General features: G+C 36.0%; 7 protein-coding genes and 2 pseudogenes across 14 annotated transcripts; 8 read left to right on the plus strand and 1 right to left on the minus strand.

The window, feature by feature from the left end:
• The first annotated feature begins 334 nt into the window (after positions 1–334).
• LOC122050212 lies at positions 335–4,831 on the plus strand (annotated as a pseudogene).
• A 289-nt stretch (positions 4,832–5,120) lies between these two features.
• On the plus strand, positions 5,121–8,001 carry LOC122051180 (probable protein phosphatase 2C 59). Of its 3 annotated transcripts, XM_042612162.1 has the most exons (7): positions 5,122–5,219; positions 5,315–5,531; positions 6,004–6,131; positions 6,356–6,454; positions 6,536–6,703; positions 7,801–7,847; positions 7,972–8,001. In XM_042612162.1, the coding sequence occupies exons 2-7, from the start codon at positions 5,464–5,466 to the stop codon at positions 7,984–7,986; spliced, it is 525 nt and encodes a 174-aa protein (XP_042468096.1). In that variant the 5' UTR covers positions 5,122–5,219; positions 5,315–5,463; the 3' UTR covers positions 7,987–8,001. The 3 variants fall into 3 exon arrangements, with proteins under 3 accessions (XP_042468095.1, XP_042468096.1, XP_042468094.1); XM_042612161.1 differs by lacking the exon at positions 7,972–8,001 and having other exon boundaries at positions 5,121–5,219; positions 5,296–5,531; positions 7,801–7,934; XM_042612160.1 differs by lacking the exon at positions 7,972–8,001 and having other exon boundaries at positions 7,801–7,934.
• A 15,723-nt stretch (positions 8,002–23,724) lies between these two features.
• Positions 23,725–44,705, plus strand: LOC122050213 (annotated as a pseudogene).
• Positions 44,706–54,202: 9,497 nt separating this feature from the next.
• Positions 54,203–55,441, plus strand: LOC122051181 (probable GDP-L-fucose synthase 1). The gene has a single exon (XM_042612163.1). The coding sequence runs from the start codon at positions 54,262–54,264 to the stop codon at positions 55,261–55,263; it is 1,002 nt and encodes a 333-aa protein (XP_042468097.1). The 5' UTR covers positions 54,203–54,261; the 3' UTR covers positions 55,264–55,441.
• Positions 55,442–57,002: 1,561 nt separating this feature from the next.
• LOC122051182 (calmodulin-binding protein 60 D-like) lies at positions 57,003–59,835 on the minus strand. 2 transcript variants are annotated; one of them, XM_042612164.1, is made up of 7 exons: positions 59,602–59,835; positions 58,963–59,038; positions 58,790–58,851; positions 58,221–58,699; positions 57,983–58,143; positions 57,694–57,900; positions 57,003–57,599 (listed from the first exon to the last, which is right to left on the minus strand). In XM_042612164.1, exons 1-7 carry the CDS (start codon positions 59,703–59,705, stop codon positions 57,108–57,110), a joined length of 1,581 nt encoding a protein of 526 aa, XP_042468098.1. In that variant the 5' UTR covers positions 59,706–59,835; the 3' UTR covers positions 57,003–57,107. The 2 variants fall into 2 exon arrangements, with proteins under 2 accessions (XP_042468098.1, XP_042468100.1); XM_042612166.1 differs by lacking the exon at positions 59,602–59,835 and having other exon boundaries at positions 58,956–59,035.
• Positions 59,836–60,150: 315 nt separating this feature from the next.
• LOC122051184 lies at positions 60,151–68,344 on the plus strand. The gene is made up of 11 exons (XM_042612167.1): positions 60,151–60,346; positions 60,810–60,932; positions 61,018–61,306; positions 61,658–61,776; positions 62,161–62,293; positions 64,498–64,574; positions 64,656–64,853; positions 64,940–65,129; positions 67,246–67,451; positions 67,589–67,683; positions 67,752–68,344. The coding sequence occupies exons 1-11, from the start codon at positions 60,248–60,250 to the stop codon at positions 67,861–67,863; spliced, it is 1,641 nt and encodes a 546-aa protein (XP_042468101.1). The 5' UTR covers positions 60,151–60,247; the 3' UTR covers positions 67,864–68,344.
• A 5,291-nt stretch (positions 68,345–73,635) lies between these two features.
• On the plus strand, positions 73,636–77,316 carry LOC122051186. 3 transcript variants are annotated; one of them, XM_042612173.1, is made up of 9 exons: positions 73,636–73,861; positions 74,534–74,599; positions 74,743–75,022; positions 75,363–75,481; positions 75,584–75,654; positions 75,903–76,006; positions 76,834–76,923; positions 77,061–77,140; positions 77,234–77,316. In XM_042612173.1, the coding sequence occupies exons 1-5, from the start codon at positions 73,763–73,765 to the stop codon at positions 75,602–75,604; spliced, it is 585 nt and encodes a 194-aa protein (XP_042468107.1). In that variant the 5' UTR covers positions 73,636–73,762; the 3' UTR covers positions 75,605–75,654; positions 75,903–76,006; positions 76,834–76,923; positions 77,061–77,140; positions 77,234–77,316. The 3 variants fall into 3 exon arrangements, with proteins under 3 accessions (XP_042468107.1, XP_042468106.1, XP_042468108.1); XM_042612172.1 differs by having other exon boundaries at positions 75,909–76,006; XM_042612174.1 differs by lacking the exon at positions 74,534–74,599 and having other exon boundaries at positions 75,909–76,006.
• A 483-nt stretch (positions 77,317–77,799) lies between these two features.
• Positions 77,800–100,158, plus strand: LOC122051185. Of its 3 annotated transcripts, XM_042612168.1 has the most exons (7): positions 77,800–77,864; positions 77,948–78,009; positions 87,657–88,010; positions 89,842–89,885; positions 89,961–89,997; positions 93,888–96,348; positions 98,535–100,158. In XM_042612168.1, exon 6 carries the CDS (start codon positions 94,537–94,539, stop codon positions 95,776–95,778), a length of 1,242 nt encoding a protein of 413 aa, XP_042468102.1. In that variant the 5' UTR covers positions 77,800–77,864; positions 77,948–78,009; positions 87,657–88,010; positions 89,842–89,885; positions 89,961–89,997; positions 93,888–94,536; the 3' UTR covers positions 95,779–96,348; positions 98,535–100,158. The 3 variants fall into 3 exon arrangements, with proteins under 3 accessions (XP_042468102.1, XP_042468103.1, XP_042468105.1); XM_042612169.1 differs by lacking the exons at positions 77,800–77,864; positions 77,948–78,009 and having other exon boundaries at positions 82,398–87,734; positions 87,891–88,010; XM_042612171.1 differs by lacking the exons at positions 77,800–77,864; positions 77,948–78,009; positions 87,657–88,010; ... (1 more) ...; positions 89,961–89,997; positions 93,888–96,348 and adding an exon at positions 96,355–97,941.
• Positions 100,159–122,616: 22,458 nt separating this feature from the next.
• LOC122050214 (ribonuclease 3-like protein 2) lies at positions 122,617–123,182 on the plus strand. Its single transcript, XM_042611141.1, has 2 exons — positions 122,617–122,862; positions 122,937–123,182. Exons 1-2 carry the CDS (start codon positions 122,617–122,619, stop codon positions 123,180–123,182), a joined length of 492 nt encoding a protein of 163 aa, XP_042467075.1.
• The last annotated feature ends 20,997 nt before the right edge of the window (positions 123,183–144,179 follow it).

Here is a 144,179-nt window from a genome sequence, read left to right on the forward strand (position 1 = left end):
AAAATTATAAATTTTAATAAGAATATTATAATTTTCTCTAAATATATAATTTAATTTTTAATAAATTTTTAAATTTATAATTTATATTTATTAAGCTCATTTAGGCTTGATAAAAGCTCGAATAAGCTCATGAGCCATGAATATATTCGTTAAATAAAGCTCGAGCTCGGCTCGATTATAAACGAACCAAACTCAAACATTTAAGAGTTGCTCGGCTCGGCTCGATTACACCCCTATTAACAAATAGAAAGCTAAACCTAGATGTAATAACCAAGACAGTCAAACCTCTAACATGTTTATGTAACGTGGTTTGGAGATTATTTACTTCGACTCCATGACTGTTCATAAGGTGGACGATCTCGATCCGTCGATGGATGATCCTCAGAGAACTTCTGGCTAGCTTGTGTAGCTCCTTGAGGATGGAGGAACCTCACCACAACTCGTACAAGACCACACTAGATCACTTGAGCACTTGGAGACTCTAATTAGGGTTAACCACTATTAGTTTTGTCACCTTGCTCAAGCATCCCGAGCTCCATTAAATATAGCTCGGATGGAAACATCCAAGTAATGTTTCCGCCACCAGTCGACTGCCATACTTACCAGTCGACTAACCTTCGTGGATTTTGATCGTTATAGGCCAACGAGTCAATACTAGTTGACTAATAAAAACACTAGTTGATTGCTACAATAACATTACAATAATGTTATAGTAGCACTACAGTAACGTTATAGTAACTACTATAGTACCTAGAATTTGACCCTAGGTACAGTCTCTCATGTACTCATCTTTGCCCACATAACATAGACCTAGCCTTCTAGCCTCCTCTATCAGTCTCGCGTCCCTCGGATGACATCCCTCGAATGCCTCCCTATCCTTCATGTCTTGCCTTTTGGAGCATTCATTGGCCTTGTTATTGTTGTTGGATTTTCCTTTGGCAAGAGGTCGCGCCTCCAGGACTTCATCCATTGCCAAGTCACACTTGGACTTACGTTGCCAAGACTACATAGTTGGACTTACACCGTCAAGACTCACCCTTGAACTTTCCTCCTTTACCAAGATCACACTTGGACTCTCCTTGTTGTACTTATATCCTGCACACTCACGATGCATGTCAAATACAACAATAAACCTAACTTAAACCTTTATCCAAATATCAAAACCTAGGGTACCCAGATTGCTCCAACAGTAATAAACTAAATGAAAATTATTATTCATAATTATAACAGAAAAATAAAATACTAATTCATGATCACTGAACAATGTGATTAACATTATTCTTAAGCTCGACAAAGAAATCTGCCACATCAAATTAGGAGATATCATCAAAACTATAATCAACTTTGTCATCATTAGAGACAATTTGTGTCTATCATCCTCTTTCGTTTGTTTTTCATTGATTCTTGATGGAGATCAGCAAGATATTTTGGCGTACAACAAGAACGCGACCAATGACCTTTCATGCCACAACGATAGCATATATTTTTCTATATTTTTACTGCATTGGTCTTTTTTCCTCATGTGCCTCTGTAGTACTTTCCCCCTTTTTCATATAACGAGGACACTCATTGTGAAAATATTGTCGACCACGTCCATATTCATGTCCACGACCACGAACAAGGCCGCGACCACGACCTCAAGCTTGACTTCCAAAGTTATATGTTGTTAATTTACTTCAGGGAATGGAGTAAATCCAGTAGGACGAGCCTCATGATTTTTCATCAAAAGCTTATTATTTTGTTCTATCAATAGGAGACATGAGATCAATTTATAATACTTCTCAAAATCCTTTGCACAATACTGTTACTACAGGAGCACATTTGATACATCAAAAGTGGAGAATATTTTCTCCACATAATTTTAGTTGAGAAGTAATTTGAAATAAGACTGAATTATATTCACTCACATATTTAAAATCTTGCAAACGCAAGTGCATCCAATCAAATTGAGCTTTTGGGAGGATGATTGTTTTTAGATGATTATACATTTTTTTTCAAATGTTTCCCAAAGAACAAACGGTCCTTCACGGTGAGATATTTAATTTTTAAAGCCTCATGAAGATGACGATGAAGGAAGATCATCACTTTGATCTTTTTTTGGTTGGACGTCATGTGTTTTGTCTTTAATGGTGTTTCCAAGACCATTGCCAACAAGGTGAATGTTAGTATCTAATATCCACGAGAGATAGTTTTTTCCAGTAATATCAAGAGCCATGAACTCCAATTTCATGAGGTTCAACATGATAACTCAAAGAAATATAAGTAATAGCTTTAGAAACAAAATGAATGAAAGTTTTCGAAATTATCGTTGACTACCTCAAACAACTTAACTTTCTCGAACGGGAAGAGCTTCCTGCTGATAATATATTAAACTAAGAGCATAAATATCAATGAGAGATCCATAGATGAACATTGTGGCAAAAGGCGAATGCGCTTGCCTCCAGCGTCCCCGTCAGCTCGTCCCAAGATCAATACGAAGGAGGTAAATCACGGGCGGCTACTAGCATTTGGAATAGTGACTAGCACATAAAGGTGGTATTTACCTCGATTTTATTGAGATTCGAACCCCATACTTCATTGTGATAATATTTTATGTGCTAACCATTAGATCTATCTGAGGAGATATCCATGATGAACATGAGAAAAGAAGGGGAGGTATTTATTTGATTTCTAATAAGTACATTTTAATGACATTGTACATGCCCTATTTATATGACTAAGAATATAAAAAATATATTAATGAATAGAGAGATGAAGTGATAGATCTTTTAACGTTAAAGGAGAGATGAAAAACTAAAAGTCTCGATCAGGTAAGGTGAAAGGATACACCTTCAATTATAATAACATCCACTTATATTTTTAACATATTTAATTTTTTAAATGCCGTTAATGAATAAATTTTATTAAAAAATTAAGAAAATAAATTTTAATTATAAAAAATAAAGATAAATGTGTAGACAGTAAAATTTACAAATAATTACAGTTAATGTAAAATGAATACAAAGTACGTTAATAAAATATATTAATATAACAAGTACGTGCAACGTGACTACGTGAGCACTATTTATTTTTGTTTTTAGAGGCCGTATATATTAACATATGCCCTAATAAATCAAATAATTATTTTTTTAATAATAATACATTAACCACGTGTTCTAAAATTTAACCCGTCTGTTTTTTTCTTAATTATTCACTTTGATCTCGTCTTCTTCTCTTGTTGCGAGTGTTTCTTTTTGTTGGCTTTGATTTCGCTAATGTTCTTCGAAACAACCGCGTGTTGTTAGGGATATCCTCTGATTCTCATATCGAAGCTTTGTAGATAGTGTTAAAAATCCGATCTTTTCCTTCTATGCAACTTGGGGATCGGCTCGCCTTAGTTTAAAAGGGGAAGCTTTCCTGCGCATCCTTTATGGCTTCCAACAACCATCTCTTCTCTACGAGCTTCCACGGCACGAACCTCCCCCCTTCGCTACGAGCTTGAGTTGCTGCTTCAGATGCCCCCGTGGGCTGAATCAACCGGTTAAGGCGTGACATCCTTGTACAATGAGTCCTAGGTTCGAAGGTCCACGGACGCGCACTGGATGAATAATCTGGGCCGGCTGTGTTAAATTCCGGAGACACCACGCTTTACCCGGGCCAGCATTCATCGTTGATTTACCTCCTCCTAGGATCTCTGTGGGGCCAGGCCTAGGGGGCCGCTGGGCGGCGGGACCCGCCTTTTTGTACAATTTAGTTGCTGCTTCAGAAGAGCTCGCCATTATCCGACTCAAGCTTCCGATAAGCTTCCGTCAGCCGCTGTGAGATTGAAGCTGGCAAACGAAGGCGAATCCAGCAGACAAGTCGCTTCTTTTGGAGCTCCAGGTTTCCCGCAGAAGGAGAAATTGACTGCAGCTCCATAGTCGCCTAATGCATTTTGTTCATTTCATGTTTTGTTATTTCCTCTCCTCGATTTCCAGTTCTTGGAAGCTTCCTCTCTGCGCTGAACCAATTCATCGCCGACCACGCTACTCCTCCAATCATTCCGTCTCTGAATATCATGTTTACGACTTCTGCAAGGTACTATCTTATAAACCGGAGAAGATGCTCCATCTTTTTTATGCGAGTCAACTCTCACTGACAAACGACTCAATCGACAGATATGGAAGTGCTCTCAAGCGGAAGGTACGCTTCATCCTGTAATATAATCTTTCTAACGCACTCATTATGATTAATGCCTCGGCTGTGTTTTAGCCAACATCCGAGTTCATGAGTTCTTCAAAACTTCTTACTTCAAACTGGGCATTCATCCCATCCCTGGTGCTCGATCTGCTCTCACTAACCTGTCCAGTTTCTGCAACTTGTTGGTCGTCACGTAAGCATTCCGAACTCTGCATCCGCAGCATCCATTATTCACTGCCTTCTACTGTTGACTCGTTTCCTTCAACAGATCTCGACAGAATGTCATCAGGGATCAGACGGTTGAGTGGATAGAAAAATACTTCCCTGGCCTGTTCCGAGAGATCCACTTCGGCAACCATTTCTCTCTGCACGGAGCTTCTAGATCAAAATCCGACATTTGCAGGTGAACAGAACTTCTTCTTCTTCTTCTTTAACAGTGTATCAGATTGCACCTGTATGATCTTACAGGTGTTTGGGAGCTCAGGTTCTGATTGACGACAACCCCAGGTATGCTCTCGAGTGTGCAGAGATCGGCATGAAGGTTCTGCTCTTCGATTACCAGAGCTCTTACCCTTGGTCACGGACAGGATCGGCGACTGCGCATCCGATGGTGACAGAGGTCCATGACTGGCGAGAGGTAGAAGACAAGTTGCAGGCATGGATGCTCGCTTAGAGCTGGATGTTTCTTAATTTACAGCTGTGCTTCAGATTGCGAGATGGAAGAGAAGAGATACATCATACATTCAGACTTGCAAAGTAAAAAAATGGAATTAACTCTCACTGGAAATAGATACCATTTTGCTTTTAGAAATTTACAATTAAAAAAAAATAGAAGTTGTTGACGTGAATAAACGAATTGAATGGGTTGTAAATGCAAATATCACGTTCACTTACTTAACGCCACTGGAGACAAACTGGAGGGTATTCTCTTAATTATGGAAAGTACGAGATTTTGCAAGAAAATATAAAAGACAGCTTCCGTGAGGATTGCCAAAAGGGCCGTTTCTCTCTTTCCTCCCTTTCTCTCTCCTGTTCTCGATCTCTCGATCGCGATCGATTAGGTTTGCTTCTCCTGATCATTTCCTTCGATTGGTTTTTGTGGTTTGTTTATTGATATATTATGAATTGCTTATTCAGGTGGTCGATTTGATCGTAGATTTTCTTTTTGGGATCGAACGCCGCCTTGAGTATGAGGGTATCGATTGAGGATCTGGATCTCTCTCCGGGATAATTTCGATCCGATATAATTGGTTGATTTTTCTTGAATTCCTCTCTAAGATCTTGATTGGGAGATTTGGAAGAAAGATGAATAATTTGAATTTGATTATTGGTGCTCAAGCTAACGGGGCGCCAGTTAGCGGGGGAGGACTCAGGTATCATTTTTCTTCAATTCGATTATCTTCCTCCTCGATGAAGTTGCGTCAGACCTCCTAATTTTGATTGTCAACTCTTATTGCGGTGATTCTATTATTTGTATTTTGTATTTGTTAGCTTTCCGTTTGTCTAGTGGATCTGCTGCCCTATTTTTTCTGGAGAGCTTTCCTGTGTTTGATGTTCGAGTAGATCTTTTCTTTCTTCTAGCATTAACATTATGAATTTTTAGCTTGCAGTTCAAGTCTAATTTTCATGATAGAGTTATATTCCATGGAATCATTAATTTAAGTTTTTCTGTTCAAGTGGATCGATGAACATGCCTGGTTATTTCCATGATGTAACATTGAATTGTTAGCTATGAACTAGACTATTGGTTGAAAATTTCACGCATTGTTGATATGGATCACATTATGTGGATGTAATAATGTTTCATATTACCATGAGAACTCATGTTTGTTTCTTTCACAACAGTCAAAACTTGAAGTTCAGTTATGGATATGCAAGCTCTCCAGGTAAAAGGTCTTCGATGGAGGACTTCTATGAAACAAGAATTGATTGTGTAGATGACCAAATTGTAGGCTTGTTTGGTGTATTTGATGGTAAGATTTTCTCCAGTTTCTCTCTAGTATTTCCTATTTAGTATGTTTCAGTGTTTTATTTTCTTAAATTTTTAAGTGGCAAAAGTTGGAAAATGTTCTCATGAATATCCTTAACATGCCTCTTTGAATAAATCTTAAATAGGATTTTGTTGTTGTTGTTGTTGGAGTTCTTATGCACTCATTATCTTGATGTCAGTTTTTTACCATAATTGTATGATGTGCAGGTCATGGTGGTGCACAAGTGGCAGAGTATGTTAAACAGAACCTTTTCAGCAACTTACTTTTGCATCCCAAGTTCATTAGTGATACCAAATCAGCTCTAGGTGATGCTAGTTTCCTTTTGTTATGTCTGGATATTTATGTTAGAGAATCTAACTTTGTAAAATTTATTTGAATTTCTTCAGCTGATGCATACAAACATACGGATTCGGAGTTTTTAAAATGTGAGAACAGCCTAAATCGAGAGGCTGGTTCAACTGCTTCAACTGCTTCAACTGCAGTTCTTGTTGGTGACCGGTTAGTTGTAGCTAATGTTGGAGACTCCAGAGTTGTTATATGTAGGGGAGGAGATGGTAAGACCCAGTATTTACATTCAATTAACTTGAATTAGCTAATTTAAATTTGTATGATTCACTAAAACTTCTAAGAACTAGACCCAGAAAGCAATATGAATAAGATCAAAGAAATGTGGGTCCTGATCGAATTAGAAAATTATTATATTCTAGATTACAGACTCTTAAGCCATGACTGGAGGAACAGCTGAAGTGAATAATTGTGTGCTAGATTACAGACTCTTTGGCCACCCTTTGAAGCTCTATAGATTGTTTTATATTGTTACAGCAATCTTCATTGTTTAATCTTACAGATAACTTACCTAGGTTTTAAGGTGGCAGTTCATATATGCATTGCAAATATAGCTTGCTTAGTTGGATTTGTCTGTTTGACTAAAGCCAGCTCCAACAACACATTGGACTTCCTAAAGCTATTAGAAGCTCCATGCATGGCTGTTCATTTTTAGTTTATTATGTTTTATGTTGTTTCTTTTACAGTTGGGAATCTGAAACTATAACGAACTGGTGCATACCTAAGAATGAATAGTTGAATACTGAAATTAACCCAGCTTCTGCTTTGATATACCAAGCCATTTTCATTTCAAATTTGCTGATAACTTTTTTATTTTTTTCTTACTTTTTTGTGTTATCTTTTCATCTCGATCTCTTGATAATTATCATCTGGGTTAGTTGTTTATTTATATTAATTTCCGAGAGCATTTGGTGATCTGATTATCTTGTTCACATAATTTTGTCTATTCTTGCGTAGTTAAACTGAAATAATACTGTGCTAGTACTTTATAATCATGCTAGGTTTCTTATCCGCAACAACTACAATTTAACTAGTTGGAAGATCCTTTATGAAAGGAACCCTCTAGGAATATAAGGAAATTTGTCTTGGATGAAAATAGATCTAACCATTGTGAATCCCTTCAATGACATACTTTTCTAGAGGTAATGTGGCTTTTGTGGCCGCTTTTAGTCTCTCTTGGTTCAATGCTAAGGCTATTATCCACTAGAATGGTGGTTTATTCTTAAATTGAAGGTGAGATTGAATGTCTAAGTTAATTTTTTTATTCTTATAAATTATTGGAACACTAGTGATTCTTGATTTGCAGAACACATGCTTTTTTTGGGAAGCAAAGAATTTCCAGATGAAAATGAGGTCTGTACATCTTACATTACTAATGAACCTTACAATTTCCTTCTGGTACATATGATTTTAATTGAGGGATAAAGACTTGACTCATATTTATCTAACAAATTCTCGTTGCTGAATTTTATACCAGAAGATAGGTTGTTGACCTGATACTAAATTGGGAAAGTTGTAAGGTCTAGAGAAGAGACAAATAGATGATGACACCTGCTGTTGTTTTATGTTCTCCTATGAAGGTTGGTAGACCAACAATATCTATGGACCTTTGCACCACTTAAGTATAATCTACATATCTTTATATTTACTTGATCAATTAAATTAGGGGACTGAGCAAGCAGTATGTGTTGGGACTTCTAAATCAATTAAATATACATCACTAGTTAATTACATGGCCTTACAATTACAATACAACAAAGTAAATTCTGTCATAACTACAAGTATGATAACTCCTCTCACCTAAAATCAAGAGAAAAGACTAATTGAAAGCACATTAGAATTGGTTTATTAATCGCCTTGAGATTTAAAATTCCTTTTCTTTTATAATATTCTTAGAAATTACTTATATAGTGACTCAATTAAATAAGAAAAAATGCACACCATATCAAATCTAATAATTGGCTCAAAATGGCTAAATAAAGTTAACTAAGTCCAATCATCTATGCTTAAAACTCCCTGGCCATATGAAACTAAATAGATTGTTAAAGTTCTCTTAAGGTTGAATCTCCCATTATAGTGGCGACATTTTCCAAATATCTCACCACACTTGGGATTAGATACACCCTTTCCAAATATCTCATTACATGTATGATTAGATCTAGTTAGATACCAATTTTAACAATCAACTTAACCTTGATGAGGAAATTGAACCATCAGTGATTGAGTCCAGAATTACTCAAAATGCTTAAGGGCAGCCCGGTGCACGAAGCTCCTACCATTGAAGACCGTCTATTGAAGATCACGCAGATCTGAGCCATCCATTGAAGATCTGGCTCATCCAACCTAATGAGGAGTAGATTTGGACCATAGATGAAGATCAATACCTTTTGATCCAGATCTGAGATGTTTTCACCGTTGATCAAGCGCCGAGACTCCTCAGCTGTCCGATCAGAACTGAAGTTGTTTAAATGCCGCGTGAGAAGCCACAGTGATGTTTGGACTCGGCTCGCGATTTTTCTACTGTAGCTGTTTCTTCTTCTTCGCGTCGCCGAGATCCCCTTCCACAATTCAGATCTGAGAGCAGACTTTCTTCAACGATGGCGATACTGAGCTGTTGGCGTCCATCTTCCGGTGATCAGAGAGTGTTAGAGGGAGGTTTCTCGGCGCGCCTTGGTTCTATTCCACCGCCGCGATCTTGTGCAAGGGAGGTTTCTTGTTCAATGATTTTCACAGTCAACAGAGTTTGAAGGGAGGTTTCTGAGAGCTCTGATCATCTTTCCGATCGTCATTCCATAGCAAGCTAGCTCGATCTGATCAATCGGATTGGTTTGCGAATTAACAGATTCATGCTCTGTTTTCTTGGCCGATGGGATTATCAGGTAGATGTGAGCTTAAGGGGATGTTTCCAAGAGCCGTGAGCACCTTCTGATGATAGTTGTAAGCTTGGTGATCGTTATTGGATGCTTGAGGGGAGGTTTCCGATAGCATCACTGTTTAACAGCAGATTTGAGGTGTTTTTGATCCAGGTTCTGGTTTATGGAATGTTAGGGTTTCATCTTCTTTGTTTTTGTTTTTAATTAGTTTCAAACCTTGCTCAGATCTTCAGATCTGATGTCTTCATTTGCAATTTCAATTTCTGTTTGAGATTTTGTGTTTCCGAGTTTAATTTCTTGCTTAAAACCCCATCTTAGATCTAATTCTGATTAGTTTTGCGATTCTGATACTAACAGGTTGTAGAGTTTTGAGATTTAGTTAGTAATTTAATCTTTGTGACTATGATCTTGTTTAGGTGTTGGATGCTTATTTTGATGTTAGATTGCTACTTCTATTCTATGTTATTGAGAATGAATTCTTGAAATGACTGTTGAAGTGATTGAAATTAAGGATTGTATGTAGTTTGGTCAATTAAATGGTGTCTAAACTTTGAGTTTACTTGAAGCTGTGATTGCTAGTTGAAGAAATTGATTTTATGATTCTTGATTGATGAGAATGCCTAATAAACTTTGTCGATGAGAGAAATCAGTTTTGAATCAAATCTAGAGTTCGTACATACGTTTACTAGTTAACCCTTGAAAAAATACGACTTGGGACTCCTTACTACGACACTTGTCTTAATTTTAATGAGTTTCAATTTTAATTAATTTGGAGCGTCACGTGACATGCAAAATGGCTAACACCAAATTTTAGCGCCGTTGTTGGAGAAGCAACTAACTAGTAGTGTGTGTTTAATTTTAGATTGTGCATTGATTGATTTTATTTGTTAGCATGTTGATTGAATTGATTGCTTAATTCTTTTTGTATTTTCATGTTGGTTTGTTCTTTAATTGTAAAGTGCTTTTACTGTTCATATTTTCATGTGTTTGAAACTTTATGCTCTTGAATCTTCTAATCTTGATTTTTAGTGTTGTAGTGAAGAACAGGAGATTTCGTTAGCATGGATCCATGTTTTCAGAATTTTGGAGGTGGAATGGAGAATCAGTATTTTCAACCTGAGTATCAATATTACCCAAATATGGATCAACAAAATAGGTATGAATCATTTCATAATGGTTTTAATACTAATTGGGTGGATAATTCATGTTTCAGGTATGAAAGTGAACAAGGACCATTTGTTGAGACATATCCAGCTTACCAGAGTTCATATGGGTTTCAAAAAGATTCAACAAATTTTATGCCACAACTTTTTCAACAAAATGATCCTCAGATGGATGAGTCAACATGGAAACTCAGGGAGATTATACAACAAATGAATGAGCATCAAGAGCAGCAATTCTCAAGGATACAGAATATACAGAATCAGTTAGATCAGATTGCATCATCCATTCATCAGTTGCAAACACAGAGCGCTAATGAAGAGATGGGTTGTGGAGATCTTGTCCGGCCTGACACTGCATCTACTTCTTCATTAGATTCCTTAAGTACTTTTTATTGTTGTGATGATGTATTTAAACCTACTTTTGATTCTACTAATGATGTTGCTTTAGATGTTGGAAATGATGCAGGAATTGATTTAGAAGATGATTTAAGCGTAGGGGATTATTGATTGGAAGCATTATCTCAAGAATCACCAAGAACTGAAGATGTAAGTGTAGGGACTTGTGCTATGGAGCCAAGCATCCAGGAATCACTACATGAAGTTGTACATTCACCAGAACCACAATTTGAGCCATATCATGATGAAGAAGAGGTAACAATCACCACTCCAGGTACCTCTCAAGATGACAAGGTGAGTATTTCTTGTGATTTATCAGAAAATTCAATAGAGGTACCATTTGTTGATTTTATTAGTTGTGATTCATTTCTTGACATATCTTCTATCAAAACTAATATTCTCCTATCTTCTTTTTACCCCACATGTGTGTGGGAGTTGTTTTCCCTTATTGATGTTGTAGGAGAATATAAGCTTCCAGAGTGGATATTTGAATTGAACCGCCTCCGTCCTCCAGAAAAAGTTTTCAATGGAAAAATGATCAATAAAAAGAAGTTGACTACAATCGAGGTTACCCCACAACCTGCATGGATTCTTTTATTAAACCTTCTTCAACCACCGGGTAAAAGGGGAGTTTGTTCCAACTTAATTTTCTTTTGGCATTTTAATTCATGCTTCATGTTTAGTTTTTTTTTCTATAATAAATTCTTTGTGTGCAAAGGTTGATTTTCTTATTGCATTTAGTTATGTTTACAATTGGTAATTTTCTTATTGCATTTGATTTTGAGTGTGAATAAGAAAATGACATCCCTAGCAATTTTTCTATAACATGTTAGAAGAAGGGAATGTGAGCTAGATTTGAGAATCTATTTTTGGAGCTTAATGTGTATAATGGACTTTTAATTTTCTCAAAGTTTCTATTTAATAATGGATACTTGATTGATAAATTGGATTGATAATTTTTCATGCCTAGTAAGGATGAGCCTTAATTGAGTGATGCACTTGTGTTATTGCACTCTAGAACTTACTTTGATTTTTTCAAAACTATAATTCAATGGATTAAATCATGTTTATCAAGGTAAATCTATTTGTTCTTTCTTCCACACAATTTCTTGCTATTCTTCTTGATAATCATCGTATCAATTTTTGTCTTTTCATTTGCAAATCTTGGATGTGGATACATGGTTTGTTATATGATGGATATTTTGGCAAGGTGGACTAAGTTGAAGTCTGGGGGAAGAGTTTTTGGATGATATGTGTGGATTATATTTTTGATGCATTTTCTTATGGGTCGGAACTTTAGATGATCAAAGTTCAGTTTGATTGCAATGGAGGGTAATGTTAGAAGTATTTGGAGTGATGGGATGTATGAAAAGGATTGTAGTGGTTCAAGATTGGGAAGAGCAATTGTTAAAGGGTTGTTTTTGTGAAGAATAGCAAGGTTTCAAATCCAAGCTCTTAATTTTGTCAACAACAAATTTTTATTGCTGGGAGTTTCAATCAGTAACTAGTATATTGGATTGAAGCTTGGTGTTGAGTAATCCATGAACCTTAATCTTGCAAAATAATTCGATCTATTGTATCCAAATTGATGTGCTGATTTCAGAAGTCGCTGGGATTCATAGGAAACTGCATTTTCTTGAGAAAGGGAGTTTTTATTTCTGCAAGTTATTGGCTGGAATTCAATGCTATTATCAGAAGTTGAAAGTTGGGTAGCAGTAAGTGTAGAAGAAATACATTTCTTTGACCAGTAGAGCTCCTTAGTTTTTGATGATATATGTTGCTCGAAAGTGTGGCACAGAAATCTTATTATGCTGATCGTTGTGATCAATATGCTTAATTTTGGATGATGATTATGATTAGTAATGATTTGAAGTCAAGCCTTCTATTCTCCTAGTGCCAGATGAGAATCTGAGGTACTGTTTTCCAGGTGGCTATGGACAATGAAGATGGTTTCACTTACTGTCCATTGTTAGTGCTTAACAATTATGCATGATATGGTTTCGGCACATTGAATAGATCTACCATTCTTTAAAACTTGGGAATTTCATAATAAAGAAGGAAATTTGGAAGCAGTAGAGTTATACTTGTAGGTTAGCATGATAAGAAGTTGTAGGCAGTGATTGAGAAAAATAATCTCAAGGAAGAATCCAGAAAAGCAGGAATCTGTAGTGGGGATTTGCAATGATTCATCAATTTTGTACCAATATTTCATTGCAAGCTTTTGGATATTAAAAGATTAAGAAAACCATGTCTTGACAATGGATGAGGAGTAAAGTGGTGTTCATTCTGTTAAGGAGAGGTAAGATGCAACAATTACATTTGATATAGCTTGTGGAAGAATAATTTGCAAAAGGAAGTGGAAGTTCTGTCAGAATTAGATATAAATAAAAAAAATCTTGTAGCTAGGAAAGGTTACAAAGAATTAAAAACTTTTTTGAACCTATTGCTGCTGAAAATTCAGAAACAGAAGTAAACAGTGAGGTGTAAGATTATCAGGATGCAGTTTTGAGTTTGAATCAAGTTTTTACCAGAATATTGAGAGCAGCACTCAAATCAATGAGGAAATACACTGAATCTATTGAATTATCAGTAACATATGGGGTTTAATTGTTTTCCATGACTTCACAAGTTGAATTGGATAAAATCTCGGAAGTATTAAATTGCTGAAATGGAATCAATCCTTGAAGCATACTGAAACAGTTTAGAAAACTATTGAGCTAAATCTGTGTTTGCTTAGAAAAGACTGAAATGAGTTTGCAGTGAATGGTGTGGATCAGCATTCGAGTTGAGTCACAAACTGTAACTGCAATTAAACTGATCATTGAACAGAATATGCAGTATGCAGAATAGAAAGTGCAGAATTCAGGAAGTGAAGGAGGGTGTATGAAGATGTATCAACTATCAGAAAATCTGCAGAACATAAGAAGTGCTGAAATTTAGTATCATGTTGTATCAAAAATCAGGAAAGATATTTTAACAAGTAAGGGGTTTGGGTGATACATGTACTGTATAGAAACTAATGGATTCTTGCTCCTAGCTCTGAAATTTTGGGAATTGTTACAATGGGGATACACTCAAGCTATTTGAATACACATGTTGAAGAAAGTGTTGAACTGTTGGAATCTGAACATTTTGTTGGAACTGCTGCCCATGAGCCGTGTCATGTCTAATACAGAATAGCAGAAGTGCTGTTGAAGCTGGAGATTCAGAAATAAAGGATTTCAGTATCAATGGTGTGTTAAGATTCAATTCCGGAATTGATTACAATGCTAATAACAGAGGGCAAAATGTCGAAATAGAATTTTGAAGAAATGAGGATAATTGCAACTACTTGATACATATTCATAATAGTGTAGAGAATTTGAGAAGATTGAAGCTGAACACTATGAGTTTGATTTCAAATTTCTGTTGTAATGCATCATTTTAGTAATAGAGTATTTCAAGGTGGTGTTTAAATTTTGAGCATTTGAAGTATTATAATTCAGCAAATCTTTTAAACAAATTCAGATAGGAAGAGCTGAATCTGGGCAGTGCAGAAGAACTGAATTGTTGAACCTTGATGAATTTTAAAGGCAGTTGATCGAAATGTGATTCTAGGAATTATTTGAAATGTGAAGTGTTTATGATAGCGTCAAAATTCTGAAACTGTTAATGCAGAAATCTGCAGATTTCTGTGCAGATTCTTTTAAAATTTTGGAAAATGTTTTATGGCAAGCTTGAGTTGTTTAAATCCGGAAATCTTTGGAGGATGGTTTGATAAGGATCTTAAGAGGCCAGATGTAAAGAGATTGGAATTTTTGAAGGCTTAATGATGGGGAGTTGATACAAATTCAGGAACTGTGCAAGAAATCAGAGAACCTGATGTTGCTGTGATAACTGGAGTTAAAGGCTATCTATTTCCTGGAAATCTGTAAGCTAGTTATTTGTAGGGTGTTGATTAAAGAATACCTTGCATCTCCATCGTGTAGCTGAGTTTTAGAATGGAAGTTTGATAAAGAACAATGACAACAGCTGGAAACTGGAAGTTGGAAATTGAGTTCTGATTCTGTTCATTTTGCAGTTGAGTTAAAATTCTGAAGTTGTAGTCATTGATGGTATAACTCGAGATGAATTTAGTTAGGTTTTGCTAAGGATTATATGTTAAAGGAAAGCTATGGGAAGAGAGGATGCAAAAGTGATGGAAATGAAGCTGAAATTCATTAATACATGAAGTTATTTCTGATTTCAGGAAAACAGTTTTGGGTTGAGTTTCTTTGATATTTCTGATTAGTGATTAATGGAACTCGAAGTCTTTTGACTTAATACTAAATGTACCATCATCTTAAGCATAACTTTATGGAAAATTTTGCAGAAATCACCATGTATCAGAATCTGGATACTAAGTAATGGTCAGAATTGTATTGCATTGACAGTTTCAAGATTCAGTATATAGCAAGTTTGTGCCAAGTTTTCCTTGCGATTTTAAATCAATGGAAGGTTCAAGTAAAGCTAGGTGTATGCAATATGAATGCATTAATAAATTGTTTGATACGCGGATATAAGCAATTTGCAGAAAGCTACAGAGAAAAAAAATCTGCAGAAGTGAATACCTGAAATGATACTTTGGGGAATTTGAAACATTAGTGCAAGAGTGTTGATTTGAATTTAATTATGAATCTGAATTCATGAGTTTAATCTCTTGTTTCTTTGATGCCTGAAATTGCCTAGCTGGATTAGTATAGAATCGTTCTCTGAAACTGTTTTGAACTGTTTTCTGGAATATGATGGTTGATTGGAAGATTAATTCTGAAAAAGGTTGAATTGAATCTGTTACTTCACTTTATCAATGAATGAGAAGCTAATATATATGAATTCTTACAAGATTATAACAATGAAACTCTAGCTTACTCTATTCTTGTTTGGGAACACCTCTTGATCAACTTGGAATTGCAGTAACACTTCACTCTAAGTCTCTAAGAACTGGTGTGTATCGTGTGTTGAGAAGTGGAGAGGAGGAGAGAAGAGATGTAGCACAACAGTCAAAAAAACTCTTTTCTAGGCCTTCTTCGGGCACCTTAATTGCTTAAGATTTGGCTCAAGCGATTACCACGTCAGCAACCTACATAGAACAGTTAGTTTTTGAACCTTAACCGATTACTCTAATCGCTTAAGGCCTGCTAAATCACTTAACCTAAGCGATTCGACACCTCATTGTTTGATTGTGACAAACGACTCTTAAGTGATTAGCCTAATCGCTTACCATGCCCTAAGTGATTGCCTTAATCATTTAAGCTTGGCTAATCTATTGTCCTAATCGATTTGGAAACCCTATCTCTTACAACTGAGTCATAGGGTTCCTTTCCCAATATTTGGTCAATCATGATCAGTTGGGACTTCTCATTGCATAGCATTTGGTCAATCGTGACTTGTTAGGACTTATCTACCAAGTGTTTGATCAATCTTTTGACCCACTTTGATTTTTCAACTTATGCTAAGTGTCTGGTTAACCTTGATTCACTTGGACTTATCCTGTCGTGCCAAGTGTCTGGTCCTCCATGACTCACTTGGACTTCTATTCACTAGATGTTCGGTCAATCTTTGACCCACCTGGATTTCTATTGTCTGACTTTGTTAGAGTGTATACTAAAAGCCTAGCTTTTATAAATATTTATTTTAAAATAAAGAATCGCATCGATAAAAAATGTCTACATTTATATGCTAAGTGTAGTTGTTCAATTAATTTATATTGTAGATAACATGGTGCGTGGAGTTACACACAGAAGATCATGTTATCAGTTCCTTATAAATTATAAACAGTAGGTCACGACCGAGATGGAAAGGAACAAATCATCAGAACAGTCGTAGTGTAATTAGGTGTTACTTTATCTTGACTATATAATTACACTAGTACATTTAGAGTGTATTGAGTAGGACCATTGAGGCAGTTTCTTTTTATACTGATTAAATAAAAGAACAATACCTCAGTTATTATGGAAATGTGTGCTCTTAATCATAATATAATGACAAATACATATATTTAATATTCATTTCTTTAATTTATCAATGGGTGAGATTTAATTCGATAAATCAAAAGGCCCGATAAGTTGGGAAATGATATTACTTATAGTGTGTGTTGTTTATTATAGAAGGAAGCTGTGTCCTAGTAATCTAGGTTGATAATGCCCCCAAGAGGAGCTCATAAGGATTGTCATATTAAACCCTGCAGGTAAATTTAGTCCAACATGACAATAAAGTTGAGTCGTACTACTCTCGGAGCTAAGACATTAATTAAAATGAGTTATCAGTAACTCAATTAATTAGTGGACATCCGATATCTTAAACACAGGGAGATTAACACACTCATGATAAAAAGGAGCCCATAATGTAATTTGGGATTGATGCGGTAGTGCAATAATAACTCTCTAGTGGAATAAGTTATTATTGATGAACTTGAGTTATGTGTTCGGGGCGAACACGGGATACTCGAGTTCGTCGGAAGGCTAAACCAATTTCTCCTCTAGGTCTCTGTCGTAGCTTCATTAATGCCTCATATCTACTTATGAAAAGCTCATCTTGGTGTCCAAGAGGGGGCTGACCCATGACTTGGTGTCCAAGAGGGGGTTGGCCCATGGCTTGGTGACCAAGCCATGGGGTCGGCCACTTCCTCCTCAAAGGGGCCGACCTCTTACTTGGTGCCCAAGCAAGAAGGGGGCCGACCATATAATTCAAAGTATGAGGGGTGTTTTGAATTTTTAAAACCTTCTCTTTGTAGATATCTACAAGTTTTAAAAGAGAGATTTTAAAATTATAAAACTTTCCTTATTTGAATTAGACCACATGGTTTAAAAGAAAGTTTTAAAACTTTCATTTTTTAACCATCCACATGGTTTTTAAAAAAGAGAGTTTTAAATTTAAAACTTTCTTTTTTTGTAACCATGTTAAAAAAGGAAATTTAAAATGAGAAGTTTTAAATCTTAAAACTTGTTTTAAAATTTTCCTTTTTAAAAACATCCACATTAGGAAATTAAAAGAGAGTTTGTAAAATTTTATAAGAGTTTTCCTTCTTTACTTATAAAATTTTTACAAGATATATTTTTCTTCTTTTAAGGGCCGACCACCCTTCCTTGGTGCCCAAGCAAGGGGCCGACCATTCAATCAATTAAGAGGAGAAAAAGGAATTAAAAAGGAGGAAAGGAAAACAAGAGGAAGATTTTAATTTTTTGTAAAAATCTTTCTTTATTTGCCTCGGGCAAGTATTATAAAAGAAGGGGAGGAGAGGCCTCATGAGGTATCAATTCTTATTTTCTTGTTTGTGCTCTCTCTTGTGGCCGACCCTCTCCCCTTTCCTTTCCCCTTGTTCTCTTTTGTTCTTTAGTGGTGGTTGTGGCCGAAACTTAAAGAAGGAGGAGGAGCTTTTGGGTGGTGTTCATCTTGGAGGTTCGTCGCCCACACGACATTCAAGAGGAGGCGAGGAATACTGCCGAAAATCAAGAGGTCTTTGCATATACAAAAAGGTATAACTAGTAATTTTTTTCCGCATCATGCTAGTTTTTCTTTGTATGAATTCCAAACACAAGAGACATATGATTCTAGAGTTTTGAATTTGTGATTCGAGTTTGTGTTTTTTTTTTGTTTTTGAATTTGTGATTCGATTGTTCTTTTTATTTAAACCTAGAGTTATATAAGGAAATTAAATATTAGATTTCTTTAAAAGACTTTGTCTAGGCGGTGGTGGATGATCCCATACCTAAGAAGAACAAGTGCCTCACCATGCAGTCCTGGAAGCCAATTTTAGAAATTAATATTTAATTGAATTTATAATATAGGCGGATTGTGGATCAATAATGTTAAGCATTGTTTGCGATGCAAATCTAAACCATTAAGAACAGATAAGTTAAATTTGGAATCAATAATGTTAAGTTCCGTTTGCGATTCTTAATTTAATTTCTAAAGAACACAATAGGTTGTTTAGGAAATGTTCGACACTTGTACAAAATTTTTGTACAGTGGAACCGGTACGATCTTCCTAGGACCAACCAACAGACTTCATGACTTTTCATCACCTAGCTTTACTCACTAGGATTTTCGCACCTACTTCATGTTGGAACCCCAGGTTGTTTTGGCGTGATCAACAAGTTAAGTTAAGTGTGCAAGAGCTTAGGAGAACAGGGAGTCGAGCGGAAGATGCAGCTAGCGAGAAGGACGACACGGGAGAGTGTGTTTGAGGGATGAGGAACTGCGGAATAGTACACCGACAAAAGAGAAGGAAGCGTGCGGTGTTTCCGAGGGACAAGAAGCCGGAGCGGAAGATTGCTTGAGGAGCAAGAGACGCAACTAACGAGAAGATCGACACAGGATGCGACCGAGGGACGAAGAACTGCGGATGAGTACGCTGACAGACGAGAAGGAAGCATGCGACGATTCTAAGGGACGAGAAGCCGGAGCAGAAGCTTGCTCGAGAAGGCCGGAAGTTGGGTTCGGGTGAACCCTATTCCGGATGGTCGAGATCACCCAAGTAAGTGGAGCCGGAGCGGAAGACCCGGACCGAGACGAGCTCAATCTGAGCAAAGGACCTCGGACCAGAAAAAGTCAACTCTATTGACTTTCCTAGTCCGGGCGTCTGGACCTGGATGATTATCCAGATCGTGGCCAATGCAATCTACGTAAGTAGGGATAAAATTTTATCCCCTCCCAGGCGTCTAAACCCTTCCAGGCGTCCCAACTAAGGCTATAAATATAGCCTTGGTCCAAGAAGCTGAATAAGACAAGCAATTAACATTTCCAACACTTGTGTGCTTCATTTGTAGTTTAGCTTCTTTATTTTTTGTGCTTAAATGCTGTAAGAGGCTTCCTAAAGGAGATAGTTAGTGCGCTTCAACTTCCTTGGATTAACAACCTCCCCGGTTGTAACCAAGTAAAACTTCTTTGCCTCTTCTTTCTTGTTTTGTTTTGTTTACTTTATTTATGCAAGTGTTTATTTGAAAGATCGAGAAGGGTTACTTTTTGTTTTTACAGGGTTATTCAACCCCTTTTCTAGCCGGCCGTCGCGGTCCAACACTTTACTCAGCAGGATTTTCTCACTGAGACTTTTCACCTACCTGGATTCACTCACCAAGACTACCATCTGCCTATCTTCACTTACTATGACTTCCTAACTATTTGACTTTACTTATAGAACTTTCATCTACTTGACTTTATTCACCAGGACTTCTATCTGCTTAGCTTCCATTGGTCTTGCCTCTGGCTAATATACAATTAGGACTTTCTAGTCAAGTATCCGGTCAACATTGACCTACTTACTTTTCTGGTCAACCTTTGATCGTTAATTTCCCAGATGAGTAATTGCACCAGCAATCTCCATATATTATCAAACATCAAAATTCAAACTTGAGCCAACTCAAGCTTGGTCAACCTGGTCAACTTTGACCTAAGGAAAATTGCACCAATAAGATATACCTTCTATCTCCTGATGAGTTATATTCTAGCTTAATATTAATGTCCAGATCAACGTGCAAACTCAAATTTAAAAATAATAAAGTGAAAAAGAAAAATATTGATTTAAAAACAAAATTAACTAATGCATGTCCATTAGAATTTTTTAACAAAATTTAAATGAAAAATTCTAAATTAAATGATCAAATAGACTTATTGAAAAAAAATTATGAAATTTTCAAGTTGTAGAGAACTGAATTGGTATATCAAGAATCATAGGGGTTAAATTACAAAAATAGCTAGAAATTATATTTCTAAAATATATTTGACAAATCCAGTAAGTAAGAATTTATTTTGGTAAATCATACTTTATTTAAATTAATTTTTATGCATACTAAAATTAGTTTAACTTTAATAATGATTCAAAATTTAATTGTTTTGTATATTTACTATTCATATTTTGAGTTGAAATTTTTTTTCTACGTCATATAATGATTTGATCAAATAATAGAAAAATTTTAGAAATTTATTGGCTGTTATATTATTTTTAATAAAAATTTCAACAAAATTTATACTTTAAAATAAAAAATATTTTGCAAACTTTTAAATTAAATTTTTGACTGTGTTATATGATGATTTATATCGAATTGTTTATCGAAAATAATATTTCTATAATTAAAAATCATTGAGAATTATTTTTTTAAAATTTAATTTTTCTGTTGATAAATGTTAACTTTTATATATTTAAAAAATCATGATTTTTAGAAATTAGATTAGATTTTTAAGTATTTAATTTTGAAAATAAATTTTTTTACTAACAAATATTTTTTGGTAAAAATTAAATAATTTTTTCTCATGAAAATTTTTACACAAATATGTCTGATTCTCTTTAACTATGACAAATATTTTTAATAATTTTCGAGACTTAAAAGTATTTTTTAAATTATCCTTGTTAAAACAGAAAATTAACTGTAAAAAATTATTTCGGTTGAAAAATAATTTTTGTAAAAAATAAATTATTTTTTCATTTTTTTTTGATGTGATGGGGAGTAATATATGTATTAAATTTATAGGTAGGTTTTATTGTAATTTTTTGATTTTACAAAATTCATGCTTTGATTGTTATTTTATTTCACAATATAAAATATCATGTCTTTATTTATCCTAACTTTAACTTAGGTTTATATAAAAAAGAGAGAGATTGCAAGTACTCAAGTTGATTTTGATGTGATCAATCGAATTAAGTTAGGTTATGTTGTGTTTGATACTTATGTTTAAGTGTGCAAGAACTTATTAGTACAAGAAGTCGGAAGACGCAGTGGATGAGAAGGATTGTATGGGAAGGGAGTCGATGGACTCAGTACATCTGAGTGACGAGAAGCTGCTGAAAAGTACATCGGTGGACAAGAATAACATGCACAGCATATCCGAGAGACGAGAAGGCGGGGAGAGCCTGCTTTAGGAGACCATCAGAATTGAGTTCGAGTGAGCTCAATTTCGAATAACCGGAGCATCACCCACATGGAGAGTAAAGGAAAGGGTGGAGGCGGCTCTAAGGAAGGTGACTCAAGTACGCTGGAGGCGCCCTTGCGCCTCCAGATTCGACAAACGACCGTTATAATGACCTGGACCTTCTTGGAGGTGCCTCCCACCAATGGTAACTGATCCCAGAAGGCTATAAAAAACTCTCTGGAGGTAGTAATTAATCAACAACTTCTGTATTAACTTTCCTTATATTTTCTAAGCTTTCAAAAAGTATTAAGAGACTTCTTCACTTTCAACGAAGGAGATTTTTGTTACATTTTCATTTATCTTGGATTAACAAACACCTATATTGTAACCAAACAATTCTTATATCCTCTTACTTTATTTCTTTAAGTTATTTTTCTCTATGTTAACTATTTCGGCTTAACTAATATTGCATCTTTGCTAAAGTAAAAATAAGATATATTATTCTAATTGTAACTACAGTTTATTCACTCCTTTATAGCCGACCTACCTAGGACCTACGTCTTGAGCAGTTGAATAGTGTATAGGAGAGGACAGATACCCTGCTACTAGTCAAGATTTGACCCACAAACCTACTACTATATACTAACCAACTACTCGTCCCGAGAGGACTTAGATTGTTACATTCATAATGCTTATGGATATATCATCTTAGTAATTTCTTAATCAAAACCTATTATTTTATTTAATCAAAGTGCGTTTAATATATTGAAAATATAATTCTAATCCTAAATATACAATAATTTTATACGAATATACTCTTTATAAATGCATAAAATATTCTAATTCAAATATCTAAATCCGTTATTTATTAAAAAAAATTACATTAATCTATTCTAAGACACTACATTTAACAATTAGATACCTAAATCCTTCTTATATTTTCTAAAGATATTATGAGTGAGCTTGATTTACGCATGTTCTATTTTCATTTTCTGAAAGACGTGCATTTTTTATAAATTAGAAAATAATTTTTAGTCATTCTCTATTTTTTTAGAAAATAGACATGAAAAATACAAACCAAACACCATTTTTCAGAAACGTGCATTTTTTAAAAAATGAAAATGAAAATGTACAAACCAAACGTACTCTATACTTTTTAGATTTTTCTAGCAATTTGGTACACTATATATTTTTTATTTTTTTTACCAACTAATGTCCTTTAATCTTGCTTGCAAAAGATTTTACGACTGTGGCCGGTCGTTACAATTGATCTTTACGGCCAGAAAAGGCCAGGCCAACCCAGCCAAGAGGCTGGAATGCGTGATTGCAGCCAGATGGATCCTGGTTCATAATTTTAAGACTAAAAGATGATCCATTAATTATTATTGATGGACTATAATAGACTCTATCTATCCAGAGATATTATTATTATTATTTAAAATTTATTCATTTTATATTTTTTTAGTATTTAGAATGGGATATTTTTTTGAAAATTAATTACTCCCCTCTTTACAGTATAACCTTCAAAACCATCAAACAATAACCCTCTATAAGATATAAACAACGAGCAGGGATCTTACGGACTAGAGGATTGGTTTATTTTAATGGATCCCATCCCTTAAACAATGGTAACCTATCAATTACTATCAACGGACCATATTTATCAGAGGATCCCATCTGTGGTAAAAGGGGAATACCAAGGAGGTAATTTAAGATGATTGGGAAGGCAAGCTGCAGGTGGGTGAGGTTTACACGGGTTGCGGCGATTGAGATACTGAGAAGTGAAGTGAGGCGGCGATAGAGAGAGAAAGTGAGGCGCGGCGATAGAGAGAGGATGGCGGAATCGTTGGTCACCCGCAGACCGAAGTTCAAACGGCCTTTACGCCGTCCGGATCCACGATCTCGACATGGACGACGACAGAGAGGACGGTCCCGATGGGGAGGACGACGACAGAGGAAGGTCTCGATTGGAAGGACGACGACAGAGAGGACGGTCCTGACGAGGACTCCTATGCGGAGGAGGAGGACGACGACAGAGAGGTCGGTCCTGATGCACACTCCTCTGCGGAGGAGGAGGAGGATGACAGAGACTCGGAGGGGAACACTCTTCACCGCTCCAAGAAGGTGAGCCGTTGATAACACTTGCTGTAGTCGCTCGCTTACGATATATTTAATTTCATGGATGTACTGTTCTCTTGGTAACTTTGCGAATCATCAATTGTGCTACTTCCAGGATGCAGCGTGTAGGAATGTTAGCTTTTCTGACCCATACAATGCTCTGGGGCTCGCCCATTTATTAGGTTTTATCGTCCTTACTCACTTTATGGAAATTGAAATGTTGATTAAATGCCCATTACCTAATTTCTTATTTTATGTTTTAAAAATGTTATTCGGTGCTTATTTTTATGTTTAAATTCTTAATGATTTAATGTTAAAACATGCCTTATCAATCTACTTGTGAGTTACGCATAGTTTTTTTTTCTTTGTCACAACTCGTATCCATAACCATGTCAAGGTGATAACACTGTCAAAATGAGTAGGATATGAAAAACTAATAGTTTGCTATTCTAATATCTTTAGATTAGGAGGACAACCGATGATGTTTTCAAATTGGAAAGTAATGCTTTTCAAAATTTTAATTTACCTTGGTTTTACGATATATAATTACATCCATTAAATAACTTACCTAGGTTTTAAGGTGGCAGTTCATATATGCATTGCAAATATAGCTTGCTTAGTTGGATTTGTCTGTATGACTAAAGCCAGCTCCAACAACACATTGGACTTCCTAAAGCTATTAGAAGCTCCATGCATGGCTGTTCATTTTTAGTTTGTTATGTTTTATGTTGTTTCTTTTACAGTTGGGAATCTGAAACTATAACGAACTGGTGCATACCTAAGAATGAATAGTTGAATACTGAAATTAACCCAGCTTCTGCTTTGATATACCAAGCCATTTTCATTTCAAATTTGCTGATAACTTTTTTATTTTTTTCTTACTTTTTTGTGTTATCTTTTCATCTCGATCTCTTGATAATTATCATCTGGGTTAGTTGTTTATTTATATTAATTTCCGAGAGCATTTGGTGATCTGATTATCTTGTTCACATAATTTTGTCTATTCTTGCGTAGTTAAACTGAAATAATACTGTGCTAGTACTTTATAATCATGCTAGGTTTCTTATCCGCAACAACTACAATTTAACTAGTTGGAAGATCCTTTATGAAAGGAACCCTCTAGGAATATAAGGAAATTTGTCTTGGATGAAAATAGATCTAACCATTGTGAATCCCTTCAATGACATACTTTTCTAGAGGTAATGTGGCTTTTGTGGCCGCTTTTAGTCTCTCTTGGTTCAATGCTAAGGCTATTATCCACTAGAATGGTGGTTTATTCTTAAATTGAAGGTGAGATTGAATGTCTAAGTTAATTTTTTTATTCTTATAAATTATTGGAACACTAGTGATTCTTGATTTGCAGAACACATGCTTTTTTTGGGAAGCAAAGAATTTCCAGATGAAAATGAGGTCTGTACATCTTACATTACTAATGAACCTTACAATTTCCTTCTGGTACATATGATTTTAATTGAGGGATAAAGACTTGACTCATATTTATCTAACAAATTCTCGTTGCTGAATTTTATACCAGAAGATAGGTTGTTGACCTGATACTAAATTGGGAAAGTTGTAAGGTCTAGAGAAGAGACAAATAGATGATGACACCTGCTGTTGTTTTATGTTCTCCTATGAAGGTTGGTAGACCAACAATATCTATGGACCTTTGCACCACTTAAGTATAATCTACATATCTTTATATTTACTTGATCAATTAAATTAGGGGACTGAGCAAGCAGTATGTGTTGGGACTTCTAAATCAATTAAATATACATCACTAGTTAATTACATGGCCTTACAATTACAATACAACAAAGTAAATTCTGTCATAACTACAAGTATGATAACTCCTCTCACCTAAAATCAAGAGAAAAGACTAATTGAAAGCACATTAGAATTGAATTATTAATCGCCTTGAGATTTAAAATTCCTTTTCTTTTATAATATTCTTAGAAATTACTTATATAGTGACTCAATTAAATAAGAAAAAATGCACACAATATCAAATCTAATAATTGGCTCAAAATGGCTAAATAAAGTTAACTAAGTCCAATCATCTATGCTTAAAACTCCCTGGCCATATGAAACTAAATAGATTGTTAAAATTCTCTTAAGGTTGAATCTCCCATTATAGTGGCGACATTTTCCAAATATCTCACCACACTTGGGATTAGATACACCCTTTCCAAATATCTCATCATATGTATGATTAGATCTAGTTAGATACCAATTTTAACAATCAACTTAACCTTGATGAGAAAATTGAACCATCAGTGATTGAGTCCAGAATTACTCAAAATGCTTAAGGGTAGCCCAATGCAAGAAGCTCCTGCCATGCGGGGTCCTAGGGAAGGATCCATTGTATGCAGCCTTACCCTGCTTTTTGCAAGAGGCTGTTTCCAGAATTCGAACCCGTGACCTTTTGGTCACATGGCAATAACTTTACCGTTACTCAAAATGATTACGCCATGTTAATATTAAACCACTAGCCTAAACTCAAATTCTTGTTATTAATCTATACAATCTATGTAGGACTTAATTAGGCTATCACATTTGCTTATGCTTTAAATTCCATAAAGGAGTAGGCGAGTAACCTTAGGAGTCTAATTAGGTTGTATGGTGTGACATAAGGGTCTAGCGTTTAGACTTTATGGATTCAAATTGTTCCTTGTATTGTTTGGAAGTAAGAGTACCTTCAATATCATTTCATGCTTCATGATTGAGTTAGATTTTTGAAAATATAATTATTAGTGGCTCCCAGCATGAGTTATATTTGTGCTCCTGTAAGAATTATAAGAATTTACTTTTGCTTGTTCAAATGGTTTACGCTTTCCTTCTCTAGGAAAAGGAGATATTTGGAAAATTATAAGGGGAAAAGAAGGCATATATTGTTGGCCCAGGTAGGCCGGAAGGAGGGGAGGTGAGCTGGCTGTTAAGAAAAAACTTTCCTCGACTTTTAACTCAGATTAGTAGTGAAAAAAAACAGAATAAATGAACAACAAAAAAAAAACGAGGCCAAAAGAGTTATTTGGTTACAACTGGGGAGGTTGTTAATCCAAGGTATGTAAACGCACTAAAGATCTCCTTCTTTGAAGGCGGAGAAGTCTCTTACACTCGTTGGAAGCTCAGAAAGTAGCTAGAAAATGAATACAGAAGTTGTTACATATTTCCTAGGTCCAGGGTCCTTTTATAACCCCTATAGAATCTTATCCGCAGCTTGAAGACGCCTTCAATAGAGGTTCAAGGCGCCTTCAAGGGATAGAACTTCATCTGTCGAGGATAAAACATTATCCTCGGCAATGTTCAAATCTGCCAGATTGAAGGCGCCTTCAATCAAGGTTGAAGGCGCCTTCCATGTGGGTTGAAGGCACCTTCCTACTGAAAGGCGTGGAGGCGCCTTTAACTTCAATGAAGGCGCCTCCAACAGCTCCTTTTTGGCTCTTCCGCTTCTCCGTTTGCTTAGGTGATTTCGGCCAATCGGAATAAGGCTCACCCGAACCCATTTTCCGGCCTTCTCCTCGAGCAGACTTCCTCCCTGGCTTCTCGTCCCTCGGATCGCTGTGCGCGTCCTTCTCGTCTGCCGATGTACTCTTCCACAACACTTCGTCCCTTGGATGCACCGAGTCCGTCGGCTCTCTCCCGTGTCGTCCTTCTCGTTAGTTGCGTCTTCCGCTCGACTTCTTGTGTTCCTAAGTTTGCACACTTAGATATAAGGGTTAAACACTATCATAACTAACCTGACTTGGTTGATCGCATCAAAAGTACCACGGGATATCAACAATCTCCTTCTTTTTGATGTGATCAAACCCAAGTTAAGATAGGGTAAACCACAAAAGTTATAAAAAAAAATTTACAAGTAAAAAATTAAAATTTGTTGTACTACTTTTCCCTAGACTTAATCTCTTACTACTCCCCCTTTAGATCATATTAAAAATGGGGTACTTAAAAAACGGCTTCTCTACCATAAAATTATTTTTGATACTAAGGATGACTAATCTCACCTAAAAATAAGAAAAAACAATTTATTTAGTCTGATTAGCACTTATTTTTTGAGAAAATTACTTCCATACAATTTCACTTGGAAAAAGTAGATGAGCAAACGAATATGCAAAATTAAATACACCTAATAATTTTGGATAACACTCTTTTGTGGTTTGAGAATAAATCACTAACAGTCAAGATTCTCACTCTAAAATACAGTTGCTATTTTTTTTTGGAAAGAGTAATTTATTATATCATAAATAAATAAATTATTTGTATCTGCTGGATGATATCCTAATCCTAAAATACTGGGACTAAATGCAAAAGACATATATATCTAATAACGCCAATTATCTTTAACACTCTCCTCCTTAAGATGATCATAAATAAAATATTAAATTTATTACATTAACTTGTAAGTTAAACATAGATAAAAAGGTTAATCTATTGCATTAGAAATGGTAATTGCATGTATATAGACGACTCAATTAAAAATCTAAATCCTAAAATACTAATGTGGGATTAAATCCACAACACCTGTTACCTAACACATCCAATTAATATTTTCTAATGTTACAAGCAGACTGGATAAATCTCTTGTTATGAATTCAGAAGTAGATAAGAGAGAGACTATAGATAAAAGGGAGATTGAAAGGGAAGTAAAAAATCTTGAATCCTACTTATTGATTTTGGCGGTAATACATTTGCCAATTAGGATTTTCCACATCAACAGAATTCCTGAGAAATGTCTATTTAGTTTTTTTATTAAAATGTGACCAAATAATAATTCCAAACTATTGCTTTGACTTATGACATATTTTGTTTGGTAGGTTTGCATCAAATAGTTCGTAATGTATAGGTTCCATGTTAGCCAAATAATAGAGTTGATGGGATATATTGTGGTTGCTTCCCAAGCTTGTGTTTGTTGCATTCTGTTAGTATTAGAAGAATGATAGTTTTGTCTATGCAGTTGATGTATTGGTTGTTTTGTTTGATTTTGAGAATTATTCTTCTCCTCGTACAGATCAACTGTAGTTCTTATCAATAAATGGTGTGTAATTTTTTTTAGTTTAGATAATTTACTTTTCAATTATATTTAATTATAAATTTTGATACATTCTAATGGCTTATAAGTCATTTACCTGACATGTATTGTGGTGTTTCTTAATATGCCAACTATGTGACCAAGCATGGGGGCTCAGCAAATGCTCATACTACAAGTGAATATGTAGTTTATCACTTTGAAATTAGTCATAAATATTTGAAAGACGTCTTGAAAAGGTAATAATGCAATATTTTATGCATCTTAGAGGCAATGTCTTTTTCTTTCTCAAACTTATATGAATATAGAGCATTTTTTAATGCCTCTTGTAGATTTAGTTAGTTCATTCTATCACCGTTGATGAAGATAGAGGCAATGGAACGTGAAAACTTGGCTGTTGATTCAGGTTGTTTAATGTTAGCTTTAATTTCACCACCAATATTTCCATATTGTATGCTTAATAACCTGAAGTCATTAATTTTTAAATTCTTTTTTTTGTGCTGTGCTATGAGAAAACTAATGTTTTGTAGAGTTTATGCAAGTACTACGACATGACGGTTGTCGTTTAGAACAGTTTTGTTGTCATATATCTACCCCTGATCATCCTTTCAACAGATTCTCTTTGGGCATATTTTGTGTAAAATTCAACTTAATTTTTTGTACCATTTTGATAACTATCAATTATTTCTAAGCAACTCTTATCACGCGGGCATCATGAAATTAGTTGTAATAGGAGGAGATGAGGTTGCTAGACTATGTGTGCATGGTATTCAATATTATTTCTCATTGGTTTTTAATAATAGTTGTTGTCTTTTCGTTTACCATCATCGTGCAGAGACTTTAGACATGTTAGAGAATTGGGTACTCGATCTCTTTAGTAATATCAAAGCAGGCCCTTCATTAAGAGACCATTTATAAGACGGATGTTTCACCTATTTGGAAAAAGTGGAAGTTCTATAGATTAGAGACAGTGGATGATTTTCATCTTATAGAGAAAATCATCTCTTTAGTTATTATCAGATAGTACTAACCATGGCTCAATAGATGTGCTACATAATATTCTGGCTTCTTCAAATATTCATGGTGAAGACAAGAAGGGTCCAAGCGAACTCTATAAGATGAAAATCATCCACTGCCTCTTATATATACAACTTCCTCTTTTTCCAAATAGGTGAAACATCCGTCTTATAAATGTTCCTTAATGAAGGGTCTGCTTTGATATTACTAAAGAGATCGAGTACCCAATTCTCTAACATGTCTAAAGTCTCTGCACGATGATGGTAAACGAAAAGACAACAACTATTATTAAAAACCAATGAGAAATAATATTGAATACCATGCACACATAATCTAGCAACCTCATCTCCTCCTATTACAACTAATTTCATGATGCCCGCGTGATAAGAGTTGCTTAGAAATAATTGATAGTTATCAAAATGGTATAAAAAATTAAGTTGGATTTTACACAAAATATACCCAAAGAGAATCTGTTGATAGGATGATCAGGGGTAGATATATGACAATAAAACTATTCTAAACGACAACCGTCATCTCGTAGTACTCGCATAAACTTTACATAGTTTTCTCACAACACAACACAAAGAGAAGAATTTAAAAATTAATGACCTCAGGTTATTAAGCATACAATATTGAAATATTGGTGGTGAAATTAAAGCTAACATTAAACAACCTGAATCAACAGCCAAGTTTTCACGTTCCATTACCTCTATCTTCATCAACGGTGATAGAATGAACTAACTAAATCTACAAGAGGCATTAAAAAAATGCTCTAAATTCATATAAGTTTGAGAAAGAAAAAGACATTGCCTCTAGGATGCATAAAACATTGCATTATTACCTTTTCAAGGCGTCTTTCAAATATTTTTGACTAATTTCAAAGTGATAAACTGCATATTCACTTGTAGTATGAGCATTTGCTGAGCCCCCATGCTTGGTCACATAGTTGGCATATTAAGAAACACCACAATACATATCAGGTAAATGACTTATAAGCCATCAGAATGTATCAAAATTTGTAATTAAATATAATTGAAAAGTAAATTATCTAAACTAGAAAAAATTACACACCATTTATTGATAAGAACTACAGTTGATCTGTACGAGGAGGAGAAGAATAATTCTCAAAACCAAACAAAACAACCAATACATCAACTGCATAGACAAAACTATCATTCTTCTAATACTAACAGAATGCAACAAACACAAGCTTGGGAAACAACCACAATATATCCCATCAACTCTATTATTTGGCTAACATGGAACCTATACATTACGAACTATTTGATGCAAACTTACCAAACAAAATATGTCATAAGCCAAAGCAATAGTTTGGAATTATTATTTGGTCATATTTTAATAAAAAAACTAAATAGACATTTCTCAGGAATTCTGTTGATGTGGAAAATCCTAATTGGCAAATGTATTACCGCCAAAATCAATAAGTAGGATTTAAGATTTTTTACTTCCCTTTCGATCTCCCTTTTATCTATAGTCTCTCTCTTATCTACTTCTGAATTCATAACAAGGGATTTATCTAGTCTGCTTGTAACATTAGAAAATATTAATTGGATGTGTTAGGTAATAGGTGTTGTGGATTTAATCCCACATTAGTATTTTAGGATTAAGTTTTTTAATTGAGTCGTCTATATACATGCGATTACCATTTCTAATGCAATAGATTAACCTTTTTATCTATGTTTAACTTACAAGTTAATGTAATAAATTTAATATTTTATTTATGATCATCTTAAGGAGGGGAGTGTTAAAGATAATTGGCGTTATTAGATATATATGTCTTTTGCATTTAGTCACAGTATTTTAGGATTAGGATATCATCCAGCAGATACAAATAATTTATTTATTTATGATATAATAGATTACTCTTTCCCAAAAAAAATAGCAACTGTATTTTAGAGTGAGAATCTTGACTGTTAGTGATTTATTCTCAAACCACAAAAGAGTATTTATCCAAAATTATTAGGTGTATTTAATTTTGCATATTCGTTTGCTCATCTACTTTTTCCAAGTGAAATTGTATGGAAGTAATTTTCTCAAAAAATAAGTGCTAATCAAACTAAATAAATTGTTTTTCTTATTTTTAGGTGAGATTAGTCATCCTTAGTATCAAAAATAATTTTATGATAGAGAAGTCAAAAAGGTGATGTCACATGCCTTCTTTTCCCCTTGTAATTTTCCAAATTTCTCCTTTTCCTAGAGAAGGAAAGCGAAAATCATTTGAACTAGCAAAAGAAAATTCTTATAATTCTTACAGTATCACAAATAATTATATTTTCAAAAATCGAACTCAATCATGAAGCATGAAATGATATTGAAGGTACTCTTACTTCCAAACAAGGAATAATTTGAATTTATAAAGTCCAAACGCTAGACCCTTATGTCACACCATACAACCTAATTAGACTACTAAGGCTACTTGCCTACTCCTTTATGGAATTTAAAGCATAAGCAAATGTGATAGCCTAATTAAGTCCTACGTAGAGTGTATAGATTAATAACAAGAATTTGTGTTTAGGCTAGTGGTTTAATATTAACATGGCTTGAGCATTTTGAGTAATTCTGGACTCAATCACTGATGGTTCAATTTCCTCATCAAGGTTAAGTTGATTGTTAAAATTGGTATCTAACTAGATCTAATCCTACATGTGATGAGATATTTGGAAAGGGTGTATCTAATCCCAAGTGTGGTGAGATATTTGGAAAATTTCGCCACTATAATGGGAGACCCAACCTTAAGAGAACTATAACAATCTATTTAGTTTCATATGGCCAGGGAGTTTTAAGCATAGATGATTGGACTTAGTTAACTTTATTTAGCCATTTTGAGCCAATTATTAACAATATATTTAGTTTCATACGGTTTAGGGTTTAGGGGAAGTTTAAACCCTAAACCCTATAAGGCCCTCTTCAATTTTTATCTGTGATTGGTCAACTCATTAGTTAATTGATCTAGAGTTTCTAGAATTTCCATGGCTTTTTCCCTCTTGTTATTCTCTATGGATCCATTTTGAAATGTTTATCAACTCATAATTCCCTAGCTAGCAGTTTGTTAAATTCCCAAAATATTGCTGCTATAATTTTTAATTGAATGATATCTTTTATGCTCAATACCTGGAGCATGCTTCTTACAAATGAGAAAAATTATCAGAGGGTAGGGGAAGCTTGCTTTATTTCTGAAGTCTAAAGGATTGTCAAGTTCATTATCAGCTGGCATTTCTAAAGGATTGAGCAGGTCCTCCATTGCTTATGTTTTTGTCATGTCCATCTACCTCACTAATTCAGGTCTGGAGAAGGTAAGCCTAATGAAGTGATTGCTGATTAGGGAGGCATAAGTCTTATATGCACTGCGATTTCTTGTACCTTTATTTACATCAGTACTGAATACTGATGCAACTTTAGAATTTATTTTTTAATAGTTGTAAATTCTAGAGGTTGTATTCTGGGTTTGATTTCATCTTTTGTCATGTCTTAGCATTGTACTTCTTGACACGAGCATTTGATTTTTTTCCCCCATAAAAATTTGGAATATAACCATATATACAATTTTCTTAGAACAAGTTTTGATTGTCTTATAACCATACCAACAATTTGTCTAGATATACTATACTTCACTGGGCTGATGTATTTATTATCAAGCGTATTTCTTTTAGTTAGCTTATCATTTATTATTTTAGCAAAATATTTTACTTTTTTGTATTTGCATCAGTTTCACAAAATAAACTTTATTTTGTATATGGTGTGCTCAAGTCTTAACCTGACTTCATTCTTTTCCATCTGATTAATCAAATTGTGACGTGCACTGCTTATTTTATTTTTTTTTCATTTTCATTTTTTTTACTTTTTTTTAATATTTATTTCATTAGATTGTATTTGTTCTGCAATTTTTAAGATTTTTCTTAGTGTGACAAACTATCATTGTTTCTTGTTTAGTTGGTTCTTATTTAGGGTCAACTATCTTTGTACTTCTTCTATCAAAATAAAAATTAATCTCTAGTTCTAGGAGACAGTTTCTATTTGTTCATGTTACAACTTTTTGTCTATCTTTTATCTAATATCATTTTGCAAATTTTTGCTGTGAATGCATTCTATATTCCATTGCTAATAAAAGCTTCAGACATTCCATTTCTAGGAATGATCTTTGCTTTGTAGTTCTTAAGATGGATTGCTTAACTTTGCCTCGTATGCTTCCTCAGTTTGTGGAGGTAATCAGGTTTGTATATCAGTATATTAAGTTGTTGCGTCAACTTCCATCAGAATGGACTTTTAAAGGACTTCAGGATATAGGAAATATCAACTTTAGATTTGTTGAGGAGCAACCGCACGTAGATTATGCAATAAATCTTGCAAGTAAATGAACATTCAACTTTTCATATATTTTCGGTTCTATATTTATTCATTACAAGAACCAACTTATTTGTCAAGATGACCTGAGCTGATAATCTTATTCTGTCAGCGAGGGCTAGTTTCTGCCAAGTGCTGAGTGCAGACTGCACAGTGTCCGAGCGGAAGATCGTCCGAGTAGGCAGAGCAGTTGAGCGGGTAGAGCGGGCCATGAGGCAGAGCTGGCAGATCGGCCGAGTGGGGTGATCGGCTGAGCGGGCCCAACATCTGGGCGATCGAGTAGTGGAGACCGCTGAACGCCGAGTCTTAGTGGACGAGTGGAGTAGTCACCGACCGGGTACAACTTCCGAGCGGGCACTACAACACCGATCAGGTCGAGTGGCGTAGAGCAGCATATTGTTCCATGGAGCTAAGGTCCAAAATATGGAATAAAAAGTATTTCCACGACTCTACCACCCGGCCAATCCTGTTCCACTTAATCCCTTTTTCATGGCCACATATCTTTACGGCTAAGGAATGAGAAATCTTTCTCTTGTTACATGAATCAAATGTTTCATTTCATCCGGGAAAAGCCATCCCCTTCTCAACACTGTCTTTGTCATTTGATACAATAGCGTTCCCTTAGATAGGAAGAGATTTGATAAATACTGATAACTCTTGGATAGAATATTAGAACGGAAAGATCCATTAGATAATGAACTCTTGCTTCTAAGCCATTTCTGGCGATGAATAAGCTGAGTGAGTAGGGCGGTCGAGTCGCAGATCAGACTAAGTGATCGATCGGGCAAATCGACCAATCGGGTAGTACGGTCGAGCAGGTAGAGCAGGCCGAGTGGCTGACTGGGCAGAGTAGCCTAACAGTAGAAGATAGGGCAACCTAAGCGACAGAGTGACCTAATTGGGTAGAGTGGCCAAGCGGGCGAAGTGGCTAAGCGGGATTGAGGCCTGCGATGGACGCAGTTTTCTTGAAATAGATTCGCCCCACCTCCGGTGGTGCTTCGAGGTTTTCTCGAGTCGTCTGTTTCCAGGATACGACGGTTAACCGTGATGCACACCAAGCACGGGTGGTCACGGCGAATCGAGAGGTAATTAACTGCTATCACGGGTGCTCCGCCGAGCAAGAGATGCACGACAGAGGAGGAGGAGGAACTTAGGTGGAGAGCTTTAGATTTTTTTTTGTGTGTGTGTATTTTGCTTGCGATTGCAGTCTCCTTATATAGGAGCTCAGATCAATGGACAACGTTAATGATCAATTAATAATCATTACTCACCGAGCTGTAAAACTCCAACGTTTTACTCGACCGTTTATATTCTGTATTAATCTTTAATTTAATGTATCTGTTGTACATTTAAATAAGCAGCAAAAAGATTTACGTGGTAAAACATTGGTTCATTCCACTTGGGCAAATTTTGTCCCGACTGGTCTGACATTCGATGTGCGCAGGTTGTGCTTGCACACAAGTCAACTTGGTTCAGTGCAATCCGGACCCTGGATTTGCACCCTTGCACACCCACGTGTGAGAGAGAGCCTCTCCCTATGCATTTGTTCACATCATCAATATATGTGAATCAATATAAACCAACTAATATGCCTTAAATTCCCAATGTGGGACTAAAGTCCCATTTACATTGTAGCTTCTTTCCTCTTCAACATATATCCAACAATCTTCCATATCAATAGAAATAGGATATGTGATAACATTCAGCAGTTGAGTCCAGTATAGGATAGGTCGGTTTTTCCCTTTGAATCTTTCCTTGTGAAGATCTGTTTGCTTACTGGTTGACAATAGACGCGATGTCCTTGAACTGTTTTGCTGTCTGTGTAAACATTGACATATCTCACCCAAGACTCTCCAATTCTCATGAGTGTGTTCATTCTTGGCCATGAACACGCCTGGTTCTGTGAGAAGTTCTAAGGAATTGTGCCTCCAATTCTCTTCGAAGCGGTCCTATTTCTTTCTCACATAGATGATCTCTTAAGAGTATTTCCCATGACTCTTCTTGAATCATTAAAAGTCGTGTGCTCAACCTCTATCCTTCACTAATCCATTGGGTCGTTCCCCCACAGTGAACAATTTTATCGATGTAATTAGGTTGTCCCTTTAAACCTAGTTCTTGGGATCTCTAGTCTGGTTGAGTTTTCTTTGCACCAACATTTCCCTTCGGCATCAAGCCCATCCCTCGCGATGAGCTTGCAATTAACTCTTTGTTTAATCCTTTGGTTAACGGATCTGCTATATTATCCTTTGACTTCACATAGTTAAATAACTCCCATTGAGAGTAGTTATCTAATGATATTATATCTACGACGTATATGTCTAGACTTACCATTATATAGATGACTTTGTGTCTTGACAATTGCTGATAGATTATTGCAATATATGCAAATTATCGGCACCAGTTTCAGCCATCTTGGAATATCTTCTAAGAATTGCCATAGCCATTTAGCCTCTTCACCACATTTGTCAAGAGCTACAAACTCGGATTCCGTCGTGGATCTGGTTATTACCGTTTGCTTAGAACATTTTCAGGAAATAACTGCACCTCCTGGAGTGAATACATATCCACATATAGATTTAGAGTCTTTTATGTTAGATATCTAACTCGCATTGCTGTATCTTTCAATCACGACAGGATATCTTGTATAGTGCAGTTCATATTCACGAGTATACCTACCTCAGTACTCTTATTATCCCTTTCCGCTCAACACCGGAAGTACTCGTGTATCTACTCAGTTTACTTATCGCATAGGCCAAGTTTGGTCGTGTATAACTCATCAGGTATATCAGACTTCCAATCACTCGAGGAGTGAGATCTTAATTTGGCACTAGACATTTTGAGCTGTTTGTCTTCATAAAATATGAGAGTTGTCATACGGTCAAAATCATTTGATAATCCATCGTAAGGTACTTATGCTTGCCTCTTGGTTTTTTACCTGCATTACCCTTTTAGATGTTGACTAATGATGTGACACAAATCTTTAATCTTCTCTCTATTTAATATATATTATTAATGAAAATGTTTATACTACGTCCTTTTATTAGTTCAGTCATCCAATATGAGCCATGGTTTGGGTCCCAATACATCGAAGAAGATATTTCACCGTCTCTTCTCAAACTTTGGAAAATCCATCTGAAATTACCCCGTCTTTGCATTTATTTTCGAAGAATGACTTCATCCCTCTTGACTTTTTGCTTCGAAATTCTAATATGCCAAAAAGCCTATCAAATATTAGTTGCCCTCGGTGTATTATCGACAGTCCATTACTGAAACTCTGGTATAAGATTGACACAACATTCAATGTGTCCCGTGCAAATGCGTATTTTTCGATCATTTTGAAGGAAGGATACAGCAGTGTCAAAAATTGCATGTTGACAGAGCTATTCATAAATCTTCTCAATAACGAGCTAAATGAGATCATATATCAGATATACTTCAAAGTCAAAGAAGGATAAGTTGATCCATTATTTGTTTTATTCCCTAATTTTAATTGTGCAGGCTGGATTAGCTAAACTGGAAACTTCTTTGTCACATTTGGTGGTGATAAGCTTGTATTGGGGCTGCATGGTTTCAGTGACAAGCTACCAATCTTGCTATCAAAGATATTGAACTTTTGACCAGAACATTTACGCCAAGTATGGATCAATTTAAGGTACGCCATTTGTTCTGAAATTCTTGAGCAATTATAAATAGAGATAGGAGAGTGGTCAGGGTTGACTACTACATTCTTTCGTTGTACACCTCAGATATTGTTGTTTGTGTTGCTAAAAATATAAAAAAATAAATAGAGCAATAGGATTAGTTGTTGAACCCTTGCAGAACCTGTATATGGAGCTGTTTGGTTCAATGTATCTTCTAAAGCACCAATAAAGTTAATATATGGTTGGGATTCAAACACAAGTCAAAGTCCAATAAATGTCTACGATCACTCAACAGACAATTCTTTTTTTGTATTTTTTTGTTTTATAATGGATGTTACTACTCACTGCATGATCCAGTATTACCAGCACATGCAGTGGGATACTGCGTGCATTTATTTTCAGATTTCAGAAATTTGCCTTGTCCATTCCTTCTTTTGAGGATGTTTAAATTTCATTGCCTTTTAAATACTTTTTTTTTTAAAAATTTCATTGCCTTTTAAATACTTTTTTTTTTTTAATTTCATTTTCATTCTGTTTAAGAGTATTTTCTTAAATTCTTTTATCTCTAAGGGCTGGTACATAAACAAAATTCTACTACAAGCAGTGAGTCTCAGTCACTCCAAGAACTTTAGCAATGAGTCTCAGTCACTACCATTTTTTGTGTTTTTCTTTTAGCTGATAAAGGGAATATTCTGATGCTCCTATGCTTACTTCATCAAAGTTTCAATTAAATTTTCGACGGGTTTTAGAGTTGATTATTTTTTAGTTCTACTTGTCTGTTATTTTCCTTGTAAGAGTTTTTTTTCCCCTTCTCGTTACTGTCTTTTTTTTTTGTCCTCTTCTAGTCCTCTTAATCTGCAGTCTGATTAATTGAAGAATTCTCAATTTACTATCTAATAGTACAGGATGAACTCTGATATGCCATTTTTAAAGCCTGTTTGTTCTTACAACTAAAACTATTATATTGTTTCAATTATATATTGAGGGCCTCTGCCATGGAAATTTATCTGAAAAGGAGGCGATTGAGATATCAAATATGTTTATTGATGCCTTTTCTGTTGAACCTGTACCTGCAGAGTTGAGGCACAAAGATTGCGTCATTTGCCTTCCTTCTAATAGTTGCATGATCAGAAGTTCTCTTGTGAAGAATGCCCAAGAAGTGAACTCTGTGGCTGAGGTATTTTGTACTTCATTTTATTTGGCATAAACTTGCATGATCAATTTGTTTAATGTGCTTTGCATTCATTCCATCTGTTCTTTATCAGCACTAGGATATTTAATAACTTCTATGACAATGTCAAATAATTACTTTTGCCTTTTCCATTTGTTGGATTCATGAAACTGTAAATAAGGCTTGCAGCTATGCATAGTTGTCGTTCCCTTTCTAAATTTTATTGCATTTCCTTGAATTGCTTTATGTGTTTATTCTGTTCGCATCTATTTGAATTGAGTTGGCAGCTTTATTTTCAAGTCGAACAAGATGTGGGGATTGAATCCACTAGATTGGAAGTCATCATTAATCTTTTCAGCAAAATTATAGAGAACCATTCTTCCATCAGCTTAGGTAATGCCCCATGCAAGGAAACCTCAGTATGTGAAAACGTGGATATATTTACTTCACTACCTGTGCTGGTCATAGGACAAAGGTGCAGCTTGGTTACGTCGTTGACTGTGGCCCAAGGACGACCTACCGTGTTTTGGGATATTGCTTTCGTGTTCAATCCTCGGAATATAGTCTGATACACTTGCATGCCAGGATAGACAACTGCATCTATGGCCTTCGAGATTTACTGGTATTTCAATACCTGATTTGATTTTCCAATCTCCTGCGAGTTTCTTAAATAAGACTACGGATTCTAAGCTTAATATAAATGCTAACAATGTTCAAATGAAAAATATCAGAGTGCTGACATTGTTTGTCATGCATTCTTTTATCGCACAGAGCTTATACATGTTTGACCATATATTGATTTCTTTGCAACAGGAATCTCTTGACGACAAATCTTTTGAGAGCTATAGAAGTGGACTTAAAGCAGAAAAGTTGGAGAAGGCTCCATCACTTTTATACGAGACAGCAAATTATTGGGATGAAATTGTGAATAAAAGGTTTCTCATAAATTCCTTCATTTGCTGCATAATTTTGCTGTCAGCTCTACCTTTCACATTATTGCAACTTTATTTCTCTGTAATTTGTGCTCTTCGTCAGCTAGCAACAGTTTAGTGACTTTATATCCCATAACACCATATTACGCCATATTACGAATAATATAATCTTTCATTGAGTTCGCCCGATAGAAAAGATTCGTGTTACTAATTTGGTCAAAGACAACTTGATGATAATGAGTTAAGTTCTATGCAATTTCAGCATAGATTTTGTGCAATTTGCAGTCTTAGTGGCAACGGTTGTGACTTCGTATCGTTCTGAAATTCTTCTGTTTGATCTTTCTGCAAGATTGTTTCGTTACTGTCAAATTTCTATTTAGGTTCAGCTACTAATGCAAGCAAATTGTCTTTGTTAGGTATTTGTTTGACGTATGGAAATTGGAAGCTGAAGAATTGAAGAGTATCAAAAAGAGTGAAGTTATAGATTGGTACAATAAATATTTGAGACTAGAGTCTTCAAAATGTCGACGGCTTTCTGTTCACGTCTGGGGCTCCAAAACAAACTACAAAGAAGAAGCGGTTTTACTTAGTAAATTGGGTGAGGTCATCCAAGATGTTGCTCTATTCAAATCGACATCGAACTTCTATTTGAGCCTCTGTTGAATAACCCTCACACCGCTAGATTTGCTTTGATAGTGTTTGTCAAAATTGCCAGTTTTGCTTGGTTTGACAAAATTGCCTTTTTTTTTTTTCATACTGCAAATTGGCCGCCCTCCCTCCACTTGCGTAGGAATATGGTTATATGTTAAGGGGTAGACTACAACGAGTTAAATGATTTGGTTTATTTTCTATTTGATGCATATATGAAGTATATGACAAGAGTTGCTTCCTTGAACATATTATATAAAAGATTAGTGATACCTGAATTCTATTATATTCGATGCAAGGAAATCAGCAACTAATAAGATAAGTAGTAGACCTGAATTCTAGTTGCTGATGCCTTAGGAGATGGTGTTCTCTCTTAAATAAGGAATTCCATGTTGAATGATGAAATTTATCAATATATCTCTTGTTAAAAATATTGATGAATTATTAACATGTTACATAGAAAGTAGACATGTATTACTGGATCATCAAAATTTGTTTGTTGTTGCATTTTTTCTATATATGAAGTATTTGATCGATGATATAAACTACCTTTCATAGATTGATAATATCAATTTAATTCATAACATTTGAACAAGCCAATGATATAATTCGATCTGAGTTTGAATTAGGATGGCATGAGCAAACACTTGGATCTAATTCAGTTTATTGTCCAATAATTGGTAGGTTCAGTTCAAAGTCGCTGTTAAGGGACTGCTTTATTTTAGTGAATTCTTAATTACTAGAAAATAGTATACAAATATAGTAATTTTAAAATATTTTTAATAATGATTGCATGTGAATCCCCCATGGGTCGATGATGTGAGTTCTATTACAACATATGTCCTATTCAATACATCTAACTGCATTCACCTGCGTGTAACTTTGTTTCATGCTCTCTGGGTCGATGATGTGAGTTCTATCACCCACCACTTCACATTGATGAGTAGAAGTGGCTTGTTGTTCGAAGAGCAATTAAATGATTTTCATTTTCCTATGGTTTTAGCACAATTTTCTTTGATTTTTTTCCCCTTATCTTCTGTCTCACAAGATCAATATTCCTCATTTTCTTTCTGCTGATGTATCCATGTACTTCCTATGTAAAGTAGGCTCCAATTTTAGACTATTAAGTCTCATATCCAACTATTTGAAATTTGCTACATTTATCTTTTCCTACTGCTCTATGTAAAGCTATATCAGCAGTAGAATCCAAGCTGTTCAGATCTCCTTTAATGATGTAGAGTTTTGTTGGTCTCTTAATTTTCTAATACTACTAACTCTTATTAAATTAACTCGTGTAGCTTTATGATCTGCATCCCTTAGCGTTTCTACCTCTGCTACACATTATAGTGCATGCACTATTTCTCAATTCTCAACATTTTGATGGTGCAATTAACTCACACAGCACAGATTGATATTGGATTACTTGAGTTTGCAATTGACCTAGCTTGTGAGATGTGTTTATCTTCTATTGTTCAAGCTTGAGGTTGTAGCTTTCTAAGCCTAGATGATTTGTTGTTTAAGATAGGTGTTGAACATTCTTGTGATGGATTTAATACCACAGAAGTCATTCAGAAGTGGGATTGTTAGTACTCAATTAAATATCTCTTGAATTTATTTACTTATTTTGATTTTGCTGGTGTTGAAAACCTAATCAAGCAGTCTGGCAATAGGATTTACCAGTGCCATACGAAACCTCCCTATGTCGTCAAATAAAATAAAAAAAAGATAAAATGAATGGTGTGCCTTGTGGAAGCCATATATTTCAATACTAATGTTTATAGCCAATTAGTAATACCAGTTAGCACATTGATTTAGGTAATTATCAAAGTTCATGATAACATTCATGTCTTTGAAAGAGTGTTGTTCTTTCTGGTGATTCGTTTATCAAGTCATTCTTTCTTAAATCTAGGTCTAAGTGAACCTTTCAGACTGTATCACTCCATGAGGTGAAACAATGAGATTGTTTTCAGTTGGATTTGTTATTGTTTGGTTTTTTTGAAAATTTACTGTTTTTAATAATTTGTTTTCCTGAATAAATAATTATAAAATTATAAATAGAAATAAAAACAAATTTTGTCATCAACTTTTTTGGCACCATCGAAAAATGAATTTTATTTTTTACACAAAAGATCCTTCACTGTTCTTATAAAGTTTGCTATAAATGGAAAATGAAAAATTTGAAAAATGGAAATAAAAAAAACAGAACACTGTTCTCAATGAATCAGGGATTTTTACATTTCTACTTTTGGAAATAGTCAAATTTTCATGACATAATTTGATTTGGCATTTGAGCCCTCGTGACATTGCTAATTAACCACCTCTCCATGGTTGCCTCTTTATATGTATTTTAATTTTCATGGACTATGATGAGGTAAGATTGTAGTCATTTTGTTTATTATTTCTGTTAATATTGCAAAAAAAAAAAAAAAATGTTAGCATACCGTCACCAAACATAAGTGAGGGTGGCTTTTTTTAGATATCTTTTCCTCATTTAATTCAGTGTAAGCCTTATTGTCATTGGTCAATATGCGTTTATTTAAATTTATGGATATTCTCCATGTCTAATTGTTTGTACTTTGTAGAATACAACTAACAGTAGTTTCGTGGTTAACATTTTACTAATTACTATGATTTGTCTCCATTAGTCCTTTTTAAATTTGTACAACCTTATCTAATATTGTGTTTTAGTCTGAAGAAAAGACAATCTGAAACACCCATAGTAACATCATAAATTTCTAAACCTAGATCCATGTTCTGCCCTACAAAGATTGTACAACAAACATATCTTCACAGAACACAAAGGATAAAAAATTGACTCATATTGAACATGTAGCCAGGGGGTCAGTGAGTGCTCTTCACACTGGATCAGACCTTTCTTTCACGAAGGGGTATGGAAAAAGATATGTTATTTTTGGGTAAAGCATATAAGTCGTACACTAATCTATATAATTAGTTATAGGAGTATATATTTAGTTCCACAGAGTACTTATTCGCTGGATATAATAGCGAAGTCCTATATATATATGGGTGTATTGTTCTCTTTTACAAATACAAGATTATATTATCTCTCTTAATTAGTACATGGATAAACATAACGCATTAATGGACCTTTTGGATTCTTTTTCCCCATTGTTAAGGGGCTTGGAGCACCTGACTGCCCGGTATAGATGGTTCATGAAAGGGTTGTCCAACTACCCAACTTTGCTTGATTTGATAAATGCCACCTTTTTGATTGGGAGTGGAATGCAACCATCATTTAAAAGGTCAGGGTCTTCTTAAACTAGGGCATGTTGGATTATAAGGAACAATACTATAATACTCACATGTTGGTGTGCAACAATCCTCCAGTCCATATGCTTAAATACCTTGTTAAAGGGGTCTACACCTTTTATTCAGCTCAAATTGTGTATCCTTTTGGGAGAGGGGAGAAGCTGTTACTTCATGGGCATTAGGACTGAATCAGACCATATGTTTATATAAGCAGGACCATCTTGCAATTTTCTGTGAGCAAATTTGCTACCTAACCCCATTATGGGTTTCGAAAAGCTATCTAACTATTCCAGACTGAATTGATTTAAACCTTAGTTTTTTCAGCATGATTCAATTGACTTATTTATGACCCTGAAAAGATGGTGTTTCTTCTCATTACAGGCAATATCTTTGTTGGGAGAGATTGTGCGGCTTGCACCTAATCCTTCTGAAGCTTATTATATGCTTGGCGTAATATATGATGCCAAAGGTGACAGACGGGGAAAGCTTTAAACTTTCACATGATAGCTGCACATTTTTCTCCCGAGGATTTAGCTATATGGAAAAAACTTGTTGCTTGGTCATTGTGAGCTACTAGACTTTTGCTACTTTATTCCATTCATTAATTCTCTTTTGTTGTAATTTTTTTGCTGAAGTGTAGTTGACAACTAAATGCTGGTAGGTCAGCATTTGGGTAATTGATGCAGAAAATCATTAATACTTTCAATTACACAAACAATCACTCTTGTTGTTTATCCTTAGGGGAAACACTTGTGCTATCATTTTTTTTTCCTATAGTGCAATCATAATATGTGACAATTCTCATTCATATCTAGTAAATCTGTGCAGTTAACATTTCCAAATCTACCATTAAAGCTACATTAAGCAATCTTTGTTTAAAACAACTTTCTCTTTATTGGAGAAAATTCAACGATATATATATGAAATAATTTTAAACGACTCCTGACAGTTATAGGCTTTGATGAAAAGGTTGAGTGTTACGTTAGGCCTAAATAGCCAACATTAAAATGTTCAAACTCCCATAAGCAGTGACCTTCACAAAGCAGTTTGGGTAGGTAAAGAGTGAATTAGGAGGTTACATAGGTTACAGATGCAATACAAATTAAGCCCGGCTTCTTTCATTGTTGTGGATCCATAAATGTAAAGAAGCTAGTCCATTATTAAAGGATTAGTTTAGCAACAAGGAATTAGGAATAGTTTCAAGGAAAGGAATTAGGAAAATATAAATATAATATTTTTTATACGAAACAAACTAAGTTGGAAAGGATAGAGAAGTAGGAACACAGGCTTTAAAATTTAGTATATGGAATAGTTGAAAATAATAACGGAGTAGGTATTATGTTACATGAGGATAATAAAGAAAAGGTTGTCTTAGAGATGAAATATTGTGTTAAAGCTGATTTTAAGAAATTAGATACTAAATGTTGTAAGTTATTTTTCCCCTCAAATATAGTTTGATGATCACATTGAAAGAAAGTTTGGGGATGATCTAGGTAAAGTATTTTGCAGTATACCTATGACCGAAGCTTATACTTGGAGCAGATTTAGATAGACATATAGAGATAGTCTATGCTCTACGGGGAGTGTAAGTTGTACACGAAATTTTTGGGTTTTGAGAAATAAATGAAGTTATTATAATTTTGGATTTTGCCACATCTTATGATTGTGAATGCATTTTTTGTCCGGACTAGGAATTGTGTGTAGAGATTATAATGCAATACTTGGGGAATTCTGAAGCAATCAACATTGACTAATGATAGATATGTTCTAAGAAAATGTAAGAGGAAAAACACAACATTGAATCAACAACACTTATGTCAGTGTTGTGGGTAAAACGACAATGGTGAAACTACAGTGACATTTTGACAACACTTCTAAAGAGTGTGTTGAGTTGACAAAGGTTAAACAACAATTGTCTCTAGTATAGAACTTTTCATTGATAGAATGAAGAAAGTAATTGAGAACGAGGACTTGTGTGATTTTCTGTTATGTGGATTCCAATGGTAAATAAAATCAAGATGTGCCAAGATCACGTATTAGAGAGTCTAAAGTAGAATTGTAGGAATGAGAGTTATTGATTGGAATGAGGGAAGTACTGAGGCTCGTAGTTTAAATAAAATAATATTTAGAAGTTGAGATGGATAATCATGAAATTCTTGTAATGAGTTTAGTTATCTTCAATCTATTAACATATCAATCAAGACATCGTTAATAGGACAACAAAGGGAATAATCAAAATGAAGAGGAGCTTTTGGAGTCTCGCATAATCCTCATGTGCTCCTTGGATACAAGGAATATATGTAAGATTATGATACGACAAACAACATTTTATAATAAGTGTGCTGGGATGATAGAAAACGTGTACAAAATTAAGATAGCAGAGTGCGACATTATTAGAAAGATAAAAAACAATACTAAGAGCATCCACATCAATTACCCTAAATTTAACTTTTACCTTAAATTTTACATTTTGCATTAAAAAAACATCCGCATCAGCTACCCTACCCATTCCCTAAATATACATTTCATGAATAGTAATTCTTTAAATTTAGGGAATGGATTCCATTCCCTAAACATTAAAATATTATTTCTCTCTCCTCCCTTTAATAATAAAAAATTTCTCTCTCCTTCATCTCTCCTCCATCTAATAATAAAGAATAGGGAGGAAAGAGAAAAAATAATAAAAAAATAAATATATGGTAAATTATAGGGAAGCTGATGTATTATGTAGTAAAAAATGGATATCTAAATTTAATAAAGTAGTTCTTTTACCTTAAATTTTAGATTTTGTATGAGGATACTGATGTAGATGCTCTAATATCTTAGAGAAATTAAGTGTAGCTCCAATGCAACATTACTAGAAGGGATGAAAAGATTCTAATATTTTAGAGAAATTAGGTGTAACTCTAAAAGATGGCAACTGATAAAAAAGGTTAAAATTGTATGAACATGTTTTAGGCTAATCAATTAGTTTTATAGTCAGAAGATTAAATAGATAAGATTGCAAGGTGGAGGAGGTAGAGGGTAAGTAAAGGACATTTTAGTTAATGTTACAAAAAAACTATTTTATTGATTTAAAATATTTTTAGTGATACATATTTGCATAAAATTCAATTAAGTGATAAAAAACTATATAGGCTGACCCTAAGGACTTGAGACTATCCGAGCTTGACAATGACGATGAGGAAAAGAAATCATGCTTGATGTAAACTTGTGATCCTCAAGGTGGTAAAAAGTGAATACGCTCGCCTTCAACGTCTCCGTCAATCCGTTCCAGGGTTAACACGAAGGAGGTAAATCACGGGCGGCTACTAGTATTTGGAATAGTGATTAGCACATAAGGGAGATATTTATCTCGGTTTTGTCGAAATTCGAATTCCAGACCTTATGATGACAACACTTCATGTGCTAGCTACTAGACTGTCCTGAGAAGACAAATTTATTATCCTCAAAATATCATGATTGATGAGGTTGGGAATCCATTGTTGCATATGACAAACTATGATCTAGTTGGACATAGAAGAGTCACAAATTCACAATCCTTTATGGGTGAATAATAGGTTATTCAGGTTAATATACTGCATAGTAATGATTGGTAGATAGTCTGTTATTATAGCCAGGCATGTGATAACAATTTCAAACTCCTAGTTATTTAATTTCCTCGTCACCTCTTGAAATAGTTTTTGTACCTTGCAATTTAGATGTATTGAAGCCTGTAGAAGCCTACGCAATTGAATGCTAGTTGAACTGTCTATGCAAGCATTTGCTCAGTATTTGATATTAGTTAAGATCTTTTGACTGGGATCTTAGGACTGAGGATAGTGCTGATTCTTGGTAATTTAAAAAAATAATTGGGAATATAATATTCAAGAAAAGTCAAGCCATTAAATGATAGTGATTGATTAATAGTATCAAACAATAGAAGAAACAAGTTTAATTAATTAAATATAATCATTAATCTATAATTACTTCACATTAATAAAATTAGTTAGATGCTCTTGATTTGATTCTAAATAAGTTGAGAAATTGTTATACTACAATTAAGAAATTAAGATGATTAGTAAATAAAAGGGGGAATCAATTAAGAGTCATAGTTAAATTCTCTTAATTACTAGAATTGTTCTAGTACTTAGATTTATTTCATATCTCCTATTTGTAGGATTTGAATTTGAGATAGATCCACCGATTTGAAGATAGCTAGGACGTTCTACAATTTGAGATGGATAATTCTTCTTGATCTCTATAATTTTTTTGATCATAGTATAAGATTATTTATTATTATACAAAACAGTTAGATAGTAGGTACTTGCTTATCCTATAGCCATTATATATTATTCTTGTAATTGATCTTTATTAGAAGGTGAGCCTTGGCACAATGGTAAAATTATTATCATGTGATCAAAAGGTCACGAGTTCGAATATTGGAAACAGTCTCTTGTAAAAAATAGGGTAATGTTGCGTACAATGGATTCTTCTTCAGGATTTCGTATGACGTGAGTTTTGTGCATCGGACTGTTTTTTTTTAATTGACCTTTATTGCTATGAATATTTTAATATATGTTTTTATTATTTATTTATATGTGGTTAATCTTTTATTATTTATTTAATTATATTATTATTATGTATATTTTAATATATGTTTTTTTTCCTTTTCCATGAACTTTGGTTTTAACTATTGTCAATGAATTTTTTATGGCGTATCAGTTGGCACAAAACAGTATAACTAATGGATTTCAATGAACAACATACCCCGTAGAATTTAAATTTGCAAGCATAACAACACTCAATTTTATTAGTCATAATTTATAATTGGAACTCAATTTACAAACCTATTTGAAATTTCTAACCATACTTGATAGACTTAAAACACACTATTGGACCTAGCTTATATGAATTTATGAAAAATCACAACCGCTAGGAAGAGTTTCGTTTACAGAATATAGATATGATGTCAAATCTTGGTTGTGATTAAGGAACAAAGTGGGCTTGATTATCAATGTTATATCTAAGAGATGTCTTAAGACAATCGTATTATTATGATATGCACTATTTATTGGATAAATAAATATTCACTATTTGAGTTTAAATATTTTATGTATATGATTGAATCTTAAACTCACTTACTGAATATCTGCAATACAATTCATAGCATGAGAAAACTTATAATTGTATCACAACTAGTGAGCATCTCTACAGCTGTAATTATGAATGTATTAAAATCTTCCTTAGTTAACAAATTGATATGTTCAGACATCATCGATTCTGTGAAACTAACATGAATTATACTCCTTGGTCTAACCAAGTAATTGTTCCTTACTAGCTGGAGACATCGAGATGTCAAGAGTTAAACGTGGATGCTAGTTCTGGTAATTAGTTAATTGGAGTGTTGCTATAAGATTTCATATGATTCTTTACATACATAGATATGTCAATGAAGCTCTTACTGTAGTTCAAGTGCAAGCTTCTTTCGAATTGAGGTATTCAAGTCATCTTGTTCACGAAGACTTATACTTTAACATCTTAAACAAACATCTCTTAGGAGGTGTGGACCTAGAATGATTGGGTATTAGTCAAAGTACCCGAAGATATTTGGATAGCCCATAAATGATTCACTACTCCTTGGAAGTAGACTATACCTTGTGACCACTTGTCAGGATTATTACTCGAAGTTTTTGGCCAAAGCATCACATGTTAAGAGTATAATAATCTTGATCACATGTCTAAGTAATTTGAATCTATTGGACGAGGAAGTATTACTTGGATTAGGGGTGATGTAGTCAACCTAGTGGGGATTGACACATAGACCATGTTCTGAACTAAGTGAGTATAAGATGAGTGAAAAGAATGAGACACGACTCACTGTTGCTGAAAGATTTCAGAAGTGGTTTTGGAATCAACTATTGATTTTATAGTTAATTGAGGATCATGATATACTACTAGGTGTCATTCATAATCGATCTATAATTAATGGTTAATTATGGATGACAAAGGAATCTATTAGACTACTCGCACTACGAGTTTATCTGAAAGACTTAAAATGAGTTTGAGAATTGAATTCTCAGATTGAGAGAGATTAAGTTTAGTTAGACCAGATGAAGAAAAAATATGGAAGATATTTTGTCAGAACAGAAGTACAGATGAACCACTTCTTTTGAAGATAAGATGAACCTTCTTTGGTTTAATTATAAATAAAATTAGTTTGATTTTAATTAAAAAAGGTTTGGTTTTGAACCAACATGATTTAGTCTTAAATCAAACATAAGGCTATTGGTTTGGACTTTGAGTTAGTGGGAATATGTTTCGATTAGCTAATTAAATCCGTTAGGAGATCTATATATTGATATAGATGGGAGAGAAATAAAAATAATTATTATTGTTTGTTGGAACAATGTATGTGATCCTAAGTTTTGATGTTTGGGCAAAAATAAAAATTAGGTTATTGTTGCATTTGATATGCGTTGTGAGTATCCAGGATGCAGGTACAATAAAGGAAAAGTCCAAGTGTGATCTTGGCAAAGGTGAAAGTCCAAGTGGGAGTCTTGATGGTGTAAGTTCAAGTATGTAATCTTAGCAACGTAAGTCCAAGTGTGAATTGACAAGGATGAAGTCTCGAAGTAAGCAGCTCTTAGCAAAGTTGAAGATCCAACAACAACGACAAGGTCGATGGAAGCTCTTAAAGGCAAAGTGTGAAGGATAAGGAAACATCTGAAGGACGCAAGACTGATGGAGGAGGCTAGAAGACAAGGCCAAGTTGTATGGATGAGGATGAGTGCATGAGAAAATTATACTTGGGGTAAAAATCCTAGTGTTAGGGTTTATCAGTCGACTACTATAATCACTAGTCGATTGATCCAAGGCACAGAAAGGTTCTGTGCCTTTGGCTATGAAGGTCAGTCAACTGATTAGTCGACTGTCGGGTACTAATCGACTGGTGTTGATACCAGTTGACTGGTAAAGAGTCGTTAAAGTAGAATCACGTATTTTGTAGAGAGTCGTTGGCCAACATCAGTCGATTGATGTAGTGACTGTAAGGAAGTAGTTGCGCTAAACACACAAACACGCAGTGGAAAATACTAGATCCTCCAGATGATCCATGCGAAGGGAAATAAAATTATATACTAAGTTCAGTAAGAGCATGAGAGATTATACTTTTGGTGCGTGCTCACGGACTCCCGACAGCTCGGATCACAACACGATCTCGCGTTTGCGCCTCTACGGTATCCACACGAACAAGCGTTCGTTTGTCTCACAAACTCACAAAAGGAGAAAGATTGTGCTAGCAACCTTAAAAGTGGATTTCGGCCAAGAAGAGAGGAGCAAGGAGAATAAAGAGAATCAATGTCAAAAATGAAGAGCAAAAAGCTTAAGTATTTTCATCTAATGAAAATACTTAATTAACATTAATAGCCTTAATGAGCATTTACATTCCATTAAGGACCAAACTTGTAACTCCTCATTTCAAATGAGTGTAACTCTTCATTTCAAATTTAATTTCGATAATTGAATGAAATGAATAATTGAATTTCGAAATTCAATAATTATCTTCATTAAATCTCACTTGAGTCTAACGCAAGTCTCCTCACTTGAATCTAACTCAAGTCTAATTCACTTGATTCTAACTCAAGTCTAATTCAATCAAATCTTACTCAATTAATCCTCATGCAATTCAAATTCAATGAATCATTATTTCATTAATTCAAATTGACTACTTGAGTCTAATTTGAATTGGACTTAATCCAACAATTAAATCCAATTGAGTCCAACTCAATAAGTCCAATTCGGATTAGACTTAATATAATAATTCATCATATGAACTCATCTCCAAATCTACTTGTTCTTTGTGTGTGATCTAATAAGTTCTCGTAACGTTGGCGATATACCCAAATCAACATTTAGATACATAAGCAATGAGTGATATCTAGCAAGACATCATTGCTACCCAAGTGACGAGAAGGTCTAGATCTGACCTAACCTGTCCGTGGCTATTATCTTGTATGACTTGATCATTCTATCTTTGATATCTAGATTGATCAATGAGACATAGACCGTGTCATCCTCTTATCAATTTTTGTATTTCTTGATTTCTAAGTAGACACACTCAATCAAATAAGCTCAATATCTCATATTGATTCATTTGTGCATGACCATGCTTTCTTGTGTCCTACTAATCAAGGGACCCACTGATATCACTTCCGTCATATGGAAGGGATAGATCCCATCTACATCACTCACATCCCTCCACATAATTCATTGCATACCCAGTGATCGACTTTATTGTCCATCTTGTTACAGGCGACGTTTGTCGATACCAAAATACACAACTCCTTATGTAGGGAACCGTAGTGACTTCAGATCTAAGGAATATTCATACCAATAGTCACATGAGAATATTTATGACACTCATATAATGATCCATGAAACATTTTCATGACGGGTCATTCAATATATATTCTCTAATATATACCCATGTGTCAACCTGATATCTCATATCCATGACTTGTGAGATCAAGTCATCCGTTGACCTACATGCTAGTCTCAACGCATTAATATTGTCCTTGTATATTAATGTTCGACTAGGAATAGTTAAGAATAGTATTCTTTACAATATCTCACTATCAATTCAACCAATTGATATACTATAGATAAGAACCTACTACCCAAAGACATTATTATACTTATTCAATTGACACTAAACTGAAATAAATATAATAACCAATTTTGTCTTTTATTAGTAATGATATATGATACAAAATGAGTCCTTTATAATTATCTCATAATTGGTACTAAGGCTAATACTAACAGTGACTAGTTGACTAGTAACAAGAAAAATAGATTGGCATTTCCCCCCAAACTCTATATAATGGAGCTTGGGGGTGGCTGACCTTGGTGACAAAATAGGAGTGATTAACTTCTATTAGAGTCTCCAAATCTCTCTAGGTAATCAAGAGTGTGTGTTCAAGTGTTTGTAGCGAGGTTTCTCAACCAATAAAGAGCTTGAGCTAGCCGGAGCTTTCTAGGGAATCATCTACCGACAGATTGAGATCGTTCACCTTACAAATAGTTCGAGTAGAAGTAAATTATCTCCGAACCACATAAACAAACATGTCGTTAGAGTTTAGTTTTAGATTATCTTTCGTATTTGTTATTTTATATTTCCGCCGTGCTACCGAATACATAGGAAGTGACCGAGAAGGGTATCTTCGTGGGTATTAATATGTAAGGGTATTAGGGCATTCATTCGTCCCTTCATTATTTATTTATTTATTTATTATTATTATTATTTTTAAAGGATTAATTCGGTCTCACATAAATTTATTATTAAACACCAAGATAAATAGAGGATTTTTTTTTGAAGATCCATTTAAATGGTTAATATTCTTATGTCCACTTTAATATTAGAAAAAATATTTTCCATTCAGTATAATTATTTTGCAATGTACCGTTATATATTAAAGGGCCTAATCATTCCAGCATTGATATGAGGGCCTCAAACCTCCACCATCGGAAACGATGAAGATGGGGATATTAGGAATTACTGAACATAATTTTATACCTGGAGATTTTTAATGGGATATTCTAAGATATTTTTAAGGTTAAAAAGGAATATGAGACGAGCATTTATAATAACCCAAATCCGATAAATTAAATTGGATTACCATTTTAATTTTAATTTTATGCTAAATAAAATTATCAATTTCAATTTGAACTGTACACAACATTAAAATACCTTAAAATTTCATAATATATAAATTAATATGTTAATTATTGTAGTTTCTTATTTATATTTTTATTGACTTTAATTATAATAGTTTTATTATTACTTTCAATGAGATTATTATTTAGAAAATAGTTTTCAATTAATCAATTATAAAATATAAATAAATCGGCCCAAGTACTTAATATATACAAATAATTTATTTAGAAAATTATAATAATTTGTGTATCATGTGAAGTAATTTTGAAAGAGTTTAAATAATTTTATCTCTTATAAATTTCTTTTTAAAATATTTAATTGTTTATGATTTTTATATTTTAAACAAATTACCACCGCCACGTCGCCCCTTCCGATTCTTCTCCCATTTGGTCATTTCTCGCCGCTCTCTTCCTTATTTTATTTTATTTTTAAAATCTTTTTTATGATTTCTAAATTGTAAAAGAAAAAATTCTTAAACCATCTCGGATCACGTGTCACTCACATGACCTTCTCCGCACCAGTCGCCCCTTTATTAAATTGCAATCCCCTTTCCACCGTCGCCAGATTCCGGCGACATCGTCTCGTTCGTCTCCTTAATGGAATCCACAGGAGCATCACCGGAAGATCAGACGGAGGTGATCGCCTCGTTCCTCTCCGACACCGACGCGAAGGTGTTCGTCGCCGGCCACCGAGGCCTCGTCGGCTCCGCCATCCACCGCAAGCTCGTCGCTCTCGGATTCACTAAACTCCTCCTTCGCACCCACGCCGAGCTCGATCTCACTCGCCAGGCCGACGTCGAGGCTTTCTTCGCCGCCGAACGCCCTCGCTACGTCATCGTCGCCGCTGCCAAGGTCGGTGGCATCCACGCTAATTCCACCTACCCCGCCGATTTCATCGCCGTCAACCTACAGATCCAGACCAACATCATCGATGCCTCCCTCCGCTGCACCGGCGGAGCCGTCAGCAAACTCTTCTTTCTCGGCTCTTCCTGCATCTACCCCAAGCACGCCCCCCAGCCGATCCCGGAATCCGCCCTCCTCTCCGGCCCGCTCGAGCCTACCAACGAGTGGTATGCCGTCGCGAAAATAGCTGGCATCAAGATGTGCCAAGCTTACCGGATCCAGCACGGCCTCGACGCAATCTCCGCCATGCCCACCAACCTCTACGGCCCTCAGGACAATTTCCACCCGGAGAATTCCCACGTTCTCCCGGCCCTGATCCGACGCTTCCACAACGCGAAGATCTCTGGCGCTAATGAGGTCGTCGTCTGGGGCACCGGTTCTCCACTGCGCGAGTTCCTCCACGTCGATGATCTTGCCGACGCGGTGGTCTTCCTAATGGACCGGTACTCCGGCTTAGAGCACGTCAATGTTGGGAGTGGTAAGGAGGTGACAATAAAGGAACTCGCGGAGCTTGTGAAGGAGGTGGTCGGCTTCCAGGGTGATCTTGTGTGGGACAAGACGAAGCCCGATGGGACGCCGAGAAAACTCATGGACAGCTCTATGCTGGCTGGAATGGGGTGGGAGGCTAAGATCCCCCTCCGCGAAGGACTTGCAGATACCTACAAGTGGTACGTTGATAATGTTGTGGACAATTAACCATCATTTGTTGTTCTGTTGCAGTATTATTTTTATCATGTTTCATTATGCTTTTGGGACTAGAATTCAATCTGCTATAGTTACCTATTTGCGATGATTTATAAGAGTTCTACCTCCTTTCTGTTGATTTTGTCTTATCAAGAGAATAGATCTATGAAAATAAATTTGGAATTGGATGCCTGAATTCTAAAATTTTTGAATCACAAGAAGTTGAGAAAACATTTAGAATGATGATAGGTTACAAATTTTGTTCTGAGCTGAGCATCTCTGATAATCCATGTACATCGTTTCTGTTCTCCCTGGACAGTGATGGCTTGACACATTCCAGTCCAGACAAGAACATGCTTTGATACTTAACACGATTTTTGGCACGCTCTCTTTGTGGCTTTGCTTGTGATATTTCTTCTTATCTTCATAAATACTAGTAGCTGCAAAGTCATCAGCGATATGGATTGTTATGTTAATTAACTGTTCTATGTTGAAGTTCTGGTGGCAATAGATGAATTGGTGCTGTTCGTGTCATGTTTGTTTCACATTGTCCATACTAGCAGTCCCATGTTTCTTTTAGCTTATTATTGTTAGCTAAATCATGCCACTTCTCTGACGGTGTATTTACCTCAGAGGTGGACGGTGGACAGAATAGGGAAAATAATTGAAAAATGGTTAATTGTGATTTGTGAAAAGGAAAGAGGAAAGATGGAAAGAAAAAGGAAAAGGGAAAGGAAAAAGATGGGAAACTTGCGACAGCTTGGCTTTGAGTTTGCAGCTAGACTGCGGCAGCGAGCTTGTCGCAAGCTCATTGTGAGCTTGCAAGCTTTCTGTAGGGGCTGTTGATTCATCGGAGAGTTTAATTAGGAAGGAAAGAAAATTATTACCGTTAGACAGTGAGTGGACAAAAAAGCAGATAAAATGTGATTTATGGACGAACTTCAAATTTTTTGTACCAAGTAAACAGAGCAGACTGTCTCATACATTCTTTACCTAGCTCATCCTTCAGGGTAAATACATAAAGGTACCAACGGGCCTTCAATTGATGCGACTAATCAAGTGCCTCAAATCATAATAGAAATAATTGATGCGACTAATCAAGTGCCTCTCGTGAACAATGTTATGCGTTAATAATAAATACCTTTGGGTCGTCCTTTCTTGTAATCCAGCATGCAAAATATATTTTTCCTCACAATACTTTTGCATTTTGAGATCTTTTTAATGTTTAAAGAGCTGCGCTTATCGGCTGATTTAACTTCTTTCATATAATTTGAAGATGGGATGTAAGGAACATCTGGAATGAGTATAATCAGCTATTGATATAATAAGGTGTCTTGTTGATCAAATTGGCAATATGTTCTGGTTTTGTTTGTTACTCTAGGAAAGCAATATAGTTAATGTCTGGTTTAAAAAATTTTTTATATCACAGTTAGTATATAATTCTCTATTTAAATAATTTGTTGGGACGTCGTTGAGCACTTTCTTGATTTTACTGAAAGTCAAGAAAATTTTACTCGAATAATACTAATACTTTTTTAGATGTTTAAAATATTTTATTTACTAACCAAATTTAATTTTCCATTTAATTTTATTTTTCAATCTCTAATCTCGAAATTTCTACCAATTTGATGTCTAAAATTTTCAAACATGCTCAACACTGTTAGCCTAAATAAGATATAAGATTGATTTACTCTTTAAGGGAAAAAATGTTAAGAAACTAAATAATTATTCGGATTGAAGAAGAATATCAATAACATTAGAATACCTAGTTTTTAATTTAGCTTTTCCCAATAAAGGTTATAATCGGTTCATAATTAGGATATAGTTTCCCCTCCTAATCTTGCACATCTCCAACTCTAGTTTCTTCTTTCAGCGGCTTTTCTCCGGATAAAAATTGCCCACCTCAAGGCTGCCACAATTGTCACCCAATTAACCACATTCGTTCTGGGCCTAACATTTTCTTCATCGTCAAGATTGCGGTCATTGTACGATGAAGTTGATGAAGCCAAACCAATCATGTCGGAGCAGAACAAATTTTTGTCGTCGATCATCTGTTGAGTCCAGGAGCGAATGAATCCTTCGTCGAGGGGGGACAAACCATCGAAGGTCCTACTTCTATATGGATGTTGTTCGATGTGTTCAGCAGGCGAAAGCCTTGCATCGTCATTCACTGCGTCTTCCGTCTCATTCAGCATGCCAAGGTGGCCAATGGGAGAAGAAGAACTTGGTAATGCAGCTCCTTGTGATGCGATTGCGCCCTCACTCTGTATGAATTTCAGGTTCTCATCATAATCACGCACATCTTTCCAATTGTCATATGCCTTGTGCATCAATCTATCTGCTAAACCCTGCATTGGACAAACATTGTACACCATCAATCTACCACCACTACTCATCAGCTTATTTTAACTAAATTTTTGCTAATTCACACAAGCAAGTAACCTTCTGATGATCATCATTGAGGCATTCTTGTGCCGTGAACTGCTCATTCTCAATTAATCCACAGAATACGTATCCACTGTTGAAGATTGCACCGACTTGCTTTGTCTCATCCAAATAGTAGACATATAATTTTCCATCTAATACAGCAGTCGTTGCATGATTCACAAGCGTCTCCCACTTGTTCTTTGACATCCCGCTTCCAAGAATCTAGATCAAAATCACCAATTCATCAGACAATAATACGCAGAATGAGGGATTTTATCTTTTCTTGTTTTGGCATAAAACTCACATTCTGCAGTTTTTTTGGATCCTGATTATAAGATAAAAGGAAATCTCCAACTGTTCTAATTCCTTCCTCATTCAACTTCTTCTGATATGGCCCATCCTTTCCGATGCTTTCCAATCTCCATATTTCATCCTCCAAAACAGGAGGGTGACGTTTGCCGTGTGCTGTAAAAAGATAGTTTCAAGTCGAGAACAACATATATATCGAACAAGAGCAAAATGGCAAACATGCTCAGACAGACCTCTCTGTTCCTTGACCATGAACCCCTCCGTCTTCGCCTCACGTATCCGCGTGCCATCGCAGAAGCCCGCGGCAACCTTGAGGCCAAGCCTGAATTTTCGACTCCGGTCCCAACTAGAATTATCAGTAAAGCTGAGCTTTCCAAGGGTGCCTAGGCCCTCTTTCAAACAAACCTGTGTCTCCCCTATCAAAAGAGGCCTTCTCCCTTCGCGCGGCTTGACGACATACCCCTCGAACTCAGTTGCCGTCCAGTCGTCCTTGTCGAAGTCGCCACGAAGGACCACAACATCCAGTTTCACAGAGGCTTCAGGGCCAGACGTCACATAGCGGCCAGTTTTGGCATCAAACAACAGGACATGGATAACAGCACCCAACTCCCCTTGTATGTCCTCTCCAGTCAAGATCGTGTGGGGCAGTTTGTTCCTGAAATGGAGCTGCAGTTTGTTGTCATCATGCCCTTCAATTTGTTTGGGTGGACGGCTGCAAAAGTGAAATTTTTTCATAGAACTTTTGAACAGCATAGAGTGTTAATTAGTTCAGATCGGCTTCGGTGGAAAAAATGTATGATACCCTTCCACGGTCCTGTCAGAAGTCATCCTGCTTGCTAAAGCCCGCTCCAATTCTTCACTGACCTGTTTAAGCAGAATATCAAAGTCAGCGCGCAAATTCTGGGATGTGAAAGGAAAAGATGCAAAACTGGAAACATAGAGGGTTAAAATGAGAAGGGTCACATCACGTCTTACGATTCTACGGACGATGGGCTCCAGTTTTGAGAAAAACTGGGTCAGATGATGCCTTCGCAGGGCCTCGACAAAGTATCTAGCAAGAGGGAATTCCCAATAATGAGAACATAAAGGGCTAAAAGAACAAAAAATTAACAAAACGAATTCCAGCTGGTGTCGTCGGAGGTAGACAAGTCAAACGTACTTATCCGAATGTAAAATAAAAATAAAAATAAATCATTTCGGAAAAGTATCAAAATGTATCTTGAAATTTTAAAAAGTATTATAATTTGACATTCCAATCATTAACGCCATTAATAATTCTTAATTCCAATAACATGTGCCCGCGTGCTCAAATTTGCCCGGTTTGAATGTTGTCACACTGAGCAGAATTGTTAAATTCCGAAGGCTGAGGCAGTTTGTTGGATGATCTTAAATTTCGTAGAGATCTAGCCGATGCATCACATCGAACAAGACGAACAAACATCTGATCTAAAGCTTAATTAGTTTGGATGTAATTGTCAGCTTCAAGCTCCATTTGAATCAAAATCAATCATCTTTAATTTATTATTAATTCCATGCATATATCAACTTCTGAGACATCCGAACGATTGGCTTAAATTACTGATCGAGAAAAAGAAGGGAAGGCTTGCAGTTTACCTTGCAATTCTCCGCCGCTTGGGCTGCGGTGGTAGCAGGCACTCTTCGTCGTTGCTCCCTTCCATGGCTTGCTTATCCCTCCTCATGGCTTCTTCTCTTTCCATAGAGTCGAGACGAGACGAGACGAGCCGAGACGAGAAGACGACGAGGAAGGAAATGCGCGCAGCAGAAGAGGAAGAGGGGTTCTAGAGTACTAGGTGGAGGGAGAGGAGATGAGGGAGGAGTAGGCGGCTAATGAGCTCATAAAAAAGGAAGAAGAAGAAGGACTGACTTGACCGAATTAACTACCAAGTCATCATCAACATTTGCGCAGGGTGGGTGGACCCAATCCTGCCCCGCGTCCGACACGTACGGTTGACCTGTGGGAACGAGTCGTGCTTGGCCTTTGGTTGGTTCAAGAACCAGTCGGAACGAGTGAGCACGTGCGCATCTCATTGACTTTAAGAAGTCATTTTAAAATGAATTTAATATTTTAAGAAAATTTAGTTTTTTTTTTAATATTTAAGACCTTTTTTTTTTAAAAAAAATGTCGCTATAAATTACAGGACAGCCTCACAGCTGTGTGGTAGAACCCTAAACCCATCTCCCGTAGGTCGATCGAGACGTTTGGATATCTCTCTGGCTGTTCTGACTGAGTAAAGAAACCATGGCTGGAGTCGCCTTGGAGCAAGTGCAGGAAAGCGGATTGATTGCCTTCTGCCTTCCACCTCTATCGGAGGATGATCCGCTGTTCGCAGAGAAGCAGGTGAGTATTACTAAAGCCTCACTGAGCGAGGAGCCGTCTTTGTTTGTTTTACACTGCGGGAAAAACAATGATGCATTTTGCTCTATTGATCCAAGGACAAAAGAGCTTTTGGCTATCGGGTGTTAGACTGGGGTAGAAATCTTTTGTCAAATTCAAGTATCGACCTTGTTAATGGAATTTGATCGACTCATCACGAATCCCAAAAGTGCGAGCGTTTAGGAAAGAGACCATATTTAGATCGTAACAATGTCATATTTCCTATATGAATGTTCATAGATGCACTTTTTTTTTTGCTACATAATAAATTGCGTTGGTCTACTTCATTTATGGTAAAAATTAAATTATATCAAGTACAGATCTCAAGGCTGCCGGTTTTTAGAATGTTGATTGTTGTTTTTTTTTAAAATGTAGCATTGCGAGCTATCTTGTTTTAAATTATTCATGCAATTTTGCCTCTTGTCAGAGGTTATTGGATGTTAGACAACTGCAATTCAAGTTTGTTCTGCCACTGCATTCATCCATTGAAGAGGCACTTCAAATAGCGGATAAGTTAGTCCGAACTGCAAGAATATTGCACATGAATGAGGTACAATGCTTATTCTGTCTTGTACATCATCTTGATGCATTTGTTATGCTTTAGTGATGGATTATCTAGTTTCTTTAACTGGCAGATAGAACTCTACTTTGCTGGAGATGATGACATTGGTCCATTCAGCCCTAGGAATGAGCTAGAATCCCTTAACTTTATACTGGCACACCTGAGCTCTTTGATTTCAAATGTTAAGTACTCATCCATTGAAGTGCTTCATCTTGTACACAATACAATATTTGCTATGATTAAAACTGTGGGGGACAACAACATTGAAACAATGACTGCTAAAAAGTTTGGTACTGATTCTGAAGAGCTATTGTTGAAGTGGGGGCAAGATCATGGTCTAAAAACAATGCTGTCAATAACTTGTAAGTTTGCATTTAAAACGCTCATTTTCAGAAGTAGATTAGTTATTTATTTATTTATTTATTCGCATTTACTCCCTTTGTCTTGTAAAAATAAAATAAATAAAGCCAGGTGTCAACTTTGACAAGCAAGTTTGATATAAGCAGATAAGGTATTGGCATTTCATTATAATGATCGAGCATTTTTGTTTTCTTGCATCAACAAATTTGATTTTTTTTTTTTTTTTTTTGTAACATGTATGTGAGTGGTATAAAGGAAAAAGAGCTTCTGTTCAAGCAATTGCTTGATGTAGTATTGAAATGCCCTCTTAGTTTACCTTGTAAAGAGAAACTTTACATTCTTATTGCCTACAGATTTCGAGGAAGCTGGAAGAGGAGCAGTTGCACTAGAAGATATGAGCATTGGGGGCATTGCTTTAGAAATCCCAGAATCACTCATCATATCTGAGGACCTTGTTTATAATTCTGACATGGTATGATGTTACAATTCCTGCTACTCTGTTTTTTTTTTTTTGTCATTTTGGGTACTTGATCAGATCTTGTCAAAATTGTAACGACGCACACTTAGTGACTTTCAGTTTGCTTTTTCCAAGATATAGTGGCAATTTCATATTGCCTACATGTTGACCCGTGTCGAAACTCGAAAAGGGAGGTCTTTCGTGTTTTTTTGACATTATAACTAACAGTATAGACTTTCACTGCATAGTAATGTTTGAATTTTTTCAGAGTTCCTTACTTCATTTTAGGTATGTTCTAATGGAAAAAAGGACAGTTGATCTGAAAGTCATTTTTCTGCTCCATTAAGCTCTTGAAACTACATTGTTTATTTCTCTCTGATTTCCTTATTGTAATTCCAGTTTGATGTCTTGAAGAAGTTGGATGATATAACTCCTGAGACTATGTTGTTGTTATGGAGCATGAGGGAAAGATTTAATCCAAATTCCAAGTTCAAGATTTATTTTGACACATTACCTACAGAATTCAATACAGGTATGAGGTATCTCTCAGTGTAATTTGGTTACTCTGAATTCTGAAACATTCAAGATAAGTAAATTTGATTAGTGTAGTATAAACACCACCAAAAGTGTGATTAACTAGGGGGCCTGGGTGCAACACTGATCGACTGTATATATTTTCCTATGCAACCGTAGAAAAAAATGTATTTTGTTCAATTGTATTCACATTTTCCAAGTTTTGAGACTACTTTGGGCTTACTATTTTTGATCTGAGTTATGAAGGTGTGCCATTTTTTTAGGTCGAAATGGTGCGTCATTTGAGTTCATATAAAAATGCTCACATTTTTTCACAAAAGAATAAAGGACAAGGTCCCCATTTTGAATAACTCACTATCAACACCCAGATGAAATAAGGTACTTACATTACCCCAAGTAATGTTTTAACCTTAACAACGGCATTGTCATGCCCCAAGTCAACCCTTTGCTTTGGCAGGGACTAAGTTCACAAAGCTGTGCCAAAATCCCACCAACATTCACTGTATCATTCATTGGAATAAGTAGGAGTGCTAATAATGTTTGCTTTTATCCAGTTATTCCTTTTTACTCACTAATTCAGAACACAAAAGGAAATATGATTAAAGTAATAATTTATTCTAACTTAAACAATAAGCATAGAATAGTTCTGTGAGTACATATTAAGTAGAAACAGGAATTGATTGGAATGTTCATTGAGTTCTAAATGCACGATCAAAAGTGGGATTTTCCTTGCACTATGACACTACGAAGTGGTACACCCCATGCACTCAAAGATGGGTATGAGTATGACTATTAGCACTAGTAGGGGGTGATACACATTTGTTGACGATCAATTGAGTGTGCTACAGGCATAATGCTAGCATATCTGCCAATGAGCTAAATTGAGGTCTAAATTCATCATCATATTATCAGCGTCTCTTTATTACATTCACTGTTATTTCATCTTAGAATACAGTTCATTTCTCATTCATTAACTAACTATCGTAAACATTTGTAAAAGCATATGCAGGACTCAACTGTTGGTAACAGTTCAATAATACTAAAACCTACTGATTTTAAAGATGCATTAGATAAATAATTTAACAAATAAATAATGTCAACAGAACTAAACAAGGTCAAATAAGGATACCTTCCTCTGTGATTGTTGCTTTTGATTGTAATGAGTTGATTAGAGATTTGAGAAGATTCTTCTACTCTTGGTCTTTTCATGAGATTGGATCAAAGCCACATGCACTGGGGCTGCAAGAAACACTTGCAGATGGAGGAAAGAAATGTCTCTCATTAATGTTAAAAAAAAAAAAAGGGCAGTCCGAAGCTCTGCTATGCGGGGTCCGGGGAAGGATTCATTGTACGCAGCCTTACCCTGCTTTTTTTTGCAAGAGGCTGTTTTCAGGATTCGAACCCGTGACCTTTTGGTCACAAAGCAACAACTTTACCGTTGCGCCAAGGCTCCCCTTCATTAATGTTAAGAGGAAAAAAATATCTTTGGAAGCTGTACAAGTTCTCTTTGATCTTTGCCCTGGTAGAGATGAATACCCAATTGCGAGTTGTCTGCTGTTGGAAAAGGAAGGTTGAGGAACCCCAGTCTCTCTTAAAAGGAAATCCACTAAATTTCATTGGAGACGAATGGAAAAGAGATCACAAGGGCCATCAGAGATAGCAAAGGTCTGTGATCCAATGTCAAAATCATGACGTGGAGTATGTCAGTAGGAGCTCATAGCAATGGTGAGAGGGAGGCAGAAAAGTTAGGTTTTGGTTAAGCTTCTGCTATGGGTTAATTTTGGTAATGGGTTAACGGGCCTGGTTTACTGAAATAGGATTTCACAGTTGTATGTAGATTAAAACAGTGTTTTGGGGCTAAATTTAGCATTATTTTTTCATTGGCAGTTACAGGGAGTTTTAAAAATGATGGGTGAAAGCTGAGGTCTGTGAACCAGAAGGGTTTTGTTTGGGCATTTGCCCCTTTTATTTTAGTTAGTATTGCTTTCTTTTCCTCCTTAGTTGTTTATAGAATTGCCCTGTTGGTTCTGTAGAGCTGAAAGCATTACTGAATTCTTATGTAATGCTCCTTTAAACACATATGATAAGAAGAAAAGAAATCGTTCCTTGTCAAATCTTGTATAAATTATATGCTTATTCTTCTGTAACTCTGTTCTCTTCTATTCTTTCCCGTTATGGTTAATGTGATTTTTTATTGACCAGGGTTGAATTTTCGAGTTGATGCACTTGCTGCATTAGAAGGAACCCTGCTCTTTGAAGAATTATTGCAATCTAAAGAGGTAATTTATTTCCATTTTTTTTCTTTTCAGCATGAAAAACAACCACTGTTCTTAATGCAACAATTTTATCCCTGATTTCAGCACTTACGCCAACAATTTGATGCATTATGCCCACAACAATGCGATAATTATCCTGACATTTTTGAACCAAAGCTGTATACTTGGGATAAATTTCTGTGGGCTTGTGAGCTTTGGTACTCAAATAGCATGAAGGTGGTTTTTGCTGATGGAAAGCTAAGAACTTGCTTGGTTCCTGTTGCTGGGTTCTTGAACCACTCAGTAGGATATCCACTCTAAATGAGTCAATACTATTGGTTATGATTTTGCCCCTTTGCTGATATTTTGTTATTATCTTCTTGTTACAGCTGTGCCCACACATACTTCATTATGGTAGAGTAGACCCAGTAACCAAGACCCTGAAATTTCCAGTATCACGACCATGTGAAAAAGGAAACCAATGCTACCTTAGTTATGGGAGCTTACCAAGTTCACACTTCCTTATGTTTTATGGTTTTGTTCCCAAAGGGGATAACTTCTATGATGTTATTCCGCTAGGTAATATTCTTATTATGCTTCATTCAGTATGATTATACTTGTTAGCAAATTTGATCACGAGGAATCATTCTATTATGACATAACTAACTCAAATGATATGCTCTATTGTTAAACTGCAATCTGTTACTTGAAGTTTTATGATATTGGCTATCTATTCAAGTGGTTACACAGAGGATGCATTTGTGAGATATTACCTTATATCTACAAACTGCACAATGCTTTAATCCCTTTTCCTTTCCACATTATGATGTTGAAGTTTCTGTTAGTGAACTTCTTATGAGGTCATATCCAAACAAACAATCAATTTCCACGTTTTGGCTTTTTTGGTTTCTATATCTGTATAAATATCTATATCTATATACAGTCTCAAACGTTAATGTGCTAATCTAAGCCCTTCTGTAGTATAGGAACGAATCTGCTTGTCTGATCCTCAATATAATTGCCTATTTTCTATTCTACAATCTCTTCCAATTGTTTCACTTTCTATAAATGCATTTCATTTCTTGTCATGTCAATAAATAGCAGGCCAGCAATTCAAATTGTCCTTTTTTTGTATCTTTAATGACAAGGATTAGTAAAGAATATCTTTGCAACTATTGATTGTACACTTGTTTCTACACTGTATGCCTCTATCCTGACTCATTCTTCCTTATTGATTTTCTTTTTCAATTGCATGGGCTGTCGACTTGAATTGTGATGATTATATATGCTATGACTTGTATCAACAAAATTAAATTATCTAATAGTGTCAATTTATAATTATTTATCCGGATTGCTGACACAACCAAACTGGCTTCATATTCATAAAATAATTGGGATTAACTTCATGAAATTAACTTGGCCAACTCAATCAGATAATGACCTTGTTATGTTTGTCCTTTTTAGGTTACTTGTTTTAGCATTCCAAATAATGGATAATGATATTTCTAGATTGATCTGAGTGTGCATTTTAATTGTCTGTTATCAAAGTAGCATAGATCAGGATAATTAAACATGTTGAATTTGTCTGATAGGTACAAAATATACTTGTCAATCCTGCACATAAATGACTAGATCTACTCGGGGATTATATGATGGATTGTTCTCTGAATTTTTGGTACAGATTTGCTATATTCCTTTTATTTAACATTTGAATTCATCTTGTTATGCTTGTTGCAATAATCATGTTTATGCTTGTAATGCTCATCCAAAACCTTCTAGCCGATTAGAAAAATGCATGAAACCAGAGAACTTCCCGTTTGTATAGTTGCTAATGTGTAAGACCTTGGATTTTGTAGCAGTGAGTCAGTCAACCTTTTTGAAGAGAGTTGTTGATTTCTTCTTCAGTGTGAAAAGGTTCATATGGGTTTTAGCGGCTGAATTGCTTGCGAATGTTTCATGTTCCTCAGGTCCGGTGGATCATATCAATGTTAGTTCCCTCAACACAATTGAGACTAGTATACTAGGTTGTCAATCCTTTCATCCTTTGAGAGTAAGCAGATTAGGACAAACCAGGTTAGGTCCACAAATCAACACAGTTTCATCAGGAACGGTGCACCAGAAAGCTCTAAATAGAATCAAGTTCACTAACCCTATCTAGAGTCGTCAAACAATAAGTATCAACAATAGGCTGAGTCAGTGGGCCCGTACATCATACCATCACAATTCAAGTTCATCCCAATTTAAGGCGTCACCTATTTCCGCATCTTTCTTAGAGTTGTGATCGCACCTATATATGGCTGCACTGCACATGGATATAACAGAGAAAATAATGTGACATTGAAACATTGAAAATTGCACTGAGCATTTCATCATTGTATGAGGAATCATCCTTGTCCTCTGACTGATTACTGTATGATTTCTCTTGCTCATAGTGTGACATCCTTTCTCGCTTGTGTTTCTCTCCTAGATTTTCATGCAAATCATACTATGTTTATCTCATATGTGTTATATTTTCATAACACCTTTAACATGCTTGCACTCTTTTCTGCAAAAAGCAAAATGAGCACAATCCTATCTCCTATTTCTATGGATGAGAAACACAATTTGCCAGGAAAAAGAAAGAATTGTAGTAATGTTCTTGCCAGACAATTCATGCTACATCAGATGTAAATTATTTATAATTTTATACATGTAGATTTTGATACTCCTGACAATGATGGCCATGGAAATCAGCCATTGGATGCTGCTAATGGTAGAAACACCCACATGGTTCGAGGTACGTGGTTGTCCAATGCCGATAAACCACATGTATATGGATTGCCGCCAAAATTGTTGGCTCATCTACACGCTGTGTTGAAATCTGATGGTTCTGGACTACCCCCTTTTATTCCTGGAGAAGATGTAAGACTGGATTATTTCATAATGCCATCTTATGCAATGCAGAACCTCATTGTAGTTTTGGAGTTGCAAACTTGCATTCACACAACATTTAACTTTGAATATAAGAACCTCAATGACCGAAGTAGATATTTATGCAGATAGACAAGGAAGATGAGAGAAATGCACTCCAAACCATTTTATCTATTTTTGTCCCGATGTTGGAAGGTCTCTGTAATACAGATAAAATGGACAGGTATCAATTTTCTGCCATCCACTGTCGCATTTGGCTTTGATTCTGAAGCTTTGATTTTGTTGTAACAGGGATAATTCTACTTGGGATGTAAAGCTATCTTTAGACTACAAGAATCTGCAAAGAAAAATTATTTCTTCTATAATCACATCTTGCAATTCTGGCCTACAGATGCTGGACTAATCAGAAGACATCGAGGAATTAAAAAAAAATCATAAAAGCCACGCAAAGGTTATTAAGACAGTACATGACTGACTGCAGAACATGGTAAAAAGTGAAGCCTTCTGAGTATTACCGATAATGTGGTTTAATTAGCCCGCATAGACTGGACTCGATGGCTCTTATATGCTCAAATGACCAACTGATGGTTGATCCATGATCGGTAGAAAATTAAAGATATTAGTAAGCTGTGCACTACTGGAATCACTGTCAGCTTAGTTGTCCGCTGGTTGTTTGTAAATCAAACACTTAGGAAAGACTTGTCTTTTGTGTTATCTCTAAACAATCATCGTCATCTTTAATTCGAAGATTTAGAAAAAAAAAAACAAGACACTCCGTTTGAATCCAACCTTGTCAAATTTGAACAGGTTAGAACAACTGATGCATGGGTACTTGGGTCGATCTCATTGTTAGATCTAAATGATCCACAAACAATTATATTGTACATTTATTGGCATTTATCTAATTGATCAAACAGTTGTCAATCTCAAAATCACGGCCAAATTGACAAGAAAATTATGGTTGAGTTTAAGGTGGTTACTTGATCAAGTTGCTTATAATTTCACGGACTGATTAACGGACTGCTTGGAGAGTAATCGGTTAATCATTAATTGACTGAATTATTTAAATTGAAACTGATCAAATAATTTTTTTAAATTTGACCGAATGACCGAATTTTTGTAAAAAATTGAACAAATTAAATTGATAAAATACCAATTAAATAAATTGAAATTGGGAATAAGAAAAATATAGCTGTCATGAATTACGAAATCAATACAACTCTCACTTTATAGCTGAATTCAATTTAATCAGATTTAAAATTTTAAAACTCAAGACCGAATCAATTTCACTGAAATAATTTATATTCTAGGGAAAAAAATTAAACTTTCAAATTAATTGAACTGAAATTTTAATTTGGATGTTAATTAATTTGATTAAAAAAGGAAAAAATGCTTATAATATTATATAAATATTAGAGAAAATACTTATGATATTATATAATATTTTGTTAAGGTCTGTTTTATAACTTGGGGCAGAAAAAATATTAAAAAATTTAGTATACTGGATATATTATATGATATTAACAACAGCTGAGCTAGGGAGGTTTGGAGAGATTGACAGTAACTGAGCGAAAAAGGTTTGGAGCTCCTTCTGCCAAAGCAACATCCAAAGGAGGGTCTGCCATGACGAGAGAGTCCGCGATGGGAGGGTCGACAATGATGGAAGGATGCAAATGCAATGACGATGACAGGCTGCTTCTCATCTGACGCTGCCCTCTGAGGCAAATTAGTGTTAGGAGATTGTTAGTACAATCGACTTCGGGTCAAGGTTGACTAAACTTGAATGAATTCGAATTTGAATTTCGATGTTTGGATAATATATGACAAGATGTCAAGGTTGACAGAATACTTGATAATATGCAGGAGAGAAGTTAAGTAGGTCTTGAAGGACTAGAGACTTGACAGAAAAAATCCTAATTGGAAGTTAGGTTAAGGTAAAATCTTAATTGAAGGTTAGACAAGGCAAAGTTTTAACTCAAGAGTTATGCAAGAGAAAAGTCTTAACAACAGTTAGACAAAGGAAAGTTCAAGTGGGTCAAAAAGGACCGTAAGTTGGCAAAGAGAAGTCCTAACTGCGATAGGCAAAGAAAAGTCCAAGTGAGTTAAGAAGAATCGCACGTTGACAAAGGGAAAACCCTAATTAAGGTTAAACAAGAAGAAAATCTAAGTGGGTTAAGGAGAACCGTACTTGGTGATCAGAAGTCCAACGGAAAGTTGGCAAAGAGAAGGTCCAAGTGGGTCAAAGGTTAACTGGACACTTGACTGTCGTAAATCCAATAAGGAGTTGGTATGAAACAAGAAATTCTGACATAGCAAATTTCTGAAGGTATATCGAAACAAGGTGATTTCAAATACGAAACGAAGCTCGTTTAGAGCAACTTTTTACTACTTACTAATCGATTAGGTAATCGATTGGAGGGGTCAATCAGATAATCAATTAGTTAGTTGATCGACTGGGAGGTTTCTCGTGATAATCAATGGCTTCTGAATCGATTAGATGATCGATTAAAGCCACTCAATTGATTAAGTAATATATTAGGAGAAGAAGTTCGCGACAATAAATAAATCAATTGGCTGATCGATTGAGAGAAATCCGCGAGCGAACAGTGAATTTCTGAATCGATCAAGTGATCGATTGAAGCCTCATAATTGATTAGGTAATCGATTGGGAGAAGCAGAAAAGAGTTGTTGCGAGGTTTGGACAGTTGGATTTGCTTGGATTTGACGTGACAATCAATTGAGGGTAAGATCAATCGATTGGGAGCCCTAATCCGCGGATATAAAGATGTTCACAAGGATTCAAATGAACTTCTTCTTCTCCGCTATTCATTGCTGGTTCTTGGGTGTACGAGAGAACAAATGCTGCTACATATTCCACCACCAATAGGCTATTCCAAGTAAGAAAAAGCCAAGCTAAGTAAATGTTCACGCTATAAATAGTTTTCGATTTCTTTGTAACATAGGTTGTGATTCTTGTTTGTATTTCTTGTATTTGATCTTACACAGAGAATTCTTTATTTACAAATTATTTATGAAAAGAAATATTTTTCATAATGGAGTGTGCGTAATCTGTGAATCCTTGGATTAATCAACTTAAAGAGGTAGATATATTATCAAGTTTTCCGTTGTAATAAATTATTAGTGATGGTAAATCCTAGTATTAGTGATGGTTTTGAGTTTTTCGTTGAAATAAATTATCAACGAAGTGATTGGATCTAATCATTCTCGCCTAGTTTCCAAAGTATCCTAACAACTAATTCGAAGGTTACGAGAAAAAAAAAGTTAGGGAAAATTGTTAGACTATATATTTTATTTTAGTGATTCAAACTCATTTTAACATAATAATTTTACCGTGGCTCTTAGTTTTCCTTTCAATTTGTAGAACTAAAATAAAAAAGAAAAATCATAGACGGTAAATTTATTCATTTAATATTTTAAAATTCTAAATGAAATTAGACGCATGCTAATACGACTTAATTTAAAATATAATTAAAAAATAAACTCAAAAACGTGACTTAGATATATTTAAGTGAATTGCCATTATGAATTTTCTTTAAAAAAATTCAAAATTAAATGGTATATTTTTAAATTTTAAATGATACATTTGCAAAATTAAAATCATAAATTTGTGAGAAATAAAAATATTTTCAAAATATAAAATAACATGCCTTTACAATATTCGATTTGAATACTAGTAAAAATCAAATGAAAAATTAAAGCCCTAAGGTAAATTATAAATTGAAATTTGCATTTTATATAAATTACAATTTAATTTATGATATCCAAATTATTCAACGAGATTGATGAATAATTAGTTAATAATCAAATCCTTCGAACCATTTAAATCAAAACTAAATATTTTTTTTAATAAACTACCAAACTTTTGTAAAAAATCAAATAAATCATACCAATAAAAACATTGATTAAATTAATTAAAAATAGAAATAATCAAACTTTCAATTAAATTGGAAAATAGGAGGAATAGAAGAGCCATGAATTACAAAATTAATAACTTTAAATTCTTGGTTTTGGTTCGAACATAACCGAATTTGATATAATCAATTTAATCAAATTCAGATTTTAAAAATTAAGATTGAACCAATTTAATCAAAATAATTGATATTTTAAAAAATAAACTTTTAAAATAATAGAACTAAACTCGATTAAATCTTTTCCTTACCCTAGTAATATTAGATAGTATGCTTATGATATTAGCAATTCAAACCAATTTTAAAATCACTTGATAATAATTTTACAGCTAATTAATTTTCCTTTCAATTCGTAGAACTAAAATAAAAAAGAAAAATCTTGGTGTCATAAATTCGTGAGAAATAAAAAATAACATGTCTGAAAAGTTCTACAACGATGACGGACTACTTTTCATTTGCCGTCGTAAATCCGTAATCTCCAACTCAGTGCAAGAATGATTAGTACGTTACGGATATTAGACTATTTTACGTAGAGGAGGTTATTTTCACGAACCATTTTAAAGTCCAGATGACTTAACGAGTTCGGCATTTTTAATGACATATATGATTTACATGTACAAATTACAAGTAAGCTGAACAAAAAAAAGACAAAATCAACACTTCCGGCCTCCACTAGCACACACACGACCAAACGTAGGTAAGACTGCATTTGTAGAGATCTAGTCCATCATATCGAACCAGACGACCAAACGATGGCCCGCGTCCGACACGTACGATTAACCTGTTAGAATTAGTCGTCGTGCTTGGCCTGGGGTTGGTTATATCTCGATGAATCCTGGACCCTACCTATTTATTAGTGTGGTGAATTATACCCTACCTATTAAATAGATAAAATTTAACTCATCCCATCAATAAATAGGAGGGTTTTCTCTGGTCGATAAAAGAACACCTTGCGCATCTTATTGATTTTTAGAAGTCATTTTAAAATAAATTTAATATTTTAAGAAAATTAGTTTTTTTTTCAATATTTAAGACTTTTTTTTATAAAAAAAATTATCGTTATAAATTACAAATTTAATTTATATTATCCAGACAACTTCACATCAATGTAAATTACTTTTCCCATCCCTCTGACAGCTCACCCCCTCTTTCTCTTCTACTAAATGACTTTTTCACCCCTCCTTTGCCCCCAGGGCGTAGCGCAGACGGTGGACACATGATATCTCTGGCGTAGATACTAGGGGAACCGCTAAGGTAACGGATCTACTTTTTTTTTCACCCCTCCTTCTTTAAATAACAAATTATTTTTTTTCTAATTTTATTTACTTCTTTAAATTTTTTTCAGTTGTATTTACTTCTTTAATTTTTTTAATAAATTTTGTTTATTATTTTTTCATCAATTTTTTTTATCCATATCTTTTAATTTTTTTTATAAATAATAACCCTTAAAATTTACTATTAAAAAAAAAATTACAAGAGATCAACTCTCTATTTCAATATCACCTGCTCTTGTTCCCACTCGTCGCCTCAATCCATCGTCGGTGGCACCGCCGGAAGCCCTCGGTTGTCGTCTCAATTAAAATTATATCATAAGGGGAAGGTGAACGTAGTGAGGTCACATTTGCGCGATCAACGTCAAAATTTGGCCGGATCTAAGCAGACTTTCCTTCACTATCGATCTGAGTCTCTGTTCAGATTCGGTCGAATACCGATGTCGATCGTGTCAATGGCGATCCTCCTGGGTTCACTTTCCCCCTAGAGTATAGTTCTGATCGGGACGACGGCCAGAGGTCGCCGATAGTGAGCTGAGGCGACGAGTGGAACACGGGGACATAGACAATTAGGGACATAGAATCCGATCTAAGATTACAAATATGATATTCTTATTGAGAAAATACTTAATAAAAAACAAAAAAATAGAATAAAAAAATAGTATAAAGGTAAATAATATGATGGAGCTGGAAGAGAGTGTGTGGAATGTGAAAATATATAATTAAAAAATAAATAAAATATTAAAAATTATACTATTTTTTTAATATTAAATAAATATGATTTACGATGATAAATATATAATACAAAATTATTTAAAAAGAATAAATTTGATAAAAAATGATAAAAAGAACTGATTAAAAATAAAACCGTTAAAAAAAATTTGATAAAAAAACTGATTAAAAAGAAATAAAAATTTGTAAAAAAAAAACATAGACACCGAATAAGGGATATAAAAGTCAAAAAATGGATGGGACCGGGAGGTGAGGGTGTCAGGGGAGGAGGGAAAAGCAGGTCTCCACATGAACCCTAAAATCCCTTATCCCGTAGGTTGATCGAGACGTTTGGATATCTCTCTGGCTGTCCTGGCTGAGTAAAGAGATCATGGCTGGACTCGCCCTGGAGCAAGTGCAGGAAAGCGGATTGATTGCCTTCTGCCTTCCACCTCTATCGGAGGTTGATCCGCTGCACGCAGAGAAGCAGGTGAGTATTACTAAAGCCTCACTGAACAAGGAGCCGTCTTTTTTTTTTTTTTTTTTGTTTTTGTTTTTTACACTGCGGCAAAAAATGATGCATTTTGCTCTATTGCTCGAAGAACAAAAGAGCTTTTGGCTATCCGTTGTTAGACTGGGGTAGAAATCTTTTGACAAATTCAAGTATCGACCTTGTTCATGGAACTGCCGTAAGGAGAGACCACTGTGTTTTTACTAGCAATTGCTGATTTATTGGCTTATCACTTATCCTAAGAAATCAACCTGTGCATTTAAATTTTAGTAATTTCCTTTCATGTTTGGATCTTCTGTAGTACAAGAATTTTACAGGTATACATTACTGACATAGATGGATTTTGAACACAAGAGCTTCTTCTGTAGTACCATGTTAAATTTGATCAACTCATCACTTATACCAAAGCTCAAGCTTTTAGATCGTAACAATGTCATGTTTCCTATACGAGTGTTCAGAGATGCATTATTTTCTTTTCTACATAATAAATTGCGTTGGTTTACATTTACTTCATTTATGGTTAACAGCAAATTATATCAGGTACATACCTCAAGACTGCTGGCTGTTAGAATGTTGTGTGTTGGTTTTTTAAAATGCAGCATGATGAGCTATCTTGTTTAAAATTGTTCATACAATTTTGGCTCTTGTCAGAGGTTATTGGATGTTAGACAACTGCAATTCCAGTTTGTTCTGCCACTGCATTCATCCATTGATGAGGTGCTTTCAAATAGCGGATAAATTAGTTCGAACTGCAAGAATATTGTACATGAATGAGTTACAATGCTTATTCTATCTTATACATCATCTTGATGCATTTGTTATGCTTGAGTGATGAATTATCTAGTTTCTTTGATTGGCAGATAGAACTCTACTTTGCTGGAGATGATGAGATTGGTCCATTCAGCCCTAGGAATGAGCTTAACTTTATACTTGCACACCTGAGCTCTTTGATTTCAAATGTTAAGTACTCGTCCATTGAAGTGCTTCATCTTGTACACAATACAATATTTGCTATGATTAAAACTGTGGGGGACAACAACATTAACACAATGACAGCTAAAAAGTTTGGAACTGATTCTGAAGAGCTATTGTTGAAGTGGGGGCAAGATCATGGTCTAAAAACAATGTTGTCAATAACTTGTAAGTTTGCATTTGAAGGTTCATTTTCAAAAGTAGACTAGCTTCTGTAGATTTTTTTTTTCAGTTACTCCCTTTCTTTTATAAAAATAAAATAAATAAAGTCAGGTGTCAACTTTGACAAGAAAGTTTGATATAAGCAGATAATGTGCAGATGTTATTGGCATTTCATTATAATGATCGAGCATTTTTGTGTCAATTTTTGTTTTCTTGTATCAACAAATTTGTTTTTTTTTGAGACATGTACATGAGTGGTATAAAGGAAAAAGAGCTACTGTGTAGTATTGGAATGTTCTTTCAGTTTACCTTGTAAAGAGAAACTGCACATTCTTATTGGCTATAGATTTTGAGGAAGCTGGAAGAGGATCAGTTGCACTAGAAGATATGAGCATTGGGGACATTGCTTTAGAAATCCCAGAACCACTCATCATATCTGAGGACCTTGTTTATAATTCTGGCATGGTATGCTGTTACAATTCCTGCTACTCTGTTTTTTTTTTGTCATTTTGGGTACTTGATCAGATCTTGTCAAAATTGTAACGACACACCCTTGTTGAATTTCAGTTTGCTTTACTCAAGATATAGTGGCAATTTCATATTGCCTACATGTTGACATGTGCCTAAACTCATAAAAGGTAGGTCTTACATGTTTCATTGCATAGTAATGTTTGAATTTTTCAGTTTCCTTACTTCAGTTTAGGTATGTTCTAATGAAAAAAAAGGACAGTCACTCTGAAAGACATTTTTCTGCTCCATTAAGCTTTTGAAACTACATTGTTCATTTTTCTCTGATTTCCTTATTGTTAAATCAGAGAAATGTTACTCTGAAAATTGCTACATTGTAGGTTTTTTTTTTTACTTTCAGTTCTGAATGAAATGTTAGATACAGGTCTCGATTGCGAAGACTTGCAACTGCATTCATTCTTTGCTTCAACAGAAGCAGCGGGAAATTGAATTTAGAGAGGGCTCTAATGAACAGAAACAAAGGTGAAACTGTGTTTTTTTTGTTCATTTGGTATTTCTAGCAATTTTTATTACTAAATTAGTTATGCTATTGTTTTGGGTTAACATTGGCAAAGGACCACTAAGTTGGCATGTAACTGGAAGTGGATTTTTCTGGTTATTCTCGTTCCAAGTTATGATTTTTATTTGTTGACTCAATATTCATGAGATTTATAAGGGACCATGGATTTAAACTTGACAAACTTGGAATCAGTGTCTGATGATTTTCATGTCCATTCCTTTTTTCTTAGTTGAGTGTTAGCAATTAAAAGATACATGACTAATTGTCTGAACTTATAGTCGACAATCACAGAAATGCTGGATGATTTTTACCTATATGCCTTTCTTCTTAGTTGAGCACGGTAAGGAATTGAAAGAACCCTTGCCAATTGCCTCAACTTCTGTTCATCTATTCAGTGTGCTCAAAATCCTCAAGTCCACCAGTGATGTCATTTTCTTCCCTTCCTTTTCCTTTCCTTTTCCCATGCACATCTACTTGTAAAATAAATTGACATTCTTCTTGTTCTTACATAGGCAAAATTTTCAATTTTTACTGCAGAAAACTGTCAACCAAATAATGATTAATTGGTCAGAACTCAGAAGTCATAACTGGCCATTCAATCTTTTTTTTAAGATGTTTTCTACATATTGCAATCTGATATTTCAAGATTAGAGGCAAAAGTTGAAAGACTTGAGGCACAATTAGCTATAAAGGATAGGGAGCTAGCCACTCTAACCTGAACGGTTGTCAAATTGGATTTATTTATTTATTGGCATTTTTGTTTTAAATAACTAAAAGTATGTTCAAACAGGAGGCTAAAAATAACTCAAATCTGAAAGCTCAAATTGAGAAGTTGTGGCAGGAGTGAGATGAATTCCAAAAGATGATCATTGGAAATCAGGTGGAATTGTGTTTTTAGGATATTTTTCTTTAGTTCTGACCACATATTTTAGTTAAATGTGCCCCTTGATGTTGTATAATATTTGTGTTTATTTTCTCTTTTTCTTCACAACCATGTATCTCCTTTTCATTTATAAGCAAGTGCGTACACAACAGACACATGAAATGAAGAAGGAGGAAAAGGAATACATAAAGCTGCAAGGCTTATGATTTCCATTGTATTCATTCATTTCCACAACCTTTTCTTTTTATTGCATAAGAATGTTATGGCTCATGTTTAATACATAAAACAATGCTTCATCAAACTGAAGGCTGGTAGAAGAGACTAAAGGAAGTGTTAGTTGAGGAAAAAAAGGAATCTCAGTCAGGCATGGAGATAATGAACCTATTACAGGTACTCATTGTGCTTATACATGTGATCCATGCATATCGATTTCATAATTCCTGCATTTTGTCAATTCCAATCTCGGTCAGGCATGGAGATAATGAACCTAGTACAGGCACTCATTATGCTTATACATGTGATCCATGCATATCGATTTCATAATTCCTGCATTTTGTCAATTCCAATCTCGGTCAGGCATGGAGATAATGAACCTAGTACAGGCACTCATTATGCTTATACATGTGATCCATACATATCGATTTCATAATTCTTGCATTTTGTAAATTCCCATTACCTGTTGGACAAATTCCCATTACCTGTTGGACATACTTGTATGGTCCTGGTCAGCTGATCTTGTCAACAAATGTCTTTTCTATGTTCTTTTTGTTATTCCTTTTATTTCAATACACTTCATTGCCGTTTCCAATGATTAGAGATGTCTCCATCTGGAATTTACTCCATCTGAATAAACTTACTATCACTTTTACCAGAAAGAAGGACGTTAGCATGGGACATGGAATGGAAAGAAGGCTGACAGTGACTTTTATAAGATGATAGTAAGAGAAATATCAACATCTCTAAGCAAAAATTGTTGGGGATTTTAGCTACTGGTATTTCAATTGTCTAAATCCATCTTCAGGTTGATGCATATGAGGTGAAGAAGCAAGATCTGATGGCAGAGAACTCTGATCTGAGGGCTTTGTTACGTTCTATGCATTAATAATTTATGATTTTAAATTTAATTCTTATTTGATTATTGAGACTCCTTGTGCAGTTGAAATTTAGGATAATGTCTATCCATATCTCTATGATGATTACATGTCAAATATCATGGCAGGATGGGGGCCGTAGGATGCCTTTTCTTTTAATTTTTTCCATGGCTTACAAAATTATTTAACATGATATTGAAAACGAAAAAAATACCTGATCAATGGAGGATAAGTACTCTAGTTCCCTTATATAAGAATAAGGGAGACGTACAAAATTGTGCAAACTATAGGGGTATTAAACTAATGAGTCATACTATGAAACTTTGGGAAAAAGTAATAGAAAAAAGATTAAGGAAGGAGACCATAGTGACAGAAAATCAATTTGGGTTTATGCCTGGAAGGTCGATACCTTCCAATAGAAGCTATACATCTTCTTAGACAATTAATTGAAAAATATCAGAAGCAAAAACAAGATCTACACATGGTATTCATTGACTTAGAAAAGACATATGATAGAGTACCAAGAGAAATTATACGGAGAATTTTAGAAAAGAGAGGTGTTAGCGTAACATATATTGAACTAATTAAGGATATGTATGAGGATGTAACGACCAGAGTAAAGACTTCAGGTGGAGTAACTGAAGCATTTCCAATAAAGATAGGGTTACATCAAGGATCAACTCTAAGTCCCTATCTTTTTACATTAATTATGGATGAACTCACTGCACACATTCAAGACACAGTGGTGCATGTTGTTTGCAGATGATATTATTTTGGTAGATGAGACACGTGAAGGAGTAAATGCTAAGCTAGAATCTTGGAGGGAAACACTAGAAGGGAAAGGTTTTAAACTTAGTAGATTAAAGACGGAATATATGGAATTTAAGTTTAGCAATATTCGAAGTAATGAAACAATTGTTAAGATAAGAGAGGACGAGTTGCCTGGAACCGAGAGATTTAAATATTTAGGATCATTTTTACAAAATGATGGAGGGATTGAGAGAGATGTCTTACATAGAATACAAGCAGGATGGGTGAAATGGAGGGGAGCGTTGAGTGCTTTATGTGACCGTAAAGTACCTCTTAAACTTAAAGGTAAGTTCTATAAAATCGCAGTTAGACCTGCTATGTTATATGGAGCTGAATGTTGGGCTATGACTCGAGCACATGAGCAGAAGATGAGAGTTGCAGAGATGAGGATGTTAAGGTGGATGTGTGGACATACGAGGATGGACAAAATAAGAAATGAGAGCATTAGAGAGAAAGTAGGAGTTGCATCTATTGAGGAAAAACTCAGAGAGACATGTTTAAGATGGTATGGATATGTACTTAGACGACCAATAAATGCTCCAGTTAGGCGATGTGAAACTATGATAAACATGCATATAAAACGAGGAAGAGGAAGACCAAAAAAGACTTGGTTAGCAACAATAAAATAAGATAAAATTTATTTAAATATAGATGATGATATAATAGGAGATAGAGTTCAATGGCGTAAAAGGATTCATACAGTCGACTCCACTTAGTGGGAAAAGGCTTGGTTGTTGTTGTTGTTGTGTTTGTGATAGAAACCCAGTTCCAGATGTGAACCTGGCTTCTGGAGGAAATATGCTGGATTATCTGGATCATGAGGCAAACAGGCTTAAAACATGAATTGTATATTCCAAGAGGGCTAAAACACAAAAAAGGGCAGTAGGCAGTTTATATTGTAGAGCCAGTTATGTTTATGTGGTAGTTATGTTTTCATGTTTAGAGTATGTGTGTGATTATAAGTTAGTGGGGAAGGGATCTAAGAATTATTATTAAAAGAGAGTATGGTCTTTGGCTGGTGGAGAGAGTTTCTCTATCAGATTTGAGTGTTCTTGTTGTACTTTTTTTTGTTAACTCTAATATAATTCTGTGTGTACCTTTATTCTGAGTTTTGGAACCCTAACATTGGTCCGACCTGCCGGATGTAAGAGGGGTTATATGCTTAGAAGGAATGCCAAAGATGTGGGTTAATGTTTTGGAAGAGAGGGTGACGACGCAAGGAAGTATGGAGGAAATCAGAGGTATTATGCAACAATTGATGTATGGAGGACAACAACATGGTTCTCTTTTACAAGAGATCAGCAAGCAATTAGGAAAAAGGGTTGAAGCAACACCATTGAAGGAGACATCAATTTCTGTTGATGAGCCATCTCAATCTGAGCCTCAAGAACATCAAAGTGATCAATTGGAGGAGTACAGGATGTCTATTAAGAAAGTAGAATTATCAATGTTTGATGGTTGGGATCTAGTGGCATGGATTACTAGGGCTGAAATTTATTTAGAAGTACAAAATACTTTTGATGAAGTTAAGGCCAAGTTGGCACATGTAAGTATGGAAGGCCCTATCATTCATTGGTTTAATCTTCTTAAGGAGACTGAATAAACGCACTCTCATTGCTCGTTATGGAAGGCATAGACATGAAAATCCTTTTGAAGAATTGGCAACATTAAAACAAATTGGAAATGTGGAAAAATTTATTAAAGCCTTTGAGTTGATTTCTTCACAAGTTCTACGTCTACCAGAAGAGCAGTATATTGGCTATTTCATGATTGGATTACAACCTCATATATGAAGAAGAGTTCGAATGCTAAATCCATTGTCTAGAGGGCAATTAATGCGCATGGCAAAGGATGTTGAAGAGGAACTGTTAGAGGAAAGGGGGATTTCACAAAAGACATTTGGGAAGGAGAAGTTATGGAGCAATTTTGGCTGGGGTTCGGGCAGTTTTAGACCATATGTTGGGAATAATTCAATTCAAAGGAAATTGGGTCAGTCTTTTCAAATGGGCAGAACTAGTACAACATCAGGATGGGGTTCCAAAAAGATTCGTGCCTCTAAAGAAGCTAGTATTGCAGGTTCCGCATCAAATAAAAATCTTTTTTTCTCCCAAGCCTCTACAACATGAAAAGGAGAAGGAGATAAGCGAGGGTTCATGGAAAAATTAAGAGGAATTCGTTCCATTTCTACCTAGAATTATTGGAACAAAGGGCCAAGGGATTATGCTTCAAATGTGGTGAAAAATTCCACCCCCTTCACCAATGTGCAGAGAAACAATTGAAGTTATTAGTGTTAAAAGAAAATGAAAGATTAAATTCAGATGGAGAGATAGTGAGTCTTGAGGCAAAGACTTCAGAAGATGAGGAGTTAGAGTGTAAATTTATGGGATTATTGGGTATGAATTTAGGTAGAACCATGAAGTTAGAAGGAAAAATAATAGGGATTGATATTGTGGTGCTTATAGATAGTGGGGCCAACCATAATTTTATTTCTCCTCAATTAACTGTAGCTCTCGGATTGAAGGTGCAAGAGACAAGGAAATTGGGAATTAAACTTGGTGATGGGCATAAAGTGTTTATTAAAGGTAAGTGCCCGGAGTTATACATTCACTTGGGAACTTTTGAGTTGAAAACAGAGGCATATGTATTAGAATTGGTAGTTTCTTAATTGAAAACATTGGGGAAAGTTGTAATGGATTGGAAGGAGATGACTATGCAGTTCCATCATGAAGATCTTTTAGTCACTCTACAAGGTAAGTTGGAGGCAGCGAAGAAGAGTAAACAAACAGGAAAAAGGGGGTCTGCTCCCTATATTGCCTTTTGCAAGGGCATTCTCTTACTATTGATGGGTTTTTACAGGTAGCAGAGGGAGTTCCTTCTCACACAACATTACTATCAGAATTAGAATTGAATGCATCACAACAACTGGAATTATCGCAGTTATTGGAAAGATTTTCTACAGTTTTCAAAGAAGGAAACAGGTTGCCACCTAAGCGAAGTCAACAACATGCTATATTGTTGCAAGAAGGGTAGAGTCCTATTAGTGTGCATCTATACTGTTACCCACACCATCAAAAGGAGGAAATCGAAAGACAAATTCAAGAAATATTGCAATCGGGGTTATTTGGCCTAGTGTAAGTTCTTTCTCTAGTCATGTTTTATTGGTAAAAAAAGGATTCATCATGGAGAATGTGTGTTGATTATAGAGCATTAAATAAGGTCACAATTCTAGATAAATATCCTATCCCTGTGGTAGTTGAACTACTTGATAAGTTATTTGGAGCTATGATTTTTTCAAAAATTGACTTGAAATTGGAGTATCATCAGATTAGAGTAAAGGAGGAAGACATTCATAAGACTGCATTTCGCACTCACAATGGAAATTATGAGTTCTTAGTTATGCCTTTTGGGCTCACTAATGCCCCTTCAACTTTTCAAGTAACAATGAATGATTTATTTAGACTGTTCCTTCGTAAGTTTGTATTGGTTTTCTTTGATGATATTTTAGTGTACAGTTCCAATTGGCCTACACATTTGTCTCATCTTTCTATAGTGTTGGAAGTTCTTCTTTAGAATCAGTTTGTGGCCAACTCCAAAAAGTGTAGTTTTGGCACGACAACAGTGGAATATTTGGGTCATATCATTTCCGGACAAGGTGTTTCAGTTGATCCTTCTAAATTCAATATATTTTGGATTGGCCGATTCCAAAGAATGGCAAAGGAGTAAGAGGTTTTTTTTGGGTCTGATGGGTTAATTTGTAGAAAATTATGCTAAGGTATAGCTAAGCCTTTGACATAATTGACTAAGAAGGATAATTTTCACTAGGGATCAACTTCTTTAGTCTTTCTTGGAACTCAAAATACTCTTGACTAGTTTCCCAGTTATTGCATTTCCAGATATTTCCAAGCCTTTTGAGATTGAGTGTAACGCCTTTGGAAGAGGAATTGACACTGTATTAATGCAAAATAGAAGACCAATTGGTTATTTTAGTAAAGCTTTATCAAAAGGGAATTTGTCAAAATCTGCATATATAAAAGAATTGATGGCTTTGGTTTTGTCTGTTCAACATTGGCGTCCCTATCTTCTTGGGAGACCTTTTATAGTATATACTGATTAAAAGAGCCTTAAACATTTACTACAACAGCGGATCACAACCATAAATCGACAATATTGGATGGCCAAATTATTAGGTTACCAATTTGAAGTTATTTACAAATCAGGTTTGTTGCTGATTCATTATCTAGAATATATGAAGAAGGTGAATATCACACTTTAGTGTCTTACCCTTCATGGGAGGAAGGTAAAAATCTTATTGAATAAGCTAAACAAGACCATTAATTGCAGGAAATTATGGCTGATTTAACCAATAATCCAGGTTCTCTCATCTAGGTTTTGAAATGCAACAAGGAGTTCTATACTATAACAATAGACGTGTTATATCTGCTTCATCTCGGATTGCTCATTATGGAAGGCATAGACATGAAAATCCTTTTGAAGAATTGGCAACATTAAAACAAATTGGAAATGTAGAAGAATTTATTAAAGCCTTTGAGTTGATTTCTTCACAAGTTCCACGTCTACCAGAAGAGCAGTATATTGGCTATTTCATGAGTGGATTACAATCTCATATCCGAAGAAGAGTTCGAACGCTAAATCCATTGTCTAGAGGGCAATTAATGTGCATGGCAAAGGATGTTGAAGAGGATCTGTTAGAGGAAAGGGGGATTTCACAAAAGACATTTGGGAAGAAGAAGTTATGGAGCAATTTTGGCTGGGGTCCGGGCAGTTTTAGACCATATGTTGGGAATAATTCAATTCAAAAGAAATTGGGTCAGTTTTTTCAAATGGGCATAACTAGTACAACATCAGGATGGGGTTCCAAAAAGATTCGTGCCTCTAAGGAAGCTAGTATTGCAGGTTCTGCATCAAATAAAAATCCTTTTTTCTCCCAAGCCTCTACAGCACGAAAAGGAGAATGAGATAAGCGAGGGTTCATGGAAAAATTCAGAGGAATTCATTCCATTTCTTACCTAAAATTATTGGAACAAAGGGCCAAGGGATTATGCTTCAAATGTGGTGAAAAATTCCACTCACTTCACCAATGTGCAGAGAAACAATTGAAGTTATTAGTGTTAAAAGAAAATGAAAGATTAAATTCAGATGGAGAGATAGTGAGTCTTGAGGCAAGGACTTCAGAAGATGAGGAGTTGGAGTGTAAATTTATGTGATTATTGGGTATGAATTCAGGTAGAAAAATGAGGTTAGAAGGCAAAATAATAGGGATTGATATTGTGGTGCTTATGGATAGTAGAGCCAACCATAATTTTATTTCTCCTCAATTAATTCTAGCTCTCGGATTGAAGGTGCAAGAGACAAGGAAATTGGGAATTAAACTTGGTGATGGGCATAAAATGTTTACTAAAGGTAAGTGCCTCGAGTTATACATTCACTTGGGAAATTTTGAGTTGAAAACAGAGGCATATGTATTAGAATTGGGAGTTTCTTGATTGAAAACATTAGGGAAGTTGTAATGGATTGGAAGGAGATGACTATACAGTTCCATCATGAAGATCTTTTAATCACTCTACAAGGTAAGTTGGAGGTAGCGAAGAAGGGTAAACAAACAGGAAAAAGGGGGCCTGCTCCCTATATTGCCTTTTGCAAGTGCATTCTCTTACTATTGATGGGTTTTTACGGGTAGCAGAGGGAGTTCCTTCTCACACAACATTACTATCAGAATTAGAATTAAATGCATCACAACAACTTGAAGTATCACATTTATTGGAAAGATTTTCTGTAGTTTTCAAAGAAAGAAATAGGTTGCCGCCTAAGCGAAGTCAACAACATGCTATAGTGTTTCAAGAAGGGCAAAGTCCTATTAGTGTGCATCCATATTGTTACCCACACCATCAAAAGGAGGAAATTGAAAGATAGGTTCCAGAAATGTTGCAATCGGGGTTATTTGGCCTAGTGTAAGTTCTTTCTCTAGTCATGTTTTATTGGTAAAAAAAAGGATTCATCATGGAGAATGTGTGTTGATTATAGAGCATTAAATAAGGTCACAATTCTAGATAAATACCCTATCACTGTGGTAGATGAACTACTTGATAAGTTATTTGGAGCTATGATTTTTTCAAAAATTGATTTGAAATTGATCAGATTAGAGTATTGGAGGAAGATATTCATAAGACTGCATTTCACACTCACAATGGAAATTATGAGTTCTTAGTTATGCCTTTTGGGCTCTCTAATGCCCCTTCAACCTTTCAAGCAGCAATGAATGATTTATTTAGGCTGTTCCTTCTCAAGTTTGTACTAGTTTTCTTCGATGATACTTTAGTGTACAGTTCCAATTAGCCTGCACATTTGTCTTATCTTTCTATGGTGTTGGAAGTTCTTCTTTAGAATCAGTCTGTGGCTAACTCCAAGAAGTGTAGTTTTGGCATGACAACAGCGGAATATTTGGGTCATATCATTTCCGGACAAGGTGTTTCAGTTGATCGTTCTAAATTCAATATATTTTGGATTGGCCGATTCCAAAGAATGGCAAAGGAGCAAGAGGTTTTTTTTGGGGTTTGAATGTTTAATTTGTAGAAAATTATGTTAAGGTAGCTAAGCCTTTGACATAATTGACTAAGAAGGATAATTTTCACTTGGGATCAACTTCTTTAGTGTCTTTCTTGGAACTCAAAATACTCTTGACTAGTTTCCCAGTTCTTGCATTTCCAGATTTTTCCCAGCCTTTTGAGATTGAGTGTAACGCCTCTGGAAGAGGAATTGGTACTGTATTAATGCAAAATAGAAGACCAATTGGTTATTTTAGTAAAGCTTTATCAAAAGGGAATATGTCAAAATCTGCATATATAAAAGAATTGATGGCTTTGGTTTTGTCTGTTCAACATTGGCGCCCCTATCTTCTTGGGAGACCTTTTATAGTATATACTGATTAAAAGAGCCTTAAACATTTACTACAACAGCGGATCACAACCATAGATCAACAATGTTGGATGGCCAATTTATTAGGTTACCAATTTGAAGTTATTTACAAGTCAGGGTTGCTGCTGATTCATTATCTAGAATATATGAAGGTAAATATCACACTTCAGTGTCTTACCCTACGCGGGAGGAAGGTGAAAATCTTATTAAAGAAGCTAAACAAGACCATCAATTGCAGAAAATTATGGCTGATTTAACCAATAATCCAGGTTCTCATCAAGGTTTTGAGATGCAACAAGGAGTTTCTCATCCAGGTTTTGAGTTTATACTATAACAATAGACTTGTTATATCTGCTTCATCTCCTTTGATACAATTACTCCTAAAGGAATTTCATTCTTCCCCTTTAGGAGGACATTCCAGTTTCTTGAAAACTTATAGAAGGTTGGCAGGTCATCTTTATTGGAGAGGTATGAAGCGTTGTGTACAAGAGTTTGTGTAATCTTGTGATGTGTGCCAAAGACACAAATATGCTGCAACCATTCCTGGAGGATTGCTCCAACCTTTTTCGGATTCCGGACCTAATATGGGATGACATCTCTATGGATTTTATCACCGGGCTTCCTCAATCAAGCAGGCATGAAGCTGTTTTTGTTGTGGTGGATCGGTTATCTAAATATGCACATTTTATTTTGTTGAAACATCCGAATACAGCCAAGACCGTAGATGAATTGTTTGCTCGAGAAATTGTATGACTCCATCGAGTTCCTAAATCCATTATTAGTGACCAAGATCCATTATTTGTTAGTCACTTTTGGAAAGAAATCTTTCGACTGTAGGGCACAATGCTTAAGATGAGCTCTTCCATCCTAAAACAGATGAACAAACTGAAGTCTTGAATAGATGTTTGAAGGGATATTTATGTTGTTTTGCTTTTGAACCGCCTTAAAATTTGGCTTATTGAATACCATGGGTAGAATTATGGTATAATACTTCTTTTCATATATCTATTGGTAAAACTCCTTTTGAAGTAGTTTATGGTCGAAAGCCTCCTACATTAACTCGTTTCTTAACAAATGAAACTAAAGTTGAGGTAGTGGCAAGGGAGTTATTTTATAGGGATGAAGCTCTCCTTCAACTTAAATATAATCTTTCTAGGGCACAAGAATATATGAAAAGATATGCTGATAAAAAGAGAAAGCCACTACAATTTGCAATAGGAGAATGATGTTCCTTAAATTAAGGTCCCACAAGCAGCACACGGTTTCTAGGAGGATTAATCAAAAATTGGCAGCAAGATATTATGGATTTTTCCAGGTTATTGCAAAAATATGGAGAGGTTGCATATAAGCTCAAATTTCCCCCTCATTCTTGAGTTCATCCCGTCTTTCATGTATCGTTACTTAAGAAAGCTATTGGAGAATATAATGTACAAGTAGATCTATCCAATGGACTGGAGGTGACACTTGAAGATGAAGTGGAACCCGAATATGTGATTGCTACTAGACACATTGTTCATGATGGCGAAGTGATTCGTCAATGGTTAGTCAAATGGAAGGGCAAGGACATGATTGACACAAGGTGGGAGGATGATTTCACTCTTAGTAATCAATTTCCTCATTTTAGCCTTGAGGACAAGGCTAGGGTTGTAGCAGGTGGTAATGATAGAAACCCAGTTCCAAGTGGATATGCGTGACTTTCTAAATGCTCCAAATGGCCCACCACAACAAATTAGTGTTCTGAATGAAAAACAGGATGCAAAACCTCCTCAATCCCCATTAGGTGGAAAGATGGGTTGATATCTAACTCCTTTCCTTTTAAATTTCTGAGAGTCTGTATGGGATATTGGGGAAAAATTTTCTTCTAATAGATAACTTCCCTAATGGATTTTTTAGCAGGATGTCTTTGATCTACCTTTCCATATGGCCAGAGATCAGATAGAAGAGAGTTTGTGGACTAAGATGTCTTCAATAAAGGTCTGATTACTTGGTCCTTCCATAAGAGTTTTTTTCCCATCATTTATTTATTTATTTTTATATTTTTGGTTTAGGATTCATATAGTCGACTCCACCTAGTGGGATAAAACTTGGTTGTTCTTTTTGGTTTTATCTTTATGGTTCTTCTTGAGACAGGCGAGGATGACACAATTGCAAGATGAACAAAAGGAAGCAGAAGTTACTTGTGAGGTAACTGAAATCTAACTTGAGCTTGAAGCTCAGCTTGTTGAAGCTAGCAGCATCATTCAAGAACAGGTCAAGATTTTCTTCCAATCATATTGTTTTTTGATGTTCCAGTGCATTGATGAATATGCAATTTTAAAACTGTGGCGCAGTTTGACTTTATGGATATAATTCTCGAAGTAATGGGAGAAAGTTTTTCTTGTGGACTTATAAGTTATATTTTTTTAACATGTTGAGAAAGTATATTATCTTTTAATGTCATGGTCATGAATACATCATCATATAAGATGATAGGTTTGGTACTGCATCAAATCATCAACATTTTTTTTTTAAAAAAAATCTTAATGCTAAGATACATTGCTAAATTTGGTAAATTGTATCTTGAAATTGCTTTATGAAACAACTTTATCATGTGTATTCGTGTGGTATTTGGTAAAATTATACTTAGAAAACATTTGTTGCTATCTTTACATATCCACACCTTAAGTTTTTATATTATTATTCTGAAACTTATATGTCATTAATTTGTCATTTGTTTGTAAAAAATGGACCATAATTTATAGGCAATATTACCTTATGAGTCAAAAGGAGTGTTTATTTTATACATTGTAAAATTTTATCACTATTCCAGAAAGTGATTGCATATATTGTTATATAGGCTTATGCAAGTATTATCTTACTAATGAAATATAGTATTTGTTTTATATATTATAATGTTTTATTGCTATTTTGGAAACGGATTGCATACATTGCTTGTAGTTACATAAGCATATGCTTTGAGACAATACTTGCTTGTGTTTGAGGCTGCATATGGTATAACCCACCCAAACAAATTCTAGTTTCTTGAGTTCAAGTTATTAGTTTCTGAGGTTCATACACAAAATAATTTATATGGAACTGTGTTTCTTAGAATACTTAATTTGAGATGTTCTTTAATAAATGTAATTTTCCCTACTTGAATTTCTAAGATAATCAGATATATGGGAGATGTAAACTTACAACAAATGATCTTGTGTGTCATTGCCAATATAATTTACATTTAATAGAATATGGAGTGTGTGCTTGATGTATGTTAGCATAGTCTCATACCAAACATGTTATGTGTTAAATTGACTGCATGTTGCTTTTATACATTTTTTTTAAACCTTCATTTCTATATTAGTTTATTTAGAAAATCATTATCACTCAAATACTATTTTAATAATTTAATTAACATATAAATAGTATTATTCTATTAATATTTTTGCAATGTATCTACAAGATACTATGACTTCAGTATTAACTATCATTTCATTAGCAAATATATTATCTCAGTAAATTATTATAAAATTTAAAAGTAACAATTTTGATATAACCATTTATCATAATTGTCTTCATCAAGCCAATTATCATCAAAGACTATTTGTCCCAACTACTAGGAGTATGTTATATGAATCTTATTTCTTTATTGAGTTGTAGGCCAGGATATCACTTGTTTGTTTTCTGTAATATAAAATATTTTAATGTAATCTTTTTATTTTACTGATAATTTAATGAGTTTCACTTTTAAATATTTTGTTAACTTCTTGTTTTATCATCAAGCCAATCATAATATGTTCTAATATATTGTTATTGTTATTTTACCACAAGATCAGTAATTTAATGCTGAAAATTACTTTTTTGAGAAGTTATATTAGTTTTCTTGATGATTCAAATTTTTTCCCCTGAAAAGCAGCTTTCAAATGTATCGGATCGATAAAATGGCTGTGAAGGGGTGCATTGACGAACCTTATCTGTTGGATACCAAAAAGAACATGATGTTCTTTTAAATTACTTAGCGTTCTCATTAAAATTTTTTTAAACTATTTGACTTTTCTCTCTCTCTTTGCTCTTCAAATGCTTAATTCTTATTATTCTATTACAGGCTTCAATAATGTCAAAACATTTTGCAAAGACTGATAAACCAAGGTGAGTCCATCTCTCAGAGTTTATCTTGATTATGTTTGTCTGAGTTGCTTTTATGATATGATTCTTTTTCTTCAGGAGATTGAGCAGCCATTTTGATGCTGCATCAGCAGAGGTACGTAGGTTATCATCTTGGGACCATTTTTTTGTTTCTTCTGCCTCCTTGTGATCGTGGGACTAACATGTCTGGATTATTGACGATCCATTAAGATGTTTTTGATCCTTTTAAATGCCAACTTCTGATACTCTCTGTCACACACACACACAGAGGATAGAAAGTAGCGAAAGGATAAGATGCGATGGGGCCATAGCGCACTCGATCTTATTCCTTTTCCTCTACCTTCTTGCCTATAAAAACCCCATGAATGATCTTAGAAGGGCATACGAGAAATACTCGGAGTCCTACAAAGAGTGCTTGTAAGAGTTTGAGTACTCAAACTCTTACAAGCACTCTTAGTAGGACTCCGAATAATGCCATTATAGTCCTGCCAAGAATTCCTTTAATCGTGTCACTCGCATCTTGAGTTTCCTCCACTGAATCATCCACTTGGCTCAATAATTGAATCTGGTCCTCAGATAAAGTTGCTTTATTCGTGATGTGATGCACTAGCCTTGATAATGCGTCGGCCAGCTCATTATTCATGTCTTCAATATGTTCAAACTTTATGTCAACTCCTGTACCAGTAATATAGTCCGTGAAGGCTATCCATCTGACACGGGAAGGCTTGTTGCTTACAGACTTGTTGAAGAACTTAATAATAGCATGACAATCTGTTCTCAAAGTATCTAAATAATGAATCTTCATGGCTGACAAGGCTTCCATACAGGCGTGGATTTCTGCATCAATAGTGGACTTAATTACAGAAAATTTTCCACTAGCGTTAGCGCAAATTTTTTCTGTCTTCTTAGGATCAAATTTTGCCTGCTTACATTTACAGACTCCGCCCCATCCCTCCATACTTCCATCAGTTTCAATAATGATATATGCATCTTCAGGAGATAGCTCTAAGTTAGGTAGAGTTTGTACCAGTGTCTTGACCTCCTTGATTATTGCCCAGTCTGATGATTTAAATCGCCTATCTCCATGCGGGGATGTTTTGGAGTATAATGGTCCCAGTAACTTGCTCAAGTTTGGAATATGAGATCTTGCGTAATTTAGAATTCCAAGGAAAGAACGTAACCCCTTTAGAGTAGTGAGGGTTTTTTCATCAAAGTCTATAATCTTCTTAATTATGTGTTGTTGAAGTATGATCTTTCGATTTCCGATGATAACCCCCAGAAACTCTATCTCTGGTTGTGCTATCTTCATTTTAGTTGGGGAAAGTACTAGTCCTTCCTTTTGGCATATATCCAGCATTTGATTAAGATGTTTGCAATGTTGTTCCTCATCTGATGAAAATATTAAGATATCATCAATATATATGATTAGAAATTCTTCACAACCTTGAAAGCAAGTATCCATTTTTCGTTGAAAAACTGCTGGCGCATTTTTTAGCCCAAAGGGCATCACCAGCCATTCATATAATCCTTGGGGTACCAGAAATGCCGTCCAAGGGATTGATTCTTCATACATCATGATCTGATGAAAACCAGATTTCAGGTCGAATTTTGAGAAAACCCGGCTGTTACCAATCTTCTTAAGGATAAGATTTATCCATGGTAAAAAATACTGGTCTTTATGCGTGTTGTCGTTTAGAGTCTTGTAATTAAATACAAGTCTTTCTTTTCCCTTTTTCTCTTGGCCAGTAATTGGATCAACAGTAGTTCCTGATTGTACTATGAAGGTCATGGTTCTGTGTCTACTTGTACTTGGCCGAATCACCTTTAATTTCAATAGTGATTCTATATGAAAATTGAAGGATACTTCCATTGCAGGAGTTATATGCTTCAATGGCTTATCCTGTATGGTAATATCAGGGTTAATGATATCCAGTTTACAGAGTACCTTATTCTTTGACCAGTGCTTTAAAGGATCATCGTCAATGTATCCTGCTTCCTTTAGTCTTTGGAATGTAGGTGCATACTGCATCTTGAAATCAATTCCTACTAAAGCCTGTTTTGGTAATAATAATTCTTCATGCAAATTCAAGTATTCATCTTCATTCATTTCAAGTTCAGGAATTGCCTTTGCTGATATAAAAGTTTTAGGTGAGGTATTGATTGTAGTAATTTCTTTATAGAAGGTTACCTCTGTTCCTTCTATCCAAAGTCCTCCTGCCATAGACTTTATGAAATTACAACCAATTAGCATTTGAATTCCGTCCTTTAAGTTCATCTCCAGTTGGTAAGTAAAAGGAATCCGGAATTTATGCATCCCAATTGTCATATACCCATTCTTCAATTTTCTTGTTGATTCCTGCTGTGAGTTGATGCCAAAAAATATTACCTTATAATTTATTTCTTTAAAAGCGTCTTTAGGTAAAGCATCTCTGCATATACAGCAAGTGGTGGCACCAGTGTCCAGGATTGCCTGGACTTTGGTATCATTTACTCCAGGTATCTGTAGAATTACTTCTATGTTATAGAGACGATTAATTAAGGATCTTTTTTCCGCATAAAAGATTAATTCATGGCTTGTTGATGATCCTGGTTCATCTCTTGTGGTTGACCCAAAGGATCCCATTCCTCTGACTGTTTCGCCCAAATCTTCAACTTCCATTACTGGTGGAGTCGTGATTTTTTCAAAGACTAATTGCGCCATACAACTGCCACGTTCAAGAGAGAGTGATGTCAAAAAAGTTGCAAATTAATAAACATACCTCTCCCCAGAAATCTGAATCAATGACTCCGGCATTAATTAAAAAATTGAGCCTATAAGCTGTGCCTGATCTAGGAGCAGTTCGGGCATAATATCCTTTCGTAAATTCCTAACTAATGTCTGTTTTTGCAAGACATTGTTGATGTGGCATAATATGTATTTCTTCATCAAGGAAAATATCATAGCCTGCCGCACCGTGTGTCCGTCTTACTGGTAGCTTGGCTGTTTCTGTCAACCTTTTGATCTTCAGAAAAGGAGTTTCACTCTGATAGACTACTGGTCTTTTTTCAATAATACTGCACAAATAATTAGTATAATCCAGCAAATCTTGTATCATCTTTTCCTCTTTATCATATGGGGAATAATTTCATTCTTCTTTAAAGTTAATGTTTTTTTCAGATACAATGGTCCACATGCTGGGCATACCGTCATCTTGCAAATTAAACAATGTATCCGCATAGTGTTTGTAGTAATTAATTTGCGTAATGTACAACATACGTATTTGCTGTCGGTGATGACTTGACATTCTTCCCACTGATGCTGGCAATTTTTCATTTTTTCACCAACAAAGACTTGGCTTCTCCAGCCGCAATTTTCAGCTCCCAGCATAAAAATAGTTTCCTGCATCCAGGATGTATCATCCAGAATTAAATTAACATAATTTGGACCCATTTCTCCTTCTGAAAAAGAACAAATAGCATCAGAGTCGGCTTCATTAAGATCAACTGAAAGAATATCATAATCTGAAGGTAAATCCAACTGATCTAATACAGCTGCCCAAGCTATATTGCCTGTCTGCTTCTTGCAATCTCGGGCAAAATGCCCTGGTTCTGCCCAAATAAAACATTTGCACTTCTTTTGCTGATCTGCCGCCTTTTTTTTGAACACCCGTACATGGGAGTCATGCGGTTTACCTTTATATGTTTTGGCTTTCCGTAGACCAAATTTCTTCTGTTTGTTATAATACCTTGGTATAGGTATTTTACTGCAGAAGGCTAGATCTTTAACACTCTTCTGTATAGCAGCCTTTTTACAAATTTCAGCAAAATATTGATAAGTGAAATGTATTCTTGGAATGACACCAACCTGATTAACAGGGTATTTTGCCTTAAAAGCAGCTTCAATTTCATTCCCATTGATAGGTGGCATCTTCTTGAATAGCTTGTCTGATAACTTTGGACTTATAAACATTCGTCCTGACTTTGCTGCCAATACTTTATAATCATTCAAGTAATTATAATTTGCAGGCGTGTTTGTCTCTTTCTTGAGGAATATGGTTACCCGGACACTAATGAAAGATGGGATACTTTTGGTGAACCCAGTGGAAGGTATAATTATTATGTTAACTATGCAGCACCACCAATTCAACCTTTCATTCCTGCAACAAAGCCATCATGGGGAGATGAAGATGATGATGAAGACAACCATACAGATAATGAAGCAATTTTTCCAAGTATTTGGGAAGACACCCCATGGGAAGATGATCCTTATTTTGAAATTGAAGATCCACCAATAACGGAGGATGAAGAAGAGGAGGAACGAGAAGCTTATTTTCTTGGGTTAGAAGATCTAGAAAATGATTACCCAGCGGTCTCTCCTACCTCTGTATTACAAGAAGACAATCAGCCGTTACCTATCTATTGGGACAACAGTGATGATGAGTCAAATGACTATTGGCGACAAATAGTAGAGCAAGCAGAGCAACAATGGGGTGCTACGCAAAATATCACTGAAGGAATAAATGAATTATCCATCCAGGATGATACTACTTTGGCTGAAGGTACGGAACCTAATGATTGGTTACCTTATACTAATCATACAGATGAAGCAGCTCATATGGGGACGGATTTATTAATGGAACAACTGGAATTACTGGATTATCCAATTCTGTGAAGTATGGTGAATCAGTCAACAAAAGAAAATGCACTATCCAGTACCAGTGCAATTTCCAGGTATAACCCTCCCCAAGAACCTTTAATGGGTCAAGTAAATTACCCTCCTGCGCAGGTAAATGCAAGGGTAGAGCCAATAGAAGCACTTGTTGTAATAAATGGAAGGTTCAAACCACGAGGATATAATCATCAACCTTGGACATTACCGTCAGCACAAACAAATGATGGAGCAATTCTGATTTTACCAGATGATATTGGGCAATATTCTGAAGTAATTTCAAAATGGGAATCAATCACAAACAACCTGGTAAATCAAAAAACTTGGCTGGACAACTCACAAAAGGTACAATTTTTTGAAAACCTTTTAGCGGAGAATGAAAAGAAAATGTGGATTCAGTGGCGTATGGCATACGCTGCAGAATATGAGACCCTTATACAAATGGCCGGAGAAACACAGAACATTTTATCTGCAATTAGAAGATCCTTTTTATTAGAGGATTCATATCAAAGTTCCATAGTGGAACAAGATCAGACTTATATAGATATTAAACGATTGACATGCAATAGTATGAAAGATATTTTTAATTACTTGAATGATTATAAAGTATTGGCAGCAAAGTCAGGACGAATGTTTATAAGTCCAGAGTTATCAGACAAGCTATTCAGGAAGATGCCACCTATCATTGGGAATGAAATTGAAATTGCTTTTAAGGCAAAATACCCTGTTAATCAGGTTGGTGTCATTCCAAGAATACATTTCACTTATCAGTATTTTGTTGAAATTTGTAAAAAGGCTGCTATACAGAAGAGTGTTAAAGATCTAGCCTTCTGCAGTAAAATACCTATACCAGGGTATTATAATAAACAGAAGAAATTTGGTCTACGGAAAGCTAAAACATATAAAGGTAAACCGCATGACTCCCATGTACGGGTGTTCGAAAAGAAGAAGGCAGATCAGCAGAAGAAGTGCAAATGTTTTATTTGCGGAGAACCAGGGCATTTTGCTCGAGATTGCAAGAAGCAGACAGGCAATATAGCACGGGCAGCTATATTAGATCAGTTGGATTTACCTTCAGATTATGATATTCTTTCAGTTGATCTTAATGAAGCTGACTCTGATGCTATTTGTTCTTTTTCAGAAGGAGAAATGGGTCCAAATTATGTTAATTTAATTCTGGATGATACATCCTGGATGCAGGAAACTATTTTTATGCTGGGAGCTGAAAATTGCGGCTGGAGAAGCTAAGTCTTTGTTGGTGAAAAAATGAAAAATTGCCAGAATCAGTGGGAAGAAAATCAAGTCATCACCGACAACAAATACGTATGTTGTACATTATGCAAATTAATTACTACAGACACTGCGGATACATTGTTTATTTACAAGATGACGGTATGCCCAGCATGTCAACCATTTTATCTGCATAAAACATTAACTTTAAAGAAGAATGAAATTATTCCCCCATATGATAAAGAGGAAAAGATGATACAGGATTTGCTGGATTATACTAATTATTTGCGCAGTATTATTGAAAAAAGACTAGCTGTTTATCAGAGTGAAACTCGTTTTCTGAAGATCAAAAGGTTGACAGAAACAGTTAAGCTACCAGTAAGACAGACACATGGTGCGGCAGGCTATGATATTTTCCTTGATGAAGAAGTACATATTATGCCACATCAACAATGTTTTGCAAAAACAGGCATTAGTTTGGAATTTACGGAAGAATATTATGCCCGAATTGCTCCTAGATCAGGCGTAGCTTATAGGCTCAATTTTTTAATTAATGCCGGAGTCATTGATTCAGATTTTCGAGGAGAGGTATGTTTATTAATTTATAACTTTTTTGACATCACTCTCTCTCTTGAACGTGGCAGTTGTGTGGCGTAATTAGTCTTTGAAAAAATCACGACTCCACCAGTAATGGAAGTTGAAGATTTGGGCGAAACAGTCAAAGGAATGGGATCCTTTGGGTCAACCACAAGAGATGAACCAGGATCATCAACAAGCCATGAATTAATCTTTTCTGCGGCAAAGAGATCCTTAATTAGTCGTCTCTATAACATGGAAGTAATTCTACAGATACCTGGAGTAAATGATACCAAAGCCCAGGCAATCCTGGACACTGGTGCCACCACTTGCTGTATATGCAGAGATGCTTTACCTAAAGACGCTTTTGAAGAAATAAATTATAAGGTAATATTTTTTGGCATCAACTCACAGCAGGAATCAACAAGAAAATTGAAGAATGGGTATATGACAATTGGGATGCATAAATTCCGGATTCCTTTTACTTATCAACTGGAGATGAACTTAAAGGATGGAATTCAAATGCTAATTGGTTGTAATTTCATAAAGTCTATGGCAAGAGGACTTTGGGCTGGTGATGCCCTTTGGGCTAAAAAATGCGCCAGCAGTTTTTCAACGAAAAATGGATACTTGCTTTCAAGGTTGTGAAGAATTTCTAGTCGTATATATTGATGATATCTTAATATTTTCATCAGATGAGGAAGAACATTGCAACATCTTAATCATATATTGATGATATGTTAATATTTTCATCAGATGAGGAAGAACATTGCAACATCTTAATCATATATTGATGATATCTTAATATTTTCATCAGATGAGGAAGAACATTGCAACATCTTAATCAAATGCTGGATATATGCCAGAAGGAAGGACTAGTACTTTCCCCAACTAAAATGAAGATAGCACAACCAGAGATAGAGTTTCTGGTGGTTATCACCGGAAATCGATAGATCAGACTTCAACAACACATAATTAAGAAGATTATAGACTTTGATGAAAAAACCCTCACTACTCTAAAGGGGTTACGTTCTTTCATTGGAATTCTAAATTACGCAAGATCTCATATTCCAAACTTGAGCAAGTTACTGGGACATTATACTCCAAAACATCCCCGCATGGAGATAGGCGATTTAAATCATTAGACTGGGCAATAATCAAGGAGGTCAAGACACTGGTACAAACTCTACCTAACTTAGAGCTACCTCCTGAAGATGCATATATCATTATTGAAACTGATGGATGTATGGAGGGATGGGACGGAGTCTGTAAATGGAAGCAGGCAAAATTTGATCCTAAGAAGCCAGAAAAATTTTACGCTTACGCTAGTGGAAAATTTTCTATAATTAAGTCCACTATTGATGCAGAAATCCACGCCTGTATGGAAGCCTTGTCAGCCATGAAGATTCATTATTTAGATAAACAGGTGATTACTTTGAGAACAGATTGCCATGCTATTATTAAGTTCTTCAACAAGTCTGTAAGCAACAAGCCTTCCCGTGTCAGATGGATAGCCTTCACAGACTATATTACTAGTACAGGAGTTGACATAAAGTTTGAACATATTGAAGGCATCAATAATGAGCTGGCCGACGCATTATCAAGGTTAGTGCATCATATCGTGAATAAATCAACTTTATCTGAGGACCAGATTCAATTATTGAGCCAAGTGGATGATTCAGTGGAGGAAACTCAAGATGCGAGTGTCATGATTAAAGGAATTCTTGGCAGGACTATAATGGCGTTATTCACAAAAGCAATACCTTTTGAAGATACTGGGAACTGAGCCCCGGGGAGCCGTTCCTTTGTAAAAAATATTGTAATATGGCCATCACTTTAGGCCCGTATGAGTCAATAATGCAGGTTAGTGGGATAGAAAGTAACGAAAGGATAAGATGCGATGGGGCCCATAGCACACCTGATCTTAGATATTATCTTGCCTATAAAAACCCCATGAATGATCTTAGAAGGGCATACAAGAAATACTCGGAGTCCTACTAAGAGTGCTTGTAAGAGTTTGAGTGCTTGCTTGTAAGAATTTCCATATTTATAAACATCTTAAGTTCAAGTACCCATAGTTGTCCTGACTTAAGAACTTTCCTACACTCTCGCTCCTCCTCCTTTTTGGTATTTAAACTATTTGACTTTTCTCTCTCTCTTTGCTCTTCAAATGCTTAATTCTTATTATTCTATTACAGGCTTCAATAATGTCAAAACATTTTGCAAAGACTGATAAACCAAGGTGAGATTGAGCAGCCATTTTGATGCTGCATCAGCAGAGGTGCGTAGGTTATCATCTTGGGACCATTTTTTTGTTTCTTCTGCCTCCTTGTGATCGTGGGACTAACATGTCTGGATTATTGATGATCCATTAAGATGTTTTTGATCCTTTTAAATGCCAACTTCTGACAATACTGTCTTCGACAAGTCATCTTTACCAGAATTTAACTGGTCCTTTTCTGCTTACAGAGTGGTACCAAAATTTCTATCACATTTTTCCATATGCCTACTATTGATAGTTTACATAAATAATTTAATATTTATTTAACTTAACTGACAAGGATTCATATAGCCGACCCCATCTAGTGAGAAAAGACTTGGTTGTTGTTGTTGTTGTTAACTTAGCTGACAAATATGTGAGACTTGCCATTTGAGATTGTGTGACTACCTACAGTAGAGGAAAAAACCTGGCCACAGGGTGAACTAAAACCATCTTATTTTTTGTTGCCTGAAATTACTATCTGAACTAGAAATTTGAGTTATTACAGGTTCCTTCATGTCCCTGTCAAATATTAGGCTACTGCAGTTTTTGCCTCTTCTCCTACTGTACGCTATTGCTTCTTTCATTACTCATCATATGCATTAGCTTTTTCTGATTATGTATGTTATGAATTTTCTCTCTCTTTCCACACTACAAAGGAGTGTTTTTGCGATGATTCCAAAACCATCATCAGCAGCAACAGATAGTGACGGTGAGGTAAATCGTCCCAATTATTCTTTTTTTTTTTATGATGGTTGTGACAGTGAAATTAGCATTACAATTGGACCATTGGAGACAGATATATCAATTTTTCTTAGAGTTAGACTAACCATTCGTGACAGTGTTGCGACAGTATTGTTGTCGTTGCAGATGCCTAGGCTTTGTGAGGGTTAAACTCCTGCATTGATTGCTGTAGAATGATTAATCTTTGCCTGTGCATTCTTGAAACTTTCTAGCAATCAATTACTTAGATATTATCTTTTGGGAACAAATCATTAATGATTTTGGCATGAGCTGGGGGCTGTACCTCAGCAAGACTTTTTTTGCAAATTCTCATGAAACATAATTGCACATAGCCATATACATTCCGGAACACCATAACATGAACTAAGTTTTAATTTCTAGTCATTTCCTTTAGAAATTGTTATCATTTCAAATCTAATTATTTTCTATTTTGCAATCCTCATCATCATACAAGTACTAATCCTCATCTTTCTTAATTCTAGAAAGTGTAAACGCTCATATTACCATGATATGCTGATGGAGTCATGGAGCCTTTTTATTTGTTTTGCCTAGATTGCCAAGTCATCTTCAAGCATCAGAGATGGTATAACTTCTGAGAAATGATGTTTAACGTTGTTAAAATTAACAAGTAGCATGGATTCAGAATAGCCTACTGAATCGACCATCGTACTTGGTATATTGCACCTTAGAAAATCTGGATCATTTAACCTGTGAATATCTTGTCGTATATCAAGAAACTTGGAAATTGTAAAATTCAACACTCTCATTTCCGTGATCGTTTTACAATCTTTGATATTTTAAAGATTATTAGCATATCATGTCTGATCAGTGCACAAGTATTCCAAAGCTCTTATGTGAGACCTAGGACAGTTTGAGAAAGGGAACTGTATGATTGCAGCAACAGGTGATGTTGTCATTTTAGCAGTCCTTCTAAAGTGGCTCCATACATTGTGGAAGATGATAAATTACGGAGGAAATTTTGTACTAGTGCAGTGGTTCTTTGTCAGGGTCGGCTCAAGTCTATTTGAGGTCTAGCCTTAGGTGGAAAAAAATTTTTAGGCCTTGACATTATTTTAAAAAAAAAATCTCACTTTTTTTTTATTGATTCGGATAAAAAATGATGGTTTAAATTTTTTTTAACAAATTAAATATTAATTTTAAAAAGTTTTTTTTATACATTTATTTTTTTTACTTTTTAGATGTAGAATTATTAATTAAATTTTTATATTCAAGTTTTGATAATCTAAATAAAAAAAATATAGATTTTATTGTATTAAACAAAGTATTATTATTGGATATAATAATATATTTTAAGTAGATAATAAGTTTATAATTCATTTAAGTTAAAAAGAAGTGTATTTAAATGAAAGATGGAGAGAATAATTCTTAAGGAACAAAATTGAAAAATTAAGAATAATAAAATAGGATAATAATATAAAAAAATTATGCTCCTATGCTCAATTTATCAACGGCGAGTACAAAAAAAAAAAAAATAATGTACAAAATGATAAAATTGAATACACTTCTTAAAAAATAAGGATCACAATGAGACCAAGCTAATCATTATCAAGAACTAAATGAAAGTCTTTTTAGGCACAAAGTAAAAGAAAAAATAAATAATATTTTTCTTTATTTAAACCAAAATAATTGTAAATGATAGAATGGAGACAAATGGAAAATTAAATAATTTATGACTGTAAATATATTTAAATAAAAGTTAAACTTAATGTCTATCAAGAAAGCGAAATGATAGAGGTATCTAACTCGTTATTGTTAAAAAATAATAAAATCTTCCATTTTGATTAGACATAATTTGGATGAAAGCATGAACATTTGAATTTAATCAAACAACAAGCATCGTAGCACTGACCGCATCAGCGTGTTAGTGTTAGGTATGATTTCTCTTCTCCAATCTCAATAAGTAAAAGAAGCACAAAGAGGGGGAGTTGGAAAAGGGAGTACTTAAAAAAAATTAACATTTTTATTTTGCATTGTATGGATAAGATAAAAAAGTTCTAATTCATGTTCTTATTGATCAAAAGAGAAAGCATCACCAACAAATGAGAAATATAATCAGAGTAGGTTATGATTGAGAGATATTGAAGAGGAATAGATTAAATTTTATAAAATAATATCCATAATTAAAAATAAATTTAATTTGTTAAAAAAAGAGCTTCTATCCATTGAAATCCTAATGAGATCTTTGCCAAATCCAAAGTTTTGATAGATGGAGATCATGTAAATATTTAATCACGTGAGTCATACTCTTTTCTATTCTCTTAAAAAAATATATTTAATATATTAAAAATAATGATGATAATTTTTAGATATGAGATCTTTGCCAAATCCAAAGTTTTGATAGATTGAGATCATGTAAATATTTAATCACGTGAGTCATACTCTTTTCTATTCTCTTAAAAAAATATATTTAATATATTAAAAATAATGATGATAATTTTTAGAGAATAAGATTGTGTATTTTTTTTAATCATGCGGACCATATTTTTTTTATTTTTAAAATATATATATACATTAAAAATAATGAATGCCAATAAAAATTGAGGTCCTAGGCATTGACTTTAATCTTCTATTTTCTTTAAAAAAGAAAATTTTGATTATTGATTTGTGAAAAGCTCAGAAGATTTGTTATTACATTCTGCTGTGTGCTTGTAGTTAGATTTTTGTTGCCACAACCATTCATTTCAGTCTATCTAAGTTGCACAACAAAGTTAGTTTGAATAATAACAGAAATAACTGAATATCTCTTTTGTGCGAAAATAGATTAATCAGCTTGATTGGATTGTTAGCATGCCTAGATGAACTAACCCAACCTGAACCTATCAGCTCAGTTTGCTCGGTACACCTGACTCATCCGACCAATTCAACCCCCTCAACCAGCATGATTTGTCCCACAATGTGACCTCGACCTACTCAGCTTACTCGACCTACTTCACCCTCATGGCATGCCCAAATTGATTGTCTCACTCAAAGCATGGATAAACAACTGAACGATTAAGGGTGGCAAGTTAGCAACCCTACCTTGTTTGTTTTTTTTCATAAAAAAAGTTGGACAATGAAATCTAAACTAAAATACCTTAATTTGTATATATTTATTATGATATAAAATTTATGTGGGGTAAGCCGGTTGCAATGCAGAAATTAAATTTATCACGTAACCATTAGCTATGCATATTTGTGTTATTTTATTTCTTATTTCATTTATGTATATGGGTGGGTAGGGGTGTTAAGTCGGATTCCGTTTGTTTTTTATTTTAAAATTTATAAATTGTTAAATTGACTAAATTAAAATTTCATCAATTCACTATTATATTGTAAGCAATTGACTAATGTATCTGTATAGTAATTATTCAACTCAATGGATGATTTAACTATTCAATATCGGTTGACAGATGATGCCATCAATTAATCCGTTAATTCAGTAATCAATCAAATTAATTGATTTTATATTAGTTCAATTTATCTTTAAAAAAAGTGTATTTTAATTTGTTGATTCAATCGGTTATGTTTAGAACTGATTACCCACACCTAATAATAATTATCTGCCAATTTAAATGGTTGGCACTAGATCATAAAGTTTTAACTACTGGGGTTAATAAGAAATTTTTAAATTTATATTTTTATGATAATTTTCTAATCTTGCCCTTATAATATTTAAGGTACCAATTTAGGCTTTTATAATTTCTTAAAGTATTAAGATTAACACATGTAGAATTTTTTGATTTTTCAATTTGATCTTTTAATTTTTAATTTTCATCCTTTAGTATATCATATATTTCTAAAGGACATGTATCCGCTAAGATTGTTTTCAATTCTAAAACTTCTTTTTTCAAATTAGTATTTTTAGAGTTAAGCTTATATAATGATCTACTCATAGATTTAATACATGAATACAAAGTGTCAGGAGGTAATAGACATACCTCACTTAACAGATCCGATTTGAAGTTGGTTACGTCCTCACTACTGCTTTCTTTCGTTGTGACTCCTCCTTCATCTATGCTCTGCTCTTGGTGACTTGCCATCAGTGCTAGTCCAACATATTACTCTAATTCAGATTCTGATGATGTATCGTCCCAAGTTGCCTTCAATATCTTGTGCTTGACCCTTTCTTGTTGTCCTTCTTTTTCAGCTTTGGACAATTATCCTTGATGTGTCCTTCTTCATTGCGATTATAGTATTTTACCTTTCTTGGTTTTCTTTTCTTGACCTTCACTTGATTAAATTTATTAGATCTAAAAAATTTCTTAAATTTCCTTACTATAAATATTGCTTCGTCATCGTCGAGGGAAGTGTCGGCGTCTGATTCATCCTTCTTGGCTTTTAGGGCAATATTGTTTAACTTTTCTATTTCTTTAGTATCTACACATCGAGACTCATAAAGTTCGAAAGTAGAAAATAGATTTTTAAGCATACTTACCTTGAGATCCTTAGAGATGTAGTATGCATCTACTAAAGCTGACCACTCTGGAGTTCTCAGAAAAGCGTTAAGTGCGTATCAGATAGAATCTTGGTTCGTTACCGATTCTCTGAGATTGTTGAATTGGGTGATCACTTCTTTGATCTTCGCATGAAGTTATGCTACCTTTTCTCTCTTGTTCATCCGGAGGTTCGTTAGTGGGCTCGGAGGATATCCCGTTTCGCTAATTTGGTTTTTAAAGTACCCTCGTGAAGTTCCAGGAATTTTTTCCAAAGATCTTTGGCGGAGTTGTAGCTTCCGATCCAGCTAACCTCCTGGGGCAGAAGAACACTAACTAGATGGAATTCTACTTTTTCCATTAGCCACGAAGTTGTTTTGTTCCTTCTTTGTCCACGTGTATTCTTTATCGGCTCTGTGCTGATCCTTAGGTGCTATAAAACCATACTTTATAATTAACAAAATTTCAAAGTCAGTTTTGAAGAATACCTCCATACACTTTTTCCATGTCATGAAATTTCCCTCGAATCTCAGTGGGTAGATGCTAGATTTGACCATTTTTTGTGCTTCGGATGGCGGTTAATCCTTCTGAAGCGTCCTAGCTCTAATACCACTTGTAGGATCCGTGCGGCCAGCAAGAGGGGGTGAATTACCCTGAAAATAAATTTAAACTTTTCTCGTCCCTTTCAAACTGAATTAGAGAAACACTTGCTTGTAAAAGAATTAATTAAAATAAACTAATTAATGAAAGAAAGAGATGTTAGTTTAGCAAGGTCGACAAGAGGGGGGTGAATTGCCTATATAAAAAAATAAATTCCTTCTCATTCTTTTGTTTTGATCAACAACATAATAATAATAAATAAAATAATAAAACTGAACAAAAGTAAGAGGATAATCTATTTATTTGGTTACAACTTAGGTGGTTGTTAATCCAAGGTATTGAAGAAAGCTCCACTTGAAAAACTCTGTTGAAGGCGGAATACTCTCTTACAGACGTTTACAGCTCACAGAATAACTAGGAAGTGAGTACATGACTTGTAGTTCAGTTGTACTTTCTTTCCTTGGTCCAGGGGTTTTTTTATAGCCCCTGAAAAATCTTATCCGAGGCTAGAAGACGCCTTCAACAAGGCTTTATCTTTACTAACAGTTAATTTTGCTCAGTCCAAGGCGCTTTCAAAGGGTTAAAGACGCCTTCTATGGGTGGTTGAAGGTGCCTTCCCACAGAAAGGCGTGGAGGGGCCTCCAACCTCATTGAGGGCGCCTCCAGCAGCTCCGCAACTCCCCTTTGGCTCTTCTGCTGCTCCGATCGCCTGGGTGATTTCGTCCATCCGGAATTGGGTTCACCCGGACCCATCTTTCGACCTTCTCCTTGAGCAATCTTCCTCCCTAGCTTCTCATCCATCAGACCGCTGTGCATGTCCTTCTCGTCCATCGGTGCACTCTTTCACAACATCTCATCCTTAGGATGCACCGAGCCCGTCAACTCCCTTCCCGTGCCATCCTTCCCACTAGCTGCGTCTTTCGTTCGACTTCTTGTGCTCCTAAACTCCTGCACACTTATACACAAGGATCAAACGCAATAAGACCTAACTGAACTTGGTTGACCACATCAAAACTACCCCGAGGTATGTACAAGATACACATAATTTACTTGGTTCGTAATCGAAAAAGATTGGTAATCGAAGACTATGAAAAGTTCACTAGAATTCTCCTTCGGTCGGAGTAACCTCTTACAACATTGACAGCTCACAATCAAAGTAGTAGAACAGAAAAACAATTCAAGTACAAGTGTTGATCTCTACTACTGAGACCAGAGCTCTATTTATAACCTACTGGTCAAATATGACCGTTTACAGATGTGGTAGCTTCGAGCGCCTAAGCGTGGATAAAATTTTATCCATGTCGCAATGATTCTCAATGGCTTGCAATAGAACAACCTTTCGGGTCTGGGCACCTAGACCGCTCCAGACGCCCGGACTGTGCTAATATAGCTCATTCGAAGCGTCGTCAAGGGAGGCGCCTTTGGGCTGCCCCAAGGGGTCTAGGCGCCCGGAGCAGTCCGAGCCGCTGGAGCATTCCAAGTGTCTGGAGCTGCTCCAAGCACCTGAAGTTGTTAAACTTTGTTGGCTGCTCATTTCTCCTCCATTCTGGCTTCGTTCGCGTGGGTGATTTCGGTCATTCGGAATAGGGCTCACCCGAACTCATTTTCCGGCCCCTCCTTTCTCTCCGGCTTCTCGTCCCTCGGAAATGACACATGCTTCCTTCTCGTCCGCCAGCGCACTCTTCCGCAGCACCTAATCCCTCAGACGCACCGAGCCTATTGACTCTCTCCCATGCCATCCTTCTCGCTAGCTGAGTCTTTCGCTCAACTTCTTGTGCTCCTAAGTTTCTGCACACTTAGACACAAGGCATCAAACTTATACAGGACCTAATTTAACTCGGTTAACCACATCAAAACTATCTCAGGGTACTAATAAAAAGGGTTCTTTGGCCTTGACAACATATATCTGGACGTGGTGAGATGATAGCACGTTAGGAAGACTTAGTCTAAGTATGTCCGAATTGGATAAAGAATATCCTAATTGGTGCATTCAATTAAAACCGAGTTTTATACTAAGTTAGTTAAGTGTTCAATTTCTTAAATTGGATTTGTCTAAGGAAGTGGTCGTGGATCTGATTAAAAAGGCTCCTATGCCTCACCATGACCTTGAAGTCATGTCTAGAAATATCCACTTAATTGACTAAAGTCTAAACTCGAATCTAACTTAAGGTCAAACAACCCTCCCCAATTTAAACTTAATCTCAATCAAGTAAAATTGAAAATCATCTCATTAAACTCAAAAGACAACTAATCAAGTAAAATTGAAAATTATCTCATTAAACTCAAAAGACAACTATATATTCTATGCATTAAGACATGTAAAATGGGTGAGATGATAAGGATAATTAAATTCAATATATAAATCCTAGACCTCTAAGACACATGGGAATGTTTTCCTTGTGGTTAACAAGGATATCCTAAGAATGTGTCAGGTTAAGGGTGAAATTATTAGAAATAAAACTTGACTAGTAGTTAAAGGATTTAGTCAAATAGAAGACCTAGATTTATGATGAAATCTATACACTAGTAGTTAGACTTGAGTCCATTAGAATGTTGCTAGCTTATACAACATATAAAAAATTCAAGTTGTATCAAATTGATGTCAAATCAGTGTTTCTTAATAGTTTTATAAAAGAAGAGGTTAATGTAATTTAACTACTATAATTTGAAGACCTAGGCCACCTAAATCATATTTCTAAACTAAAGAAAATTTGTTATGGTCTAAAATAAATACCTAGGGCTTGGTATGATAGGTTGTCAACTTACTTAATGTCAAAAGGTTTTAGCCAAGTTGGTGACCATATAGTAGATTTGTAGAAATGGGCAAGGATCTATTTTCGGCTAAGTCGAGAGAAAATACCCTCCCATATGGAGGCCTGCTCGGTTTTCTAATTTATCTCTCTACAAATGGCTATTGAGCCGATCGTGTGGAGTGCCTGGGGTCAGTATATGACATTTTATAGAAAAAAATTTAAACAAGGATAAATTGACTCAATCATATTTGTTTAAACCCTTGAGAAAAATATATTCATAGCTCAAATCCACGTAGATGACATAATTTTTTGGTCAACTAACACAAAATTTTTAAACGAATTTATAACTTTAATGGAAAGTGAATTTGAAGTGAATCTATTAGGATAATTAACATTATTTTTATGATTAAAAATAAAATAAATAAAAGATAGAAATTGTGTATTTCAAAATAAATATGTTAAAGAATTAATTAATTTTTTTTATGAAAATAACTAAAAAATTAATACACCTACAATGACAAATGTAAAAATTAATAATGATCCAAAAGGAAAATTAATTGGCTTAAAATATTGTAGGAGTGGTATAGTTAGTCTATTATATTTAACTACAAGTCGATTTGATATTTTATTTGTAGTTGATATGTGAGTAAAATTTTAATTTTGTGCCAAAGAATCATAGTTAACAATATTGTGATGGGTAGTTATAATATGACTATCAATTGTGATAATAAGACTATCAATTAATATCCGAATCAAGTTGCACATCATCCATTAATGACTTGTAATCTATTTCCTTGAGGTGGTGCAGTGGTTAAGTCATAACATGTTGTCACATGAGGTCTTAGGATCGAAACTCAGTGCATCTGAGTATGCCCTCCCCTAGGCCATTTTTACTAATGGTTAATAACCACTTATGATTTATCTCTTTCATATTAACCTAGAATGGATTGATGGGGACATTGAGATGATAAATCATCTTTTATCACTTTAATGACCTGTTATATTCTAGTTTATATGTAGCTATAATATTGTTTATTTACCCAAAGATGATAATTTATTTCACACTTAGGGTGCGTTTGATTTAAGTTATCATGTATAATCTTGGTTATGTGATTACCAAGTAATCACATAACCAATGTTATGGGGAATAAAACACCAAATGTTGTTTGGTTCAACCTAGGTAATGCAATAAAAACTTGTTTGTTTGAAGATTTTAATAAATAACCTAGTTTATTATTTTACTATATTACCCTTATTTACAAAACTAACTATATTATTATTATTATTATTTAAACTCTACAATTTTTTTTATGTTTTTCTCTATTTTATGTATTTATTTTATTTTATTTATTGCTTTTCATTTTTTAATTTTTTTAAATTTTTTATTTTAAAAAATTTTTTAAAGTTTTTTTTTACTTTTTAATTTTTTTTATGTTTTTAATTTTTTTTATTTTTATGTTTTTTAATTTTTTTATTTTTTTATATTTATATATTTTTTAATTTTTATTATTTTTACATTTTTTACATTTTTTCTATTTTCTATTTTTTTTATTTTTTTATATTTTTTTACATTTTTTATTTTTCTAAAAAAGTTTTTTATTTTATTTTTTTTATATTTTATTATATTTTTTATTATTTTTCTTTATATATTTTTTATCACATTTTTATCTTATTCGAGAATATTTTGGGTAAAAAAATTTAGTTAATCTTGGAATTAAAAAAACCTCAGTTTTCCAAAATTTTTCTATTTCGGGTTGCATGTCTCTTTTGCTGACGTGTCAGGAATCATCAATTAATTAAATCAAATAAGATTTTCATTGATATTCTTAAATGAATAATTAAAATTATCTAAAATAATTTAAACCAAACTCATCCGTCATTCTGATGGATGCAGTGGATGAATATACTCCCACCGACTTCAAAATTCTCACTAAAAAGTGAGTACGTGACATGCTCCATTAATCCAACTAACAAAGATACATAGGCACGTACATGTGTGATAGATGGCCTAACTTAAAGTCTAGGCTTACCCAGTTTTTATTTGTAAGTACAGCAATAATTTTTTTTAACAAATTCTGCATATCTTTTTTGAATTATTTATTCTTTTCGTTATAATGGATAGATAGATTTAAAATTTTATTTGAGAATTATTTTTCTATATATTTTTCATCCGGAATAAAACTTTCCATCCTCCCTCTCGTCCTGTGTCAGTCAAATCTATGTCAACGGCACTCGCAATCACGAGCAGCACGTGCTTGGTCGCCTCGCATGGTTGTGGGTGGCCCTTCACGTGATCATCTCGTGCTATCACAAGCGGCCCCGCAATTGATCGCCTCATGCGTGGTCACCTCGTGCGACCTTACGAGTGTTCGGGCGACCTCGAGCTACTTGGTTTGGTCCGATTGATAAATCTAATTAATTTATTAATTAATTTTAAGATGATTGATATGATTATATAAAATTTTTTTATTAATCATAAGATAAATCAGGAAGTACAGTGACAAATAATCCAAAAGCCTAACATCTATTAATTATATATTTTATTTAGAGATTTTTTTTTTTATAAATACGTTATAATTAGGATAAATCGAAGATATTTGAGTGACTATCTAAATACTCTACCATAGTATCATAGTCTGGGGACGACATCATCCAAGATTAAGTGGGAGGATGTAAATTGTTTTAAATTAAGTTTCTACAATAGTTTATAATTTAGTGAATGTATTTTTTATTAAATTTGCGAAATATGTCTCATATTTAATAAAAATAAAAAACTAATGACACACTATCTGAGTAATCATTATTCAAATCACAATGGTTAAAATGGGGTCTTATGGTCAAAACTCTGTCAAAATATGTTATTTTTTATATCTTAGTTACTTGCACTAATAGCTAGTAATTATTCATGATTTATCTTCTTAGTGTTGGTATAGAGACAGATTGATAAGAGAGAGTAAATGAATTGCCTTTTGTCATATTATTCAAATCATGATGACGTATACACATATTCGAGAGTAAAATGACCTGTTAATCCTAAATGATTCAGTTTTATTGGTCCATAATAAAATATTCATAAATTAATTATAGAAGATATTTTATTTTAATATAATAATTTTTTATATAGAAATGTCTGACACCCAATCAAATATTTTATATCTATTAAAAATTAATCACAAAATCTATTAAAATAAATATCTATATAAATATCAACGGTTAATTATCCAATGATGATGGTGCATTATTTGGATAATGATAAACCCATTTAGCTTCATTGATTAGCTCTAGGGGGCGACCGGTCTGATCCTACAGTGGAAAATCATGAACACCCGAGCCCGAGCACTGTAGCTTCTCGCGAGGCTTTTATATCCCTTTCAAATCTGATCGGACGGTCCACAAGCTTCGAGTCTTGATCAACAGTGGAAATCATCTCAGATCTAGATCAAAACTTCTGGATCTTCATCTATGGCTGAGATCTACTCCTCATTAGGTTAGATGAGTCGAATCTTCAATGGATGACTCAGATCTACTTGATTTTCAATGGACGACTACGATTATTCTGGAGTTCGATCGCCTCGTTTAGCCCTAGATTTGAACCCAAATGTGGTCTGATTTGATCGGGTCCATGACCCTTTTGATGCATACAAAATAACAATTAAATATTAACATCAAATACCATGATAATAGGCTAATTTATAATTAAGTCCAAGATCACATGCAATTATGAAATATGATGTAAATGTGAGATTAAGCTATGAATAAACCATTAAAAACATGCATTATGAATTAAAATAATATAGTCAAATCATGGTTATCACAAGGCCAATGAAGACACCATTTTGAGGAGCGCAAAAAGGCCTATCTCCAATCCTCTGATTTCATCACTCTGATCACCAACATCTTCATAAACTCTATCAAATTCGTGGCAAAGGAAGGAGTGGAGCAACTGAAAGAACTGAAGTTATTGATGACTGATCCTCCCTCTACCTTTCCCGACACAAGGAGGATAATGAAGAATCGCCCCCCTGATTTCTTTCCACAACTACTGTAACTTCTACTATATTGTAGTCTTAATGTTTTACCAACTTTCTCTCAACTGATGAGTTTTTCATGATGATTATTTTGAACTTGGTATGGCTCAATCGGTCGTAATTTCTGAACGTCTTTTTATCTCCTTTGTGTATGTCTCTACAGAAGACTAATCGAGTAACTACGTGCCTGCATATGTATAAATTAACATCCCGACCCACCTGTCTTGATAGCTTAACCTCATCCTGCATGACTATATAACTTTAGTCTATACGCATGTGTATGCGTTTTTCTCCTTTTTGGACATTTTGTGAGGAATAAGGTATGTTCCTTTTGGGACATTTTCTATGTACTAAGGATGAGCGAAGCTATCTGGGTTGCTTATTCCTTACTCGGTGTATGATGACAGGGCGAGCTTGTTGGTTTGGGCGGCCCAGGTGAGTTAGACGCTTACCCTTTCCACTTTCATTGGAAAAGTTTCAAGCAAAATACTGTTGCAGATTCTACCTGTGAGGCAGAATACATTGCTGCTTCAGAAGCTGCAAAGGAAGTGGTTTGGATCAAGAAGTTCGTTACTGAACTTGGAGTGGTTTCATCCATTGTTGAAGCATTACTTGTTTACTACGACAACACTGGAGTCATTGCTCAAGCAAAGGAATCGAGGTCTCATCAGCGATCAAAACATGTGCTTTGTCGTTATCATCTAATCAAGGAGATCATTAGTAGGAAAGAAATACAACTCAAAAAATTCCCACTGAAAGGAATCTAGCGGATCCTTTGACAAAGGCTCCACCACAAAGTAAGTTTGAGGTCACGTCTGTGCTTACGATTTAGGATACCATGGCGGTTGGCTTTAGGCTAAGTGGGAGTGTTAAAATTTAAGGGATGTCCTAAGACAAATCACCTTATGATTTTTTCTATTTATTTAATAAGTATAAATTCACTATTTAAGTGCATATTATATGTTTTATTATCTTAAACTCATTTACTGAATATCCATAATATAATTATAGCATGAGAGAATTTGTGATTGGATTGCAATTAGTGATTATCTCTACATGTGCAATTATGAATATATTAAAATTTTCTTAGTTGTCGAATTGATGCATTCGGACATCATCAATTCTGTAAGATTAGCACGGGTTATACTCCTTGGTTCGGCCAAGTAGCTATTTTCTCTCTCGCTGGAGACATTGGGATGTTGAGAGTTAAGCCAAGCAACTATTTTCTCACTGGCTAGAGATATTGAGATGTCAAGAGTTAAATGTAGATGCTGGTTATAGTAACTAGGTCATTAGAGTGACTTGCTGTAAGACTTCATATGATTCTATAAATATATAGATAGATAGATATGTCCGTGAAATTTTTATTGCGGCACGAGTGTAAGTTTCCTTTTACTTGAGGTATACAAGTCATCTTGGTCATGGAGATGTATACTTTGACATCTTAAGCAAGCATCTCATTGAAGTGTGGACCCAGGATGATTGAGTATAAGTTGAAGTGCCCAAAGGTGTTTAGATAACCCACAGAGGATTCACCGCTTCTTGCGAGGAGACGTATACCCTACGACCACTTGTCAGGATTATTACTCAAAATCTTTGGCTAAAGCATCACATGTTAAGAGTGTGAGACTCTTGTACACATGTACGAGTTATTTGAATCTGCAGAACGAGAAAGTATTACTTGGGTTAAGTGTGACGTAGTCCGCCTAGTGGGTACAAGACACATAAACTATGTCCTGAACCAAGTGGGTATAAGATGAGTGAAAGGAACGAGACATGACTCACTGTAGCTGCTGAAGGATTTAGAATTAATTCTAAGATCAACTATGATTCTTCGACTAATTGAGGATCATGATGTATTACTAGGTGTCACTCATGATCGTTCTATAATTAAGTAGTTAATTATGAACGGTCAAGATAAACTGAGAACCTATTAGGATACACGCACTAACAAGTCTCTAAAAGACGTAAAAGAAGTTAAAGAATAGAATCTTAGATCAAGAGATAAATGTTTGGTTGAACCATACATAAGATAAATATGGAAATATTTGTCGCAATGGAAGCGAGGATGAGCCACATCTCCTATGGAAGAGTTGGACCATATTTGATTTAATTATAAATTAGTCATGAACCAACTTGGTTTAGTTGTGAACCAAACCAATGGATTAATGGGCTAATTTTTGATTAAGGGATAATGAGTTGGATTTGAGCTTTCTAATCTAAGTCATTAATGAGGGCTATATATTGATATGGTTGGGAGAAAATTATACTCATGAGATCATTAATTGGCTTTTAAGGTTTTAGAAAACTTTAATCCAATTTCTCTTCTCCTCTCCCTCCCCCCTCTCTCTTTGTTGCCGCTAACAAGGGGAAGCCCTTCCCTTTGTTGTTGTGACCCGGAAGAAATCTCTTTCTTGTGTTCTCTCTTCATCTTCCTCTTGATCCCTTTTCTTCGTTCGTGGCTAGTAACTTCCAAATGAGTGACTTGTACTCAAGGATTTTTCTTGAGGAGCTCAGTGTGGATACGAATAGGGGCGAGGTTCGACAATGTCACTATGATTGATGCCCTTCTCATTACAGGTTATCCGTAAGGTACACGTAACATAAATTTACTTTCTATAAAAATTTAATTATACGATCATGTTTGGCATGTTGTATCCTTGTATGCATGTAGTACGTGTGATGTAATAATTTAGGAATTATTATTGTTTTATTTCCCGCCGTGCATATTAGCGAAACATGTTTTAGCACACACCGCATCGAGCATATCCCAACAATTTGGAGGATAGCTAATGGACAAATCAAAGTGTGGAGGTGGATGTCGGAGGCTCCTAGAGGACACTGAACAGAGGGTGACTTGATTCCTTGGCATCAATGATTCATTTATCGTGTATAACAGGCAGGAGGTATGTTTTGTAGTGATAACTTTGAAGGAGAACTGGTACTCATGATAACACATGTGCATCATCCTTGAGATGCCTACTGATCCTGTCCGAAGGCGCGAAGTTGGAAAGCCAGGGAGGTAGCAGTTCCACTGACGGGATGAAGACCTCACTCCTTTCTATAAAACAAAAACCAAAACTAGGGAAGGGGTCCCTGGCGTTATCCTTCCGATGCTCAAGTCAAAAACAGAAAAAGAAAATAGTGAAAGTATTAGGGACCCAGATCTATCTTACCTTTCTTCATACCTGACATACTCTTTTATACCTTTCTCGGTGACCCTCCATCTTCCCTGATTTAATGATATTAATGACCATTGGAAGACATCTTTATCTTGGCTGCTTCTTATTTAATGATAGATGAAGTGTTCTCTTTTATCTTCTCCTTCCCCTATTAATTATCTATTTTTTCCTCTTTTATTATTGTGTCAGTTCATTAGGTGTATAATGACAATGACATACCTCGAGCCAGATGGGTGGCCCACTGGGTTCGGGCTTCTGGCCCGCTCAACTTGCTCTTTTGCCGCCCTGGTTGACCAGTCACTGGTTCACTCAGATGGCCGACCGGACAATGATCCTTCTGATTGGCCCGTCCGGCTCGAGCTTTTGGCCCGCTCAACTTGCTCTCTTGTTGCCCTGGTTGACCAGTCACTGGTTCACTCAAATAACCAATCGAACAATGATCCTTCCAATTGGCCAATGAATAGCTTCCTTCTCGAGCACGACCGAGCCTTAAGCCCTGATGAGGATCGCCTTGACTTTAACCTATCATGTGGCAATTGATCCATGCCAGGTAGGGTCCTCCTTATCGCCGCATCACCTACTAATACGGGAAGTATGAAAGCTGCCATGAGTTCAAAGAAGGTTAAGTTTGCATGCTGAGTTGGGTCAAAGTGAATGAGAGGTCAATGAACATCTCTTCTCAATTGAGCTGATTGCCTAGTCTCCCAAGGTCGACCTGCCCAGCTTCCTAGCCGAGCTGATATGCTAGTCTTCCCAGCTCAAAGTCTTTTTCCAGTTAACCTCCCAGCCAGCTCACCTATAGTCCTCTCCTCATCGCTTTCAGACGAGATCAAATTTGACACCGTTCATGGGAACACATATACCTGATTTGAAACGTGAAGATGGATGACAGCAGAAGACTCATTCTCGTCACATTATCACAAGGAGACTTTGATCTGTTGGTAGCGGCTAAAGTATGAGAAATTTTTCAAAAACAACAAGTGGCAAATTCATCTTTAAAAGTGCTCGTGTCCTCAATCGAAGAGGCCCAATTCGCCTGAAAAGAAATTAATGCACTGACTCCCACCATCACTTAGACAGAACACAAGGCACTCTCTCCATGCTTGTGAGATGTAGATCAACATTTAAGTCTCCCACATTAGCCAACATGAAGGGAGGAGAAAGTAGTGCATGAGGTGGAAGCCGTCCTAAAATCGACTTTCTCGCCAAATCGACCACTTCTTGAAAAGCACCTGCGTTTTTGTAATTATCATCACTCCCATCATCATTGTACCAATGAATGACATCGGTATGCCAAAAGGCTTTGTCAAATGGAGGAGTCAAGTGAAGCGGACAAAAGATCATCCTAGCGCCCCTCTTAAAGGTCTGTTTCGAGAGCACACTCAACAAGAAGACCCTAGCTGACGCTCAAACCAAGCACCTAGTTACAAATTCTGATCGTCATACCCAAGTGAAATCCAATCTGCAGCTCCAATGGGTAAAATGCATTCGGCGACCCAATAGGCAATTTTCAATCAAATTCCGAATAAACAAAAGCTCATCGACAATGCAAATGGGCAAGTTCCAAGCCAAACCAAATGGGAAAGGTTATCAGCTTCATTCAGCGGTTAAATGGAAAAAAGTTCAATCACATTCCAAGTGGCCAGCTCCGATCAACTTTGAAAGGGACATTCGAATCAAATATCAAATTCAGCATCTCCCCATTGGCCAAAGCCAAGTAAATTCCATTAGGCATTCTCTCTTCAAAAAGTGTCCAATTCCAAGCACATCAGCATTTCCAAATCCGATCGATAATCTCCATTTAGATTGCATGCACAGGAGCCGATTGACCAAATGCCCAACAAAAGAAAATTTGTCATCCGATCGGCAAATGTCCATTCAAATTTGCATGCAACGGGAGCTAATCGATCAAAAGCCCAGCAAAAGAAAAATTGTCATCCGATCGACAATCTCCATTCATATTGCATGCAATGCCGCTCAATCGACCAAATGCCAGCAAAGAAAAATTGTCCTCCGATCGACAACACCATCACATGCTTTCCCTCGGCTCGGGTCATCTCCCATTACAATTCAACTGTTCAACAACAACTTAGTAATCCCAAGTGGCTCATCCTTAGTATTTTACCGTTTGAGATTATCAACTCAAGCTATCTCAATAAAAAAAAAAAAAAATCTGAACTTGACTTTCATAATTTCAATTAAGAATATAACTCTCTTAAATCAAAGTAGAAAATTTTGATCAGGTCAACATTTGGATCAAATACCATGCCTCTAAGTTTAAAGCATTCAGCTCATTCAATGTGCCTCGAAATTCCAAGGCATTCAAATCATTCACTATGCCTCCAAGCTCCAAGACATTCTGGTTATACACCTTACCTCCAAGCTTAAAGGCATTTGAGTTATACACCATGCCTCCAAGCTCAATTCATTCGGGTTAAACACCATACCTCTAAGCTCCAAGGCATTTGAAGCATACACTGTACCTCCAAGCACCAAGGCATTCGAGTTATAATCATGTCTCCAAGCTCTAAGGCATTTGAGTCATATACCGTGCCATCAAACTTCTAGGCTCTACTTCCAACAAGTCCAAGCTCTTCTCTTACCGATTACGGGCTTCGCTCCCGTTGATTCCAAGCTCCGCTTCTGTTGACTCACGGGCTCCATTTCCGTTCAATTCTTCCTAAACCCACAGTCGAGAGCAATTCAGCCGTATGATAGGTTGTCTAGTCAGTTGGACTAGCACATCATTCGACTAGACTTGAGGGGGAGACTTGTGATATGAGAAATACGAAAAGTTGTCATAGGTTCAAAAACAGTCAATTTGGTGTGCTAAGCCGAGTCAAAGTCAAGAAAGGTCAATGACTATCTCTTCTCAATTGTGCTGATCGACCAATCTCCCAAGGTGGCCCGACCAGTCTTCCTAGCCAAGTAGACCTGCCAGTCTACCTGTCCAAGCCGAGATAACCCGCCAACCTTCCTAACTCCCAAAGCCGACCCACAAGTCTTCCTAGTCGAGCCAAGCCGATTCGACCTACTAGTTGTCCTGGCCGAATCGAGCTAACCTGTCGGTCTTCTTGGCTGAACCAAGCCAACCCACCAGTTTTCTTGGCCAAGCCGAGCCAACTTGCTAGTCTTCCCAATCTCCCAAGGTTGGCCCGCCAATCTTCCTTGTAGAGTCGAGCTGATCTGCTAGTCTTTCTGGCCGAATTGAGCTGACCTGTCAAACTTCCTGGCCAAACAAAACCGACCTACTAATCTTTTTGGATGAACCGAGCCAATCCGCCAATCTTCTTGGTTGAGCCAAATAGCTAGTCTCCCCAGTAAGGGCCGACCATCAGCCTCCCTGGTCGGTACTGTTGGTCCCTTTGGAGGTCGGCAAGAGGGGAGGGGTGAATTGCCCTACAAAAATTAAACCAAAAACCCTTCTCGGATATTCAACTAATTTAAAAGACACTTGTAACAATAAAACTAAGAGACTAAAAGAAAAGAGCAGACACAAGAGATTTACTTGGTTTGCAATCAGGAGATTGCTAATCCAACGAAAGTAAGAGCACTATCTGTTTATCTCCTTCGGGCGGAGTAGCCTCTTTACAGCGTTGACAGTACAAATAAAAGAAACAGAATTGAAAGCATAGAGAAAACTGATTGCAAGTGAGATGAATGATCTGTGCAAACCAGTGCTATATTTATAGCACTGGTCGGGGCGCCCCGAAGGGGTTCTGGGCGCCTTGGGGGGCTAAAACTTTATCCCCCAACGTTCATATCGAGTTTGACTCGATCTGGTCAATATCTTCGGTCCGGGCGCCCCGGTCAGCTCTGGGTGCCCCGGACCCCAAAAGTCAACTCTAGTTGAGTTTTTCCGTCCAGTCGCTCTGCTTCGGTTCAACTTATCTCGGTCCGGGTCTTCAACTCCGGGTCCGCTAGCTTGGGTGATCTCGGCCATTCGGAATAGGGTTCACCCGAACCCAAGTTCCGGCCTTCTCCTCGAGTAGCCTTCCTTCCCTGTTTCTCGTCCCTTGAACGTCGCACATGTTCTTCTCGTCCACCGGTGTACTCTTCCGAGGTCACCTCGTCCCTCGGATGCACCGAGCCCGTCGGCTCTCTCCCGTGCCGTCCTTCTCTCTAGTCGCGTCTTCCGCTCGACTTCCTGTGTTCCTAAGTTCCTGCACACTTAGGCACAAGGGTTAGACAACGCAGGACATAACTTAGCTTGTTTGATCACATCAAAACACCTTGGGGTTCCAATAATCTCCCCCTTTTTGATGTGAGCAACCCAAGTTAAGTTAGGGAAAACATATGTAATAAGAACAATTAATTTGCAATTAATTTGCAAATAAGTCTAAGATTTTTTCAATTGAAAAAAAAAATTATATTTCCTCCCCTTAGACTTAACATACTTCTCCCCCTTTGATCACATAAAAATTGGGGTTATAAACAAGTCTAAGGTAAATTCTTAAAAAAAATTTAAGTGTAAAAATTTTAAAAATGTCTAAGTAAAGACACTCTTCAGAATTTTTCTTTCGAGAAAAATTTAAGTAAAACATTTTCAGAAAAAAATAGTCATAAGTGTTAACAAAATTTTTCTAAAATTTAACTTTGAAACTTATTTCAACATTTCCAAAATTTTTTTTCTAATTTCAGAAAAAAATTTCCAAGTCAAATTAAAAAAAAAAATTCTAAGTCAAGTTAAAAAAAAAAAATTAAATATTTTCTAACACAAATTGAATAACTCTTTTTAAAGCATTAAGTAATTTAAATTAATACTTTTTCAGTTAGTCAATTAAACTTTTCATTTCGATACTTGGCTTCCAGGTTGTGGCGAGACACTAGACCTTCTTGGTTATTGGAGCAACAACCACTTCCTTAGACAAAGCCTCATAATGAAATTAGTTGTTTAATTTCCTTGCTGGAAATGCTAAGTCTAAGTTTAATTTTAATTTAAACATTTTTTCGGAACCCAATAGAGGTTCCTACCTACAGGATTAACCAAGTATTTCCTAAGTACATAGATTTTTGATATATTTCTAATTTGACTTTGATGAAATCTATAATACTAATTTAAACTTCTATAATTTCTAAAAGTAGAAATATTTGAACCATTAGATTTTTTCAATCTTTCTATTTCTTCTTTTAGTTTTTCATTTTCAATTTTCAATTTATCAAAATCCTTTATAAGACATGATTTTGCCAAAATTCTTTTTGTTTCTAAAATTTCATTTTCTAATTTGATATTTTTATTTTTTAATTTATACATGGATTTAATCATTGCCTTAATACTAGAGTAAAGTTCATCAGGGGGTAAGAGGCATACCTCACTTACCATATCAGACTTGAAGCCTGAATCTCCCCCTGCTTCGCTACTTCCATCTGAGGTCGCTCCCCTTTCATCGATGCTGGGTTCTGATGTACTTTGTCCTTCGTAGCTTGCCATCAGTGCTATCCCGACATATTCTTGGATCTTGGACTCAGATGATGAAGTGTCGTCCCAAGTGGCTTTTAGGTTCTTGTGTTTCTTGGGTGTCTTCATTTTGTCCTTCATTAGTTCTGGGCAATCTTCTCTTAAGTGTCCTTCCTTTTGACACTGGTAGCAACGCACTTTTCTTCTATTTCTTGGATTCTTTTTATTCTGCATTTCTTTAAATTTATTAGATCTAAAAAACTTTTTAAAGTTTCTTACCATATATGCTTCTTGGTCTTCTTCGGAGTCTGACTCAGTTTCATCCTTCTTGGTTGCGTTCAACGCCATTATCTGACTTGAGTCTTTTGTTGTAGCTACACACCTGGTTTCATTTAACTCAAGAGTAGAAAACAACTCTTCTAAAGTACTTACCTCCAGGTCTTTTGAAATATAGTAAGCGTCGACTATTGGTGTCCACTCCGGAGTTCTGGGAAACGCGTTGAGTGCGTAGCGTATGCTGTCTCGATTTGTTACCGTTTCTCTGAGGTTCTCGAGATCAGTAATCAGTTCTTTTACCTTTGCGTGTAGATTGGCTACCTTCTCACCTTTTTCCAGATGAATGTTCATCAACTTGTTCCGGAGGATGTCTCTTCTAGCGAGCTTTGCTTCAAACGTGCCTTCGTGGAGTTCCAGGAACTTCTCCCAGAGTTCTTTAGCAAATGAATAGCTTCTGATGCGGTTAACATCTTGAGGTGGTAACATACTCAGCAGGTGATATTTCGCACGGCTGTTTGCTACAGATTCATTCTGCGCCTTCTTTGTCCAATTGCTCTCTTCTTTTCCTTCTCCATCTTGATTCGTCGGAGCTAAAAAACCATGCTTCATTATAACCGAATTTCGAAATCAATTCTTAAGAATACCTCCATACGACGCTTCCAGTCTGCGAAGTTTCCCTCGAATTTTGGAGGGACGATGCTTGGTCCGACCATCTTGTTGCTTCGATCGGTGGTTAGTCCTCCTGAAGCGCCTTGCTCTGATACCACTTGTTGGTCCCTTTGGAGGCCGGCAAGAGGGGAGGGGTGAATTGCCCTACAAAAATTAAACCAAAAACCCTTCTCGGATATTCAACTAATTTAAAAGACACTTGTAATAATAAAACTAAGAGACTAAAAGAAAAGAGCAGACACAAGAGATTTACTTGGTTTGCAATCAGGGGATTGCTAATCCAAGGAAAGTAAGCGCACTATCTGTTTATCTCCTTCGGGCGGAGTAGCCTCTTTACAGCGTTGACAGTACAAATAAAAGAAACATAATTGAAAGCACAGAGAAAACTGATTACAAGTGAGATGAATGATCTATGCAAACCAGTGCTATATTTATAGCACTGGTCGGGGCGCCCCGAAGGGGTTCCGGGCACCCTGGGGGGATAAAACTTTATCCCCCAATGTTCAGATCGAGTTTGACTCGATCTGGTCAATATCTTCGGTCCGGGCGCCCCGGACCCCAAAAGTCAACTCTGGTTGACTTTTTCCATCCGGTCGCTCTGCTTCGGTTCAGCTCATCTCGGTCCGGGTCTTCAACTCCGAGTCCGCTAGCTTGGGTGATCTCGGCCATCCGGAATAGGGCTCACCCGAACCCAAGTTCTGGCCTTCTCCTCGAGCAGTCTTCTTTCTCGGTTTCTCGTCCCTCGAACGCCGCACACGTTCTTCTTGTCCACCGGTGTACTCTTTCGCAGTCACCTCGTCCCTCGGATGCACCGAGCCCGTCGGCTCTCTCCCGTGCCGTCCTTCTCGCTAGTCGCGTCTTCCGCTCGACTTCTTGTGTTCCTAAGTTCCTGCACACTTAGACACAAGGGTTAGACAACGCAGGACCTAACTTAGCTTGTTTGATCACATCAAAATACCTTGGGGTTCCAACAGGTACCATCGACAAACTCTCCAACCTACTCATCCCGACTGACTAGCAGCATTTGAGTTTCATGTGGGTTGTTAGAACATATGAGTTGTTAGAACACATGAGTTGTCAAAACACATGATTGTCTAAACATGTGGAGCAACATGGTTGACATAGTATGATCCTGTGAAATCTCCTATAGTACCAAACATGGACGACATGACCTTCTGACATTTGTGACATGCCACATTTTTTAATCTGGATATGACATCTCGACAAAGATATTTCCTATAAAAGGCTTCGCTCCTGTAGGCCAAAAGGGAGGACCGAGGACTACACACTCATATTTCATTACTTAAGCACTATTTATCTTCCTTACATTTTTACATTGCTAGAGACTGACTTGTGCAGCAGAGTAGAAGGCCAGTGCAGCTCGGTCTCCTTATAGATTCTTCTGGCAACGAGGATAGCTCACTGACCTCTCCAACAATCTCACTTTCCTTTTGGCCATGAAGATTTGGTCAACACCAACAACAACTTATTGACATTCCCAGCTTGAAATCTTTTTCAAACTTCCAATCAGCTAATCAGTAGTTCACTCCTCATTGCTTCTAGATGGGTCTGTTCTGATATCCTTTTAGTCATAACTTGAATAGGGATCTTTGATCACTCTTATACATATTTTTAAAAAATTAAAATAAAAAAAAACAGGCCTAGCCTTTGTCCAATTGAGTCAGCTCCACCCGACCTTTTTTCCTCCGACCCACACTGGAGACTAGAGTAACCCTAGCTTCTGACCTCTATGAAAAGGAACTACCGAATAAGGAACCGCCGCCTCCAGACGGTTTAATCCATAGCGATCACCACCATGGAGACATCGTCGTCCAGGAAGGAGAAGGCGGCGACCGAGCTCGATATCTAGTTGCCTCGTAAAGTGGCGGAGATCGATAGCATCTTGGGGCTACACCTTTCGCAACAAATCGCTCCTTATGGAGGCGATTACCCATGGTTCCTACGCCAACCATCCATCCTACCAGCGCATCGAGTTCGTCGGCGACACTGTCCTCGGCCTTGCGGTTTCTCACTACCTGTACAAAAGGTACCCAGACATCGGCTCCGACGACCAAACCACCCTCCGCCGCACCAACGTTTCAAATGAGAAGCTCTCTCGCGTGGCCGTCCGCCTCGGTCTCTACCGTTTCCCCCGCCGCAACTCCCCTAGCCTTGATCAAGCGGTACCCCAAACCTAAGTATCATAACTTTTCTCCCAGATTAATGCGATGGAAACTTATTTGAACCTTTCAATCAGGTGAGTGATTTCACGGATCTAGTGACGAGGGAGGAGGAAGAAGACGATGGAAACTCATCTGAACCTTTCAGTCAGGTGAACGATTTCACGGATCTAGTGACGAGAGAGGAGGAAGAAGACGGTGGAAGGATTTCCTACTGCGATAGCATTGTAGAAGCCTGCACAATATTGGCTGATATGGTCGGGTCCATCGCACTAGCATTCTATTGGGATTCCGACCTCAAATTAGTGGGGAAGGTAAACTAGATTTGGCTGATCTGAGTCATCGTCGTCTCTCCTTTAGTATTGCTCATTTTTAGTAAGATTTTGATATCATTCATCATGGAGATCATCGAAGAGCATCTTGTGAAGGCTCTCAATATGTTCTGTCATAAGCGAAGCAAAGCTCTGGAGTTTCTTCTCTCAATGTGTGATTTTTCTTACACAGTGAATGCTATTGTCGATGACGTGGTTATGGACATTAGAACCACTAGGTAAATGATAATCGTAAAGCTAAACGCTGTTTGAGATGCGCTGCCAAGGCTTTCTGGTAGGAGACTGCTAGTTTCCACGATGTTGATCAAAATCTCCACATCATCATTGTCGAAACTAATAGCCTCCGCGCCAGAAATCTTTGGCAGCGCATCTCGGACAACATTTAATTTTGCGATTGCCATTTGCTTAGCGGCTCTAGTGCCCATAACCACGTCATCGATAATAACATCCACTGTGTACGAAGAACCGCACCTTAAGAGTAGAAGCTCTAGAACTTTGCTCCGCTTCTGACAGAGGATGTTGAGGGTTGTCACAAGGTTCTCTTCCATGGTCTCCAACGTGATGAATGGTATTAGAATCGTACTAAAAATCTTCGCACAATTCCTGATTGTGACAGGAGCAATACAAAAGGGAGGCAAGACTAGGGGGAATCAAGTAAGTCAAATCAAGCTTACATTCCACATTAATTTGATATCGGAATCACAGTCCTGGTAGATCGCTGCTGTGATGGACTCGACCATGTTAGCCTTAGAAATTAAAGATGTTTGATTTAGGTTTCTTAATGATGATGTAGTTTGAAATCTTAGTTCTAGGTCATCTATTATTTGTTCAACTGGGTGGTTTGAGCCGACTCTTATTGTTTTAGATTCAGTTTGTGTTTAATCATGTTTTTATAATTGATTTTATACATCTTCATATTTTTCTATTTGTTTGGGTTTTTGCTTTCTCCCCCTAGATCAGTGCTAGCTCTAACAAAGTCAATTGGTTGAGGTTGAGTTTAATTTGAGTTGGTTTCCTTAGAGTTAGATTAATCAAATTTTACAATTGTTGTTTCTTTAATTCTTAAGTTATTTTTATTATAAACTCTGTATTATCTACTATTTAGTGAATATCTTACAAAAATTTCATTTTCAACTTTGGATGTAAATTTTCCTAACCATTCTCTTGTATTTAATATGTAGACTAAACATCCAAATACTTTAAAATATTTGATATTAGTTAATTTATTATAGTGGATTTTAAATGTAGTTTTATTATGTTTCTTATTTATTGTTGGTCTATCTTGTACATTGTAGGTCGTATAACAATTTTTACCCAGAAATATTTTGATAGTTGGTATTTATTAAGCATTTGTTCTAGTGACTTTTTAAAAGGTTTTATTTTTTCTTTCAACTATTCCATTTGTTGAGGTGTATTAGGACATGAAAATTCTTAATGGTATCTATTTTCTAAGTAGAATTTAGTAAATTTGTGATTTTTAAATTCTCCATCGTTGTCGCTCATAATGCTTTTGATTTTTAAGTCTTTTGTTTTTAATTTGTTTACAAAAATCACTAAATATTTTAAATGTTTTATCTTTATTTTTCAAAAAAATTTATCCAAGTAAATCATGAGTAATTATCAATTATTACTAGACAGTATAAATTTTTATTAATAGATTTAATTCCATGTGAGTTAAATAAATATAAGTGTAATCATTCAAGTGGTGAATTGGTTTTAGTTTGATTAGTTAGTTTATGAGTTGATTTTTGTCTTTTTTTCTTGTTAACAAACATTATAATTTGTTGAGTCGAAGTTGAGTATTTTTGATAGTCCTCTAACTAAGTCATTTAATTTAGTGAGGTTTTAAAAATGACTGTGGGAAAGTCTTCTATGCCATAGCTAGATTTTCTCCTTTTGTGTCAAGTGACATTATTGTGAGGAGATGACTAGGTTAATTGTGTAAATATTATTATTTCTAAATCCTTTTAATTTTATTGTAGGGTCTTTTATATATTTAATTGAATATTCAGTGGATGTAAATCTAATCTTATATTTTGAATCACACAATTGATTAACATTAAGTTGAGTTTGAAATTCTCAATAAGTAGTACTTTATAAATAATGAAAATAGATTATAATTCAATGTTAATTATTTTAATTACCTTAAGTTTGTCGTTATTTCTAAAGGTAACTGTTTCTAGTCTTTTAAATGTTAATTTTGTGAACATTGTTTGATCCCCGATCATGTGTTAGGAGTAATCACTGTCCAACATCCATTTAGATTTCTAATAGAAGTAAAAAGTTTAGCTTAAGTGTGAATTTAACTTTGTTTAAATTGTTTGATTTTAATTTTAACTTAAGTTTCAATCTTAATTTAATTTTAATTGTATTTTAATTTAATTTTATTTTAATTCTTATTCATGTGAAACTTAATTTAAATTTAATTTAATTTAATTTTAATTCTTATTCATTTCACCCAATCTATATTTTAAATTAGGAAATCCTATAATTTTATTAAATGAGTTAAGTTTGAATTTCATGGTTTGGTTTAATTTATGTTAAATTCAAGTTTAGCTTTGGATCTAACAAATAAATATTTTTTGGATAAATGTCTAGGCTGTGGTGAGTCACTTAGGCATCATTAGAATAACCACGTGCTTCAAAAATTTTTAAAATAGTTTTGTCTACTGAATTTAATACAAAACTTTGATCTAACTAGTTAGGATTAGTAAGGGGTAGTTTTAGTTAGTTCCACTAAGACAAATGCACTAGGTCGAAGTCATATCTTCTTAGACATGAATAGATAGAGCTTCCCTAATCTACTATCATTCAAAACTTCTCTAGTATTGTTTGTCAAGTTAAACTTTTGTACCTAATTAAAGTAGTCCTAATTAACCAGCTGGATAAATTATTATTTTGGAGATTTCAACTAATTTGGCGTCTCACCCTAAATTATTAAACTTGTGTTTAAGTTTTAGGTTTATGTTGATTTGTTTTATGTTTATAATAAATTTGATTATAATTTTATTTGTGGGTTTTGTAATTTTGATTGGATTTATATTTTGATTTTGTACATTTTCTTGATTGATTTAAATTATTTTGAGATTTATTTTTAATCATATGAATTTTATCTTTAGGTACATAATATTGATTTTGTCCTATATGGTTTGTTAAAAAAGTTTTAGGAACCCAAGCTTTAGTTAGTTCTTTTATTTTGTGTTAGGGTTAGAAATGATTTAAATGTAGAGTAGACTTATATCCAAGTTCTGATTTATTGTACACGGTTCTTTAGAATCCAAGTATCATGTTTAAATACTTAGATTCAGAGATAAACTTTTCCAATTATTTTTTTAATTTTTAACTTAACTTTTTAAGATAGAATTTTCTTTCTCAAGGTTTGCAACTTGAGTTGAACTTGGCCAGTTAAGGAGATCAAGCTCAGTCGTTCTTTAAGGATGTCCTTTTCCTTAAGGAGGAGTTTAGCATGTTTCTCAGTTTTTATTAATTTTTAATTTAAGTAATAAACTTTTTCAAAAAAATGTGCAGTATAATTAAAATTTATCCCAGTTGGTTCATCTGAATCGGATGTTAATTCGTTGCTCGACTCGTATTCGGACTCGTCTTCTTGATCCGATTTGCTTTCGGTTGCCATCAGCACGAGATAACTCGCTTGTTTTGGTTCATCTGCTTCCGATCTGTTCGAGGAAGACTCGTCTCTAGTCATCTTGAGTGCCTTCTTCTGCTTTGTCTTCCTTGTTTTATCTTCGTTAGGGCATTCGTATTGGAAGTGTCCTTTCTTGTTGTAGTCGTAGCACGTGATGTTCGCTTTTGAGTTGTTGGATGTGGACTTAGATATCTTTATATCATGCTTGGAAAAGTTTCTCCTGCGTCTAGTGAATATTTTCCTTACCATGTTCACTAGTTGCACTTCTTCATCTGATTCCGAGTCAGACTCAGTTTCCGCCTCGGGTTTAGCTTGGGTTCGTATTGGCTTCCTTCGAAGTACTTGCAAAAAACACAATTCCTTTCTCGACCTTTGTGGAGTTAGTTTGTTTGTGCATCTTTAATTCATAAAATAACTCGTCTAATTTCATCTTTGAAAGGTTCCTCTAAATTTTATAGGCATCTACGATCAATGCCCATAGTGTGGTTCAAGGAAATGAGTTCAGAGCGTATCTGATAATGTCACGGTTCTTGAGTTGATGTACGATCATGTGTAGGCCATTGAGGATATCCTTGATCCTTACGTGTAGTTGGCTTGTGATTTCTCCGTCCTTTATTTTAATATTAAATAAAAATTTAGAAGCAGTTCTCGTTTAGTTACCTTAGCATTGTTGATTCCTTCGTGTAATTTTATAAGTTTGTCCCATAGCTCCTTTTCATTCTCATATGGGCTGACTCGATTGAGTTCTTCTTTCGTGAGTCTGCACTGGATCGTATTCAACACTTTCGAGTCGATCTGAGCCTTCTTATCTCCTGGATTTCATCTTTCTAGGTTGAGGGATACTTTAGTTGTTTCGTTTATAGGTACCCTGTACCCTCGTCGGATGGTGAACCATTGCTCGATGTCCATCTTCAATTAGATCTCTATTCTCTTCTTCTAATATGGAAAATCATTTCCATTGAAGGAGGACTAGCATGCTGTATCCTTCGAGTTGAGCCATTTGAATTATCTTGCAAAAAACAAAAGAGAAGAAATGTCCTAAGACTAGGTCTTGGATTAGCAGAGTTCGAGGTAAAAAGAAATATCGAAGATTCGAGTGGTGTTGCACCAACTTCGAGTTAAAATTGAACAAGAAATAATTATATGAAGAGGTAAACTTTATCAATTCAAATAAACTACTAAAAACTGAAATCTGAAAAGAAATAAAATAGTTCCCCCGACTTGATTGGTGATTACATCAATTTAGAGCAGAACTTGGCTCTGATACCACTTGTTGGATTGAGATGTACATGAAAGAGGGGGGGGGGGGGGGGGTTGAATCATGTGATTTAAAAAATAAAGTACGTGCAATGGAAAAAATGAAAACAGGAAAGTATAAGAACACAAGCGTTTTTATTTAGGTCGGAGTCTTCGGCGACTCCTATTTTAAGACCGAAGTCCCGCGGATCTATCGATGGGTAATCTACTAATAACATCTTTCGGAACTGTCAGAAGAGGGGATCGAGTACAAAAGAAAGAATAGGATAAGTGTAACAAGCTACATTTTTCTTTATGCAAATTTAAGTAGTAGTCGGGTGTTGCAGAGTCATAGCAGAATAACAACATAAAGTTGGAGTAGTCAGAACGTCAAACAGACGTGTAGAAACTTGTAATTGAAGTATATATTAGTTGTTCTCAAGCCTTGGTTGGGACACCCTTTTAAAGAGGGTTAAAGGCGCCTTCCATAGCACTGAAGGCACCTTCCATAGCACTGAAGGCACCTTCCATAGACAAAAAGGCAGTGTTAGTGTCTTATCATCGCCGAGGTCTTCTAAGTTATTCGACTAAAGGCACCTTCCTAGTTCCCGAAGATGTCTTCCATGAACAGTACTTAAGGCACCTTCCGTCGGCTTGAAGATGCCTCGGGCATTGTTCAACCGAGGTACTTTGTTCTTCTTTTGCCTTGCAAAATGTGTTAGTCCAACATAAAAATATCTAACCTGCAAAACAAAGTTAGCACAATAAATATAGTATTAAATAGTAATTTGATCCCGTCTTCCCGAGATCAGGGTCTCAATTTAGGTTTCTGAAATGGAAATAAATTGGACCGACACCTACTATCCTCTCAATCGGGATGCATCCTCACTGAGTCACTCTCCTCTAATGACTTACTTTCACTTATTAAGTGTCGAGTTACCTCCTCGACGTCCAATCTGACCCACCAAGTATTCCTGTCGGAATCTCACATCCGGACTTCGCCAATCGAAAATTGAACATCTTGATCTTTTGTCGGAATCCTACATCCGGACTTTGCCAATCGGGAATCGAACATCTCGATCTCTTGTCGAAATCGCACATTCGAACTTCACCAATCAGGAATCGAACATCCCGATCTCCTGCTGGAAGTAGAACTGGATGTAGGAATGGAAGTAGAACTGGGCATTCAGACAGAGCTGATAGATGAGACTACTCAGGCTATTCAGAAGATCAGACAGAGAATTGAGACTGCCCAGAGTAGACAAAAGAGTTATGCTGACACACGCCATAGGCCACTTGAATTCCAAGTAGGGGATTCAGTTTTTCTCAAGGTCGCTCCTATGAAGGGAGTGATGAGATTTGGCAAGAAGGGCAAATTAAGTCCTCATTATGTAGGACCTTACCTGATCACAGAAAGGATTGGGAAAGTATCTTACAAGCTGAATTTACCACAAGACATGTCAGCAATACACAATGTATTTCATGTCTCCATGCTAAAGAAATGTCTTCATGATCCGAGCCAAGTGATTCAGCCTCAGTCAGTGCAGATCCAAGAGGATCTTAGTTATGAGAGCAAACCTACACAGATAGTGGACAGAGCGGTCAAGAGACTAAGAAATAAAGAAGTGCCACTAGGGAAGGTTATCTGGCAGAACCAGAAGCACGAGGAAGTCACTTGGGAGCGGGAGGACAGTATGAGACAGAAGTATCCAGAGCTATTCTAAGTTCGAGGACGAACTTTTTATAAGGTATGGGGAATTGTAACGACCCAATTTTCCCTATTTAAAGTTCTAAAAGTCCATAAAAATATTTGGAAATACTTTTAAAATATTCTAGAGATTTTTAGGAATTTTTAGAGTATTTTTACGTAATTTTTAGAGGTCGTTTAGTAGGGTTACAAAAAGAAAGAAGTTTTAAAAAAAAATGTTGAAGGTGAGATTCGAACCCACGATCTCGGGTCGGGCTAACCCAAGTAAAACCGGCCCAACCAGCTGAGCTACACGGTTTTTGTTAATCACATATGGAGCGATATATATTTAACTAGTAGTTAGGAACAGTAAAATAAATTGGAAATAAAAGGAGCGCGGCTGAGAATCGAAGCCCAGACCTGTGGCTTCGAGCAAAACTCAATGGACCAACTGCGCCAGCGGTCTTTGCTGTTCAGATATGCAGCGACAAGTATATAAGGTAAAGTTAGAAATAGAAATAACCTAAGGTATAAGATTTAAATCTTATTTCGAAAACCTAAAATTTTCTCTCAAAATTCTTTTCCTCTTCTCCTTGCGTGCGACGGCGCCGCTTCTGCCGAGCGAAGGAAATACGAAGCTTTAGCTTCGTCTCCGGCGGCCGGCGAGGGTTTTTCCCGGTGAGATCTTCACAATCGCGAGTCCCCTTCATCGAGGAGAAGGTGTTGCCGCAAGGGATCACGGGAATCTTCACCTATCCGGAACCCTAGACTTCTCCTTTCCGGTTGTAAGTCCAAGATCGCTCGGTGAGTTGCTTCTCACCTGCAGTAGGAGTAGTTCTGCGATGTTTTCGGTTGTTTGAGTTTCCTGTGAAGCATGCTAGGGTTTATGTTTTTTTGCTGTCGTGTACCCTAAGAAGTTAGACAAAATCCTTCTGTGAAGTTTGATCTGTAAAGAATCCTTTGATTAGACTTAACAAAGGTTTAAAACAAGATTTTTGATCTCTAAGCTATGAAGAACCAATTATAGTTTCCGTGGTTTCGGGTTTGCTTAATGGTTGCTGCCATAATTGTTAAATCCGAATATGCTAGGTGGTTATGGGGTCATTTTATGGTTGAGTAAGTCAGATTTGGGTTTGTGCCATGCAATGGGTTGTAGATCAACCTTATTTGAGAGTCCTGTTGTTTCTTTTAATGGCTTAACTCCTTCCTTAGGTTTAGAACAGCAGCAGATTAGTTGAAGCTAAAAGAGTAGTAAAGGAATTATCTTGCAATGAGCTAGGTTTCGGTTTCTTATATGCCTAATGTTCATGCATAAATGTATGGTAGCAGAAACATATTTTTAGTTGATAACAACCTTAAAGCTTTAAACAGAATTTAAAGAGGCTGTTGAATAGTGATGCCGTACTCAGAATGCTTGTATTCCCTTTATAAGTTTAATTAGTTTTAGCTTGGTTTTAACAAGTAATGAATATAAGATAGTTTGTTTAAATTTTGAGCATGTAGTTAGTTTTCTTTATTGCTGTTAGATTTAAGTTTGAACATCCCTTATAGTTAACATTTCAGATTTAGATTTCCTGATTTAGATTTCCTTGTTATGCTGCCATGAACCTCAATTTTAGGTTTTTCCTATGCTGTTTAGATTATTTCCTTGCTGTTTAGTTTTCGTTTGCTGTTAGTAAAGCATGAGAAATTTTCCATTTGCTAATAATTAAGCATGATCAGTTCCCTTTGCCATTAGATGTGCACGGTGATACTTTCTAGTCTCTTTTGCTATTTGAATATCTTGAGCATGCAATTATTAGTTTCTTTGCTTTTACCTAAGCATGAATTTCTGTCTTTAAGAACTATAAGCAAGAAAGACTAAGGTCTAGACTTGATTTCAATTCCAGAATATTGAATATCAAAAGCGCACACAAGGTGTTTGCTTAAATGCCAAGTAAGGGCAAGTATAAAGAAGTTATAGTTAAAAAGAAAGTATTTTACTTTTAAAGGGCATGTACCGGACACAAGGTCCAAGGGATGGGCTCCAAGATGCCCCTAGGCACAAGGCCTAGAAGTATCTTAGTAGTTTCGGGATTAGCTACCTCGATTCTTATTAAGAAAGCGCGCTAAGTGGTACAATGCCGGGCCCAAAAGAAGTTTATTATTATTTTGAAATATTAAAGTATAAGTTTTGAAACAAATGAAATGAGCTTCAAATCTGTCTAGAATTAGAAGGTTAGTTTCTTGTTATTTGAAGCATTCAGTAGTAGTTCTATTTGTTTCTTGCTATTAGATTATTCAGCATGTTTAGTTTTATTTGCTTTCAGCATGCTGTTATAGTTTTATTCTTATGAGCATGTTTAGCTTTACATGTTTAGTAGTTTTACATGTTTAGTAGTTTTACATGTTTAGTAGCTTTACATGTTTAGTATGCTTCTTTATTGGTTTATGAGCATGATTAGTTATACATGTTTAGTATTTCAGTTAGCATGATTCCTTTGCTACAGATGAGCATGAGTAGTTTTATATGTTAGCATTCAGTTTAGCATGTTTTTATTTATATACATGCATATCGAGTTTTTGTGAGTAGATAGCGCTCACTAAGCTTTATGCTTATAGACTGCATTTCCTCCTACTGCAGATAAAGGAAAAGAAAAGATACAGTGAAGGAAGGCGACAAGGAGATGCAAGAGGAGTGTGTGATGTGTGGACTATGGAGGTCCTTGGGACTTAGCTAAAGAACTCATTTAGTTTAAGAATTTGTTTAGTTTAATTTCTTATTAAGTTGATAAGAAAATTATGTAGTAAGAAGTATGTTTTCGGTTTTTCATTATCTGCATGATTTGAATTATTAAACTGCGTGGTTGTGGTTAGTTTTCATTTCTTATTAAACTGCGTGGTTGATTGAGATATATTTCCAGCCGCCTGTGGCTGAGTATATTATGCTTGTATTATGGAAAATGGTCACCGGTACAGGGAGACTCTACGAAATTTTTCGGTAGGGTTTTCCTAGAGATTTTTAATAAACCGGTTAAGTAGAGTTAGTAGATAAGTAACGGTTACCCTTAGAGAGTAGTAAGAAGGGTGGTCGTTACAGTTGGTATCAGAGCAGTTCCATTCTCCAGCATCACACACACATCAGCATCATCCTTGCCGTCTTCAAGTAAGAAAGTATTTAATTTCTTTCCTTATTGCTTGCCTTTATTACTATTTGCAGTATAAAGTAATTGTTTTTAAGTGCTTAAGTAAGATAGAAGAGTTTGTTTCCCTTTTCTATATTCATATATAAGTATGATTAGAATAAGTATGATTAGAAGGGTTAGAGAAGCTATTTAGTCTTTTTCCTCTGCATAATTGGATGTCAAGAAGAGGACATCCCCGTTCCGTTTATACTGAAGACCAAGTTCAGGAGAACGAAGAGCCCAGAACCCCTGGGTCTATTCTCTCTGAAGTTGTTACTCAACTTCAGAGACAGGTAGCGAGCAGCAGCAAGTGATTGCCAATCTAATGGCCAATCAAAAGCCAACTCCTTCCACTTCCCCAACCATTAATGTGGAGACCCCAGTGGTGATTGAAGTCCCATCAGTTGCCCTGGAAGTCGCCACAACACCTAGAAGACAAGAAGCATACCTCATCCTGAAGCTGAAACCGTAAAACTTCTCAGGCACGATCGAGCCCTGGGATGCCCAGGCTTGGTTCAAGACATTTGAGAGCACAATGGAGCTTCTTGACTGACCAGAAGTCGAGAAGGTTGATACCATTAAGTGTGTTTCTTTCTGCCTATCTGGAGATGCTTGTATGTAGTGGGAGCGAGTTAGGAGTAAGAGAGCAGTCAACCAGATGAACTGGGTTGACTTTGAGATAGAGTTTTACTAAGAGTTCTTCCGCCAATGGATCACCAATAAACATTATGAGTAGTTTATAGAATTTAGACCAGGTGACCTACCAGTAGAAGAAGCGGTTAAAAGATTTAACAGGCTAGCTTACCTTTGCCTATAGTTAGTAAGTACAGTGAAAGAACGAGTCAGACTGATGCTCCTAACGCTGAGACCAGAAATAACACCTAATATGAGTAGTGAAACTCACCGACCATAGATTGGTGAAGAGCTGGTCAGCAGGGCATTAGTGAGCACTATCTGAACGACATCAAGGCACAACAAATGCAACACAAGCCAGTCAAGATAGAAGACAAGACAGTGGGGGAACAGAGACCCCAGTCAAGTAATCAGAACTGGAAGGACAAAGATAACAAGAAAGACCCAAGTAGGAAGGTGTTCGGGTAGTCTGTGAGTATCCAAAGGTATTTCCAGAAGGGCTACCTGGACTGCCTCCCAATAGAGAAGTGGAGTTGAGATTGAATTGGTTCATGGTACCAGTCCAATTTCAAAAGCTCCGTATCACATGTCTCTAGCAGAGCTGAAAGAGTTACAAGCACAACTACAGGAGTTACTTGACAAAGGCTCCATTCGCCCTAGTCACTTACCTTGGGGAGCTCCTGTGTTGTTTGTCAAGAAGGAAGAAGGATGGATCTATGCGGATGTGTATAGATTATAGGGCTCTGAATCAAGTGACCATCAAGAACAAGTATCCACTGCCTAGAATCGACGACTTATTTGATCAGTTGAGAGGAGCAACAGTGTTCTCCAAGATAGACCTGCGCTCTGGGTACCATCAGTTGAAAGTGAAGGAAAAGGATATACCCAGAACGGCATTCAGGATCAGATATGGACACTACGAGTTTGTGGTCATGCCTTTTGGAGTGACTAATGCACCTGCGGTCTTCATGGACTTAATGAACAGAGTGTTCAGAGAATATCTTGAAAAATTTGTCATCGTATTCATCGACGACATTTTAGTCTATTCCAAAACCCCAGAGGAGCATGACACACATTTGAGAATAATATTGCAAACCCTTCAGCAAAAGCAGCTTTATGCTAAATTCTCAAAGTGCGAATTCTGGTTGGAGCAGGTGGCGTTTCTAGGTCACATCGTTTCTAGAGAAGGCATTCAAGTGGATCCAGCCAAAGTAGAAGCGGTCAGCAATTGGAAGAGACCCAAGAATGCCAGGGAGATCAGAAGCTTCCTTGGTTTAGCTGGGTACTACAGGAAATTCGTGGAAGACTTTTCCAGAATAGCCTCTCCACTTACAGCCCTCACTAGAAAGAACAAGAAATTTGAATGGTTAGATAAATGTGAGCAGAGTTTCCAAGAGTTGAAGAAGAGACTGACCAGTGCATCCCTGATGTCTTTGTCATCATTAGCCCTACCACTGCAGAAGGAGTTGACAGATTTTGGAATGGAAATTATTTATAGGCAACTCTCTACATTGACCTTAGAGTCAACCCTGCTTGAGGATATACAAAGAAAGCAAAGTGAAGATCCAGATATCCAGAAGATCAAGCAAGGGATACAGAAAGAAGGAAATTTAGAGTTTCGAGTATCAGACAATGGAATTCTTTATCAGGGGAGCCGCTTTTGTGTTCCCAATGATGAAGAGCTGAGAAAGAAAATTTTAGAAGAAGCTCATAGTACACCTTATTCCATGCATCCTGGTTCTACCAAGATGTATCAGGACGTGAAACAGAGATTCTGGTGGTCTGGACTCAAAAGAGATGTAGCTAAATATGTCAGTACCTGCCTGACATGTCAGAGGGTCAAAGCAGAACACCAGAGACTAGGAGGAGTTCTTCAGCCTCTTCCAATACCAGAATGGAAATGGGAAGATATATCCATGGACTTCATAACAGGTCTTCCAAGAACCACAAATGGATATGATGCTATATGGGTGATAGTGGACAGATTGACCAAGTCTGCTCATTTTCTAGCCATCAAGGTGTCCCACTCTATAGAGCAGTTGGCACAACTGTATGTTAAAGAGGTGGTCAGACTTCACGGAGTTCCTAAATCTATTGTTTCTGATAGAGATGGACACTTCACCTCTCACTTCTGGGAATGTGTTCAGACTGCACTAGGCACCAAACTCAAGTTCAGCACAACCTTCCATCCTCATACTGATGGACAGACAGCGCGAGTAAATCAGATTCTAGAAGATGTGCTCAGAGCTTGTGCACTAGATTTCAAGGGAAGTTGGTGCAAGTACCTGTGCTTATCTGAATTTGCCTACAACAACAGCTATCAGACCACCATCAAGATGACTCCTTATGAGGCGTTGTATGGCAGGAAATGCAGATCACCCCTTTGCTGGCAAGAAGCAGATGAGAGAAAAGAAATGGAAGTAGAACTGGGCATTCAGACAGAGCTGATAGATGAGACTACTCAGGCTATTCAGAAGATCAGACAGAGAATTGAGACTGCCCAGAGTAGACAAAAGAGTTATGCTGACACACGCCATAGGCCACTTGAATTCCAAGTAGGGGATTCAGTTTTTCTCAAGGTCGCTCCTATGAAGGGAGTGATGAGATTTGGCAAGAAGGGCAAATTAAGTCCTTATTATGTAGGACCTTACCTGATCACAGAAAGGATTGGGAAAGTATCTTACAAGCTGAATTTACCACAAGACATGTCAGCAATACACAATGTATTTCATGTCTCCATGCTAAAGAAATGTCTTCATGACCCGAGCCAAGTGATTCAGCCTCAGTCAGTGCAGATCCAAGAGGATCTTAGTTATGAGAGCAAACCTACACAGATAGTGGACAGAGCGGTCAAGAGACTAAGAAATAAAGAAGTGCCACTAGTGAAGGTTATCTGGCAGAACCAGAAGCACGAGGAAGTCACTTGGGAGCGGGAGGACAGTATGAGACAGAAGTATCCAGAGCTATTCTAAGTTCGAGGACGAACTTTTTATAAGGTATGGGGAATTGTAACGACCCAATTTTCCCTATTTAAAGTTCTAAAAGTCCATAAAAATATTTGGAAATACTTTTAAAATATTCTAGAGATTTTTAGGAATTTTTAGAGTATTTTTACGTAATTTTTAGAGGTCGTTTAGTAGGGTTACAAAAAGAAAGACGTTTTAAAAAAAAATGTTGAAGGTGAGATTCTAACCCACGATCTCGGGTCGGGCTAACCCAAGTAAAACCGGCCCAACCAGCTGAGCTACACGGTTTTTGTTAATCACATATGGAGCGATATATATTTAACTAGTAGTTAGGAACAGTAAAATAAATTGGAAATAAAAGGAGCGCGGCTGAGAATCGAAGCCCAGACCTGTGGCTTCGAGCAAAACTCAATGGACCAACTGCGCCAGCGGTCTTTGCTGTTCAGATATGCAGCGACAAGTATATAAGGTAAAGTTAGAAATAGAAATAACCTAAGGTATAAGATTTAAATCTTATTTCGAAAACCTAAAATTTTCTCTCAAAATTCTTTTCCTCTTCTCCTTGCGTGCGACGGCGCCGCTTCTGCCGAGCGAAGGAAATACGAAGCTTTAGCTTCGTCTCCGGCGGCCGGCGAGGGTTTTTCCCGGTGAGATCTTCACAATCGCGAGTCCCCTTCATCGAGGAGAAGGTGTTGCCGCAAGGGATCACGGGAATCTTCACCTATCCGGAACCCTAGACTTCTCCTTTCCGGTTGTAAGTCCAAGATCGCTCGGTGAGTTGCTTCTCACCTGCAGTAGGAGTAGTTCCGATTCGTTTATGTTTTTCTGGTTGTTTGAGTTTCCTGTGAAGCATGCTAGGGTTTATGTTTTTTTGCTGTCGTGTACCCTAAGAAGTTAGACAAAATCCTTCTGTGAAGTTTGATCTGTAAAGAATCCTTTGATTAGACTTAACAAAGGTTTAAAACAAGATTTTTGATCTCTAAGCTATGAAGAACCAATTATAGTTTCCGTGGTTTCGGGTTTGCTTAATGGTTGCTGCCATAATTGTTAAATCCGAATATGCTAGGTGGTTATGGGGTCATTTTATGGTTGAGTAAGTCAGATTTGGGTTTGTGCCATGCAATGGGTTGTAGATCAACCTTATTTGAGAGTCCTGTTGTTTCTTTTAATGGCTTAACTCCTTCCTTAGGTTTAGAACAGCAGCAGATTAGTTGAAGCTAAAAGAGTAGTAAAGGAATTATCTTGCAATGAGCTAGGTTTCGGTTTCTTATATGCCTAATGTTCATGCATAAATGTATGGTAGCAGAAACATATTTTTAGTTGATAACAACCTTAAAGCTTTAAACAGAATTTAAAGAGGCTGTTGAATAGTGATGCCGTACTCAGAATGCTTGTATTCCCTTTATAAGTTTAATTAGTTTTAGCTTGGTTTTAACAAGTAATGAATATAAGATAGTTTGTTTAAATTTTGAGCATGTAGTTAGTTTTCTTTATTGCTGTTAGATTTAAGTTTGAACATCCCTTATAGTTAACATTTCAGATTTAGATTTCCTGATTTAGATTTCCTTGTTATGCTGCCATGAACCTCAATTTTAGGTTTTTCCTATGCTGTTTAGATTATTTCCTTGCTGTTTAGTTTTCGTTTGCTGTTAGTAAAGCATGAGAAATTTTCCATTTGCTAATAATTAAGCATGATCAGTTCCCTTTGCCATTAGATGTGCACGGTGATACTTTCTAGTCTCTTTTGCTATTTGAATATCTTGAGCATGCAATTATTAGTTTCTTTGCTTTTACCTAAGCATGAATTTCTGTCTTTAAGAACTATAAGCAAGAAAGACTAAGGTCTAGACTTGATTTCAATTCCAGAATATTGAATATCAAAAGCGCACACAAGGTGTTTGCTTAAATGCCAAGTAAGGGCAAGTATAAAGAAGTTATAGTTAAAAAGAAAGTATTTTACTTTTAAAGGGCATGTACCGGACACAAGGTCCAAGGGATGGGCTCCAAGATGCCCCTAGGCACAAGGCCTAGAAGTATCTTAGTAGTTTCGGGATTAGCTACCTCGATTCTTATTAAGAATGCGCGCAAAGTGGTACAATGCCGGGCCCAAAAGAAGTTTATTATTATTTTGAAATATTAAAGTATAAGTTTTGAAACAAATGAAATGAGCTTCAAATCTGTCTAGAATTAGAAGGTTAGTTTCTTGTTATTTGAAGCATTCAGTAGTAGTTCTATTTGTTTCTTGCTATTAGATTATTCAGCATGTTTAGTTTTATTTGCTTTCAGCATGCTGTTATAGTTTTATTCTTATGAGCATGTTTAGCTTTACATGTTTAGTAGTTTTACATGTTTAGTAGTTTTACATGTTTAGTAGCTTTACATGTTTAGTATGCTTCTTTATTGGTTTATGAGCATGATTAGTTATACATGTTTAGTATTTCAGTTAGCATGATTCCTTTGCTACAGATGAGCATGAGTAGTTTTATATGTTAGCATTCAGTTTAGCATGTTTTTATTTATATACATGCATATCGAGTTTTTGTGAGTAGATAGCGCTCACTAAGCTTTATGCTTATAGACTGCATTTCCTCCTACTGCAGATAAAGGAAAAGAAAAGATACAGTGAAGGAAGGCGACAAGGAGATGCAAGAGGAGTGTGTGATGTGTGGACTATGGAGGTCCTTGGGACTTAGCTAAAGAACTCATTTAGTTTAAGAATTTGTTTAGTTTAATTTCTTATTAAGTTGATAAGAAAATTATGTAGTAAGAAGTATGTTTTCGGTTTTTCATTATCTGCATGATTTGAATTATTAAACTGTGTGGTTGTGGTTAGTTTTCATTTCTTATTAAACTGCGTGGTTGATTGAGATATATTTCCAGCCGCCTGTGGCTGAGTATATTATGCTTGTATTATGGAAAATGGTCACCGGTACAGGGGAGACTCTGCCGAAATTTTTCGGTAGGGTTTTCCTAGAGATTTTTAATAAACCGGTTAAGTAGAGTTAGTAGATAAGTAACGGTTACCCTTAGAGAGTAGTAAGAAGGGTGGTCGTTACAGTTGGTATCAGAGCAGTGTTCCATTCTCCAGCATCACACACACATCAGCATCATCCTTGCCGTCTTCAAGTAAGAAAGTATTTAATTTCTTTCCTTATTGCTTGCCTTTATTACTATTTGCAGTATAAAGTAATTGTTTTTAAGTGCTTAAGTAAGATAGAAGAGTTTGTTTCCCTTTTCTATATTCATATATAAGTATGATTAGAATAAGTATGATTAGAAGGGTTAGAGAAGCTATTTAGTCTTTTTCCTCTGCATAATTGGATGTCAAGAAGAGGACATCCCCGTTCCGTTTATACTGAAGACCAAGTTCAGGAGAACGAAGAGCCCAGAACCCCTGGGTCTATTCTCTCTGAAGTTGTTACTCAACTTCAGAGACAGGTAGCGAGCAGCAGCAAGTGATTGCCAATCTAATGGCCAATCAAAAGCCAACTCCTTCCACTTCCCCAACCATTAATGTGGAGACCCCAGTGGTGATTGAAGTCCCATCAGTTGCCCTGGAAGTCGCCACAACACCTAGAAGACAAGAAGCATACCTCATCCAGTGGCTGAAGCTGAAACCAGAAAACTTCTCAGGCACGACTGAGCCCTGGGATGCCCAGGCTTGGTTCAAGACATTTGAGAGCACAATGGAGCTTCTTGACTGACCAGAAGTCGAGAAGGTTGATACCATTAAGTGTGTTTCTTTCTGCCTATCTGGAGATGCTTGTATGTAGTGGGAGCGAGTTAGGAGTAAGAGAGCAGTCAACCAGATGAACTGGGTTGACTTTGAGATAGAGTTTTACTAAGAGTTCTTCCGCCAATGGATCACCAATAAACATTATGAGTAGTTTATAGAATTTAGACCAGGTGACCTACCAGTAGAAGAAGCGGTTAAAAGATTTAACAGGCTAGCTTACCTTTGCCTATAGTTAGTAAGTACAGTGAAAGAACGAGTCAGACTGATGCTCCTAACGCTGAGACCAGAAATAACACCTAATATGAGTAGTGAAACTCACCGACCATAGATTGGTGAAGAGCTGGTCAGCAGGGCATTAGTGAGCACTATCTGAACGACATCAAGGCACAACAAATGCAACACAAGCCAGTCAAGATAGAAGACAAGACAGTGGGGGAACAGAGACCCCAGTCAAGTAATCAGAACTGGAAGGACAAAGATAACAAGAAAGACCCAAGTAGGAAGGTGTTCGGGTAGTCTGTGAGTATCCAAAGGTATTTCCAGAAGGGCTACCTGGACTGCCTCCCAATAGAGAAGTGGAGTTGAGATTGAATTGGTTCATGGTACCAGTCCAATTTCAAAAGCTCCGTATCACATGTCTCTAGCAGAGCTGAAAGAGTTACAAGCACAACTACAGGAGTTACTTGACAAAGGCTCCATTCGCCCTAGTCACTTACCTTGGGGAGCTCCTGTGTTGTTTGTCAAGAAGGAAGAAGGATGGATCTATGCGGATGTGTATAGATTATAGGGCTCTGAATCAAGTGACCATCAAGAACAAGTATCCACTGCCTAGAATCGACGACTTATTTGATCAGTTGAGAGGAGCAACAGTGTTCTCCAAGATAGACCTGCGCTCTGGGTACCATCAGTTGAAAGTGAAGGAAAAGGATATACCCAGAACGGCATTCAGGATCAGATATGGACACTACGAGTTTGTGGTCATGCCTTTTGGAGTGACTAATGCACCTGCGGTCTTCATGGACTTAATGAACAGAGTGTTCAGAGAATATCTTGAAAAATTTGTCATCGTATTCATCGACGACATTTTAGTCTATTCCAAAACCCCAGAGGAGCATGACACACATTTGAGAATAATATTGCAAACCCTTCAGCAAAAGCAGCTTTATGCTAAATTCTCAAAGTGCGAATTCTGGTTGGAGCAGGTGGCGTTTCTAGGTCACATCGTTTCTAGAGAAGGCATTCAAGTGGATCCAGCCAAAGTAGAAGCGGTCAGCAATTGGAAGAGACCCAAGAATGCCAGGGAGATCAGAAGCTTCCTTGGTTTAGCTGGGTACTACAGGAAATTCGTGGAAGACTTTTCCAGAATAGCCTCTCCACTTACAGCCCTCACTAGAAAGAACAAGAAATTTGAATGGTTAGATAAATGTGAGCAGAGTTTCCAAGAGTTGAAGAAGAGACTGACCAGTGCATCCCTGATGTCTTTGTCATCATTAGCCCTACCACTGCAGAAGGAGTTGACAGATTTTGGAATGGAAATTATTTATAGGCAACTCTCTACATTGACCTTAGAGTCAACCCTGCTTGAGGATATACAAAGAAAGCAAAGTGAAGATCCAGATATCCAGAAGATCAAGCAAGGGATACAGAAAGAAGGAAATTTAGAGTTTCGAGTATCAGACAATGGAATTCTTTATCAGGGGAGCCGCTTTTGTGTTCCCAATGATGAAGAGCTGAGAAAGAAAATTTTAGAAGAAGCTCATAGTACACCTTATTCCATGCATCCTGGTTCTACCAAGATGTATCAGGACGTGAAACAGAGATTCTGGTGGTCTGGACTCAAAAGAGATGTAGCTAAATATGTCAGTACCTGCCTGACATGTCAGAGGGTCAAAGCAGAACACCAGAGACTAGGAGGAGTTCTTCAGCCTCTTCCAATACCAGAATGGAAATGGGAAGATATATCCATGGACTTCATAACAGGTCTTCCAAGAACCACAAATGGATATGATGCTATATGGGTGATAGTGGACAGATTGACCAAGTCTGCTCATTTTCTAGCCATCAAGGTGTCCCACTCTATAGAGCAGTTGGCACAACTGTATGTTAAAGAGGTGGTCAGACTTCACGGAGTTCCTAAATCTATTGTTTCTGATAGAGATGGACACTTCACCTCTCACTTCTGGGAATGTGTTCAGACTGCACTAGGCACCAAACTCAAGTTCAGCACAACCTTCCATCCTCATACTGATGGACAGACAGCGCGAGTAAATCAGATTCTAGAAGATGTGCTCAGAGCTTGTGCACTAGATTTCAAGGGAAGTTGGTGCAAGTACCTGTGCTTATCTGAATTTGCCTACAACAACAGCTATCAGACCACCATCAAGATGACTCCTTATGAGGCGTTGTATGGCAGGAAATGCAGATCACCCCTTTGCTGGCAAGAAGCAGATGAGAGAAAAGAAATGGAAGTAGAACTGGGCATTCAGACAGAGCTGATAGATGAGACTACTCAGGCTATTCAGAAGATCAGACAGAGAATTGAGACTGCCCAGAGTAGACAAAAGAGTTATGCTGACACACGCCATAGGCCACTTGAATTCCAAGTAGGGGATTCAGTTTTTCTCAAGGTCGCTCCTATGAAGGGAGTGATGAGATTTGGCAAGAAGGGCAAATTAAGTCCTTATTATGTAGGACCTTACCTGATCACAGAAAGGATTGGGAAAGTATCTTACAAGCTGAATTTACCACAAGACATGTCAGCAATACACAATGTATTTCATGTCTCCATGCTAAAGAAATGTCTTCATGACCCGAGCCAAGTGATTCAGCCTCAGTCAGTGCAGATCCAAGAGGATCTTAGTTATGAGAGCAAACCTACACAGATAGTGGACAGAGCGGTCAAGAGACTAAGAAATAAAGAAGTGCCACTAGTGAAGGTTATCTGGCAGAACCAGAAGCACGAGGAAGTCACTTGGGAGCGGGAGGACAGTATGAGACAGAAGTATCCAGAGCTATTCTAAGTTCGAGGACGAACTTTTTATAAGGTATGGGGAATTGTAACGACCCAATTTTCCCTATTTAAAGTTCTAAAAGTCCATAAAAATATTTGGAAATACTTTTAAAATATTCTAGAGATTTTTAGGAATTTTTAGAGTATTTTTACGTAATTTTTAGAGGTCGTTTAATAGGGTTACAAAAAGAAAGACGTTTTAAAAAAAAATGTTGAAGGTGAGATTCTAACCCACGATCTCGGGTCGGGCTAACCCAAGTAAAACCGGCCCAACCAGCTGAGCTACACGGTTTTTGTTAATCACATATGGAGCGATATATATTTAACTAGTAGTTAGGAACAGTAAAATAAATTGGAAATAAAAGGAGCGCGGCTGAGAATCGAAGCCCAGACCTGTGGCTTCGAGCAAAACTCAATGGACCAACTGCGCCAGCGGTCTTTGCTGTTCAGATATGCAGCGACAAGTATATAAGGTAAAGTTAGAAATAGAAATAACCTAAGGTATAAGATTTAAATCTTATTTCGAAAACCTAAAATTTTCTCTCAAAATTCTTTTCCTCTTCTCCTTGCGTGCGACGGCGCCGCTTCTGCCGAGCGAAGGAAATACGAAGCTTTAGCTTCGTCTCCGGCGGCCGGCGAGGGTTTTTCCCGGTGAGATCTTCACAATCGCGAGTCCCCTTCATCGAGGAGAAGGTGTTGCCGCAAGGGATCACGGGAATCTTCACCTATCCGGAACCCTAGACTTCTCCTTTCCGGTTGTAAGTCCAAGATCGCTCGGTGAGTTGCTTCTCACCTGCAGTAGGAGTAGTTCCGATTCGTTTATGTTTTTCTGGTTGTTTGAGTTTCCTGTGAAGCATGCTAGGGTTTATGTTTTTTTGCTGTCGTGTACCCTAAGAAGTTAGACAAAATC

This window comes from Zingiber officinale, chromosome 3A, assembly GCF_018446385.1.
Source record: "Zingiber officinale cultivar Zhangliang chromosome 3A, Zo_v1.1, whole genome shotgun sequence".
Taxonomy (NCBI): Eukaryota; Viridiplantae; Streptophyta; class Magnoliopsida; order Zingiberales; family Zingiberaceae; genus Zingiber; species Zingiber officinale.

Excerpts from the sequence above, each read along its gene's own strand:
- LOC122051180 (XM_042612161.1), top strand. The coding sequence starts at position 5,464 with ATGAATAATTTGAATTTGATTATTGGTGCTCAAGCTAACGGGGCGCCA. Across the intron at positions 5,532-6,003 it reads GTTAGCGGGGGAGGACTCAG|TCAAAACTTGAAGTTCAGTT; the intron begins GTATCATTTTTC and ends CTTTCACAACAG. Across the intron at positions 6,704-7,800 it reads TATATGTAGGGGAGGAGATG|AACACATGCTTTTTTTGGGA; the intron begins GTAAGACCCAGT and ends CTTGATTTGCAG.
- LOC122051185 (XM_042612168.1), top strand. The coding sequence starts at position 94,537 with ATGGTGAATCAGTCAACAAAAGAAAATGCACTATCCAGTACCAGTGCA.
- LOC122051181 (XM_042612163.1), top strand. The coding sequence starts at position 54,262 with ATGGAATCCACAGGAGCATCACCGGAAGATCAGACGGAGGTGATCGCC.
- LOC122051184 (XM_042612167.1), top strand. The coding sequence starts at position 60,248 with ATGGCTGGAGTCGCCTTGGAGCAAGTGCAGGAAAGCGGATTGATTGCC. Across the intron at positions 65,130-67,245 it reads CTATGATGTTATTCCGCTAG|ATTTTGATACTCCTGACAAT; the intron begins GTAATATTCTTA and ends TTATACATGTAG. Across the intron at positions 67,684-67,751 it reads AATACAGATAAAATGGACAG|GGATAATTCTACTTGGGATG; the intron begins GTATCAATTTTC and ends TTGTTGTAACAG.
- LOC122050214 (XM_042611141.1), top strand. The coding sequence starts at position 122,617 with ATGGAGGCGATTACCCATGGTTCCTACGCCAACCATCCATCCTACCAG. Across the intron at positions 122,863-122,936 it reads CCCCTAGCCTTGATCAAGCG|GTGAGTGATTTCACGGATCT; the intron begins GTACCCCAAACC and ends CCTTTCAATCAG.
- LOC122051186 (XM_042612173.1), top strand. The coding sequence starts at position 73,763 with ATGGCTGGACTCGCCCTGGAGCAAGTGCAGGAAAGCGGATTGATTGCC. Across the intron at positions 73,862-74,533 it reads CGCTGCACGCAGAGAAGCAG|AGGTTATTGGATGTTAGACA; the intron begins GTGAGTATTACT and ends GGCTCTTGTCAG. Across the intron at positions 74,600-74,742 it reads TGCATTCATCCATTGATGAG|ATAGAACTCTACTTTGCTGG; the intron begins GTGCTTTCAAAT and ends TTTGATTGGCAG.
- LOC122051182 (XM_042612164.1), bottom strand. The coding sequence starts at position 59,705 with ATGGAAAGAGAAGAAGCCATGAGGAGGGATAAGCAAGCCATGGAAGGG. Across the intron at positions 58,144-58,220 it reads CATGGTCAAGGAACAGAGAG|CACACGGCAAACGTCACCCT; the intron begins GTCTGTCTGAGC and ends ATCTTTTTACAG. Across the intron at positions 57,600-57,693 it reads TCAATGATGATCATCAGAAG|GGTTTAGCAGATAGATTGAT; the intron begins GTTACTTGCTTG and ends TGTCCAATGCAG.